Source organism: Drosophila hydei, unplaced genomic scaffold (genome assembly GCF_003285905.1).
Source record: "Drosophila hydei strain 15085-1641.00,03,60 unplaced genomic scaffold, DhydRS2 tig00000290-arrow-arrow-pilon, whole genome shotgun sequence".
NCBI lineage: Eukaryota > Metazoa > Arthropoda > Insecta > Diptera > Drosophilidae > Drosophila > Drosophila hydei.
This window is the reverse complement of record NW_022045704.1, coordinates 1346188-1449460: the sequence shown is the minus strand read 5'-3', so window position 1 is coordinate 1449460 and position 103273 is coordinate 1346188. Positions and strand designations below refer to the sequence as shown.

Sequence of the window (103273 nt, the reverse complement as noted above, 5' to 3'; positions counted from 1 at the left end):
AAATTTTCTTGCTTTTATTTACGCATACATTTAAGTAAAACCCATCTAGAATTTTCGAAACGTTGCTTAAATCAAGAGAGCTCTCCAAAGGGGGCGAGGGAGGGATAGGGCGTGTTTGACCAAAAAAGTTGTTACAGTTTGTCACTTCTTTTTTTTGCAGTGTAAATATGTTTTAGTAGACATTCCTCAAGTTTTTGTTTTTGCTTTCGTTTTTTGTATACTGTGTAAAGAGTGTGTAGAGTGTATAAGTACATTTAAATATATATAATATATATATATAGAGTTGCTCAAAATGATCTTGTGTGTTTCGTTTGAGGTATACGCGTAATGATCAAGACACACATACATAAATATACATATATATAGATATATAGTTAAATAGATTATTTCAAGAGTTTTGTTTTTATCGAATGTGAATTTGATTTTGTTTTTGTTTTTTTTATTTACTGCCTAAACATTTAGTTAAATTTATTATATTTTTTATGTATATATATTTAAACATCGAAACATCAAAATTTTGTTTTCATACATAATAATTTTGTTATCTATATATATATATATATGTATTTAATTTTGTTTTTGTTTCAGTTTTTTTTTTGTATTTGAAATAAAAATTATTTATTTTTTTTGATGGGCTGTCTTTTGTTGTTGCTGTTGTTGTTGGTGGTTTTTTTTGTGGTTGTGAATTTTGCATTTGCGTAAATTGCTTTCTCGTATTATTATTATTTTGTGTGCTTCCTCTTCTTCTTCTTATTTTTTAGCTAACATTTTCTCGTTCCTCTTATCAATTTATTTAATTTGTAAATGTGAAGGCAGCTTTGTTTATTGATTTCCGTTTGTTTTATATTTTCTTCTTCTTTTTGTAAGGGTTTTTTCTTTTTTCAAAATAAAAAATAAACATTAAAAATTAAACAAAATATGTTTTTAAAAAGAAATAAATTTTGTTTCTTGTTTTTGTAGTTTTTGAATTTTGCTTTTGCTATTTCGATTTTGTTGTTGTTGTTATTATTGTTGGCTATTAAGTTTGCTGTTGTTGTTGTTGTTATTGATCGGATATTGTTGTTTGCTTTGTTATTGTTGCTGTTGTTGTTGTTGTTGTTGCTGGTATTTGTAGTTATTGTTGTTGTTGGGTTTTGGGTCAGTAGCTATGCATAAGGCGTCTGCATTGCGTTTTTTGAAATCACATTTAAAGTTTTTTGTTTTTTAAATATATTAAAAATTATAAAAAAAATTGTGGAATGTTTTATTTCCAAGAATTTTCGTTTACATTTCGCAAGCAGGCGCTGGCATAGTTTTCTTTTTCGGGCTGTACTTTGTTTTGTTGTTTTTTTTTTATTTTGTTTTTAAGTTTTTTTGTATTGAAATAAAATTGATTTAATTATGTAAAAGGCAAATGAAATAATTTTATTTTTAATTTTAAAAATTAATTTACTTGATATTGTTGTGTTTGTTGTTGCTTATTTGATTTTGTTTTTTTTTTTTGTATATTTTTTAGGGTTTTTTTCGTTTTGTTTGTTTAGAAAGTTTGTACAAGAGAATGCCTATTTGTCGATTGTCAAAAAACTAAACAATAAATATGCATAAATACAGTGTGTATCTATGCATGTTTGTTTGTTGTTGTTGTTGTTGTTGCTGTGTTACATACATATACATATATATATGTGTGTACTTGTGTGTGTGTTTATTCATTTTTATGTTTTATTTTTATTAACTACTAACAATTTGGAGTTGCTGCTCCATATGCCGCGGGCTCTTTGCTTTGTCATTGTACATATAATATATATATACTATATATATATAGATATATAGATATATATATATATATGCTTAAAAATTTGGTTTGCTTTTGCTCAATCTTCGCTTGCCTGTACACCTAACCAACTGCCCCATCATTTAGAAACTATAGTAGTGCGTGGCTAAAGGTGGCCACACGAATGTTGGTGCCACATGTTGCTGCTGGTGCTGCTGCTGCTGCTGCTGCTGGGGACAGTCACCTGGCTGCCACCTGACCTATAACTGCTCCTCGCCCTGTTCGGGCTTGATCTGTGCCAGCTTGTCATGCAATATCGAATTGTTTGGCGACAATTGCGCGGCTGTTGCTGTCGTTGGCTCTCGCTCATACTTGACACTGCTGCTGCCATTGAGATCCATCATTTTGTGCAGCTGCGCTGCGGAGCTAAGCGACTGTTCGCTCTTCAAGCTGCTGGCGTCTGTTTCGGAGTCGCGCGACGTCATGCGACTGCGGCCGTTGCCATTGCCATTGTTGTTCTTATTGTGTGCCAGCTCGCTGTTGTTGTTGTTGTTGGTGGTGACGTGGGCATCCTGTTCCTCGTCACTGCTGGCGCTCGCTGTGCTGCGCATGGGGCTAAGGCGTTCGCGCTTAATATCCGCATAGGCGCCCAGCGGGCTGCCCGGACGCTTAACACTCGACTCAGAGCTGGAGCAGGTGGCGTTGATGTAATCATTGTTGCGATTGTTTGTAAATGGCAGCGGCGTCTTCTTGACCAGCAGCTGATCCAGCAGCGCATTGCCGTTGCCAGTGCCGTGGCCGCTGTTGCTGTTGTTGCCGCTGTTGATGAGGGCATCGCTGTCATTCTGCTTGAGAGTCTTTCGTATGATGCCGTCGTACATATTCTCGGCATACTCGAGGGCGCTCTTCATATGCACGCTGGGCACGTGGCCATGGTTCAGGTTGGCCGCAACGCCCAGCGGGCTGCCGCGTATCACCTCGGCCAGATGGTTGTTCAGAAATTCGTTATTGCGATTTAAGTCGAGGCCATAGTTGCCGCCGGTGTTCGGCTGGGCCCAGAACATCGCCGGCTGGAAGGGCAACTGTGGGCCACCATCGAATATGGGCAGCTTCAAGCCATTGGGCGTGCCAGCGGCGGCGGCACTCGCGGCGCTGCTGTTGTTCTTCAAAGCGTTGCTCAGCTTGGAGCCGACATTGCTGCTGTTGTTGTTGCTGTTGCTGTTGCTGCTGCTGTTGCTGCCCGCCTTCAGCTTGTCCAGATGATTGAGCCCAACCAGATTGGCATTCACCTTATTCGCAGCCCCCGTCAGCCCCACCAGATCCGGCTGCGGCTTTGGCTCACGTTTGCGCGGCCGCATCAAATGTCGCTCCTTCACCTTGTACTCCAGCGTTGAGTGCGGCACGCCGTAATAGCTGCCGGCACGATGCACCGACATCTCGCCGCGCTGCACGGCCTTGACGGCCTCGACCAGGCTGTCTCTGTCATAGTTGCGGTACTTACCGCGCTTCGGTCGTGTGCCCTTGCCAGCAGCCAGCGCCGCAGCATCCTGTGCGCTCAGCTGCTGCTGCTGCTGCTGCTGATGGTGCGCATGCGGATGCGTGTGCGCATGTGCATGATGATGTGCGCTCAGATGGCTGTGGTGCTGCTGGGCCAGCAGATTGGGCGAGGCGCCAAAGCGCGAGGTATCCGTGCCGCCAATTATTTTGGCCACCGATATGCTGGGCTTTCTGCTGGTGTTGCCGCTGCCACCGCCACCTCCGCCGCCGCCGCCGCCGCTGCTGCTGCATTCGCTGCCGCTGGTGTTGCCATTGTTGCGCTTGTCCAGGCCCAAGAGACTGTCCTGGTTGCTCTGCTCGTTGATCTTGCGCTGTATGGTGTTGGCCATCATCTTTTGTATGGATGTTGCTGTTGGCGACAATAGATTGTTGCTGCTGCTGCTGCTGTTGCTGTTGCGATAGCTGTTGCTGGCGGCTGCAACGGCAACAGCTGCTGCCAGCATTGGCGAGGCGGAGTGTGGACTGTGATCGCCATTGCGATTGCTGTTTGAGTTGTTGTTGTTGCTGCTGTTGCTGCTGCTATTGTTGTTGTTGTTGTTGTTGTTGGTGTTGGGGTTGATATTGTTGCTGTTGGTGGGCGAGACGCTGGTTGCGCCACTGACCTTGAAGGACGGAATCTTCAGTATAGGATCCTCGCACGCCTCATTGGCATCCAGCGAGGAGCTAGTCTCCGGCGTTTCAGACTTTGGTAGATGACGACGAAAGGCAGCAACTGCATTGAGTTGCTGCTGTTGCTGCTGCTGCTGGTGCTGCTGCTGCTGCTGCTGCAGGAGTGTGGCACTGCCATTGCTCTCCTGGCCCAGCATGCCGCCACTGCTAGCCATCAGCAGCGTCTTGAACAGATCGCCCAACGTCTGCGTCTCATCCAGCTTGGGCATCACCCCAATGCCCGCTGCCAGCATCAACGTATGCAGCAGGACGCTCGTGTCTATGGTGACGGGCAGGCCGCCCGCAGCGCCGGCGCCCACATTGCCGCCAGCTGCAGCGCCCGGCATATGACCAGTGGGCGTGCCGGCGCCCTGCGAATGCGTCTGCTTCGGTGACATGACCGATTCGTGCTCGTCGCCCAGGTCGCTGCCATTGTGTTCGGACATGTCGCCCAGCTTGCGGAGATGCTCGTTGACGGCCATGCGCTGCGCCAGCTCCTGATAGCCAGACGCATTGCTGTCGCCATCGCCAGCCTCGTCGCCGGACTCCTCCTGCTCGTCCAGCTCCAGCTCGTGCTGCAACAGTTGCTGATGTTGCTGTTGCTGCTGCTGCTGTTGCTGTAGATCGGGCGTCGCGCGTTTGCCATCGAGTGACATTTTGCACAGTTTGTTGCGCAGCGTCGTGCGCTGCACATGATACTGACTGGGCGCCTTGCGTGTGCCCAGCTTGTTGGCCAGCACATCCTGCAGCGCGCTATTCAGATCCTCGTTGCTGTACGCTTGCCGCCCGGCGGCGCCAAGAGGCGTGCCACACTCCGACAGAGCTCTGCAAGAGAAGAAAATTAAGAAAGCTTAGCTACAAATTATTGTATAAAATACAGATTGGCTTAGCTAACGAAATGAGTAGTCAGAGTGACACTGCAGGGAGTGTCTGACTAGAAGATACCCGTTTAAGAAATTTGTTCTGATACGGAATATGTGAGAAGTGCCTGCTAAAAACATGCAGAAGACACCTTGGCTCATATTGAAAAGTAAAGTAAGGGATCTCTCTGGGGTCTGCCCGACTAGGAAATACTCGTTAAAGAAATTTGTTCTGATACGGAATATGTGAGAAGTGCCTGCTAAAAACATGCAGAAGACACCTTGACACATACTGAAAAGTAAAGTAAGGGAGCTCTAGTGGGGTCTGCCCGACTAGAATATACCCGGTTTAGAATGTTTTTTAGCTCTTGAAAGTGAATACATCTATGCATGTTCAATAAATACATACATGTATTGGCATTTACAAAAAAGCAAAGTTAAAGTAGGGTAGGGAGTGTCTGACTAGAAGATACCCGTCTAAGTAAGTTTGTTAGATACTAAATTAGTTAGATGTGAGTGCACTTACGCTTATTATACACATTCTAGAGGTTTATTAGCTTTTATTAAGGTATGGGTGCTTTAGTGGGGTGTGCCTGACTAGAAGATACCCGCTTAAGACAGTTTTCAGATATTGAATGTATGAGTGAATGAATGTTATACACCACATTCATTGGCTTTTCTTTAAAATTAATATATGAGTGCTCGTGTGGAGCGTGCCCGACTAGAAGTTACCCTTTGCAAATCGGTTCAGTTGCTGAATTGAGTAAAAGTCACTTTAATATGTATATTTAACAAATATATATATAAAAAATATAAAAAAAATAAATATATATATATATATTTATATATATATATATATTTTTTTTTACAACTAAGAATTTTTTTATAGAGAATGCACGACTAACATATATCCTTTTTGAATATTTCCACAACTATTTTTAAATGTATGGAGGAAATAATAAATAAATAAATAAATAAATAAATAAATAAATAACTAAATAAATAAATAAATAATAAATAAATAAATAATAAATAAATAAATAATAAATAAATAAATAATAAATGTATTAAGGAAATAAATAAAGAAATAAATAAATAAATAAATAAATAAATAAATAAATAAATAAATAATAAATAATAAATAAATAAATAAATAAGTAAATAAATAAATAAATAAATAAATAAATAAATAAATAAATAAATAAATAAATAAATAAATTGTTGCTATAAACATAACAAGAATAAATAATACAAATTTGAAGTCTTTGCCTTTTAAAGCTTTTGAGATGGGAGCATTCATATAGAGGGACGTTCAGGACTGAAGAATAGTTAAACAGCCTGAATAAAGCAACTCAACAGCTATTGAAAACTAATCGACCCGCTTTCACTCTACTCAAATAGTTATAGTAGTTGAGAGCAGATATCCAATTGCATCTTAATTAATAAGTTAGAAAATTGAAAAGCTAACGAACTTTGGCAAATAGAAGCAGATTTGCAGCAGAAGTAGCCCTTGAACATGTGCCATCGAGGTAATTGAGCAGTCAGCCCGTATTATGATCCATCTGAGACCTCTTCCGGCGCATCAGTTCGCTTCTGACAGCTTCTTTTTTGTGACTTCAGTTCAAAGCGGAAAACAGAAGCTGACAAAATATTATTTTCACCCTTTGCCGATGCACATTTTTTTTTGTTTTTGTCATCTTTTATTTTCGGTGCTCATATATTGGGCACACACACACACATATGCACACTTGAGTGCAGAGACAATGAGCGCTTCTTAAATGTCTGCAGCAGCAGCAGCAGCGACGTTGTCCTTGTCAAAGGCAATGGCAAGGATGCAGCATAGAAAAATTTGTAACGTTTCTTCCTCTTTGTATACCCTGTTTTTTATTTTTTGCTCTCGCTGATTTTGGCCTGCTGCAGAGACAAAAGATGACACGCCAGGGATGAGTGGCAGAGGCAGGGGCAGAGACACGAAGATGTCAGCCTGCCAGCCAAGGCAGGGACAAACATGTTTTTGAAGTTCATTAGACGAATTTTTTTTTTTTGCTTAAAAACAAAAAAAGAAGCATTTTTCACTTAATGCCAAGCCGCACCACTTGGCGCTTTGGTGGTGCCAGCCCAGCAGCCACTCTCTGCTTGGCCGGGTGGAGCGCACTTTTGGCTAGCCCATTTCAAAAGGCAACTTTTTGTGCACAAACAACAACAACAGCAGCAGCAGCAGCAGTGAAAGCCGTACGAAATTTTTCTTTTCTTTATGCGCAGCCGGCAGGGCAGCGAGACGAGACGCAAGTAGACGCGACGAGAGTTGAGACCAAGACCCTTTTGGCAGCACCGAGTGGGTGGCTGGGTGCACTCCGAGTGGCAGTGGGCAGGGCGGGGGTCTGCCAGTGCAGTACATTGCACTGGCTGCGGAAACGCACAGCTTCTTGTCCTCGCTGTCGGCTGTGGGCCAGCACAGCAAAAGTTGACGGAAAAGTTGGGCGCACTTTTTGCTGTTGTTGCAAGGTTCTCTCTCTCGTTTTTTTTTGTTGTTTTTGTTTTTAGGATACTGCACGTCTGGAAAATGTCTGAAAATTGCGCTGACAACAAGAAGCAGCGTGCAGCTGCAACAGCAGGTGGCAGCAATGCTTGCTGACCGAACAGCCGTTGCTGCGCGCTGCTGGGCCAAATAATGTGGCCGAAAAATGCTTTGTGGGGCAGTCAGGGGTTAAGGGGCGCTAGAAAGGTTTGCAAATATTAATGAAAAATGTCATTTCAATGTCGTTTTGATTTGTTGTTGTTGCTGTTGCTGTTGGTGTCGTTTACCTTTTGGCTGCACTTCAATTGCAATTTGCCGTCGTTGCAACAGCCGCAGCTGGCAGCGACGCTGACTGCGCTGTCGCTGCCATGAATTCGGCGGCTGTTGTCGTTGTTGTTGTTGTTGTTGTTGTTGCTGTTGTTGTTATTGTTTTTGTTGCACGCATGTAGCGAGGATTCATTTGCGCTCGTGCCACGCTTGTTTTATATTTTTTCGTTTTATTTTTTCGCTTTTTTTTCTGACATTTTGTTTTAATTTGTGGCAGCAGCGGCAACTGCCATGCAACAGCAGCAGCAATAGCAAAAACAAAAAAGGGTTGATTTTTTGTTGCATTTTTGCGTGGATTTCGTTGTTGTTGTTGCAATTTTGACGCTTGCTGCAATTGCATTGGCAACTGCTGCTGCTGCTGCTGCTTCTGTTGTTGTTGCTGACATTTTTATGCGCATATCGCATTTTTTGTCGGTGCATCCCACACCTTTTGTATGCCTTAAATACACAACACACACGCGCACACACACACACACACCCATACCTTGCATCCGTTTACATACATGAAATGCACAATGCATTGGGATTGCATTTTTTGGGCTTACCGATTGCGTTGGGTTAAATATAAGTATATACATAATTAAAGTCGAGTCTGAGACTACGAAATATATAAAAATTATTAAAATATACTATAATACAGCTTATGATTGGAATATTGTAAGAATTGCAGCTGAATGAAGTAGTGCTTGAGCAGAGATGTGCCTAATTGACCCAGTGAATGTTGGCCTGGCTCAAAGGCTAGCAGTTCATGTACTTATTAATGACATTAAGCTGCTTAAACTATAAGTTGAATACCAAATGAAGTGTTTATCGTAAATGTTTAATTAAAATGCCATTCAGGTCTTTCCAGCTTTAAACTTCACACATAAATAAATTTGAGAAAAGTAAAAATCTGATATGTGATTCGTTTGCTTACAATAATTTAGTATTTTATATTAATTATATTAATTAAATATAAAATATTAATTTTGAAATAATTTCTGCTGATGATAAAATAAAAATAAAAATAAAAATAAAATATTTCAAATATTTCTGAGCAAAAAAAAAAAAAATGTTTAAAATTTTTAAATTTTATCTTTAATTACAACAAAACAAAGTCAATCTAACTGCAACTCCCACTGCATAAAACTAACTACTGCAGTTTGCCATTCAAGAGCTCAGCCATAGCCACTGCTTAACCTCTTAGCTTAACTAAATTTAGTACATGTTTTAGCATTCCTAAGTTTTGGCTCTTAGCTGCAACGTCGCCTGGGCATGGCTCGCACTCGACTGCAGCTGGCTGATTGTAGTTTTGTGACGTTCAAATTTAGAGAGTTAATTTGAAGTTTACCGAAAGTTAAGCATCTGTTAAATATTCTTTCCAGTCTGGTTTCCCTGTGTACATAATTAATTAAAGTTTTTCGTTTCACTTTTTTTTTCGCTCTCTCGTTTTTCGTTTTGTTGTCTTTTCAGTTTGCTGCGTGGCCGCTAAATTTGTCTGTGGCGGGACGCCAGCGAAAACATGGCTTGGCCAGTGGCTGGGCGGAAGTGGGCGTGGGCTGGCACAGTGTCCCGTTCCAGGGTTGAGTGTGTGTGTGACGACGTCGAATGCAATTTTGTTAAAAATGCATCAAGTGCATGTGTGCATGTGACTGCATGTGTGTGTGTGTGTGTGTATGTGTGTGTGTGTGTGTTTTTTTATTTGTGTATGAATGCAATTGCATGTTTGTTTTTGTTGCCAATGCAGGCGGCCCCAAACCAAGCTGCCTGCCCCTTGCACTCGATGCGTGCGCAGCAAACAACCACCCACACACACACACACACACACACACACTGGCATGTTTGTATATATACATATGCAGTTGCATTTTTTCGGAAGATATGCACTCATTTTTTTACGGCCAGCGCTGCTGACGGCGCTGCCGGCGCTGCCACCGCTGCAGCTGCTGCAATTTTTTTGTATGCGTTTTTTTTTTCTATCTCGCTCATTTAAGCGACATTTCATTCACGCACGCATATAGCATACAAACATACATATATAACGGCAATCAGGCGGGACAGCCAGCCAGCCAGCCAGCCAGCCAGTCAACCAGGCCGACCCACCTGAACGCCCAACGGTCATTGGAATATGACAAAAATATGGCAAAAAAAAAGAAGAATGAAGGGCAGAGGGGGGTAATGAAAAAAAAAAAACGGTTAAAAATTGCTGGCCTGCAGCAGCAACAACAACAACAACAACAACAACAACAACGACTATAACAATAGCAAGTGCACGCATTAAGCTTTTTTATTTCGCTTTTTTCACCATTTTTTTGGGGCCAAATGGGGAAAGCGACGCCGCTGTCGCCGTCGACGTCGACGTCAGCGTCATCAGTCTATGCCAGTTATTACGCTCACAATCTTTTTTCGGTGCATGTCTGTATGTGTGTGTGTGTGTGTGTGTGTGTGCACAGAGAATTTTTCGTAAACGAAAAATAATGAATACATATAAACACACAGCGACAACACGCCCCCTGCCCCGCCCGACTCTGCTGCATAGAAAAAAGTAGCAAGAAGAAAGACCGAAAAAAAAAAATGAAACGTAAAAAAAATGTAAAACGCAGTGGGGAAAAAAAAGCGATCGATATGATGCACTCATTTTCTGTCTGCTGCGCCCGCTGCCAGCGACGACGTCGGCGTCGACGCTTGACTTGGAGTGGCGATGTCGCCGCCTCATCATCAACAGCAGCAGCCTGTATATATATATATATATATATATATAAAGAAAATCCGTAATAAACGCCAAAAAATTGCAGCGTCAGTAGCTTTTGTATTTCAAGTGTTTTTGACTGAGCTGCTGGCAATACATTTGCCAACTATATATATATATATATGTGTGTGTGTGTGTGTGTGTGAACTGGACATGTTTTGGGCAAAGCCATTGAGCGCTTGTCAATGCGCGGCATTTGACTTCTTTTAGCCAGCTGCAGTTCCTGTCAGCTGTCGCATCCTGTTCACAATTTTCATTTTTCTTCCATTTTTCGTTGCTTTTTATTACAACAATTAAAATAGGTGCACGATGATGCAAGGCAGCAGCAGCAACGGCAACGGCAACGGCAGCAGCTGCTAACAAACACTTGGCCATGCTTTAGACAATAGACAAGGACTCGTGTTTTGCGGCTCAAGTGGCAGCCACAGCAGCCGCCGCCACAAAAAAAAAAAAAAAACAACAACCAAAAAAGAGATGAAAAAAAAATAATGACAAAAATTGTGGAAGTGCTGGAAAATTATGCACACGTTCACAACACACCCCTTGTCTCTGTCGTCTGAAGTGCACACACACACATAAATAATAGCCTAGGTGCTCCCGAACATTTTAGAGTAATTAAAAAAATAGCAGGCACAAAATATATAAAGGAGTTAAGATGCACACACAGAGCGAGAGAGACTCGCTTGAAATACATTTTGTATAAATTTTTTATTCTCTTTTTTGGCAGCTCAAATTTGATGCAAATTTATGCGGCCCACAGCTTGCACCGCCTCAGTAATTAAGCGTGGCCAACGCAGCGCTGGCTGCGTGCTATGGGGCGTATGTGTAATTTTCGGCATCGTTTCATAAACCGCACTCAAACCACACACACACACACACACATATGCGCATCACACCTACTTAAATGTGCACACACACACGTACACACACGTACACACATGTACACACGTGCATGTGTAATTGCACGATTTTTACATAGGCGCACAACAATAAAGCTTTCCGTTGGCCACCTCGTCCCGACCCCGCCTACGCCTCCGCCGCCGCCGCCCCATTAAGTATGCTACAATAAATGCAGTGTCAGAGGCGGGCCAGTGCCCAAAGTGCAATTATCTCATGTATTGTCTGCTGAAACACCATTTTTTTTTCTCTTTTTTTGTTTCATGTTGAATTCAGTTTTTTCTTTTTTTTATATAGTTAAGGCTGGGCATGTCGCATTTATTATGGCGCTTGTTTGCATTGCTTAACTGAGTTGATAAAAATCTGTTTATATTGTACAGAAATTCAGAAGTCAAAGTCGTAAATGTGCATTTGACTTTTGGTATGCGAACTAAGCCAGTTTTCTGTAGTCCGCAAATAATCGCTTAAGTATTAAGTTGGTAGCTAAGTCACGTTTGCCTGAGTATTTATAAGCTATGATTTTTTTAAATATTTGTAACATATGTTTTAAAAAATATTATTATTATATATTTTTTTGTTTTATTTTTTAGTTATACGTATATATATTTTTTTAATTTTTATATTGATATATTTATATTATATTTTTAGTTTATTATTATTATTGATTAACTTTATTTTTATTTTTATTATATTATTATAATTTATTATAATTATAATTTTAATTTATTTTATTTATTTAACATTTTTATTTATTTGTTTTATATTTTTATATATATTGTTAATATTTTTTAATAAATTTATTTTCTGTTAAAACCTTTTTAATTTTGATTATATTTTAATTATATTATTAATTTATTTTTTATTTTAGTTTTTAATGTTTCAATTGTCAGAATGTTTATTTATTATTTGTATTTAATATATATTATTATGCATTGGAATCCTCGCTCAATTATATCCTAAACCTAAATGTATTTACAATTTTGAAAATATTTGTTATTAAAATATTTGAAAATTTAGTTTAATTAAATATTTTAATATTTATTTTAATAAAATATTTTAAAATAAAATTTTAAGCTTATAGAGCATTTAAATATTAACTGTTTAGTTAACTTTGCTTATTTCATTCGATTCAATTTGCTTTTATTTTACATTAAATATTTTTTATTTATTATTTTTTGTTTTATTATAGAGCATTTCAAATTTGACTTTTTTCATTAGTTAATTTTTTTATGTACTGTGTTTTTTTATATAATTTTCTGTATGCGCAATGTCAGATTTATATAATATACATGCTATGTATATATTGAAGTATATAAGCAGCCCAAACGTAGGCATATTTGTAAGTAAATTTATCTCACGTGTAATTGCATTGAGTTGAGACTTACCTGGCTGTCTTGATATCACCGCTGATCGATGAGTTTGGCGAGGGCTTGCTGCTTAGGTCCAGCGGCGCATCGGCATTGTGTGGACTATGTATTGCATCCTTGAGTGTGGGACTTGGTACGGCAGCGGCAGCGGCAGCTACTTCCGAGGTAGTTGGTGTTACGGAGTTGGCATGTTGTTGACTGGCCAGCGTGTTCATCAAATTGATATCGGCCATCATGGTGAATTGGGCCAGCTTGGCGGCCATTGATTCCATTGATGTCATCTTGGCTGTTTGCTGGGTGAGCAGCTTGTATAGTTCTATGGAACTTGTGGGCGATGACGTTGTGGCTATGTTGTTGTTGTTGTTGTTGTTGCGTGCTCTACACTTGCTATTTGTGCTGCTATTGTGCAGCGATGCGCTCGAGTTGCTGTCGCTGTCGTGCTGCATGGGAAAGTTGCGTTAAGTATACGATAATTTGATGTTGTCATCTAAAAATAAGAACATTGAAGTGGGTGTAGGAGTGAGAGCTAACCTGATGCACAGCTGTACTGTTGTTGTTGTTGTTGTAGTTGCTGCTGCTGCTGGCCGTTGTTTCGGCCACCAATTCGCCTTTGGCGTTAACCGTTAGCAAGCGACCGTTAACACAGAAATTGCACTTATCAGACGGTGTCCAATCGTTGGGTTCTGGCGGTGGAGTTGGTGAGACGGAGCTACGTGATGTTGCACTTGAGTCGCGTTCCTCGTGTGATGTATTGTGGTTCTTGTCTACAATCAAACAGAATATGGTTTGCGTCTCTGCTAAGACAAGAGTTCACGTTGCTTAACATACCAAAATCGCCTTCAAATTGCAACAAGCCGTTGTTGGTGTTGCTGTTGCTGTTGCAGTTGCTGATTGGCCGGCCGTTGGACTGCTCTAAGCGTTGGCTCAGTGGCTTGCAGTGGCTCTCCTTGTACTCGCTGTTGTCTTCTGTTTCTTCGCTCGTTATTATTGATATGGGCTGTTGCTCTGCGATATTCAATTGGTTGCGCGTCAATTGCTCTTGATAATGTTTCCATTTCCTGCGACCCATGAATTCTTCAGCGACGCGTTCTAAGCCTACAAAGACATGCAAAGAGAGAACAACTTTTTATTAGACTCTGATAGAATATAAGTGGTGCCACCTGAGCTAGCTAAATTATGCATAAGTTGCATAGGTTATTACATTCTATTGCTATTTTTTTTGCTTTGGCTTTCCAATGCAAGTGCAATTTGCTTATTTTTCTATTTCAATTCGTTTTTTTTTATTATTTTTTTGTTGGCTGTACTCAAGCTTGGGAATTTGTGCAGACATAAATTACTTAATTGAATGGTAGGACAGCAATGAAAAATAAAAAATGGCTAAAAGAATTGTTGGCCCTGGCACAGGCTGCGTATGCGTATTATTACGTATACGCCACGGCTGCAAATTGATAGATTCGCATTCGTTGTTTGCATATGCGAACTGCATTTCCTTGCATATCCTTGCCAATGCCGTCTAATTGCCACAAAAGTTATGCAATTTAATGCAAAATGCATAGCCCACTCGAAACGGCGGGCATGCGTGCAGCAAAAGCAAAAAAAAAAAAGAAATTGTTGAAAAAAAAATAAAGAAAACTTTGCTGCTTTTATATGAGGCAAAAAGGTTACGCGTCAACTCACACGAAATGCGAATTAAATATCGAGGCAGAGCCGGAGAGCGCGGGAGAGAGGGGCAGAGGAGGGGCGAGTGAGTGAGTGAGGCGACTTGCCACAGAACTCTACAAATGCTGCAATTTTGGTGGCACATTTTGTAGCAGTTTTGTTGCAAGCATTTGCATTTACAAAACGTGCAACGTTCACTCTTCTTCTAGCTATGTATGCAGTTTTGTTTTTTTATATTGTTAAGCCGGAAGTTGGGTAAAATTAGTTGCGCCCCTCCGACAGGTCAGTCATGTCCTTGTCGCTGGCGCGTCCTGATTGCGCAAAAGTGCGTGCCATGCGTGCGTATGCTGCTCAAGTGGGCCACAGGCGCCGCAACAACTGCATTAGCAACAGCAACAGCAACAGCAGCAGCTGCTGCCGCATAAGTAGAGCGGCGTGTTCAAACTTTTTCAGCGTTCAAATTGTATTGCAACTGCAGTTTGTTGTTGTCGTTGCTGCTACCCGTTGCATTTTTGAGGCGCTCAAATAAACAGGGTCGTCGTCGCCGCCGCAGGGGTTGCTGCTGCTACCGTTGACGTCGCACGCACCAAAAAAGGCGCAAAAAAAGCGAGGTGAATGCACGCGCGAGACTTACGAAACTCACAACTTTAAAGTGCAGCCAGCTCGAACGCACACACACGCACACACACACACACATACAGCATTACGCACACTCGCATATGCAAGCGAAATTCCAAGGGTTGCTTGCTGCAGCGCGGTTGCATACAATGCGTTGCACGCACGCACAAAATGTCTGCCTAGCCATAGGCACGTGACTGTGCGTGTGCGTGTGCGTGTGTGTGTAGGTCTGTGTGTGGTTAGGCGACACACATTGCGTATGCTGAGCCGGTATTTCAATGCTGCCAGCGTCTGCCAGAGTAGCGTTTACATTATGCCAAGCAAGCGCCTGAATGTATGCTAAATAGATTTTTTTTGCGGCGTTCCTCTTTTTTTTCTTGCTTTCTTGTAACCCCTCTGCTTTAGACGTTGTCGATAGACACACACACACACACACATGTGTAGATACATACATACAGTATCTATTCAAGGCAACTTGTCAGCTGGCTTGCCAGTCAGTCAGCCTGCCTGCCAGCCAGCCAGCCTGACTATCCGTCTGTCAGTCTATCTGTCGCTTTGTTTGTTTGCTCGCGCTGTGGCTTGCAGTTTGCGGCTTGCGGGCGCCCTAAAACTAACAGCGCATCAAATACTGCCACAAATTTGTGAAGAGGGAAAGTGCGTTTAATCAAAGTTGAGCGCTGTTTTAAATGCCTGTTTATGCTGTCCTTTAAAAATGTCAGCAACGACACGGGGCGTATGATTAATATGAAGTTTGTTAAGCTGAGACGTACAAGCGGTACACAAAAACAAAAAAAAATACCAATTAAACACGCAAACTCATTTAAAAAGCGGCACACACATACACACTCATACACACACACACCTATATGGAAATGCCATGTGCCATGAGAGACAGGCCGCCAACCCATGAAAACTGGCAAAAGAAATGCACGAAAAAAAATGCAATTATCGATTAATGTACACATTATATGGCTCATACTCGCATTGCATGTGTGTGCATGTGTGCGTCTGTGTGTGTCTTTGGTAGATAAGCCCTTATGTATACGTAATTTATATGTACATATGTATAATGTACTCATACATAGCCGCTACCTTTTCGTATGGCATATGCAAAAGTCATACGCAGGCAGAGAGAGAGAGAGCAAAAAAAAAAACAAAAATTTTTTGTTGTTTTTTACTCTTTTCTCTTTTTTTTTGTTAATGCACATCCTTTAATTGGTGGGCGGGGGCATGTCAGTTACGCGCGTTACATAAGCAAATTTCAGTAATGATATACATAATGTATATGGCATATCTATCGATACAAAATGGCTCGACTGTTTGGCCTATGTGTTGCATTGTTCTTGTGGCATGCAACGTGCTGCCGCCTGGGCCGCCTCCCGTAGGGCCAGCGTCAACTTATAGCCATTGCTGACATGTCGACAGCGACAACCTGACATTTTTTACGGCCTTAGCGTTGTTTTGGTTTTATTTTTGGTTGCATTTTTGCCTCATGATTTGCTTTTCTTTTCTCTCTCTCTCAATTTGTCTCTGTCTCTCTCTACTTCTATTTAGTTTTTTTTTCTTACATTTGTTCTAGTTTAGTTTGGTAATACAAGTGCGTGCCATAATGAAATGTCAAAAGGTGGCGCATATAGATTATTAGACCTGTGCGGCGTAGTCTGCGCCATGTGCCGCGTGGCGTATGCTTAATGTGGCTGTTCTAGAGACGAAAAGTGTTGTATTCCAAGCACGTGCGTTCAAATGACATAAGATACAGAGCAAAGACAGCAAATATTGAAATTAAATATACAAAATAAATCTGGCGTGCATTTTACTTAAAAAAACTGAAAACTATAATAGTTAACTTTAGGAAATGCATTATTTTTCTACTTTCATTTGAGAATGAATTATAAATAAATATGAAATATTTTTAAAAAACTTAAATTTGATTTTAAAAATTTGACTCTAGTTAATTATACATTTTCTTCCAGAAAATTTTATAGGTTTTTCATTTAATTTTAAAATATATGAAATTTTTAAATTGATTAATATTTAAAAAAAACTAATCAATTTTATTTTTAATTATAATGAATTTTTTATATTTTTATATTTTATATTTTATATTTCATTTTATTTGACTACTTTGTTTTTTTTTATATATATATATATAATATTTTTTTTATGTATATATAATATTTTTTAATATTTTATTTATTGTTTATTTTGTATTTTCTTAAGAATGTTATCGATCTTTTGTTGGTCTAAGACTTTAACTGTAAAGAATTCGCCTTCATAATTATTTACTAATTTATTAGAAAATATATTTGTTTTTCTTTAGTCAAATCATAGCAATTTAAAAAAAAGATATAAATATTGTTTCCTGTCATTTGGCAAAATAAATTTTCAAAAATATTTATTTATTTTTAACTAAGGAGTTAAGATTTTTTAACTAATTTTTTTATCATTTTTATCATTTGACAAAACAAATTTTCAAAAATATTTATTTATTTTTAACAAAGTAGTTAAGATTTTCTAATTAATTTTTTTATATCAGTTATTTATTCTGGAGCTTTTAATAAATTTAATTTTAAGCAAATAAAATGTATATTGATTTTTGATGTATTGTTTTATTTTATTATTATTATATATTATTATTATTATTATATATTTTTGGCTTTAAGCGCTGAGAACTATGATTGACACATGGAAAGTCCGAAACAGTTCTGTATGAATTACGTTTTAAATATATATTTTATATATTTTATATATTTATTTATATATATTTTATTTTTAAGCTTAAGAGCTCTGAATATAGCTGCATATAATTAAGCTAAAAGTAAAATTATTGCATTCTCAAAATAAACAACAAATAATTTTAGAGCAATGCTGTTCTCATTGTATTTGTTATAGTAGTAGTATTTGGTTTTTTGAATGCAGTTAACACGCCATTGCATTTTGCATAGCATTTTGAGTAATGTCGAATGTCAACGTACTTGCAACAATTGCCGCGGCGGGTGGATTGTGGCGCCAGAGGAGGCAGAGGCGGCAGTTAGTTAGTTAAAGGACACCGTCATAGCTTTTAATGTTCCCTTGGCGTCACATGTCCTGCCACAACAACAAATTAGTTACCAGCAGCAAGACAGAGACAGAGAGTGAGTGAGCAAGTGAGCGTGCGATAAAATCCGAATAAAACAAAAAGTTTCAAAAGCCAAAAGTGAGTAGCAAAGAAATGAGTTTCGCTAAAACAACAAAAACAACAGCAAAGGCTGCTTAACGAACGGTATCCAAATGAAAGCAGCTGAAAGAGGAACTAAAAACGGTTAACGGTGAACGGCGAGCGTCGCGTCGCGTCGCGCCGAGTCGAGTCGTTTGCCTGTGCGTTTTGAGGGGCTTGTTAAATATTGTGTGCAATGAAAAGGACATGCGACTTCTCTATATGTGTGTCAGTGTGTGCGTGCACGTATGTGTGTGTGTGTAACACGTGACAAGTTTGCTTGTGTGTGACTTAAAACGCTTTTGGCCGAATTGTCCAACTCGCAAGGGAATGCAAAGCGGCAGCGTTGAAATGTAAATGAATTGCACAAAATGCAAGGACATACGCAGCTAAAACTAGTCACACACACACACACACACACACACACACACACACACACACATACTGGGATGCAACCCTTGCAAAACTGCACAGTTAAAACCTGCCTCAAAAAATGAAACGAAACTTGAAAAAAAAAACCCCGAAGAAGACTTGGCAATTTACATACTGACAACAGCAACAACACAGCTGCAGCTGTACATGTGTGTGTGTGTGTGTGTGTTTAGAACTTTTTGTGTGTCACTCTGGCATAGAAATTGTCGTCGTCATCGTTGTTGTCGCTGTGGGCATATGGAAAATTAGAAGCAGCAAATAAATTCGATTGCCCTGCTCGGCCCGACCCGGCTTCGTTGCGTTCGTCTCGTTCGGCAGCCGCTCGGCTGTGACATGCTCGTCTGCCTGCTGTTGTTGTTGGCCTCGGTGTGGGAGTCCCTCGTTTTGGAAATGTATGTTTCGGCGCTATCGTTGTCTCACTCTAATGCGCTTTCGCATGCACTTTTGGGCCCGCATGCATTTTGATTGGCTGGCCATCCGTTTTTCGGCCAAATTTCAAATGTGTGTACGGTTGTGCGTGCATGCCTGTGTGTGTGTGTATGGCTTTTGGGAGTCTCGTTCGATTGCATTTGATTGCATGTTTGGCCAGCGCCGTTTCAATTGGTGGGCTCAGCTTTTGGAGTCGTTTACGAAAGGAAATTGGTTCAAATTGGCAACTGCAGCTCGACCGAAAACCTCTTAAGCGCTGTAATTGTTGAGCAGCGCGTACAACAATTGTATGCAGTTAGCCCGCAAACGGGAGGGAGGGAACAGAGCCGGCTAGTCCTGCACTAATTGCAAGTGTGAGATTGATGATTGATGGGCAATTAGGCAGCACAATTTCTACTGCCATGCAGCAGTTATCCCATCAGCATTTGCATTCAGCAATAAAATTGTCAGAAATTGACAACGTTTTCGGTTTAATTGCATTAAATGTTTAACAAACTCTTTTTATACTTGTTTAAGAATATTACTGTTGTGCCTAAGACATGCTTAATTTATATGAAAAATTCTTTATATATATATAAATAATTAATAATAAATAATCTTGAGAAAAAAACAAAAAACCTAAAGAAATTTATTATATATAATATATAATTATATTTTAAAAATGTATATAGAATTAATCTGATGTTTTCTTAGTATTTTTAAGCTTTTCTTAAAGCTGTCAACAAGTTTGTATATATATATTTTTATAAAGATTTGCATTTTCAATTTTGCTTGCCTTTGATCTCATATCTTAATACATATTTGTATATGATTATGTCAATCGAAACATTTAGTTGTCTATGACTAGAAATTATTTGGAATCTCACTAGATTTATCAGTTATTTTAGAACACAAATAACTAAAATATTAATACATAAAAAGACTTGAGTATATGTTTAAGAATATATATTGATTTCAAACATATAAGCCTATTTCAAAATAAATTTTAATTAAAAAAAAATAAAAATAAGATAAAATAAAATTTCATCCCCTCAATGCCTAAAAATTTCTTTGGGTTTATTATAATGAGCTATACGCCTATATCTAAGGCTATTTTTGGACCTTAACTGGTTTGAAATTTACTTCAGAAATTTTCCATAAATTTTAATAACAATGAAATTAAATAATAAATAATAAACTGTGGCTAAGAAACTCTCTATGATGCAAAATATTTATTAAAATTAAAAAAATTAAAATAAATAATAAAATTAAAAAAAAAAATAAATAAAATAGAATTGTAAGATCAAGACGTCTGTGAATAGGTTGAACTTACAAATTTATTTTATTTAAGTTTGACTTTTAATTAAAATGTTTGGATTGATAATTATTTATTATTTAATTTTATTTTAATTAAAATTTTTATAAGATTTCTAATCTGTCGTTCGCTAAATATTTTTATTTATTTTTATTACAATTATTTCTTATATAAAAAGTAAAGTTTACTTATTTTAGTTACTTTGCTTTCTATTGCTGTTACTATGCGCTGACTTAAATTAAAATAAAATAAAATTAAACTTGTTTGGGCTTGAGGATTGTAACAATATATATCATATGAAGCGATCTGGCAAGAGTGTATACTTATTACAAATACTTTTTGGCAACATTTTCGATGGTAATCATTCAAGTTAAGTTTCTTTTTTAGTCACCAGAAAAAACATAAGCAAAAGGAAGTAGATTATCAGCTCTGTCTCTATCTTCTTACTACTCTTGCTATCTAAGAATTTGCATATATAAAACAAAATTTCAACCAAGAATCAAATGCATTTTCTTCACATTTTTATAGCTTATTTCCCATGCTGGCAGAAATTTAATTTATCAAGCAACACCTTCGCACCGCAACTGCAGCTTTATCTAATAATTTTGCCATTTTTATTGAGTTACTTCAACGTTCGTGCATAAACTGTCAGTCAGTTTGCTGGCAGCCAATTTAAAAGCGTTATAAACCAACAAGATGGCCAAATAAATTTGGTGCAAAACAAAAATGAAACAAACCGAGGAAAAAAACAAGAATTTATTATTATTATTATTTTTTATATAAATGGAGTCATGCTGAAATGACGACATAAAACGCAAAGGCGAAGAGCAGCTTGTGGGAAATTTATTGAAATGTAAAATGCAGAGAAATGCAATTTCCGCATTTCTGCAAAGCAGAGCGCAATAAAATGTGCAACAACAACAGCAGCAGCAGCAGCAGCAGAGGCAGCAGCGTTCGCAACAAAAACTAGACAATTGCCAAGAGCAAAAAGCTAAACAAAAGATTGGGCAGCCAACAGAGCGACAGAGTAGGACATTAAAATAGCAAAGGCAACAGGCGCTATACATGTTATATATGTGTGATATGTATATGTGCTGATTTATATATATATATAAATATATATATATATATATAGACTTGCATGTGTGCGCTGTGAGGCTGCATGCAACAGGCAGCCTGAAAGTATGCAACGCAAAAAAGGCACGCCACATCCGCTAGCTAAATAACTAAACAAAAGCTAAAACAATTCATTCATTGAATTCGGAAATTCAATTTGGCCAGAGAGAGAGAGAGAGAGAGAGGCAGAGAGAGACGAGTGAGCGCGACAGCATTTGTGTGCAATAAAACGAAGCTTGGGCAACAGATGAGCCAGCCCGACAGACAGCCAGTCTGGCTGCAAAATTTTATTCATGGATTTAGCTGAATTTACAATGAATGGATTTTTGGCTTACACTGGCTGGCTGCCACACTAAACGCCAAATGGCACGAACAACGAGCAAATGATGACAACAACAACAGCAACAGCTGGTATTTCAATTGAAATGCTGGCTGGCTGCTGTTTGAGTTCAGCGAAGCCAACAAGTGGCAGTAAACTATTTTTCATGAGAGCACATTTAAATTTTGCTCGTTCTTTAGTCAAAGAGTTGTTGTTGTTGTTGTTGTTGTTGCTGTCGTCTGGCACACTCAACAGTTGTGCACTCGACACGGACATGAATGGGTTGCCGTAGTCAGCAAAGCAAAGTGAATTGAAGCTGCAGACAGAACGATAGACAAACTGACACACGCACACACACTCGCACACACACACACACTCGCATACATGTGCACACTAACTGCTCGTTTAGTTAGTTAATAGAAGCCTTGTTTTTGACAGCAGTCTAACTGGCCAAGTTGAGTTACCCCAAAAATGCCAGCTCCACTTGTTGCTGCGGCGTGTGTGTGTGAAACCAATTAGGGCCACTTAAGTGTGCACTTCAAATGGACACGTAGCCGCTCTGGCCAGCACACAAAAAAGAGGCAACAGAAACTTCATAAAAATGATTGCCGTATGAGTGCAGAGCAAGCGTTGCGTATACGCCGCATGAACAATGCCCGCAACGAAAAGCCAGCCAGCCACATGTAGCCAAAAGTCAACTGCCCAAAAACAAAAAAAGAAAAAATAAAGCGAGTGGGAAAGACGAGTGCCAGCAAAAAAGAGTGTTGAGTGATGCAACTAATTGCTTCTGGCAACGCGAACGACTGCGACAGCGACAGCGGCTGCACCCTCAGCCAATGCAATGAAAGGATAATTGCGCGGATTGCGCACAGATCGCCTTAATCCTTTTAGGCCTCGCCCGGACCCGTCACGGGCCCAGACTGACGGCCGCGCTGCAGTACTCTAGGCGCGACGCGCAAACAAGCAACAGCAGCAGCAACAGCAGCCATTTTTTTCGTGTGTGTTGCTCGCTTAATGCAGCGTCCACTTGATTGCATTGGAGGCAACACGACACAAAAAACAGTAACAGCAGCCAATTTTTTCGCGGCTGCTGTTTATACACACACACACACATGCACACAGCTGCCACAATATGGCAACACCTCGTATGTGAGTGTTATCCTCGCGCGGCAGGCAACTGCCATGCCTGTAGCTCCTATCTGCCAGCTATTTTTTTGCGTTTGCTCTTCTCGTTTGTTGCGGGCTTCGCTGATTGTGATTGTCCGTGATTTGTGGCAACGTCCTGCGCGCTAAGGAGCCAATTGACAGTCATACCCAGCATTTTTTTCCGACTCCAATTGCAAATCGAGTTATGCAATCGTTCATTTAACTCAATTGAAAGCTGCATAATCGAACGGCTTACTTATTAAGTAGCAAATTTAAAGCGCTCGCAAATGTTTTTAAATTACAAAAAATGCATAAAAATAATAGGGAATTGAGTAATATACAAATTTAATAACTATATACAAATAATTAAATATATATATATATATATATATATATATATATATATATATATTTATATGTATATATGAATTTATATATTTTGCTATATTTTAAAAATAAATATAAAAATATATTTTAAATTATATATATACATATATATATGTATGTATGTATATATGTATATATGAATTTATATATTTTGCTATATTTTCATATGCAATTTATAGTTGAAAGAAAATTGAAAATAAAATAAATAAAAATATATTTTAAATTATTTGACTTCTTAAGCCATCTCTTGGTAAGATATTTATGTAAAATATTTATGATTAAAAATAAAAATATTAAAGTCGAAACTATTTTTTTTATAGCAATAATTGCTGCAGAATTAAATATAGAAAGTTTTAAAGTTTAGTTAAGACAAGATATAAGATATATAGTATAAAGAGAAATTGGAAAACCTTTAGCAAACCAGGGAAATTGTTTATATTACTTAGTGTTCCTATTTAACTTATTTTAGTATCTTTACCTCCTATTTTACCCTCACTCTCAATGCTCACTCTCTTTTTTTCTCTCTCTCTCTCTCTCTCTTTCTCTCTCTCTCTGTCTGTATCAGTATCTTTCAGCATCTTTTTGTCTGTCTCCTTTTTTCTATCAGTCTCTCTCTCTCTCTTGCTCTCTCCCTATCTATCTCCCTATGCGTCTTTCTTACTGTCTATAGAAGTCTATCTCTGTGTCTATCTCTTTTCTTCATTTCTTCTTTTTCACTCTTAATTTATCTATTTCAGCGGCTGTGTATTTCTCTACGTCGCTCTCTCTTTCCATCTCTCTCTATTTTTGTTTTTATTTGTCTTTTTTTTCTCTTTCTCTCAATCTCTCTTTCTTTTCATCTATAGATCTCATCTCATCTCATCTCATCTCAGCTCATCTCAGTTTATTCGTCTTTCTACATTTGTTGCTCTCTCTTATTCTATCGCTTTCCTTTCTTCCTCTTCCGATCCCTGTTTCTCTCTCTCTCTCTCTCTCTCTATTTCAGTCTCCCTCGCTCTCTTTCCTTATGTCTGGAATATATGCTCAAAGCAAATCTAAGTCAGAATTCAGACTAAATGAGTCCACAAATTGATTGTGTATTCCTGTGATCAGTTTCCATAGCGTCCGACTACTCAATTTGAATACTGGAAGAGATCAAGTAATTATATAAATAATTTATACTTTGTGTGGCACAAGTCGCTGTCGAAAAGGGAATTTCGTGTGTTGGCATTCGCGTTGAGTTCGCTTTAATTTTCAATTACTTAAGAATGCATTTCTTGTCACTTCCAACGAAAGCGCACGATTTGTATACGTGAATTTTGTATACATACATACATATATATATATACATATATATAATATATAAAGATATATGTGTGTATGTATTTGTTGTATAAACAGCATGAGTGCGAGAGGGACGGCGTCAAATCAGAAACCTTGAATCAATTGATACGAAAATGCAAGCAAAAACCGGACAGCCGTTTGCACAAAGCGTCTCAGTAAATTAGAATTAGAATTAGAATTGGAATTGGAATTAGAATTGAACTTGTTGTGCCATATTTGGTTACAATTTCAGCGCTTAATTCCGCAAACGTCAAACGAGGCGGCACGAACAGTGGGCGTGGCCGACTGGGCGTGTTCGATACGCCAGTCTAAGGCTTGGCAAAACGATGAAAATGAAAAGGAAAAAAAAAAACATTTTTCTAGCTAAATATTTCATTTATTTATTTACTTTTGCGCGACTCGCTCAAATAATCAACATTTATTCAAATGGCAAAAAAAAGACGAAAACGAAAAGAGGAAGAAAATTAACAATAACAAATGTGCTTATTAATTGAAAGCGATTAATTTATGTCTAATTGCCGTGAGCAAAAGTTCTCAAGAACTTTTCCCCTTGGCTCCCTGTGCTTTCAGCTCGATTAGACAAGTTTTGCGCCAGTTTTAAATATTTATGCCCCATCAAAATGGTTTTCGTGTTTAGCTGTTGTTTTAGCAACTGCAATTAACTCAATGAAATTTGCATTTCAATATTTAATATCGTTTTGGAAACAAAACAAATCAAATGGATTTACAATTTCTAGAATATATATCAAGGTAATTATTTTAATTAGAATTGATTCAGTATTGATCGATTGGCAATTAGCAATAGATATATATATCCCAAGCAAATAGATATACATGTTTTGAAACTTATATCAATATATTTTGATAAAGATGCTATGAGAACATAGAAGTAGCTTTCAAGACTAAAAAGACTCGCCACAAAGTAAATGGAAAGCGGAGGAAGGTAAAAGCTATCTAAAGATTCGCATTCTCAATCAAACGACATTCGTGAATAAATGAAACCAGGTGTTGAGTTAGTTGAGAATGCCACTAAAGCTAAGCCTGCGTAACATTCCAATCTGCAATGAGTTCCAATCGTATCTATAGCAATGCACTCGAATTACATTTCGATTTACGGTTTGAACTTGAAAATGAAATTTGAAATTTGCAGCTAAGGCAAAAATGTAGCTAAAAGCTGCGCTGGCTGCTCACACGCCTAATCAACACACACACACACACACACACACACACAGGTAGAGCTGCAACTGTATTAGCATATTATACAATTTCGCTTTGCGGCGCCTTCGTTAATTTTCTTTTGCCTCCATATTGAGTGCATTTTGCATTATTTTCTTCTTTTCTTTTCTTTTTTTGAATTGGTTCTGCGCTAAGTTCGAAATTAATGCTAGGCGCTGATGTACGATAATTTAAGAATTTCTCAGGGCTATCGAAGCGTTTGTTCAAATTTACAGAAATTAAACCCATTCAGAGCTTAAAGAACATGCTTTACATACATTACACTGCAACTACGGAAGAGACTGTTAGAGTAAATAAAATTAATATAGGATGAAAAATAAATAAACAAAACACATTTCGATAAATTCATGTTTGCTTTGAAGTGTGCTCTTCACGTAAAATCCTAGTTCAATGTATGCCTCAAACTACTTTCAGTCATTAGTTATGCTCATGCTCACATGTTCACACCTGTGTCTCTGTGTTGCACCTTGACCCTCTCTGACTTAGTACGGCCTTTTGGTAGCAAGAAAATTGCGACTAATCATGTCGTAGCTAAACAATCAAAGCTTATTATATGTCATATAGATATATATCATTTATATTATATAGATATAAATATTTAAAAAAAAGCTTAAAGCTTTAAACGATATTAAACCTATATATGTGCCCTTCTCTATTATGCCATATAGATATATATATTTAATATTATATAGATAGAAATATTTTTAAAAAAATCTTAAAGCATTGTAAATCAATACTTATAATTTTAATTAAAAACATTAATTGTAAAACTAATTTATTTTATTTTTCTTTTTAAAAGAAAATGTATATTAATAAAACTAATTAACTATACTAAACCTATATACATATATATATATATATATATAGATATGTACACTTCCCTCTCATATCTATACTAAAGTATATATCAATAATTCTCTCTCATATCTTTGCCATTTAATTTGCCCTTATGAGAAACGCTTTATAGCATTTCTATACCATCTCTCATAATTGTTTTAACTAAGGTATTTCACCTTCGTCTTCGCCTTTGACTCATTTTTTTCAACAATTTTTCGTAACTACTTTTTTTGTTGTTAGTTATTGACGTTTTTACTTATTTAGTGTATTTTGCGCATTTTCGTATATGCTGAAAAAATTCTCTAATTTTTGTATTTTTCTTTTTTGCAAAACTCGTTTTTTTTTGTGCATTTGCATGCCGCCAAGCCGCCTGAATGCCTGCCTGCTTGACTGTCTGTGCGTCCGTCTGTCTGCCTGTCTGTCTGTCTTACCGTCTGGTGACCGCTTGGCTTTGTTGCTTATTTTCATTAACAAGCCTCTGTGTGTACAACAGTAACTCTCTATGTATGGCCAGTGCTATATGTTTGTATGTCTCTGGCAAAATTCGCTAAACAAACAAATTTTACTGTTAACAAAAAAAAAAAGTATAGCTAAACCTCGTCTCTCTATGTGTATTTGGGGTGTTAATTGTGTTGCACTTTGCCAGCAACAACAGCAACGACAACAACAACAATTTTGTTGATTTAGTGCAGTTTAAACTAAGGCGTGCATTGTATTTCAGTTTTTTTTTCGTCGTTTTCGTTTTATTTATTATTGCAATTTGTTGTAAATTTTGTTGCAAGCCAAATTTGGCGCCGCCAAAACGTCGCCCACATGGCGCTGAGCTGAGTCGAGCGGCAGCGGCGGGCCTTGACTGCACATCAGTAAGCGCAAACAAACAAAACGTCGGCTAGGCCAAGGCAATTTGAAGTGCTCTAATCAATTTGTTGGTTCGCTTTGGTTTTAAACGCATTACACGTCAGCGCTGTCAAAGGCAAATGGCTAATTAATAAAAAGGCCTAGGCTGGGCCGTAATTTATGCAAAATAAATGAGAGGAAAAAAGAATGCGGCACAAATAATTCAGTTTAGAAAATTGTAATGCGAACGCACTTAAGCAAATCGAATTTTGTATCAAAACAAATGCAGGCAGCCAGCACGGCCCACAGCAAGGTGAGCCAACTAACCCTAGCTGAACACAAAAAAAATAAGAAACAAAGGGAAATGCTAGAGAAATACAGAAAAAATAAAAGAGAATGAAATGAGGTAGCAGCAGAAGCAAAAAGAAAATTGTTATAATGCGGTTGGGACATGCGTGGCAGGTCGTTCAGATGGGCCTCTAAATAGGCCTACGTAATATAATTACATGTGTGTGTGTGTGCTTGTGTGTGTGTGCGGAGAAATATATTAAAGAAGCGCGCAGCAGCTAGTGGCGAGAATATAATCAAATTCACCTGTCCATTATGCGTGGCAATTATTTCTGCTGTTTTTTCACTTTGCCAATGTTTCTTTTGCAACTCATTTCTCATGCATTTTGCACACAACGTGCATTTGGGGTGGCAACTCTAATATATGCTTATATATATATATTTTCTGATATGTGTATATATACTTATACCAAGAATTGCCCACATCTTGTGACAACACAAAAAGTATCTTATAGATACGCTAAGTAAATGCGCAACATATAAAACAAAATAAAAAATTGTTGTCGAGTTTTCAAGGTTTTCCAGTTCATGGTTTGTGTGCGTGTGTGTGTGTGTGCTGATCTCTGCTGGCGTCACAGTAGGCGCTTAGCTTGTAACTGCAACTGGGCGCGCCTCCCGCATATTTGGCTAATGCTCACAGCTTAGCTCTGTGCCTTGTTATAAACTATTTGAGTGATTATAAAATTATTATAATTATTTTAATTACTATATTATTAAATTATGATGGTGCAGAAAACAGCATTTGATGACGACCAAATGATGCAGCAAAGAAACAGTTGGAAATTCGAGCTGACACAAAAGATACAGCTGCCAATAGAGTATTATATTTTGCGTCCACTTTGCTTTAGTTTGTCATTGGTCGCCCACCATGGCATGGCTTTCTTGGCCAGACAATCGAAATCGCAAATAAAATAGATGCAATTTCTCATATTTACTTTTATTATTCGTCCGGCGGGCGAGCAGGCGAGCTTTGCTGCTTGCTGCTTGCTGTTGCCAAGCAGCCAGGCCAGAAGGTTACACGATGTCTGACCAATACTTATATATATATATATATCTATATCTATATCTACAACTGTCTGTATGTGTGCGTATCTATAGCTGAAGGCTGACTGCCAACGATAGTCCTCGTAAGCATTGCGCAAAGATGAAAACGTCTCAGACTGGATATGGCAAGGTGCGTGCAAATAAATGTCAGCCAGGACTTAAAGGAAGACAACGGAAAAACTGTTGCATTTAGTTATTGTTGTTGTTGCCTAAGTCCTTCAGCGATTTAACTTTGCTCCAATGCAACTATAAATTAATTGATATATCACAATTCTGAGTGGGCTGGACTTGGAAAACTTTGTGAATTTCAAAACAACTTTGCATATTTGATAAAGCTGCAACAGCTGTTGCTTCAGCAGTGGAAAGGCCTCAGAAGTGCATAGGCTCGCCTGGCAGATACCCGGTAATGGGATCGTAACTTTGTTGCTGTGCACTAGCGGCTTTCGAGAGTTAGAGTGAAAGAAATACAATGAGCTCAAGCCAGGTAACGATAGTTGTAGAGCAAGAAAGGGACAGAAAGAGAGATGGTGGCAGAGAGCAACAGGGTTAAAGAGGTACAAAGACAGAGAGCGACAGAGACAAAGCGCGAGAGAGACACAAAGAGAGAGAAAGAGAGAGAGTGACAAAGGCAGAGAGACAGAGCGAGAGAGAGAGAGAGAGAAAGCCACAGATCCACAGATATCTACAGAGACAGAGCAGGACAGAGACAGTGAGGGATACCCAGGGAACGAGAGAAACAGAGAAAGATACAAAGGGCACGAGAGGAAGAGAGAGAGAAAACATGAGATGAGAAATTATAGAATTTAATAGAGAGAGAGAGAAAACATGAGATAAGAAATTATAGAATTTAATAGAGAGAGAGAGAGAGAGAGAAAAAGAGAGAAAAACATGAGGAATTCAGAGAAAGAGTAAATAAGGTGCACAGATTTAAAAAAAAAAAAAAAAAGAAAGAGAGAAAGAACAGGAAGGCAAAAGAGGAGAAACGACATATGCAGAGATATATGGAGAAACGAGTATATGGATCTATAAACACATATACATATAAAACATATAGAGAGAGAGAAGCATATAGATAGTGTTCCCTAACGTACAACTTGTGCTCTGCAGCTCGTTTATCAAAGACGATTTCCATAGAAAAATTTAATGCAAAATATAATATTTTCCGCTGAACTTCCCAGCAGACAAGTTGACCCAGAGTTTCCAAGCAGTTGCCTAGTACACCTGTCTAGTTTTCAAATATCATAAGAGTAACTAAAGTTGGCAGCAATCTGCCATACTAAAAAGGCAGCACAAAATTGTGCCTAACGTTTGTTTAAAGGTTTTCGTTTTTGTTTCTTAAGTGCGGCCTTCGCATTCTTTTTTTATTTTTGCTTTTGCTTCGAAATATATATTTTCTACAGCTTTTCCAAAACTTGTTCTGCACACACACAACGATATTATTTTGTATATGTTTTGTTTTTATTATTATTATTTGAAATTTCTGAGTGTTTGTCACTTCGTGTTTAAATCGAAATGTGCAAATTCATTTGCATTTGTTTTAGCACATTTTCTAAGCGAATGGATTGACAAAGCTGGTTTTTTTTTTGTGAGTTTGAATTGAGTTTGCCATAACTCGAGTTGGCTTCGGCTTGAAATGCACACATTACTCATACGTCACGTATGCCGTGAAATTTCACAGTAACTGTCAAGCAATTGGTGTAATTAAACAATGCAAAAGGCATTTGATAAGCGCGCGGGCAATTAGAGTTATTGAGAGAAAGAGTGAGAGGGGGAGAGAGGGGGGCAGAGCGAGAGAGGAGAGACAGAGCGCTAGCTATTGAGCTTATCAGCTAAGCTGACAATGACAATGTCCTGGCCGCCACAGTGGAGCCACGCTACAGCGCACAGGCGTCTGAGCAAATGTTTACTGTACGCGTAACTCAATATGCGTGTGTGTGTGTCACCTGTCGCACACAAAATGGCCACGCGCTGCGTCTGACTTATATTTCTTTGCCACATTTTTTTTACAGTTTTCGCACAACAAATTTTTTTTATTTTTTATTATTATTATTATTTGTTGCAGTTGCTGTTGTTGTTGTTGTTGTTGTTGCCTTGGTCGTTTGTTTTATTTTTTCGCGCTGGCATTGTTGTTTGTTATGGCTGGCTTTTGTTGCAGCTACAGCGAGCTGAACTATGAATGCAATTTCGTAAATTATTTTCCTTTTAAGTAATTATTAAGGTGTGGTCCGCTTGGTTCGCTTCGCTACGCGCTGCTGTCTTCGCGAGTCAGTTTAACAGTTTGCCAAACAACAAAAGCTACGCTGCCGCTGTTGTTAATACTTATTGTTTTGTTTACTATTTTTGTTGGCAACTACTGTATTTCGAGTTATTCATCCATTATACGCCATTTAACTAATAACAGAGCTAACGCTGCCGCTCTTCGCTCGCGCTCCCAATCACTCAGTCAGTCACTCAGTCACTCAGTCACTCAGTCAGTCAGTCAGGCAGTTATTTATGCCGCTTAGCTGTTTATTAAGTCACTTGACTTATTCATTGCCTGGCACATCCTTTCCATCACAGCTTTGTGGGTGTTGTCTTTGGCTTTATGGCCTTTAATTGGTTGCCTTGGCCAAGCTGCAGGCCTAAAGACTTGTTGTGATAGCTGCCAATTGGCAGTTGCTGCCGCTGCCGCTGCTGTTGCCTTTTATCAATCAAGTCATGGCACACGACACGACACGACACGACAGACAGTCGGCCAACACCTCTCTCTAACAAATTGATCAGCGTCAACTGCGCTGATTTCTAACATGAATGGCAAATTACAAAACAGTTAAGTAGCTAACAAGCGCAGCAACAAATTTGCTGTAATACAACAACAATTACATTAAAACGCGACCAGACAACATGTACTTGGACTTGGCCAAAGTTTGACGATGTTGCAGCAGCCGCAACAGCAGCAGAGGCGCTACCAAAGTCATTCCACACCTTGTAAAATCAACAGAAAAGGCAGCCAAGAAGCAGCAGCAGCAGCAGCAGCAGCAGCAGCAGCACACACCAACACACACACACACATAGACAAAGATGCAGGCGCGCAATTTGCGGCCGCAGCCTAGAAAAAAAAAAGAAGAAAATAATTGCATGTGGATGCAAGGGGCAGGCAACAAGCAGCTTGCAGTGGCAGCAGAGGCAGTGGCGTGGGGCGAGGAGCCTCGCAAATAGGGTGCCTAGAGTAGGTTCTGGTTTGGCTGCAGTGGCTGCAGCGGGGCTTGGTTTGGGTTAATGGGCCTAAGCCGCGTCATTCATGACGACGACGACGACGCGGCATTTGCTGCAAGTGCAAGTGCAGCTGTAACATTAACATGCAAACCAATGGAAAAGGCAACGGCAGCGGCGCAGATGCAGATGCAAGCAGCAGCGTCATTGTTGTTGCTGTTACTGCAGTTACTGCCAGGCAGCAGGCAGCAGGCAGCAGGCAGCAGGTGAATTGCACGATTTTCAATGCAAAAGTCAAGAGCGCCAACGGAAAAAAGTCGTTAGCCAAGTTTTGCTGCATAGCCCAGTCAGTTGTAACTATTTTGTTGCTGTTCGCTTTTATGGCTAGAACTGTAGCAGCAGGCGCTGGGCATTATTTGACAAGGCAAGTTTGACCAGCCAAACAGCCGGCTGCATTTTCGTTCATATGTCTTCGAGTGTTTGGTAGCAGCTTCCTTTTGGCAGTTACCTGACGTTCTAGCTCTTAGCTTAGCTTAGCGTACACCCTTATCGCAGCACATCTACACACATACACACACACACACACACACACTGATCTGCATGCCATCAGAGACAGCTGTTTCCGTTTGTTAAATGTTTGGCCAGCCCAATGATTGGCAAGCGACCGAGACATTGATGTCAGTGCTCCACAATTGCTGGCATTAAATGCCCGAGTGTCTCTGTGTCTGGCTGGCATTGTGGCTTGCAGCTAATTACGTTTCATTTACCTACGAAGCCAACTCAACTGTGTGTGGCCCCAGCAAATGCGAATTCATTTGCCAGCGTTTTGGCCAACTCAGCAGTTGGTTTTTCTTTCAGCTCGCTTTTGTTTGTCAGCTTGTTTATTTTTTAATTTTTATTCTTATGCTCTAAGCGAGGGTATAACAAATTTGTCAGACAGTTTGTCAGACAGAGCTTACGTTATATTGGTTTATGTCTGATCGAGAGCTTAGCATGAACAGCTGTACAAATTTATGTCGTCTTGTCTGTAATTTTCTTGTCTAACATGTTCTCTCTGGCTATTTTAAAACTTAAATATTAAATTAAAAATTAAAAAAAAATTAAATTTAAAATTAAAAAATATGAAACTGGAAAACTATATAGTAAAGCTAACTTAGTTATAACAGCCTTAAAGCTTTTATAAGAAATTCTATAGAAATTATATTTGCTGCTCAAAATATTTTTATTTTTTATATTATTTTTTTTTAATTATTTGTAAATTTTTAGCTTTTTTCTAAACAATTTTCTGTGTTACTCAATTGTATGTCAAATTTGAAATTTATTGCAATATGTAATTTGCATTGAAAAATGAGCTATTTAGTCTTGGAATTATGTATAAACAAAGAGCAAAATCAATTCATCAATTAAGAACTAGGGATAGTACCTAGATAAAGATTTTTCAAGTTTCTCAATGAATATTTATAGCGGCAAATATACTTATATATTATATATATATCTAATACTATATATATCTAATACTATATATATCTAATACCTATATATTATTTTGAATATTATACATTCAAAATTTATGTAATTTTAAATTATTTATTACACTATCTGTATTAGCTGGCCAATAAGGAGAAGAAATATTATTTATTTTGAAACCAAATTATGAAAATGTTTGCTGGCAGCTCATGAGAGCTGATTTCATACTTTATGAAAAGTATTCAAACCAAAGCTTCTATATAAATACAGAAACTACCATAAATATATTTATATACCTATACATACATAAGCAGCAAATGCTATCATCAGCAGTTCAAGAAACGTGTTTGATTTTCAATATATTAACTTGGTTCAAGAAACTTCAGCTGCTCACAGGGTATTTGAAGTTCGTCATTTTAGATTTCTTGACTTGTTCATATTGAGTTGCTGTTGTTGTTGCTGTTGTTATAAAATGTATTTAATGTTCACACATTTGTCACACACGTTGTTTTTTTAATTTGTTTATGATGCACTGCGTTTATTTATGGCCAACGCATTTGGCTGGGCTGAGCGAATGCAGTTTGCAGTTTGCAGGTTGCAGTTTGCAGTTTGCAGCTTTTGTTATCATTTGCCCAATTGGTAAACACTCTTCAAAAGTTTGGCCTTTCATTATCTATCTATTTGGTTGGGTATATATGAACTATTTATGTGTGTAGCAAAAGCAGCTGCACACGAAACTCGATCGAACGTATTATTTACACATTTGTTTTAGATTTCATTAAAAAAAAGAATTTTCTACTTAAGAAAAACAATTAAAATATATTGGAAACAAAAAGAAACCAACTGCACCGAATGAAATTTAATTTACAATTTAAATTTGTGCTATTGTTTTTTCGGCTATTTAACCGAAATATTATGAAATAATAATCGAACAAGAAATTAAAAATAAATAAAGAACAAAAACAATTTAATCATGCGAAGCTTTGAGTCAGATTTTTATGTGAATTCTTTTGTGGTTGCTGATTTATTAAGGTCGACAAACGTAATTAGCTATATAAAGTCGATGAAAATAAGCCCATATATATGTATATATAAATATATATATATCTTGGTAATTCAGATATAGTTTCCTCCAATTCACAATATATTGCAAATCATTAAGCAAACTATAGAGAAATCATATTTTATTTACGACACATTGTAAATATGACTATAGTTGAGTTTTCTTCTTCTGCTGCTGCTTCTTCTTCTTCTATTCATTCTCTTATCAGCGCAACTTTTGTGGAAATCGTATATATATATATAAGTATGGCTGTTATATATGGTTGTAAATATAATAAAAATTAAATTGCGATAATTTGAACTATGCACAATAGTTGCGATCGCTGCAGCTGCAGCTGCACAGACTTTTTTTTTATATTTTATATAAAATAGTATATATATAGTACATATGTATATATATATAATACATACATATAGTTGCTTGCGCAAAGCAAAAAAATTTCGTTCGTGGCGCAAAAATTTCAGCAACAAAAATAAAATCAATTTTTTGCGCCTGATAAGAAAGCGCAAAATATTTCCGCTTTGGGCGTATTTTTTGCCTTTAGTTTTTTGTTTTTGTATATACTCTACTGTAGGGTATTCAAGGCTGTCCATGAAGTATGTAATGTTGCAGCATCTGCTGCAAGCTTTGAGGTTTTTTCTTTGCCTCTTTCCAAGGCAAAACTATTAAGTAAATTCTGTGAAAGTTTCTGTTATTTCATGGGCTCGTTCTTCTATATTATATAGTTAAAAGGGTATGTTATGGGTGTACCAGTTTGTAGGCCGTTCTTTTGTATACTGCTATGCAAACTGGTCGCTCTCAGCTTGTTCTTTTTGACTGAATTAATCATACATACATTCTAATTATATTTAAATATATATAATAGCGTATAGTTGTAAAATGCAATACCTTAATTTGTATAATACAAAATAAAATAGTTCATGAAAACTTAAAAAAAAAAATAATTAATAAAAAAATGAATGAAAATGAATTTTATATTTTATTAAATAATTAATAAAGCTCAAATAAAATTTAATTAAATAATTAATAAATAAATAATAAAAAGTAATAAAAAATAAATAATAAATTAAAAAGAATTAAATCATTTATAAAATATTTAGAAAGTACTTTTTTAAATAATTTAAAAGAAAATATACATGTACATAGTATTTCAATATATATATGGTAAAAAGTTAAAGATATATATATTTAGGAAAATATTTTTAGGTTTTTGCGAATGTTTGAGAAAATTAAAAAAAACTGTTTATATATAAATACTATTTAAGCTTTTTATACCTTACCAATATGTAATAATACAAAAATGTAATAAAAAATTATTCAAATAAATTTTAAAAATTCTTAGAAGTCTCTCAAAAAGTATATATTCCATATTAAATATTCAATATAATATATTTTTATCAAGGAACAAATTGGTTGCTATTTTAAAAATAGATATGAAGCAAAGTTCATTATATATATTAAACTTTTACTAGGCTAACATCGGTCTCACTATACACATTAATTAAAGCATCATAGGAACACGTAATAGAAACTAATTTCAGTTGTCATTTGTCATGAATCGCCTGCTTGCAGAGCATACAAAATTCGCTATTCAAGCAGCGCGTGCGACGCTCCCTTTTTTTTTGTTAATTTCATTTTGTTTATTGTTGTTGCTGCAATACATAAGTTAAAGTATATATTAATTGATATACATGTGTGAGAATGTTTTATAAATTTTCATGTTTTCTTTTGCGCGATTATCAAGAAGCAACGCCTCATAAATACTTTTTTTTGTTCAATAATTTGTTGCTTAATTTAATGTTGTTTTTGTTGCTGCCGAGATTTCACAAGTAGCCGCCGTATCAGCGAGGCCTACGCTGCGGCCCCTTAACGCTGTCAGAGTTGTCGTCTTTTCGCAATTTGGGTCACAAACGGCTACCTGATAAGGAATGCACACACACAAGGCAGTGGCATGAGTGTGTGTGTGTGCCTATCTATAGCTAAATGCCATATAGAATATCTATGTTTAGTGGCTGATCTGTGCTTTAGATAAGTTAGCTGCTTCCGCCAAGGTGTTGTGAATGAATTATTTGCTGCTTATCACAATTGTTGCTGCTTTGTATCTGTATCTTTAGCTATGACTGTCGACTGTCGACTGCCGACTCTTGCTGTAGCTGGGCGAATGCACTGTAGCTTGTGTCCTTAAGCTTGCATATCTTTTGTCTGTCCATGTGTGTGTGTGTGTGTATCTGATAGGCTGTTGCATTGTGTATCTTTGTTTACACATTTTCGCTTTCATTGTATTTTTTTTCGATTTTATTTTCTTTGCATTGAAGGACAATGTCACTGCAGCAATTCGTAATTTATTGATAAGCGATCGTAGAACTTGGCCAGAAAGCCCAAGTGAAAGGAATTAAGCAAGGTTATAGATAAATGCGACAGACGTGAGGAGTAGATAATGTCAGGGGAACAGCTATTGTTGGCGAGTGTGGCTCAATTTTATGTGCAGATTGCCAAAAATTCAAAGTAAATTTTGCTTCCGCATGTGATAGACAACTGAGACTACTAAGCAAAGGTGTGTATATGTGTATGTGCGTGTGTATACGTATATGTATATGCTTATGCATATTTATATGCACACACATACTTATGTATATTTATGGATATGACTCAGTTCAAGTCTCTCAGTCTCTATATCAAGAACTTGAATCAATTTTTGGCTCATGGAAAACCTAGCCGCATTATAGAAAGAGATATAAACTGTATTTATAACACGAATTTGTGATGTCTAGCTTTTACCTGCTTCAAGTCATTTGGCTCTAGCAAAAAGCAATCAAGTGAAATAGATTTTCATCGAGCTAATGGGAACATGATCATATATAATAAAATATATAAATAAATATATTTTGAAATATATTAAAAAATATGAAATCGCTAGCCTTTCCAGTTGACAAGATCTCAATGGTCAAGCGTACGGACAGCCAAGCAAACGTGCGGACGGATAGCTGGGCGCACAGACAAACATGACTAGATCGATCTGGTTGGTTGTTTCGGTTACAAATTTATATACTTTATATACTTTATACACTTTATATACTTTATGTACTTTATATACTTTATATACTTTATATACTTTATATACTTTATATACTTTATATACTTTATATACTTTATATACTTTATATACTTTATATACTTTATTTACTTTATATACTTTATATGCTTTATATACTTTACATACTTTATATACTTTATATACTTTATGTACTTTATATGCTTTATATACTTGTTGGCATGTGTCATGCCTCCAGCTGTTTGTATGAATTTCTGAATTAATGAATTGCCGAATTTCCCTTTTCAATCAGTTCAAGTTGTATGAACAAAGGTTAACAAAATTCTGTAAAATTTTCTAAGCAAGCAAAAAATGTTGAGTAATTAAATAACAAAATTCTAATATATGATTGGAACAGATATGAGCATTGCATGGCTAGAAGACATAATGCAAGTTAAGAGCTAAACGAAATTAGTTTTTTGTTGTTCAATTATAGCTAAAACCTGTTGACCTGTGTAATACTTAGCTTAATTTATAAATAAATAATTTGCATAAATATATATATATATTTTTTTTGTATATGATTCATAGCGCATACGTACATAATTCATAGCTGCTGATGTGCATAGCATCACATATATATAATTTTGCTTAAATTATGTTTGCCCAAAAGCCGAAAAAATGTTGCGGATGTTGCTGCTGCTGTTGCTGCTCGCTCGCTTTGACTGCAACAACAACAATTGAGAAATGTAGAAGTATGCTTGAAAGCAACAACAACAATTTACAGAGCGGCCTTTCGTTGTTGTTGTTATAGTTGTTGTTGTTGCTGTAATTGTATCTCGGCTGCTGCGCGCTTTGTTGATGTTGCTGTTGCTGTTGCATGCAATGCATTTATATAGCGTATGTATGTATGCCTCTATATACAATATAAACTCTGCTTCTTCTGCGCGCACAAAGGGCCAAAAATGCTGGCAATTATTGTTGTTGTTGCAGTTGTTGTTTTTTATTTTTTAGATAGGCTTCTTTATATCGTATGCAGCATAAAAAATAAAAACGTTTTCAGCTTTGTATCTTCTCCAGTTGTTGTTGTTGTTGTTGTTGTTTGTTGTATTTGTAACTGGCTTTTTTGTTAGTTATGTTCTATGCAGACAGCTACAATTGTTGGAATTTTGACAGTTGCACGCGCCGTTGTTGTTGTTGCTGTTGTGTTGCAATTATTATAATTTCTTGTTGTTGTTGTATTTTGTTGATATGTTTTTTTTTGTTTATTTGATTTGTGAACATAACATTTAATATTTATGCAGCATTAACAAATAATTCAAAAGTAACGGCTACTTTTTTAATTATTTTTGCTAGTTTTTCTTGTTTTTTTGTTTTGTTTCGTTTGGATTGCACTTTGACTTATTTTGTATTTTGTTTTTTTTTTTTTTGTGTTTTAACTCAACATAAATTTAATAACAAAAATGTTGTTGTTGTTGTTGTTGTTGCTGTTAGTGTTTATCTAGAATGGCAAAATGAATTGGTTGATGAGCTGGCGTTCTTATGAGGCTCTGGCTGCACACGTAAGAGAGTTGTTGCACCGCGTATCTGTGAGATACGTATCTGTCAGATACGCATTTAATCAATTGCAACTATTCGAAAAATTCCCGCTTTAAACTCATTTGTCTGCATTTTATTTATTTAATTTTTTATCTGTTTTTTCTACAGCTTCTTGAACTTCAGTTAACAAATTTGATGCTGCGCTCACGTTTCGGCAGCAGCGCAGCACATTTTTTCTTATATTTCTTGAATGAGTCGTCGATAAGATTGGGCGGCGCTACGCCCGAGCGAGATAAGCGTTGAAGAGCGCAAAAAAATTAAGCTGAAATATGAAATTAGGAAGCCAAACTTATGGCGAGGGTAATAAAAAAATAAAATTGCCAGAAAAATATTTTACGAACAAGTTGCGAAAAAAACCATTGTAAATAGTAATTTAAGTTTTTTTTTGGCAAAAAAAAAAGAAAAGTAAGTGGAAAATGCTAACGAACGGAAGGTAAGCTAAGGAAATGCGAAAATCAAATGCTGCGCTGCGGCTCTGGCTGTGGGCGGAGGGGGCGCACCTGGGTTAAAAGCTTTGCTGCGCAGCTGCAGCGCATAGCCAAACTTTATTTTTTACTTCCCTTTATTGTTTTTTTTTCTCGCTCTTCTTTTTCGGCTATTTAATTTGCCATTTTTTTGTAGCTAGCATATATCTTCTATTAGTTTTTTTTTTTTTTTGGGGTTCTTGTTCATTATGCTGTGCTGCAAAGCCCGACGGCAAAGTAAATGCCTGAGCAGCCGTCGAGACCGTAGACCATTGTCATAAAGGAGCGAGCGAGCTGCTGCTGCTGCTGCTGCTGCAGTAGCTGGCGACTGTTTAAGTTGCTGACGAAAATTGAAACTGACAAAAATTTGTTACATTTTTTCAGCCAAAAAAACCCCCCTCAGAAAAAAACTCTATGAAAGTTTAGTTCTTTTTTTGCGCCCTTTGTTTGTTTTGTTTTACTGCTGCTGCTGCTGCTGCTGCTGCTGGCGAAGTTTGCCGCAGTTCATTTGTATGCTGAAGTATACTTCTTGTTCACTCTTTAATAATTTTTTTATTATTCTTTTTCATATTTGAACTTTTTTATTTGGTTTTTTTTTATATATATTGCAAATTTGGCACGACAAATGCATTTTTTGCGCTTTGCTTTTTCTTCGGAACGTCGCAAAAAGTTGTGTGTTAAATGCAAGTTATCGAATATGAGATGCGGTGCGTGATGTATTCGATTGGCGATGAATATACTATATGCATCTAGATGCACTATATACTATGCATATGTGTCTAAATGTTTGCACGTCTTTCACAGGTAGCAATTTTGGTTTTTGTTTTTTGTTTTCACTTTTTTTAAAATATTTTTTTGGATTCACAATTCCTTTGATTTGGCATGTGCAGCGCTTGGGCTTTATTAATTATACAATTTTGTTAAACAATATTTATATGTACACATATACGCGTTCACTCACACACACGCACACGCACACACACACACGCACACGCACATAGCACGGTGCAGTGCAACTATTCAACCAAAAGACCGAAATAAAAATGCATTCTATAAAAATTTTGCGAGTGCGCGAAAAAAACGTTTTCCGCGTTTTGCATGCGACAGCGGCGACGGCGGCGGCGACTGCGACGGCGACGGTGACGGCGACTGCGTTAGCGACTGCGGCGGCGACTGCAGCAGCCAGCGACCGCAGTTAAAACGCACACAGAGAACACACACACCAACACACAGACACAAACACACACGCACACACACAGTTACAGCAGCTACGCTATTGTTGTTATTATGATTATTGTTGTTTTTGTTGTTGTCAGTTGTCAGTCAAGAACAACCGAAAAAAGCAACGCGCGGGCGACGACTCAATGGAAAAGCCAAGTGCGTACATTGCCCAAAGGGCAGACGCTGCGTATACGCAATGTGTCACAGCTGCTGCTGCTGTTGCTGCGGCTGCTGCTTAAATTAAAATATACGTAGCAAAGAAATGGTTTCACTTCACATATTGTTTTTTCTTGTTACTTTTTCAAATTTTTAGTTATTTTCCTTATTTTAATTTTTAAGTTTTCTTAGAATTTTTTGTATTTTTTTGGAACACTTTTTTTGGAATTGTTTGCTACTGATTGTGATGAAAATGTGGAATGCGCTTAATGCTTTACGATTGATATACGCGATCGTCGGACGCTACACCTCGGAACGACTCGGGCCGCGTCCGAAAATGCGTTCCGTTGCATATCGGATGCGTTGTGTTTATGCGACTGCCGAAGCCGACTGCAAAATTATATCACAACAACACGAAGACAGCGCTGACGACGACGACAGCGACGTCAAAATTGCATACAAGCGCATTCATGCTTGGAAAAACAACAACAACAGCAACCAGCAAAAAATGTCCGTATAAAAAACCCACAACTAGAATGCTGAGAGAGCGCAACAGCAACAGCTACAGCAGCGGCAGCAAGAGAGCGAAAGGGAGCGCGCCAGAGTGCGAGAGCGCAACGTGAGTTGAGTTATTGAGCAAAGCGCAAACGCGAGAACTTTAGGAGCAACAACAGCAACGGGGTAAAGCCACACGCATACACACTCAACGGCCACGGGGATATGAACATCAGGCCACAGTGCTGAGCTGAGCTGTGCTGAGCCTAGCCGTGAGCGAGTGAGCTCATACAAGAACCAAACAGAGAGGAAGAGCGAGACTGAGAGAGCCAAGTGCAGTGTAATGCAATTCTCAGCAAAACTGCACTTGGACTGCGGCGACTGCGACGCCAGCGCGCATTGATAAAAAGCGAGCCGACTGCGCGCAGCGCTGCCAAAATAGCCGGTGCCGGAGTCAGTTGAGTAGTTGGCCAGTCCCAACTAGAGGCGACTCGACGCTCAGCTGTCGCGGCCTTACATTGTTGACAATTGCCATAAGAAATGTAGCTAGCAATTAACACAAGCACACACACGCACAAACACACACATACACACGGATACTTGGACAACAGGAAAAGCAAAAAAGAATCACTCAAATTTGTTGGCCATTCGCTCGCAGCTAGAACAATGCAAGCGCACAGATAGAGAGACTCGCAAACAATATCTCAAATTTAGTATTCACCACATTTTTTGTGTCGCTTTTTATTTTTGCACACGCACACAGCTGCTTATTAAGCAGCCACACACACACATACATTTATATTCCTAGTTATATATACATTTACACTTGTAAAAAATGCAACGCAGCTGCTGCGCTGCCGCGTCGCAGTCATGGCAATTAGCTAGACTTTTTTCTTCTCTTCTTTCTCTCTTTTTTTTGGGTAAAGCGGGAAGCTTGGGGCTTTGCCTTTGAAACAATGCGGGTTTTTTGTTCAAAGAAAATATGAATATTCAAAATATTTAGAACAAAAAATCATAAAGAAATATAAAATAGGCAAACGCTGATTAATGTTTAATTCGGGGAGTTACCTATAAATAATTAAATGTGTTTTGTAAGTTCTGATTCACATTTATATACATATATATATATGTCTGTCATTCTGATAAGTGCTGAATAAAATATATTTTAAATTAAATAACATATATACATAAATACGTTTGCATGTTTGTACGTCTTCCAATTTGAGCGCAATGCAGGCTCCTCGCAAAAAAAAATTGCGCTCAAAAATTAACCAACAGCAATCAGCAACAACAACAACAAACCACACTCACTCACTCACTCACACACATTAATAAGAAGAGCACACTCTGCTTGAGTTATTCACCAGTGTCGCTTTACCCGCTCTCCCGCAAGCACAAGAATTGCATTTCCTGCTCATTAACGACGCCGCGTGGTGAGTTGTTCGTTTCCCCATGCGCTACGCACTCACTCAAAGCCTGCGCTGCACTCAAGAACTCTGCTCAGCAACTCACTCAACATGCGCTGAGCAAAGCAACATGTATGTAAATGAGCTTGAGCTAAGTTTAACTGTTTTTTTTTTTATTTTTTGTTTGTAGTTGCCGTATTCTCTCTCTTCTTCTTCTGCTCTTGTGGGTCGCCTTGTTTGCTTGTATTGAACTTTGGCTTACCTCGTGTTAAATGAATGAAAAACTAAAGTGAACAAAATTTTTGAGTTACGTTTTGTGGATGAGGCCCGAAATTGCGCAGTTGACTTTATCAAAGTGCAATACGTGCTAAAAGTGTTATTTAATAATAATAATCGCTTTTCCAATGATTCGCAGTGAGTAATAGCAAGAGATAAAAGTGCGAAAGTTTTTCATTTCACTTGCGCCAGCTGCTGGACTTTAAAAAAAGCGTAACAGCAGCTGTTAAGTTAACAGCGACGACAACGACCTGACTGCCGCACGTTCAAGGTATTATCTCATAAATGCAAGTACACACACACACACATACACATACATATATACCTACGCATGCATATGCATCAATAGCCCAGCGCAACAGTTGCGAATGCAGTGATTAAGCAGCGCAGCTGGCGTCGCCGTCGCCGTCGCTGTCGCTGTGGCTGTCGCCGTCGCCGCCTCTCGATCAATCGAGCTCAGATTCAGTTAAAAAAAGAGTAATAAATAAATATATGTAACTAAATATAATAAAATTGCGTGAACGATAACAGCACACATCGATCGATTGCCTTATCAGCTACAACAACAACAAGAACAAGAAGAAAAAGACAACGCATTTGGTATTGCCACATGAAAAGTCTATTGAGACATTTGATTTGCGACAACATCTTTTTTTATTGAATCGTTTTACGATTGACGAAATCAATTTGCGCTTCCTTCACAATCTGCTGATAAGTTTCATATATTTTCTGTTTCTGTTTCTGTTTCTTTCTTTTTTTAATCAATTTCATTTTGATTTCGATTCGATTCGATTCGATTTGCTCATCATCATTATTTATTACACATTGCACTCGCACAGAATTTGATATTGCTAAATCCGTTTTTAGTTGCAACCTCAACGCTTATGCAATCAAATGTGACGCATTTCTTCGGCAAGCTGCAGTTGCCTCCATTTAATTATTATTTTTGCATTATTATGAAGAGTTTCTTTTTCACTAAAAACTGCATTACTAAAGAAATTCTTGATTTTTACTGGAATAACTTATATATATATATATATATATATATATATATATATATATATATATATATATATATATGAATTTATATCAGGAATTTATTTGATGTGTCAACTGAAGTATGAGCAATGATTAAGTGCGACAAATTCTAATTATTAATATTATATTCTAAATTAATATTATTTTTACTTTTTGGTTTTAATTATAAGATCTTAAGGTATGGCAGATTGCATTATTATATTTATATTTTTTTATGCAAATATCATAAAATATGTGAACTGTCAAATATAATATCTATCCTATTCATATTTAATTTAAATAGAAACTATATTTTTAGTTCTAAATATTTATATATTATATATACATTTGCTTATAAATATATGCTTATTTACTTATTTATTAAATTATAATTAGTCTGAAAAAGTGAAAAACATATACAAATATATAATATAATATATATTAATATTAATAATAAATTATTTATATTTATAAGAGTTAATAAATATTATATATATATATTAACTCTTTTATTAAATTTAAAAATAAATTATTAATTGTTTAAGTGTACATATACATACATAAAATATTTATTTATTTTTTTTAATTTTTCTTTTTTCAGCTAGTCTCCAGACAGATGAAGAATAAATTGTTAATTTATTAATTTGATTGTAAATTTAATTATTATAAGAGCTTGGTTTTATAAATAAATTTCACCTTTTAACGTTATTAAATATGTTTAAATTATAGAACGTTTTCCTCTTAAAATGTTTAAGTTTTATAGTTATTTTTTACTTAATGTAAAGTCTTAATTTTGAATTTAAAATGTTCTTAATATAAATAAATTAAATTCTTACACAATTAAAATAATAATTAATAAAAAATATATAATAAGTATTTGAAAAGATCTTCACGTTTAATGGTTGAAGGTTTTCAAAGAGATTCGCATTAATTACTCAACTTTAAGCAGTCAAAAAATGAGCTTCCGCAGGCAAAGCATATGATATATTACGTATACGCCGCATGGCTTGAGTCGGTGCAGTTTCTGTAGCAGACATTAGTTTTATGACAGTTTGATAAAGAATCAGCAATCTTAGGCTAGCTTATAATAAATATTGCTTCGTTTTCTTTCAACATCATGGACTAAATATGTTTCTATATATAAATATTTATATAAATATATAGATATTCTGCTGCACGCTGATGTCTCACTCACTCAAAAAAATCTTGAACATTTCTATCTCAACTCGATCTACAGCTAAAGATTAGCTCTTTCTGCTGTGTGCGTAGCATTTGGCAAATCGCGTATACGCCGCATGGCTCAAGTGAGTTCGGTTTCTAAGGCACACATATATTTTATGCTAGTTAGATAATGAAATAGGTATCGCAACTTAGTTTATAGCAAGCCTCGCTTCGTTTTCTTTCAACAGCATATGCAAATTGTTCAGCTTTGGCAATTAAATCGAGTGTCAAAGCATATATAGCTAAGCATATCTATATATAGATAATCTGTTAGACGCCTCAATAAACTCTACGTGGAGCGACTCGATATCTCACTCTCCCAACACATTTCTATCTCTGCTCGATCTACAGTCAAAGATCAGCTGCTTCTGCTGTGTGCGTAGCGTTTGGCAAATGACGTATACGCCGCATAGCGCGAGTCATTCACACAGAGACTTGGCTAGTTTGGCGTTTTTTGCTTCCGTGTTAAATGTCGCAGCAACAAGTTAGTTAGAACCGAGTTAGCCGGCGACGTTTACCGTTGTAGAGAGAGCAAAAAAAATAAATAAATAAAGCCAAACGCCATTTTGGCCAGATCTCAAGGCGAACGTGTCTATGATCCGAGGCATGTTTATGCTCGTAAGCAATTTTCGTTACGTTTGATTAGTGGCCGGCAAATGGCAATTGACTGGAAGTCGGACCGAGCGTTTTGATTGCGTTTTGATTGCGCCGCAAGCGACCAGCTAACTGGATTTTGTTGTTTTTTTCCCATTTTATTTTCTGTTATTTTTATTATTTTTTTATTTAATTTTTTTCTTTGGCATTGTCAACCTTGAGCATAGGTTAGAAATTGTGTGCACTTTGATTGCCTGTCAGGAGAGCTGGTCATTTTGAGATTTATAGCACACGATTAATGCATTAGCTTAGCCACTTTTCACGCTTCTAATTGCAACAAAAATGGCAAAAGAGCCAACAAGAAAAACAAAAGCCCAAATGGAATTATAGCTGAGACGCCCGCTATGCGCATTGCCTCGCGTATCTAATGCGAGTGTCTAATGCATTTTCAATGTATTTTTTTGTGCTCTGCACTGAATATTTATCGATTCTCATGTCCATGGCTTTGTTGCTGGCTGTCATCGTCTCGACAAAGATGCTGCCAGGGTTGCTGCTCGGAACGGAAGTACAGTTTGTTCTGGCCACACACCCACACAAAAGGCGTTAGCCAGCTAACATGAAAGCATAACCAGAATGTGCTTGGGGCAACCGACAAGGCTTCATAACTGAAACCAAAAAAAAAAACGAAAAAAAGTAAAAAGAAACCCCAATTGAGTGAGCAGAAACAATCAGCAAAGCGTCTGCTATCGACTGCATAATACTTGCTCAGAGTTCAATGAAAATATTTTTGGCCTGCCACGCCTCCAGAACAACAGAAATTTCCAATAGCATTTGTGTTTTTTAGTTCTTTTTTATGAGTTGATTATCTGTGACTCTGATATCTTCTTTATATCATATATTCAGCTGTCAAACTCTGGACTTGCCACATATTTTAGTGATCTCTCTTTCGCTCTCTCTCTCTCTCTCTCTCTCTCTCTCTCTCTCTTTCTCTTGCCCTTTGTTTCTTTGTCTTATTTTCTTTTTGCTTTTTAATAATAGTTATACTGAAATATTCTGACCCATGCCTTCGACGTATTTAGATCATATATTTGTAGCTCTATTTATTTAATCTGCCAGCTTAAACTCTTTTAAAGTCTTTGTTCTAGGCCTTTATACCACGTCTTTACATTCCTTTGTCCTTTACGTATTTCTTTCCGAGTCAATCGCTTTTTCTGCTTCTCTCATTCTGCCTTTATATCTCTTGATACCTCTTTATATCCCTGTCTTTTTTTCTCTCTTCTCTCCTTATCTCCTATCTCTTTATATCTTCTCTTATCTCTTTCTCTCCCTCTCTTCTCCTATAGCTTTCTATCTTTTTCTATCTCTTTCTCTACCTCTACCTCGTTCCCTTTATCTCTATATCTCTCTATCTTACCCCTTTCCTAATTCACACTCTGTTTCTTACTCTATTCTATTCTACTCTATTTCTCACTCTTCCTGTCATAGCTTCCGCTAGCACTTCTATCCTCCTCTATTTACCTATCTCACTCCCGCTATTCCTCTCTCATTCGCGCTCTCCTTAATTCTTAGGAATATTAGCTTTATCTGTAAATTTCTCTTTAGCTCTATATACCTCTGTCTCTCTTTCTTGCTCTCTCTTTTTTACTCTGTTTCTTTGTCTCACATTCTTCAAGATTTAGCTTTAATATCTCTTGCTCTCTTCATCTTCATCTCATACATTCTTTCCCTCTCTCTCTAACTTATTATAAACTCTAGCTTTATCTACTTATTTCTCCTCTTCTCTCTCTCTCTCTCTCTCTCTTTGTAACCATTCTTCAGCATCTACAAATATATCTATCTCTACAGCAACTATTTAATCTTAACTCTTAAATCGGAAAATCTCAACTTCACTTGACGAGCATTAAAGCCAATATACTCTCTTTGCTTAGCTAAGGCATCTGTAACTGGGTGTAAAAATAGCCAAAGGAAAAAGCCAAAAATCTGTTTCATTTTGCATTTTCTTTTGCAACTTTTACCATTTTTGGTAGCCCAAGCAAAGCACGTGAAAAAAAAAACGTATGGCTAAAAGCAAATTCAAGTTAAAGTGTTCTTCACGCTGCTTCAGGCGGGGCGTGGCCGTGTGCCTTAAATATCCTTGAGCTGCTTTAGCTGCATTGTTTCCTATTGCATTTGGCATACGCATGTGTTGCATTTCCGCTCGGAACTAAATGTCTTTAGCAGCCGCAAACAACAACAAGTTGACAACTGTTGCTGCTGCTGGTTGGGGGGGCAACACACACACACACACACACACAGATTCATGTAGGTGTGCGCATCGTGACTTCGTCGAAAATCGCCGAAAGTGCCGCGACGTCTGCGTCTGCAGCATCCGCATCCGCATCCTGTTGCCTCTGGCAGCGGCGTCAACGTTAGCGTCGCTGCCGGCGCTGACGTCAGCGTCGCGCTGTTAGAATGTGTGAATTCGCAAGTCTTTGCATACTTTTGTGCGTCCTGCCCCTCAGCCCCAGCCCCATTTGCCACTTGTTGGCGTTGCGTGTCGTGTGTGGGCAACTTGTGCAACAAGTGCAATAGTTGTGCAGCTGTTGTTGTTGCTGCTGCTGCTGTTGTTGTGTAACGATGTTACAAAAGTCAAATACAAAACGTCTGCAGCGTCATCAGCATGGACTGCGGCAGGGGGCAAGCGTCTGATATGGCTGCTCCTTTGGCTCCTTTGGCGCATTGTTGGCTTTTGTTGTTTACCTCGTGCTGCAGCTCCTGCTCCTGCTCCTGTTTGCCTGCCTGACTGCCAGCCTGGCTGGCTGCCTGCCTGCCTGTTGCCTGAATTGTGTGTTCTACATGTGTTGCCTGTGCTCTGTTGTCTATTTGCTAAAGTTTTTCTTCAAAGTATTTTCATATAAGCATAAAATTCTTGTTACACATTTGCCTTTCAGCTTTTGCAGCTGCGAAAACGTGTCGTCTTCTTGCTGTCGAGTTTTTGGCCCCTTGCACACAATATAATATTTTATGAGCGTTTACGTGCAGTTTGTGCAAGTGTTTTGGAATCTGTCAACAGAGCTGTTCGACTTTTTGGCTTTAATAGTTTGCTAAGTTTTTGTGTGTTTTCTTCCCCCTTTTTTTATTTTTTTTTTTGTTGTTTACATCTCTAACAGGTAATTGTTGTGCAAATTTTTCCTGATAGCTTCCACACTTTAATGCCAGACAGCAATTTATTCAGCTATCTTTAGCTTAACAACTTTAACAAGTTATGTTAGGCAAAGTGTTGCAATTGCAGTTGGAGTAAATTGAGCTATGGCTTTGCTTTATTGATACGTTTTCTAGTTGACATATTAGTTAAATATTATATCTGTATTATTTATAATAAAGACTTGCTTGGATGTAACCGCAAGGCGAGCAGCTGCCGCTGTAGCTTTACTTTTCTTCTCTTGCTCTTGCTGATTTATTTGCTTTATCAAATCTGCTTTTTGGTATAAAAATCAGTTACAAAGTAAAAGGACCTTCTCAAAATTTAAAAAAATAATACTAAATAATTCGCAGTTCATAACTGTCTTTTCATAACTAACATTTTGTCAGCACTTGGCAAATAATTAATACAAAATCTAGTTTTTTTTCACTTATAGCTGAAATCCCTTCAAAGTCTCAGCTGCTACAGTCACTGCAGTTGCAGTAAGAACACAAAATCCTTTAACTTAATTAAGCAAATAAAGTTGCTCTAGCGAGTGTTGTTTCTCAGAGTAATAAAATATTACAGCAAGTTTATCAACAACAATACACAAAAAGCCGTTTTCAAGGACTTCAATTTTAGCTTTGATTCTTCTCGAATTTTATTTGTTTCACATCGAATTTTATTGTCTGAAGTCACGAATTGGCCGCCTTTAGGTGCCACATTGCCTCATAACTCATGTAGGAGCAAGCACATATATAACCAAGCACTTATAGTTGCTTCTTTATTTATTTTAATTACTTAAACAGTTTACTCCTTAATATAGTTACTAAATATTTTCATTCAGTTCCAACACTTGTAGTTAATTCTTATATATAATAATTTTTCTACTTTCAGAATATGCTGAGTTTTTTTTTAAGTTAATTAAGCTTAAAAAACTAAAAGGCAAAATTAATTTTAATTTATTTTTTTATTAATTAATTAATTTAATTGCGCTAAATTGTATAGTGATTAAATAAATATATTTATATATATTTGTTGATAATATATAAACTTTGACAAGTGTTTTTTTTTAAATTAAATTATATTACTATTTAATACATATATAATAAATAATATATATTTGTAATACTTAATACTTAATAATAAAATGACATTTAATGAACTTTAAAAATTTGTGTGAATATATATAATTTTATGCACTATAATTATTTAATATATATAATTTATATAATTTATAAAATACTAATAAATGAAAATATTTTCTAATTTTATGCACTATAATTATTTAATATATATAATTTATAAAATACTAATAAATGAAAATATTTTCTAATTTTATGCACTATAATTATTTAATATATATAATTTATAAAATACTAATAAATGAAAATATTTTCTGATATTATGCACTATAATTATTTAATATATATAATTTATAAAATACTAATAAATAAAAATATTTTCTAGGCTTAGCGCAATTCTTATAAGTCATGTTCATATTTTTTTGTGTTCAAGAAAAAAATCATACTCATTTTTAAAGCCTACAGCTCTGCTCCAAAATTGCGAATTGTTATAAACATTTTTTATAATTAATCACTTATGCTGACTGTTGTGCACAAAACACTGAGTAAAATTGTTGCTGTCACTAAAAGAACACTTGGAATATATTTCTATAAATGCAGTCATAACGTTGTCAATAGAAATGCTTTGAATATTTATTTTATATAAATTATACTACCAGCTGTTAGGTAAGATATATAAATGCCACTAACATATAATAAAGTTATGAAATAATTGTAACAAATTAAAATTGAATATAGTCAAAATTCATTTGCTTTTGATAGTTTTAAAGAGTTGCATTGAAAATCGCAGTTAGTAGCTTATATATAAAATAAAAATACTTAGAAAGTGATAATTTTAATGAAATATATAATAAATATATATTTCATAACTTTAAGCTAGACAAGTAAAAATAAAATGTTTAATATATGCGAAAATAAAAATTAAATTATAAATTAAAAGCTGCCAAAAAGAAGTCTTTTTATGGCAACAACACAATATTTTTTTATATATTTTAAATTCATATTTAATTGAAATTGTTTATTCTGTTGAAATAAATAAATATTGTAGAGCAAAAAGACTTTTTTGGTTTAAAAAATATTTTGCACTAAAATGCAGAGATTAAAAATGCTTTGAGCAAATTCAATTTGTTTGCAAGTGGAAAAGCAATATAGAAATCTTAGCTAAAAATATGTAACTCACCCGCACATCTTGTATTGAAATGCAGCCGAAATCGAGTTGGTAAACTAATCAATGCAATTCAATTAGGCATTTACAACGCTCTGTCAAGAGGTTCAACATATGCCGGAGGCGGAGGCAGAGAGAAAATTATCTAGAAGTCTCTATCTTGATGTTGTTGATGTTGCTGTTGCTGTTGCTGTTGCCGTTGCTGTTTTGTATATGTAAATGAGTGTGTGATCGCTTTAATTAAATGCCAACACACATAAATTATCGCAATGCAGGCAGCGACAATGTCTTTAATTAAATTTTCAACTGCACACACTCGCACACACACACGCACACAGCCGCACATGCAGCGGAAGTGGAGCGCTGAAAAGCACACAACACTTTTGATGAAACGAAACGCGCGACACGGCGAAAGTCAAGCGTCAAACAACAGTTGTGTGTGCAACAGTTGGCGCCAATTGTTGCTTCAATCAACACTCGAAACAGAATGCCACAATGCCTCAACTGCCAAGTGGCAAGCGGCAAGTGGCAGGAGTGGCAGCCTCCTGTTGGCAAGCGATTTGATTCAGTGCAGGCCACAATTGCTGCCACTTTGGTTGCCCATTCAAATTTACACAATTAACTGCTTTGCAGCAGGAGCGGACTGAGTGTCAGGTGAAGTCTTTTTGGTTGTTTGGTGCTCTTTTTTGGGTTGTTGGCACTGCCGAAAACTAGTTGTCGTCCTGTTGGTGGCTGCTGCCAAACTCACTTGTTGCACAATGCTCAGCAAATGCCGCAGCACGAAAAATCGTTTGTGCAGTCGCTGTTGGCGCTGGCGTCGCTGCCAACTACAACTACAACTACAACTGCTGCAAATTCGACAAAAATGTCAGGAGACACCCACCAAACTACAAGGCGTGCCACTAGTCCAACAAAAACCCACCCACACCCCAACCCCTCCAATCAGTCCGTGCACAGCAGAACCAACCAACCAACCGAATGCAGCCAAATGTAGCTGCAAAACTCAAACCCAGTCAAATGCCTTGCACACACACACACGCATATAAATATATAAACATATACACACACACACATGCATAGATAGAAAGAGAGAGAGAGAGAAAGAGTGAAAGAGAGAGAGAGAGAGAGAGGGGCTAGCTGTGCCACCCAGCTTGCCTCAACATTCGTTTCCCTTGCAGCAAAAACTACCAAAAGCGCACGACGCCAACAACGACGTCAACGAAGCGACGAAACTTTTTTCGAGCACACGAAACTTTTTCAGCACAAAATAAAATGCAGCGACGCTGGCAGCGACGGCAACAGCAGCAGCAGCAGCGGCAGCGGCGTCTACGACGAAGTCAAGCTCTAACGCCCAACCACCTAACCAAACGTACAGCGTGCTGCAATTTTTTTTAGTGGCCTTTTTTGCTCCATTTTGTTTTTGTGTGTTTTGCTGTTTGCTTATATCGCACTCACCCACACCCACACCCACACACACACACGCCCTCACCCTTGCACACGCACATAATGTGCACTATATATATATATATATTTTTTTTTTTTTTATATATTTTTTTGCACTACATTTTGCCCAATGTTCTTAGCGCCATATTGCTGAATCCTTGTCGTCTATGAGCGTGGCACGTGGAGCGAGGCATGAGGCAACCCAACCCAATCCGCAGGCAGCGCGTTAACTTTGTGCTTTTTCGTGCTTCCGCTTCATTTTTTGCTTCTTCACGAAAATAGAAGAGAAAAAAGGCGGAGAGAAGAAAAAGAATGCAACAAATATGCCAAAGAAAAGCTGGCAACGTCTCGCACCCAACCCAGGCCCGGCTCGCCTGGCTTCCTGAGGCTTGGCATTGTTCCTGGCGCTTACCTTGGGCCATGGCAGTTGCAGCAACAAACCACAGCGAACCACCCAAAACACACACACACACACACACATACAGCTAGCCCATGCCATGCTGACTTCCTGGCTTGGCCTGGCCGGCCGGCTCTGACCATAGCTGGCTGCATCCTGCTCGCTCCTTCGCTTGCAGCCAAAAGGACCTTAAAAAAATGGACGCCAAACGATATATAGGGAAAAAAGAAGGAAGGACAAAGGCAGCGAACCAAAAAATCTATTTTCCAATTTCTGTGCATGCACGAAACTAACCCGCCAGCCTGACCTCATTCTCATGCTCTCCACCCACTTGTGGCGCTTCGACACACACGGACACACTCACATACACCCACACACACACACACACACACACATACAAGTGTAAACTTTAACTAAGGAGCGCATGAATTTGGTTGCGTCTTTGCTATTGCAGCGCCGTCGCCTCGTCCGAAGAACGATTGCGGCAGCGACAGTGGCTGCGGCTCCTTCGTTACTTTCAGCATCGTCATCGTCATCGTCCTGGCCACAAACAACAACAATAACAAGCGCTAACATGTCGAATGGGCTCTGCCCGTGCAACAGCTACTCTGGCTTCTCTTTGTTATGCAAGAAGTGATTCAGGAAACATATTACAAATACTCAGTGGGCCAGTTAGATTGTCAATCAGTCTCAGTCTTAGTCGTTCAATCAGTCAATCAATTGTTATATCAGCCAAACAATCAGTCAAGCTGACTGACAGTCTGATAAGCCTAACTAGCTGGCTAAATGATTAACTATCTTATTGATTGACAGATATAATAACTGATTGACTGTGTTAATTAATCTGTCAATCAGTCTAACTGCAGCTCAGTTCATCTGCCAAGCTGTCCATCAAGCAATCCAGCAGTCAGTCAGTCAACTAATTTGGCAATCATCGCTCATATATCACTTAGTCAGTCAATCAGTCAGTCAGTCAGTCAGAGTCTGCCTTTAATATATCAATCAAAAAGCCATTCAGTCTACGTTGCTGAGTTAGTCTGTCAGTTACTCCGTCAATCAAAAGTGCGGACTGACTGCTGCTGCTGCTGTAGCTGCACCATTTAGTATATACAACAGTTAGCCTTCCGATTAATATGTCTGTAAAGATATCCATCAGTCAATCATTCAAGCTATTAAGCAATCATTTAGTAAGTTGATCAGTCAGTCAATCATAAGACAATAAATTAGCTAGCAAGTCACACAGTCAATCCGTCAACAATGAATCTGCGAGTTCCTCAATCTGTTAGACAATCAAATATTATCAAATATTATATCAATCAGCATCAATCAGCGTCATGCTGCAGCTTAATTCAGCAGATTAATCACTTAAAAATGTTTCTTAGTTTTCTCATAATATTAGGCAGACTTCTGACTGATTGACTGATAGAATGAGAGAAGACTGAGTGACGAACTGACAAAATAGTCTTACATCTGTATATATTCAGTCTTAAGACAAGCCATTTGATATGTCTAGTCAAGGGAATAGACATGGTAATGTAGTCAGTGCCAATATGCTTCGCTTGGCCACTGCACGCAGTGTATTAACGCAACCGAAAACAACAAAAACGACATCGGCGCGAAATAGTCGTATAGTGGAAGCGTAAAACTCGTAAAAATGTAACCTAAAAAACCGTCAGAAAAAATTCAGCGCGCAGCAACAGCAACAACAGCTAGCAGAAGGAGCGTGCAGCGTGCAAGACGGCAGCTGGAAAAAGAAGAAGAAGAAGAAGTAGAAGAGGAAGAGGAAGAGGAAGAAAAGAAAAAGGAAAACTGCGACTGGCTGGAAAGCGGGCAGAGACACCCATTGCGTAGTGCATAAAATCCTGTATAGGATTTGGTGCGGACCATCGACTAGGTTGGAGTGCGGCCCTGCGGTCTAGGACGCCCGCCCACGTACACAGCTGTTGGCTGACGACGGCGACGACGACGAAGTTCTCGTCGCTTGTTGCATCCTCGAGCTTGCAGAGGCGCAGCGCATAAAAATGCCTTCTTACAGCAACAACAGCGACAACAAGGACAAGCTGGCATGTGCACGAGTATGAAACGGTGGCGCCACAACCACCCACGACTGTAGTTGTTGCTGTAATCGAAAGATGCGTTCGCCCAATATATACGAATAGCACTAACTACAAGTATATATAGAGTGTGCCCAAATGGTGCGAGTGTGGCCCACAATGCAGCCCAGCACCTGCTGATTCGTTTTTCTTCACACACACACACACACACTCACACACACTCACACCCCCACACATACACAACAATGCTCAGACACTTTCGCTCTGCTCCTTGCCACGCAATTTTTTTTTTTTGAAATTTTTGTTCTCGCTTCCACCAACGCAAAAGTTGCTTTGGTTTTTTTTATTTAATTTTCTCTATTTTTTATTATTATTTTTTTCTTTTTTTTCGACATAAGCAATAGTTGTTTAATAAAGTTTTTATAATGTGCTCGCTGTAATTTAATTGCCAAGCTAAAGGAAAAAGGATTTTTACACAAGTTTTTAATTAACTAATTAATGTGATTGCATTTTAAATAATGAATGGACTAAAGAAATGTCTGACATAAATACATTTTAAAATTAGTTTAATTATAAAATGTATTTATTTATGCCACAAAACTATTATTTCATGAAAACAAAAAAAAAATTTCAAAAAATTATTTTCTTTATTTATTTTTTTGTAGATAGAAAATAAATGTTATAATAATTTTATTATTATTATTAAAAATATAAAAAATATTATTTTTTTTTACATTTACTATTTTTTTATATTTAATATTTATATATATTTTAATTATTTTATAATATATTTTAATTATTTTCTACTTATTTATTATTTTATGTTTAAAGTTAATTTTTTTATTATTTTGATATGTTGCCTTAAATTTTTTATATATTTATTAAATATATTCTTTTTCGTTTCTTATTTTTAACCTAAAATTATTTTATAAAAAAATATCTCTATTCTGACTATAAAAAATTAATATTTTATTTTTAATTTTTTATAGTTATTCTGTTTTTTTTTTTTTTCTAAAAAATAAATAGATTCTTCTAAAATTTGGAGTATTTTGTCCAGCTCAAATTCCTATTAAATTTTGTTGCTTTGTATTTAGTATGTGTTTTTCGTTCCTTGAATCCTTTTAGTTCTATCAGAATTTACATTTTTATTACGCCTCACACTCGCACATCCAGCAGGAGAGAACTTCCCCTTTGTGGGGCGCTCAAATTCGTTGAATTTCGCCAGCTGAATCTACAAGTGGTATATCCCATTACAATCAAATACGACGCCACCACTGATTGAGCCATTGCCAACGTGGCAGCGCACAGTCAGCCGGGTGGCTTAACCCACAGATGCAACAGGCGAGAGCCAGCTTGCCCATGCCCACGAGTGGGTCAGCCCGCTCTGCCTGCTGTTGGCATCTTCTTCGATCTACCAAAAACACGAACGTGGTTGGGTGGGTGGGCAGAGGAAAAAAAAAAGAAAAAATAAGCAAGAAAAAATTGGTAGCTCGTTGGAAACTCGACTCCCATTTTGGCAGTGGCTGAAAGAGAGGAAGTGGGACTCTTGGTGTGGGCGACGGCGACGACGACGGCGACGACAACGGCGGCAGCGGCGTTGACGGCGTCGAAAATCGGCCACAAAAAGCAGCAGCAACGCGAACGAGGACGAGGACGAGGACGTGGACGAGGACGAGCTGATGATGGCGTTGGCGCTGCTTGCTGCTCGTTGGCTCGTCTTTCGGCGCCAGCATTCGGGTGTAGGTGCCTTTTCGGCTTATGGCTGAGCAACAGGCGGGGCCAGAGCGAAGGAGCAAGGGGGCAGCACGTGGGGCAGGAGGCAGAAGCAACAGCAGAAGCAGTTTCGTCGCATTCGGCAGTCGTCGTCGTCGTCTGCATTTTTATATTGTGCAATATATTTCGTAGGGATATGTCGTCGTCGTCGTCGTCATCCTGTCGCTGTGTGCGTGCGCTTAAGTGTGCTTCGTTATCTCGTATAGCACTTCGTTTTGGGCACACACACACACACACACGTAGCTTGATGCAGCTAAAAACTAACCCAACCCTAAAGCTGCACCAGCTGAAAGCCAGACAACAATTTTTTTGCAGCTTCGTGCGACAACGACGCCGAAACCTCGCACCACCCGCGCCCGCCCCCACTTGGCTAAACTAACCAAACGCCACGCCACGCCACGGCAGCACCCTCGACGCCCGCCAACAAAAATTGTCGCTGGAAAAATGTGCCAAGGGTTTGAGCAAAGGGAGTCTGGCTTGGAAGTGCTGCTGGCTGGCTGTGCGGGAATGTCAACTAGAAACAAGGACGATAAGCATTATGGAGCGCATTGAGGAAGTAATTGAGTGCACGAGACACGGACGCGGGCAAGGACGAGCCCCAAAGTTGGCGTCGTCATTGCTTGGGGTTGGGCGCAACAAGACAAAAAAATATGCAGAAAAAAAGAATGAGGAAAATTTATATAAAAAGCAGAGAAAAAAGCCGGACAGCAACAGCAGCAACAGCAACAACAACAATGAGCATTTAACATTTGCAGGCAGGTGAGGCAGTTGGGGGACTGTGGCGATTCGCCGGCAACGTGCTAAACGTGCTCAAAAACCGAAATGAGAGTGTTGCACAGGACGAGGCGAAGGCGAAGGCGAACGAAGGCTGGCGAAAGGCGGCAGCTGCAGACTGAGGTAAGGGCAGAGGCTGCTGTGCCCAGCAAGAAATGCAATAAGCAACAACAGCAACAACAACAAATGCAATTTATGTTAATTTTTCTTGGTGTTTGCTTTAGCCTGAAAGCTGTTGGTATCTATATCTAGATATACACATATATATATGCATGTCTCTGTATGTGTGTGTGTGTGTGTGTGTGTGGCAGAGCTTTGCATTTTGTTTATTTTACTTTCGCATATCCTTCGTGCTATGTGCACAGCGCTGAAACATATGGCCAGCCTGAGCCAGGACCCAACTTATGTTGATTAGGGTGGACTAAAGTCAATTTCCATGTCGAACTTTTCCTTTAGCCGCTTCTTTTTTTCATATAGACAGCACACTTCATTTACCGTTTAACGGCAAATCCCATTTGCGGCCTTAATATGAGCGACGACTCGAACCAACTTAAATTTAGTTGGCATGCAACGTGTACATAGCGAGGGCAATAAAACTGCTGCACTTACACTAATGCAAGTGCTGTGTGTGTGTGTGGGTGTGTGGCTTAAGGCGCTGCTGGAAGATGACGCAGCAGCAGCCAGTGGAAATGTTTGTTCACAAAAAAAACTTATAATAGATAGAAAAAGGCAAAGAAATTTGTTGCGCGGCTCTTTTAATTGGATTGCGCGAGCGGGCAGCTGTGGGGCCTGTGCTGGGCTGGGCAGGTGTTAAGTAAATCATTTTGGGCTACTCACCCACAATGTGCAGCATATCCTTGGACCACTTCATTAGCTCGCGCTTGATGAGCCGGCGCTCCTGCTGGCATCGGGCAAATGAGCAATCGGCCATTTTCCTCTATATATATATATATATATGTATATGTAGAATAAGTGTATAACGGTTCAATGCGGAAATTACTTTTTCGATGCAACTGTACCTGACAAATAGACAGAAAGAGAGAGAGGGAGAGATTTTATTAATTGCGTTTAGCACAAAAATTTTCCAATGCAATTCGCTTACAAAATTATTAAATTTATAATGCGCCATTTAATGCTATATATATCGACTCTTGTTGCTGCCGCTGCTGCTGTTGTTGTTGTTGCATTTTCGAGTCGCCTGAGAAATGATTAAACAAGTTTTATTTCAAGGTTAGCACGAAAACACAACCACACACTAAAACCTGTTGCACTTTTTTCTTTTTTTTTTTGTATTATTTTTTATTATTTCATATGCTGAAAAATATTTAAGCTTTTTTTTTTCATTTATATATATATATATATTTTTGTTTTTAGTTGCATTCTTGCTAAGTAGCAGCAGCACCTCGTTATAGTTGTTTTTGTGGTTTCTATACTCGCTCATGAGCAGCATATTGGGGCATATTGGCTTTGTGCAATGTCCCTTCGTCTAGAGACTAGAGTTTTTTAATTTTGAATGTGTAGACATATGTACACTCGTCTTGTAGGCGTGTCAAAATTATATAAAAAATTATACTTCATAATTTAAACTGTAAGCATTATTATTGAATGCAAAATTAAAGTTAGGGATAAGGCAAATAATAAAGTGTATGGTATTATATATAGGCAAATAATATATGTATATATATATATATATATATATATATATGTAATGTATGTATCTATAAACTTGTATATAATATCTTTTAAATTGTTGGGGGTGTGGCGCAGATTAAGGGCTGCAGCCAAGTCTAAGTTACTTTAGAGCCCTCTCAACATATTTCTAAAATTTATATATTCACTCATTTTGAGGCGTGGCAAATTGCGAAAAACTTACATATCTCACAGTTGTTTGGATAAATTTGCATAATTTTGCAGGTGAATCACAGGTGGGTATTTGTACATATACGCCATAAATGTCATCTGACCAATGCAACGTGAGAAATTCAGTAATTGACTCTTAAATAAACCATAAATTTCAAATACATATTTTTTAAACTTATTTTTTTTTTTTAAATTCTAATAAATTTTAAATTAATTTTTTAAAATTTAAAATAAGTTTAAATAAATTTTTGTATTGCAAAAAAATATTTAAATTTAAAATAAATTTTATATATATTAAAAATATATTTGAACTTAATTTGTTTATAGTAAAATAAAATTTTCTAATTTTAAAATAATTTTAGTAAATATTTTTTTATTTTATATAAATTATATTAATATTAAAATACATTTTTAAAATGTTCAAAAATAATTTCTTTAAAATTCTGCTGTAAATTTGTGTGCTGAACGAGTATTATCAAGTCAGTCGCGCCCAGTAGCAATTCGCTTACTAGTTTTTCTTCTTCTTATTCATATAAATACACACACACACTTGCATATGTATTTGTTGCTATAATTGTAACTGCGGGGCTTTTACTATTCGGGCAGCTACCAGTTTTTTGATATTTCCTAGATACAACTATTTGTTGCTGTTGTTTAATGTGTCTATTACACTAATTTATTCAAATGCCGTTTGTCGTTGCAGCTTGCATTAATTTTGTTTTTTAATATTGTAATGCCGTAAATAGTTGAACGTGTTTTGATTATTACATTGAGTGTGACGCCTTTCCAGAAATGTTTTCGTTTTTGTTTTTGTTTTTCTGCAGCATTTCATCTGCGATGTTTCGAAAACCTGCCCCAAAAGCAAATTACAATGCCCCCACACACGAACGAGAACATACGCATAAAGACAGTGGAAAACTAATTGAGATTCTAATATCAGATACGCGACGACTCGTACATGGGCGCCTATACAAAGAGCCAACTGCCGAGTCCCTTGGAATAAGAACGGAGCGGAAAAAAAAACAAAAACTGGTAGCTCGAAGATGGCTCTGGATCTGCTCCTCTCTGGCTCGCTGGCTCGCTGGCTCTGATGATGAAAAATGACTCTGGCTGGCAGCGCTGGAGGCGGGCAATGCCAAAAGTAGCCAGCGCGAACAACAAGAAACCGAATTGGCAGTTGCCGTGTGCAGTAGCCACTTGGTGGGTGTGTCAACAGAGCACGCGGCAGCAGCTGATGATGGACGTTGATTATGATGGACATGGCTGGGCAGTAGTAGTTGAAGCAACAGCAGAAGCAGCAGCAGCAGCGCATCAAGTCAGCAATTTGTTGCTTCCTTAGGCCATAGATTGAGCGATTCGCAGCAGCAAACCCAACGCCTTTTTTTGGTATTATTTTAAACATTTTTATAATTTAGCATAGCTCAACTCAGCTCAGCTAGCTAGTGCTTGTATTTACATAGAAAATATAGTTTGCAATTATTTCTGCAGCTTTAATCAACATTTTCAGCTGACCAAATGGCGGCGATGAGAGATATTGATATGCTAAGAGTTGTTCTGTTCAGCTGGGTTAGGAGACAGTTAAGCTGTCTGAGTATAAGTTGTTTAGAAATATTCAAATCAAGCTTAAGTTTGTATGACAGACAGACGAACAAGGCTGGCTTGAGATAGCTACAGAATCGGAAGTGAAATTAAAATTTGTATTTAATCAAAGCTCAGATAGCAAATTCTGCTACTTCAGCTGCTTTAGTCTTCGAGGTAATCAGAGAACTAAAACGCAATCTCGATTTATGAAGTGTCATAAGATGATAAGTTGTTTCAGTATATGTTGTATAAGACAAGAATATATATAGATAAAGGGAAGATCAAGTTTCAAGTTTTGGCATAAGCAGAAAGAATCTGTCAAGAATTTAACTCATATAGACTCATATTTAATATATATATATAAATCATTAATGAAACCCATATACGAGTATTTAATTACCTTTTCAATTTTCTATAGTTTTCAATTTAAAACTGCTAACATTGTCAAGGTCTAGATTAATTATTCCAAATTTATAAAGTTCTCTAAGAAAATGTTAAGATTCTTTAGCACAAGTTAAACAAGAATAAATTTAGAATTATTCTTAGAGTTACATAAGTTTAAAGTAAAATAAAATAAAGAAATATATTTTTAATTTATATTTTTGTATTTTAATTTTGATGACATTAATTTGTAAGCATGACTCCGACCATACAGCTGTCGAGTCTGGAAAATCTGGAGCACCAATTTTAAGAATCATCACAATCAGCATAATTTTTGCATCATATTTGAAGGCATATGGAATGATGAGCCCAGCAGCTAATAATTTTCTGCCTGTGCAGTATCCTCACTTCATATGCAATAATTCTGTTTGTTTACCCATTTAACCAAAAATGAGCTTCAGCATTATTGACGCCATACAATGAACGCTAAGTTTAACGAACAGAAACAATACTTTGATAAAAATTTGAATAATTTGCAAGCGTTGTCAAGTCACAACAAAATGTCAAACTAAACTCAATAAAAAGCGGCTATCAGCAGTTAAATAAACTGGCAAATAAAGCAAAGAAGCTAACTTAAAGCTGACAAGCTTTAAAAAAAAAACCCTTTATGCATGCGAGTAAATGAGATGAAATTTCAGACATATACAAACACAGACGAGTAAAGATGAATTTGATTACAATTGTAGCATGAATTCATAAATTTGAATACTGAATGCTAACAAAATCTTTTCAAACACAGTGCAAACAAATCCAAATTTATAATATAAAATTTCTTTCGCATAAGTTAAAAGATTTCAAATTTTAAGCTTGAACATGGGCATCTCTCTATCTCTCTCTCCCTCTCTAACTGGCATCATCTTGCAAGGCAATTATTTGCGCACTTTCAATGGATTTGGCGCATTTCAATGCAAACTCAATGCTCAAGCTTAAGGCTTCCTGCTTTTTCAGCAAACAGCAGCAGCAGCATATACAGTTTTTTTATATTTTCTAGATAGAGATTCAAGTCAAGAGGCATAGTAATCTGTCTACGTGTTACAGATACAGAAAAAGCTGAGACAAGTCATTCAATCGAACGCTCTATAAGATAGATATAATGAATGCAACAAGTATCGCTGGCTGTCGCTATGTGTCTCCAGCTCTGTCGCTCTCGCAGTTGCTCGTTCGCCTGCATTTGATTTCATAAATAAATTTTTGCAAAATATCAAGGCCGGCTTGCAGCTTGAAACTTGTAGCTATATATCGTATATACATATATATATATGTATATACATGCATATAGACAAAAACAAAAAAATAATCACAAAAAAATGTAATCAAAATGGCAGCGACGACGACGCAATTTATTGGCTTCAAAGGTACGCGATAGAACAGAATTAAGTGGCTGCTAGAGCAAACGAGTTAGTGCACAAATATCAGTTAATATCGATATATATATGTATATATATATATATTAGATGCCCGCTAGATACTGGGCACAAAGTGCATTTCGGCCAACTCGTTGCAATTCAATTTTCAATTCGAACTCAAGGTCTGAGCCAAAAAATTATTTGTGTTTATTTTTTGTAGCTATTTTTTTTTTTTTTAATTATACGAGTTGGAATCGTGGCCAATGTTAAACCTTGAAATTGTTGTTGCTGGAATTGCAAAAATTTTGCATTGTTCCAATTGGCTGCTCAATATACGAGTTAAGTTTTTTGTTATTCTAAATACACAATTTGCATTTAATTTATATGTAGACATTGCTGTTGTTGTTGTTCTACAATTTATCATGCATTCAATTAATTCAATAGCTGCATTAATAGAATTAGTGGCAAAAGGCGGAAATCATCGATTACATTTTATTTAATCCCATGTAGTTCTCATAATTTGTTTTATTATTATATATTTTTTATTAATTATGTGCGTCTCGCTCACTTTCTAGAAATTTGTTTATAAACTATTTCAGTTGCTTTATGAGCTGTACGACCTTCAGTTGTCTTCACATTTTCGCACATAGTAATATTTATTTGTTATTCCTATAATTATTGGGCTAATTGGCTTTGATGTGTTTCGGTTAGTTAATCAAGGCGGTAAATGAAATGTTTTTCAAACATTACAATTAACTAAGTATGGAAAATAAATAAATTAAAATCAACTGCAAGGGCAGCTTGAAGATGTTGCAGTACTAAATTTATTTAATTAATTATGTATATCAGCAACAACTAAAGAAGCTGAACAAAGAGACAGTTTTTATATTTCGTAATTCATGTGCTAGAAAAGTGAATTCCAACTGAGAGTAAAACCATTCGCACAGGCTGGTTAGAAGCGACTTGAAATTTGCATTCTGCAAATGTGTTTGGTTGTGAAGCACACTAAGTCTTTATATAAAATAAAATGGATTCTGAATAAGCTGATGCCAACCCCGACATAAATATATATTTATACTCCCTGTTTTATATCTGTCTGCCTGGCTTTTAAATATTACCAAGACTTGTTGGCCAAAAATGCAGAGATTATTTGCATAACTTCATTAATGGCATATGAAATCGGAAAAGATCTATAAATGTAAGTTTATAGAAGCCAGATTTAAAATATATAAAATATATAAAATAAATAAATATAAATATATTTAAAATATATAAATATAATATATAAATATAATATATATAAAATATATAAATATAATTTCTAAAACGCATTCCATAGATATAATTATTAACCGACCAAAAGCTAAGCTGCTGTTTGAGAGCAAAGATAAAAATGTCTTGAAGTTTGATTGTTGTTGAAGTCTTCTCCTGGTCTGCCCTTTACACTCTAGTTACAAAGCCACATCTCTCAATATAACAACTCTATGCATATGTTGCACACTTAATGCCTTGCCTGTTGTAGCTCAACTCAATACAATTTCAAGTCGCTTCGCTGGAATCAAGTTTTTCCTAAATTTTATTAGCAATATTTATAAATACAGTTTTTTTCCCGCTTCCACAGTCCAAACAGTTACCAACTACACATAGATTAAGCTAACTTTTTAACCGCAATTTACATGGGCGAACATTAGCGACTTGCGACAATCTAATATGACGCATAAGCAACAAATTTGATGGAGCAACAGGCAAACAGCAGCGAAATTATTTAGAATTTCTTTATTTTATTTTCTTTTTTTTTTTATACAAATTAGTCATTTATATTGATCTATATATATACTAAAATCGCATTGAAATATTTACGATGATTCATGTGAAACATTTAGATTATTATAAATTTATTGCATACTGAATTTAATATTGCATTTCACTTCCTGGTTTTCAGCTTGGATTTGAACTTGAGTTCAAACTAGTGGAATGGGCAGCCAGAGACGTCACAGTGCTGATATTGTATATATATATATATATATATATATATATATATATATATATATTATATATTTCTTGTTGCAAGTAACAGCAGAGTAGACTTAGCCCTGTTTATCAGCCTTACTGAACGACAATTGCTTAATCTGTCTGGGCGTTCTTCCATTCTTACGTCCTTCCGTCTGTTCACGATTTTGTCTGTTGGTCCGTCTATTCTTACGGCCATGCATCCATCTGTCTGTACGTCTAGTCGTCCGCTCATATATCTGTTCGTCCGTGCATCTGCCCGTCAGACCTTCCGTCCGATCATTCGTCTGTCTATACCTCCATCTGTTCGTCCTTCTGTCTGTCCGTCCGTCCGTTCGTCGGTCTGTCGGAGCATCTATCTGTCCGTTTGCCCGTCCATCTGTCCGTCAGTATTTATCTCTGTCTGTCCGTTCTTGTGTACTTCCTTCTGTACGTCCGTCCGTCCGTCCGTCCGTCCGTCCGTCTGTCGGTCTGTTCGTCCTTCCGTCTGTTCACGCTTTTGTCCGTTGGTCCGTCTATTCTTACGGCCATGCATCGATCTGTCTGTCCGTCTTGTCGTCCGTTCATATATCTGTCCATCCGTCCATCTGCCCGTCCGGCCATGCGTCCGATCATTCGTCTGTCTATACCTCCATCTGTTCGTCCTTCGTTCGTCGGTCTGTCGGAGCATCTATCTGTCCGTTTTTCCGTCCATCTGTTCGTCAGTATTTACCTCTGTCTGTCCGTCCTTGCGTATGTTCTGTTGTACGTCCGTCCATCCGATCGTCCGTCTGTCGATCTCTTCGTCCATTGGTCTCTCCATCCGTCCGTCTGTACGTCCATCTACCTCCCCGCCTTCCCTCCGTATTTCTGTATATATGAACGCATCGATGTATGAGTCTAGGTTAAATAGAGACTTACTTAAAATGCATAGTTCTGCCTCCACAAAACGCTATATAAATATATATATATATATATATATATATATATATGCTACTATAGCTCGACTATAGCTTTGACAGCTGAAACAGTTAATACTTCCGTTGCAGCGCTGGCCCTCGACTTGATGAACTCTTCCGTTGGCAACCAAAAACAGGCGTTTGGCCCTGCGGCGCCAGCGATAAAAGATCATTGCCCATTAGTAGTTGTTGCGCACGACTTGCAGCAACAACAATGACAACTCTCACCTGTTGCAACATGCAACATGAGCACGCGCCAACAGGCAACACCAACACAATGACAGGAAGATCGAAAACGAAACCAAAGCTTGGCCAACTAACTGGCCAGCCCGCCTGGCTGGTTGGCTCAGTTACAGTAACACACATTCGACTTCAGTTTGTTGTTGTTGTTGCTGTTGTTGTTGCTGTTGCCATTGTATGCAACGAAGCGCATTTCCATTTCTAACGTTGATCTGCGATCTGCAACAGCCACGACAAACACGACCACAGCTAAAGCTGAGCTGTTGCAAGTTGTTGCTGTTGCTGTTGTTGTTGTTGGCTGCCTGAATGGGCGACTGGTTGACTAGCCTAGCCTAGCTGACTGTAAGGTCGCCATTTGCAGTGGCGGTCGATCGCGGCTCGTTCATGGCCCAGCTCACCTACAAACCGACAACCAAAAAGACAAGTTTAGACGTTGTTGTTGTTTGTGCCATTGGACTTGCTCTTGGCTTTGAGTTTTATTGGTTGCTTGGCCATTGGCTGATTTATTGTGCATGCTTACATGCCAGCCCATTGCAATTTTTTTTAGCTTTTCCGCTCTTGACCCTAATGCCAGCTGACTAACTAAATACTGAATACGAAAATTTAATTGAGTCGGTCTCTTAGCTATGGCTGTGCCCAAAAATTTAATTTCCTGGCAGTTAAATGAAGCCCACAGCACACAGAGCAAGGATGTTGCGTTGGGTTGGGCTGTGTTGGGCGCCGAGCCAAGTTGAAATGGCATTCAAGGAAACTAAATGTGCCATGTCGAAATGTGTTGTCTGTATTTGTTGAAGCACTATCGAGGCAAACGGCATTGTCTATCTGTTGCTCTCACTGCACAAAACTGTTGCATGCAACCGGAGGAGCAGCAACAGCAGCAGCCGTTAGCAGTTAGCAGTTAGCAGACAACGATTCCATTTGCTGCTGGCACATGGCACATTTTCGACATGTTTTGTGTGCATTTCGGCAACAATAACAAAGTCATTCTGCCACATAGAAACGGAGGCAGTGGCTGCTGACTGGCAGCCCAGCAGAGAACGTCACGCGTTGCAGGAAATGTGCAAAACAACGTTACGAAACTTTTTTGTGTGCTGCATGCGCAACAGGAGGCAGTCACCAATACCAATGCAGCAGCACCACCAGCACCACCCACTAAATAAAAAACGAGTGCTTTGCTTTTGCTTTGCTGCTTTTTGGGCTGCTGTGGGTGCTGCTGCCACTGCTGCCACTGCTGCTGCTGCTGCTTCGTATTTTTGCTTCGTTTTCATTTATTCCAAGTTTTCTCTTCTATTTTTTTTTTCATTTATTTTTTGCTTTAGCTATATATTTGGGTACAACGACTTGTTGCTTTGTCTGCGCCTGGGTGTGGCAGCTGGATGTTACGTATGCGACCTGTATGCCGGGCCACTGTCTTATGCATGTGTGCAATATGTTTTATGATGTCAGTTTTGGGTTTTATTAAAACTGCCCTGAGATATGACTGCAAGCGCATGCAATTTGGTAAATGTAATGCAAAAAAGCAGAAGAAGAAGCAGAGGAAATGCTGCTCGTTTTAATAAATACGTAAGCAGGCAATATGCATAAGTATTATCGCTTATGTGCTGACACATTGCGCATACGCCATGTGGCATCAGCTGCTGCGTTGCCTTATCAGCAGCCCAAATGTGCAACGGCCATGACTATATACATATAAATATATATATATTCAAATATATATATATATATATGTGCACATAAATCGGGGTCACCTTCAAATTATCAAATTTCGACCGAAATGATTAACTCAACAAACAAAACACAAAAAAAATGAAAACTGAAATAAAAATTGACTCTCCAACCCCCGTTTCAAATTATATAAAAAATTAAAGCAAGTTACAGCTACAGCTACAACACCAACAACAACAGCAGAACCCACTCATACGCTGGCGAAAAAAACCTTATCTTTGTTACACAAAAAAAAAATAAACGCAACGGGCACGACGATGTTGTTGATGATGATGAATTTGCCCTGATTTCGACACAAAAATAAACAAAAAAAAAATATTAAAAAAAATGAAAGCAACAACAACAGCAGCAGCAGCACAGACACATTGCTGCTTCTCAAATATTGTAAAAGAAAAATAGAAAAAAAGCAACAAAATTTAGATAAGACGAAATTGAGTCAAGCCGCCAGAAAAACTTCGCATGCAGTTTCTAACAACAACAAAATGCAACAGGAAACAACAACAACAAAGACTATGAAAAGCCACAACAACAGCCAACTGCAACTACAAAGTACAGCGCGTGTTTGGCCCGCTGCTGCGGTGGCCGCGAGGGGCATGAAAATATTTTTCAGCAGTTGTCTAAATAACAGCAAACGACATTGGCGTCAGTGCCAGAAAGCAAACGAACTAAATTGCTAAAAAAAAGGCAAAAAAAAGCAACAACAAAATGTCCACAAAAAACCAACAACAAATGAAAATAAACGAAAACGTAACAAAAATCAATTGTCGCCAACCAAACGTCAATACAAGTGTGCATGTGCACGTGTGTGTGTGTGTGTGCATGTGTGTGTGAGTGAATATCGTCAAAAAAAAAAATGAAAAAAACATGCAGCCGCAATTGGAACTATTTGCCAGCAAGGGTTGGGCGGGCTGTGAGGGCGGCTGCACAGTGCAGCGAGTGCCATGCATTTAATTGCCGCCGCACAAAATGTCGCAACAAAACTTGATGAATTGAGCCAAGAGCGAGCGAGAAAGCAAGTAGATAGAAAGAGAGCCAGCGAGTATGAAGCCAAATTATATTTATATATATTAAAAGTAGAAATTCTATGAACGCATTTGCCTAAGGCACCATAACAAGCTTAAGTCCATTAAGGCAGGCGTTTGGCTAAAGATTGTCTTTTGCTTATCTTCCAGCTGAATTGAGAGTGGGCAGATAGCTATCAGGTAGATATGTGTATGCCTGGTTGGTGCAGCTCAAGCATCGATAACTTTTGCCTTTTTTATGTAAAATTTTTAACTATTGATGCAAGAATCAAGAGTCTATTTTTTTTTATAAATTTGCATACTTTAATCTAATTAATTTAACTTTTTTTAACAAAATTTAAACTGATCTCAAATTGTAAAGAAGTAGTTATTGCTAAGTATTATTTACAGCATATATATACAGCATTAGATATATTTTATTATATACATTATTATTTTATTATATATATTACATACACATAAGCATCGCACTATTTCTCAATTAGAAATCAAACTAATCAAAAAACTTTTACAGCTTAGCTGCGGCGCAGGTCCTATTATAGACTCAGCTTTATAGCAATTTGATCTAAATTTCATTCAATTGTCAAATTCAACATCAAACCCTATTTGTAAGCTACTATTATAGAGTATATATAGCTTATAATAGACTTTTAGATACAGTTTCATAACTTTCTTCACACTTAACCTAGCGTTCTGCTCACATTAAACAGCAAGCCCTATTTTAAAGCCAACTTCAAAGGGTATCTGCAACACATGCAGTCCTATACAATGCATTGATTTCTAGCTACTTCTTGATAGTCAACTTAAAGGTCAAATCCCATTTGTTGCCCACCTTTACAGGATATCTGCAGCACAGATAGTCTGCCCACTTCAGTAAACCAACAAACCCACTTTAAAAAACTCATTTACAGGGTATCTACAGCACAGCCACGTCACTCCATTGTTTATCTTTGACTTTCGTTTATATATGATTCGGCAAAAACAAAAGCCAAACCAAAGCTGCTTAGACAGAGTTGACTCAGTTGGCACACAAAGTGGATCACATGATTCGTTTTATAGCTCAAAGTGATTTTTATCAAATTTCCGTTGATTAAAAAACTTTTGCTCTAGCGTTTTCCCAAGGCCTTGAGCCTTTCAAGTTTATAAATAACAACCAATTATGCAATACTTAACAACTTCGAATCTCAAAAATTCTGGCAAATATTTAAAGTTCAAGCGAAATCAATTGACGCGTTCAGTGAGTGTTTGAACAAAAGCTTGTTGCACTCAAAATGCAACATTGATAGCACTAACAGCAGCAAGTACTACATCAATGGAGCATAAATAAAACAAAGCAAAAAGGCTTTAATTGACAAGTCGAAGCTTAAATACACTTTCAGAGATACATTTATGAAATATGTGAACATTTTTAAAAATATCTACTGTTTAAAAAAAAAAAAAAAAAATATATATATATATATATATATATATATATATATATTTATTTATTTTTTTTTTCACAGCACAGGCTAAATACATTTGCAGTGAAAAGTCAAGCAACAAAGACTGTTTAAAGACATTTGAATTATAAAAATTAAAAAAACATTTAAAAAAAAAATTATATATGTTTTTATTTATTTAAATTTAAAAAAAATGTATATTAAGTTGCTGAAAAACATTATATCATTATTTTAAAAAATTGTTAGAAATATTTTTAAAACATAAAACAAGCAAGATTGCATTTGTAAAAACTGCTCGACTAGTAAATACCATGCATTCACAAGTTTGACCAAAGGAACATAGTTAAATCGAGGCAGCTCTTCATCTTGCTCAAAAATATCTATACATTATGGGCTTTGCCACGCCTCCTTCTGCCTCTTACATACATTCTACCAAAACCATTAGAACCTGAATTCTCATTTTGAATGGCTAGCAAAACTAACATTTGAAATGATCTAATTATTAGTCCGATTATTGAATAAAATTGATGCATATAAAAATATATTTCTTATGAAATAGTTGCTCTGTAGTTTATTTAGATAGATATATATATAAAGATATATTAGCATCAGATTGATGTATTTAAGCGACAATTTCAATACTTAAACATGAAATGCAAAAAGCTTTAAAGTTCAAAGACTTCATTTCAAAGAGAAAAGCAGACACAGACATGGCTTTATCTAGACATATATCTATCATCAGATCAGATGTGCATACACAATACTACTATATTATAGATACTAAGACTGCCTTACTATAGATACTAGTAGCAGACTTAACTAGCTATAGATTGCACACAAAATGAGCAAGTTATAAAAGTCTTTACTGATCCATAAAACTTAATTTAAAATTTTAAAAAAATTGAAACATTTTTAACATATTTTTACATTATTTTTCTCGTCTCTGTCTACGTGTTGCATAGTGTCCAATCAATTTATAATACCCTTTCTTAGTGTATTCAAACAGAATTTAAATTGAAAACGCGTATCTGCTGTGAAAATATTTCAAATATTTCTACAATTTATTTATTTTTGCAATTTTAAGCAACATTTGTATTTGCTTTGGCCGGCAGTTGAATTGTTATTGACATTAACTAGTTTTTTTTGTTTGTTTGCAATTTTTGTCGTTGATAAGCTTAAGGACACTGTGGCACTGTGGGGCAAAAGCTGATGCATTATTATTTATACAATTGTGCATGTGGCAAATATCGAGTTTGCTTTTCGGCAACAAAAGCTGCGCGCCAGCTATGGCAATAGACGCGAATGCTGCTATTTGGCCAGATAACGTATACGCCGCCTATACACAGCATTTATTTCGTTATTTATTTAGTTTTTTGTTTATTGAAAGTGCGCAAATAAGTTTTAACACTTTTGTGCAACTGTTAGCTGCACCTGTTGCCTCTTCAAAGCGAATTGTCATTGTCTTTCTTATGCAAACGACGTGGATTTTGCATTCGTTGTCGCATGGCCAAAGTTAAATTAAAACCCATTTTTTTAGCCTGCTGCAAACTGCTTCTCCACACGCTGCGAAAGAAAAATATCAGCGAAAAAGTTTGCCACACAGCCAGCAGCAGCAGCAGCAGCACCACCACCCACGTATTGGGTGGGCGTTGGGCGTTGCACAAACTATACAAAAACAACTGCCTGTTGCACTTTCCTATATACCTGGAATGCTTCCAGTGTTTGGGTCTCTGGCCTTCCAACATCCCCGAACCAGAAGAAGAAAAAAAATTTTAAGAAAAAAAAGAAAAGGAAAATACGAAAAAAAAAATAGAGTAGAAGCAGAAGAAGCTGAAAAAATGCGATATAACACCCAACTCCTGCTGCAGCAATGCAGCAACAGTTTATTTTATGCGCTACGCTTTTGTAGTTAGCCGTTTTATAGAAATTGTGAGAGAGAGAGGGAGCGAGTGAGCAAAAGAAAGAGAGAGAGTTAAAGTGGGAAAGAGAGAGCACGAAGCGTAGCTCGCTTTTCTGTTGGCGCTTTGACTGCAGCCAAAGCGCAGCCAATTTGAATGAAGCAATTGATTTTGAATGCATTTTCCATTTCTATATTTATTTTTATTTTGTTTTTGTTTTTATTTCTTTTTAGTTTTGCATAAATTTAAATTTGATAAACGCAAAAGCTTTAACATGCTAAACGCCTATTTACACAGTCCAATTTCCACTTCAGCTGCCATGAATCACGCAGCAGGCCCGACTCTGTACTCAAATAGAATGCATCAGAAAAAGGGAATTATTCGGAATTTTATCTATATAAATATATAGATATTGTATAACTAAAATACTACTATATATATACTCGATCAGACTAACAAGCTGAGTCAATTCATGCCACATCTGCTATATTCCTCTTCTTATCTTTTTTATTCCTCTGAACATTGATTTTTTTCCTATGTAATTCCCTCTATAATTACTTTAATCTCAGCGACTCTAAGAACTAGAATCTTGAAATGCTATTTATATATGTTTTAGCACATCATGAACAGAACAGTTTGTACTCTATCTTTGATATCTGTACTTGTTTTCATTATAACGATAAATATCGATTTTGATACGAGGTATTTAAGGCTTTATGCTGAGATCTTAAGAGCTGAAGGCCACGAACTCTATATCTAGTTGCTGCATTCTATATATAGTTCTATATACAATAAAAATATTTCAAAATTGCTAATATTTAAACTGATCGATAAATATCTATTGACCTAAAGTTAGTAAATTTGTTATATTTAAATATAAACATATTTTTGAATTAGATGTACTTCTGTATTTTGGCCATATCTTTACAGATTTTGCCAATACTTATAAACATTAATTTTGAGATTAGATTTTTAGAGTTAGAAATAACAAAAACTATAAGCAATCGATATTTAAGATACTTAAGTCTTATGCCCTTTATATACATATATTTGAGCTTTGCCATAGTCCAACATTTCCATGTCATAGTCAAGAACTGCAACCGCATTCATAGAAATTATTAAAGTTTTTTAAGGTTTCTCTTTTCGTACATATAAAAGATTCAAGGCTGTTTACAGGGTAACTGCTAGCCAGTCAACTATGCCAGCTAAGTTAGTCTTGTAATATAAATACATGATGTGTTGACTCTAGTCTAAAAAAGAAGAAGAAGCAGAAGAAGAAGGGGAAAATTGGCTAAAGTTTGGTTTAGTGACTCACACTGAGTCAGCAATGGGCTGCATGTGACGACTGTGCCTCGTGGCTGATTGTTGCCTGTTGCATGTTGCCCGATGCCCGTTGAACGTTGCCTGTTGCCCGTGGCCTGTGTGGCAAGTTGTTGCATAAGCAACAATAGCTTGTGCGACTTGTTGCCTGTGTGCCACTGCCACTGCCACTGCCACTGCCAATGCTGCTGCCACTGCTGCTGCCACTGCTGCTGCTGTCGTTGAGTACTTCTAATCCAATCACACGAACAATGGCAATGCAAATGCAAGCTCAGTCGCAGCAGCAGTAGCAACAGCGTGGCTGCAACTTCCTTTGTCTGCCATTGAGAGCCATATGCAACGCAGACGTTGCAATTGCCGCGCTGACTTGCCTTGCCGCTGTGTTGATGGTCAAGGTCATGAACCTGTTCCAATAACTCGTTTTTCTTACGTGCCGCAAGCACACACACAAACAGACAGACAGACAGACAGACAGATGGACGGACGCACAGACAGTCAGACGGACAGTTAGACAGGGGCATGGAGTGGCAGCCAACAGATGATTGTATGTTGCATGCTGGCAAAAGTTGTTGCTGCTCTAATGCTAATCCTTGCCGATTTGCCAGCATGCCAGCGGCATTCGGCTTTTGCCTCTGTGCCATGACTAATGGCTGTCTAATGGTCCAAGCAGAGGCTGCCAAGCAGCAGCTCAAATCAATTTGCCAAACATGAAATTAAATTTCAATTCAACTTAACAAACAGAAACTTGTAGCTGTTCATGCCACACTCACTCACACAGAGCTACATCAAGGACACGTGGCAACAATTTATACGTGTAAGTCGTCGACGTCGAATGAATTGTGAAAAATTGTCGTGCGTGGGCGTCGTCCACCTGGCTGATTCATTGTTTTGTTTTTCAGCTTCGGCCGTGTTCAGTGTCAGCAAATGAATTATGCGAAATCAAAATGCGATTTGCTGCAAATCAAACAAAGAAAATCCATTCGAGCAAATGCTTCCGTCTGTCAGCGCGTTGAAATTAGAAGCGCATTAATTAGAAATCTTTATTATTCTAATTTTTTTCCATTTCCATTTCAATTTCTATTTTTTTTTTAATGAATTCAACACAATAAATTTGAGGCGACATTTGTGCATAAATTGCAAATAAAGATTTCCGCGAAATCTTTTTTATTTTATTTCTGTATATTTTGTGCATTGAGACGCATTCAGAGGCAGCAGCAACAACAACAATAGCAACATTTTGTCAAAAGCTGCCCATATTGATAATTGTGCATTTGATGCCCATTGTTGTGCATGTGTGTGTGAGTGTGTAAGTGTGTGTGTAAGCAAATATGGCGTGCACTTGTCGGGCTTCGCGTCTTATTTATTTTGCCAGCTCTTATGGAAAATTTTGTTGAGGTTAGGTTAAAGAGCCTAAACGAAATTTCGATAAAATTAATAGTAACATTTTTTTTATTCACTTACTTATACTTATACTTATACTTATACTTATACTTATACTTACTTATACTTATACTTATACTTATACTTATACTTATACTTATACTTATATTATACTTATACTTATACTTATGCATACTTATACTTATACTTATACTTATACTTATACTTATACTTATACTTATACTTATACTTATACTTATACTTATACTTATACTTATACTTATACTTATACTTATACTTATACTTATACTTATACTTATACTTATACTTATACTTATACTTATACTTATACTTATACTTATACTTATACTTATACTTATACTTATACTTATACTTATACTTATACTTATACTTATACTTATACTTATACTTATACTTATACTTATACTTATACTTATACTTATACTTATACTTATACTTATACTTATACTTATACTTATACTTATACTTATACTTATACTTATACTTATACTTATACTTATACTTATACTTATACTTATACTTATACTTATACTTATACTTATACTTATACTTATACTTATACTTATACTTATACTTATACTTATACTTATACTTATACTTATACTTATACTTATACTTATACTTATACTTATACTTATACTTATACTTATACTTATACTTATACTTATACTTATACTTATACTTATACTTATACTTATACTTATACTTATACTTATACTTATACTTATACTTATACTTATACTTATACTTATACTTATACTTATACTTATACTTATACTTATACTTATACTTATACTTATACTTATACTTATACTTATACTTATACTTATACTTATACTTATACTTATACTTATACTTATACTTATACTTATACTTATACTTATACTTATACTTATACTTATACTTATACTTATACTTATACTTATACTTATACTTATACTTATACTTATACTTATACTTATACTTATACTTATACTTATACTTATACTTATACTTATACTTATACTTATACTTATACTTATACTTATACTTATACTTATACTTATACTTATACTTATACTTATACTTATACTTATACTTATACTTATACTTATACTTATACTTATACTTATACTTATACTTATACTTATACTTATACTTATACTTATACTTATACTTATACTTATACTTATACTTATACTTATACTTATACTTATACTTATACTTATACTTATTATACGTATCCTTATACTTATACTTATACTTATACTTATACTTATAACTTATACTTACTTAACTTATACTTCATTAGACTTATACGTATACTTATACTTATACCTTATACTTATACTTATACTTATACTTATACTTATACTTAGCTTATACTTATACTTACTATACTTATACTTATACTTATACTTATACTGATACTTATACTTTATAACTTATACTTATACTTATACTTATACTTATACTTATACATTAGTACTTATACTTATACTTATACTTATACTTATACTTATACTTATACTTATACTTATACTTATACTTATACTTATACTTATACTTATACTTATACTTATACTTATACTTATACTTATACTTATACTTATACTTATACTTATACTTATACTTATACTTATACTTATACTTATACTTATACTTACTTATACTTATACTTATACTTATACTTATACTTATACTTATACTTATACTTATACTTATACTTATACTTATACTTATACTTATACTTATACTTATACTTATACTTATACTTATACTTATACTTATACTTATACTTATACTTATACTTATACTTATACTTATGCTTATATCACGTATATCATCATATCATCATATCATATCATATCATCAGCTGCGCATCTTGTGGCAGTGTTGAGATTATTTCAGTACCACCCGCGGGCGCCCTACCTACCCCTTCGCCCGTTAGCTCCAGCCTTACCCACGCATTTGCAACCCAACTAATTTCACAACTCGAAAAAAACCAGAGCAGCAGCAAAAAAATGGTGAAAAAGTGTAGAAAACCGAACTCTTGCATTTTGAGTGCAAATGACAAAGGGAGAGAGATTTACGGCGGCAGAGTTGCAGAGAGAGCAGAAAATGTGCGTTTCACATGAAAATCAATAAAAAAAATTGAAAAAAATACAACAAAAATATAATAAAATTTATTAACAGCAACAAAATGGTTTGTCAAAAAAAATGTGCATATTTTGTACAGCATTGTTCATGGAATATTCTTGACCTTTTAGTGTGTGCGATAGTGTGTGTATGGGCGCGCGTGTGTGAGTGTGTGTGTATGCGGGTATCTCGTGTTGCGGTTTTTACAAAGCATATAAAATGCACTCACTCAAACATACACACATACCTCCACACACTTCACACGTTGTTCGTTAAGTTTGTAAATATATAAAAATATTTCAATTTAAATAAAGATATAACTTTTTAGAAAGAAATACAATAATTTACTTACTTTCAGTTTTTTGCATAAATTTGTAGTTTTTTACGTATTTCGCGCTCGTTTCAATATGTATAAATGTTTTGTTGTTGATATAATTGTGTAGTTTTTAGTTTGATTCTTAAATTCTTAGAGTCACAGCACTTGAATTGTCATAAATATATATTCAGCAGAGATTTTTTGATTGATTTTGATTCGGGCTTTGATGAAAGGAAATACAAATTTGTTATCACAAGCGAAACGCACGTCAACTGTTTTGCTAGTCTTTGGGCTAGTGAAGAGGAAGCACATGCAATGCGCTCACACACACACACACTCGCATACAGATGAGAGCGTACGCACACTAATACACGTGTGCGTGTATGTATGTGTATGTGTGTGTGTGTTGGTAGCAGCAGCAGAAAATAAATAAAAATTTCGCACCGCGACCAACGTCAACAACAAACAAACACCGACACTAACAACAAGCGCAGACAACTTTACTAATACGTAAACAACAAAATCGACTAACTTGACGACGACGTCGACGTCGACGCTAACGCTGACGTTGACGCTGACGTCGCTGCTGCTGCTACTGGTGCTGCTGCTGCTGCGCTGCGCTGCGCTTACAACGACAATCCGAAGCTAAGGCAAAAGCGTACCGAACCGTTCGAAACGACCGACAATAAAGCTGCCATCCAGCTGAGCTGCCCGGCACTTTGACTATGAGCTGGAGCCCAACTGAGCGGCGGCAGAATGAGTGCAGCGGCGTGCGGCTCTCCACACACTCACACTCGCTATTACACACAAACACGCACACACTTTTACATGCACATGACAAAGAGTCAGCCACAATGCTGCGTTGTAAAGGTCTAAGAAAAGTTTCGCAGTTCGCATGCATTTGCCTTGGCTGAGAACAAACCGCTCAAGTTACAACTGTGTATGCGTGTGTGTGTGTGTGTATGCGTGTGTAACTGTGTGTGTTGAAAAAAATTGCAGTGGCAGTGTCAGAGAGAGAGCGAGAGCGAGAGAGAGAGACCCTGGCCAAGTGGGAGGTAGCAGCCGGCTAGCTGCTGTGTCCATGTATTGGTGCGCTTCATTCATGGCAGCCGGCAAAAAAACGTTAAAAGCGAAATTGGTTAAAAAAAAACTCAAACACACACAGTCGCAGCAGAGAACATAACGAAAAAAATGGTGGCTAGAATCAACTGGGAGCGCAAAAAAATTTGTCATCTCCTGGCTAAAGAGCGCGAGAGCGACTGCTGAGCGACTGCAGGCGGGGAAGGCCAGCGTCAGTGTGTTTTTAATTGCACTTGGCGCTGCATTAGTATGTATAAACACACAGGCACGCACACTGGCACACACACACAACTGTCTCAGCGCTCAGCTAAAATGCACTCAGAACCAAAACGCGCTCTGAGTGCGTTTTTTTTTTAATTTTTTCATTATTTTTTCGCTTTTTTTTTTGCTTAATACATTTTGTGCATTTTGTTCTCCATTTTGTAATTTTTTGAACAGTTCTTTTTCGGTTGCGAAAACAAGTCCGAAACTGCGACAACAACAACAGCTACGACGGCGACGACGACGACGACGACGACGAAGCTACGACAGGCAACGCTTTGTTTAGCGCTGGAGACGAAGACGGCGACGCTCACTCACCGCTCGAAATGCAACTGGCGACTCCGACAACGCGCGCCCGTTGCACATGCACTTTTTGTTTGTTGTTGTTGAATTTGTGTGTGTTTTTTTTTGTGTTTTGTTTTCGAGTGTGCAACGGTTTGTGCGAATGTCGAGCGCGCGCGAGAGCAAAACTGAAATTATAATAATTCGCCCAGCCGGACAGACGGACGGCGAATTCGACTCGGCTTGCAGCGACTCAATTGCATGTCATTGTAGACGAAAAAAAAAATTACTTTTGAGAATTTTCGGCACAGCGAATTATGGACTCTCGACTCTGTCAGAGCGACAGAGAGGGAGTGAGAGAGGGACAGGCTTGGAGTGGGGGGAGTTGCAGTCTAGCTGCGACTGTGGTTGGGGCTGGGTCTCTGCCTGAATTTAGTCGTGACTCGGTTTCAAGGTCTCTCAATTAATGCGAAAATTTCGTTGTAAATATTTTTTTTTTCGTATTATTTGTTTATTTTTCTTATTTTTTTTTGCATGCTTGTAACAAAATTCGTGTATAATAAATATAGTAATTGTTTAGCTATTTTTTAGTTTTGTGCTTTTGCGCTTTTAATGCTTTTCTAATAAGCGAAATATTTGTTGATTTTTTAATTGCATTTACTTTTGTTAACGGCGACTTTTTGACCTTGGGCCTTGCATAGTCAAGAACTGGCATTTCAATCGGCGAAGGTGATGGAGGCGTATATACATATCTATGTATATGCATGGATGTATAAATGTATATATGTTTTGAAATATTATACTAGTTGAAACGAGGTTTTGAGACAAAGCGAGCCTTGAGCTCAGCTGACATTGGCTTTTTGAAGCCAATAAGGAACATGGCTTAGAAAATAAGCCTTGGGAATTGTTCTTAGAGGATTCAGATTTTTTTTTTGAAAACACATTTTATTGTTAAATAGTATATATTATTAAATAAAATATAAATATTTTTATTTTAATGATTTAATAAAAATTTGTAATTTAGACTCGTTTTCTTTGCTCTACAAATTTATAATTTTTTTTTTATTTTTAATTTTTATTATCAATTATCAAATATTGTTTTTATTTCATATTTAAATCATGTCCATTTTGTAATAGTCTTACTCTTAATACTGTTTGATCCCACACACAAACCAAAATCGAATTCAGCAACAATTGAAATCTCAGAGCTTCGCACGCTCAACATAATTGATGAGCTTTAGATACGGCTAAGTCCGTTGCGCTGCCCTTGTTTAGCCACAGCTGAAATACGTGCCTCATGCAGATTCCCCATGGAATTGACAAGACGAAGAAGAAGAAGAAGGAAAATGCATTTAATACAAAAAACTCGCTTTTAATTCGTGTCCTCTGACCATTCAAGCAGTCGACTTCCGTGTTGAGCGATATAAAAACAAAAAAACTACTTAAAAAAAAAAACAAGGAAGAGTTCCGTTGAGGGGAGTATATGACTGGCAGTTACTCTACATCCATGAACAGACTATTAAGAGAAACGAAGTAGTTATAGAAAAACTGGAGTATTCAGTGGTTAAATACTTTACGACTCCAGCTGTTAAGACATATCAAATAACTGAAGTTTGATATCGATATTAATCGATTTCATGAAACTTTTTGAAAGCTATCGTCTAATTAGAAACTAAGTTGATCAGCAGCTGATGCAGGAAAATGAACATTTCGCTTGAGTTTATACTTGCCAAAAGTGAAACGTTGACATGCGGAGGGATGGACGAAGCCACTGATCAAAGGACCGAGGAAGTGATGAAGGGATGGGTGGAAAGACTAATAAAAGAATGGACGGAAGGATTGATCAGACGGAAGCACTGATAGCAGGACGTCCATCCGGACTGATAGAAGGAGGGACGAAAAAACTAATAGAAGATCTGACAGAAAAACTGACAGAACAGTCTAAGAGATTGATAACTGGAAGATGAACGGACGGATAAACGAACGGATGTAGGTATAAAAGGACAGAAGTATGAGCGGACAGAAGAAGCTAAAGGATAAGCACAAAACGATTAATCCGCTCTACTAAATAAATATATCTAGACCCAATGCTCTTGGCCATGGCCACACCTACTTCTGGCAGCTACTACCATCTGCACAAAACCAATATACCCTGCCCACATATTTTGCAATGGGTTTCGAGCATAAAAAAACATACGAGGAATGTCGCCAAAGAGGAACACACATAATTGCAGTATTTACAAGAGATAAAATCGACAACAACATGCAAACAGCAGCAGCACAAAAAAGCCATAAAATATATATATAATATATATACATATGTATATGTGAATTTTGTGCATAAAAATCTGTTGAGAAGCAATTAAAATGAAAACCACGTAAGCAAATACGCGAGCTCCCCGAAAAGAGGCGTTAAAAAGTGCCAAAAAACCATAAAAAAAAACCACCCTACAAAATGCATTTTTCCCTTAGCCCCTGGACGCCCCCTTGAGCAACTTAACCCCCTTTGCATACCCCCTTTAGCTCTACCCTTGCCTATGCAAACAAAAGCAAACGTGCAATTATGTTGAATGCATTTCGAAAAAAAAAATAATTTACCCAAAAAAAAAACGTCGAAACGAATGCACAAAAAACAAGTAAGATGCAATTTTTTGCATAATGAAAAATGCAGCAGGCAACAAATGCACGCACATACACACACGCACACTCACACACAGACGGAAATAATGAAACGCATTGCACACTGTAAGCTGAGCTGTGAAATCCAGACCCAAAAATATATTCTAAAATTAAAATGCGACGGCCTGTCGAAATGTAAACAATCAAAGGGGTGCATGATGCACACGCACACGCACACACACACACATACCTATATACCTATATATATAAATATATATATATGATATCTGTACATATATATGCACGTCACAGCAAATCAGAGCTGGCAACTTAGACTCTCAAAAAAAAAAAATTAAAAATTATAAATTATGAATTATAAATTTGTATAGTCTACATATTTCATTAGTAAAAAAATTATACTTAACAGGTAATAATAAAATAAAATCACAATACATTTATTTTTTAATTTTAAATAACATACAAAATAAAATATTTCAAAATATTAATTTTTAATAAATAAAATATTTTTAATATGGCATTTTAACTTGATGAAAAAGAATTACATTTATAAAAATGAGAAATGTCAGTTTTAATATTTTTTATTTTTAATAATGTAAAACTAAAACTCAACAAATATCTCAAAAAATATATTATTATTCTTAATTATAAATAAACGATTAATAGAGCCACAAATAATAAAAATAGGACATTTTTATTTTTAATTTTGAATTTTAAATAATTAAAAAATATTTGTAACAAAAAAAATTAATTTAGTAAAAAGTCAAAAATAGAAAAAATTTTAATATTTTATGCTGCTTTATTTGGAATGCTCACTATGTTATATATATATATATATATATATATATATACAGTCAAATCACATATTTAATAGTCAACTCACACCTGAGAAGTCAGACTTATAGAAAAAAAAAAGTAGTTCCGCTTAAGGAACTTATAACAGCTAAATTAGTTCATTCACCAGAAACAAATCTGTCATTAAAACGGCTAAATGAGCAGCACTGGTGTCATATAGCTGCAAAACATAAAGCAAAGGAAAAGAGATGCACGCACTCACACACACGCACACTTACACACACACAGGCAGAAGCTAATGGGGTGGGTTTTGCACTCTTAATATCTTTGCAGCATTTTGGAATGCATAATTTAGCTAAGATTGTTTTTTCTTCAACATCTTCTACTGCTATTTCTTCTTCTTCTTCTTCTGATTTTTGCAATTAATTCGTCAAATTACGCACTTCCCATGGCTGGGTCTGGACTGATTGCTGATTGGCCCAAATGAGCGCCCAGTCAGGAAGTCGATTGCATCCGTTCTAAGCAGCGCCTGGGACATCATTTGGCAAACGGAACTGCAGCCAGCGGAAGCACACACACACACACACACACACACATACTCGGAAGCTGAGCATTGACCACCATAAATAATGAGCGAAATTAAATGCACACTTAACTCAGATAAAGATCAAACTTAAGCCGTAATAATTGGCGACACTTAGAACGAACATTTAGAACGAATGTGCCGCAAATAATTATTCAATTATTGCTGCAATAGCAACTAATGTTAACTAATTGAATTCCATAATGGCTAAAAGCTGTTGCAAGCAGTGCGCTGAAAGAGATATAGATATGTATATATATATATGTATATATATGTATGACAAAGAGTTAAGAGACATTTTTATATTATTTTATTATTCAAAATATTTTTATATTATTCAAAAATCAGTTAAATGTGAATTTGACAATTTTTCTTCATAACTGCAATATTTAGTTTCTCTAGAAAAAGTCTCTAACTCGAAAACTTCAAAAGTCTAGAGCCCAAATGGCTGGATAGCATGGAATGAACAGAGGGACAGACAGCAATATGCGTAATCTATATCTACATATTATATATATATAATATATATATGTAATGTATGAAATTTGACAAATCGTAGTCTTATATCCTTTGCAGTAGCCACTACTATTTTTATGAACAACTAAATTTATTTAGTGGGCAGTCGCACTACTATTTTTATGAACAAGCTTTATATATAGGTCGAAAATATATGAATAGGCGTCTTATGTAAAATTGTGTGCTAAGCTAGTTAAGTTCATAGTAAAAGCTCAAAGAATTTTATTATAAAATATATATATATGTTGAGTGTGCATTTTTGTTATGCTTCAAAGAACTCATATATTAAAACTCAAGAATTCTTTTTAAAATACTTCATTATTTGCGAAATATGCACCTACTTTTGCTGAAATCTATAGCACAATTATAGACACTCAATATAGACATATATCGACGCCCACAAATCTGCTCTAGAATAGCCTTAAAGAACTGCCCAAGGCAATGCCACTATATATATATACATATATATATATATATATATGTATACAATATGCGATTCTCTCGCGCTGTTTAAAGTAAAAGTAAATGAAAACAAGCAAAACAAATAAACCAAAATGAAATCAACAAATAAGCAGACGCGACTAAGAAGAAGAAGCAGCAGCAGCAGCCGTAGCCGCAGCAGCAGCCAAAGCCAATGACCAAGAATCAACAGCAGCAACAGCAACAACAGCACAGATTGCTGAGAGGCCAAGGAACTCGAGAGCAATACAAAATTACTTGGCCTTGGTCAGGCACACTGTGCACACACACACACACACAGGCACTCATGTGTGTGTGTTTATTGTGCATACATATAAATACTTTTAAATGTTTTTTTGTCTGTTTTGTTGCTCTGCTTATTGCATTGCATTTGCGCTGTTGCCTTATTACGTTTTAATTTTCGTTGCGAAAAGTCGATAAGAAAGTTGAAGTGTTGATTAACGCGGCAATTGATAAGATACGCAACACACACACACACACACACACACATACGCATGCACATTTGTAGAAATAACGGCTTTTGCCTGATAAGCGCAGCTGAAAAAGTGTTTTTTCCAAACGTGTTGCATTGTAGGTCAGTAAAAGGGGCATGCAAATGATGTCAGCTGCAGCTTAGCCCAATGAAACAGTTTGCAGCATGTGTTAAAAATACATTTCCATTAGCATACAGCATACAGCACACAGCCAAATACACGCACACGCACACGCACACAGACGCCAAAACATGTCCAAATATACACGCACAAATTGCCATTTAACCAATGTCAATGTCAACAAGCAACATCTGCAGCAGCAGCAGCAGCAACAACAACGGCAACAAATGCATTTCTAATGGACGCAGCAGCCACGCGGAAATCGTTGCCATGTTTAGGCCGTGTTGTCGTTGTTGTTGCTGTTGCTGCACGCCGGCAACATATTGTGTGTAAGGTCATATCTCGAAATTTGATTTGGCTGCCTGCCAAATACAAAACAGATGAATGCACGCACACACTCACACACACACACAACACACACGCACTAGAGAGCGCAAACATATTTGCGTTGCACGCGTTTCACTGTATTTGGGGGTCGTTATTGGGCGCTGGCAGTTTAAGATGTTCAGTTTTAGATATCAATGAAGTCGAGAGCGAAAGTGTTTTCCGACCATTTACGATGCCAATTAATATTACGTATACGCTAGATTTGTGTGTGTGTGTGTGTGTGTGGTCGCTGAACTTGTTGCATATTTAGTGAAATGTGCACTTAAAGTGGCATTCATTGCTATTTAAAGCCATTATTGAACATTATTAAATAATTAGTGATGTCGACAAAATGTAGGAAGCAAAAAAGCTTCAAGATATTAAAAAAGATTAAAATGATTTAAATGTTTTAGCGCAACTTTATGACTACTTAAATGTCAATCAACACAAAAAGGTAAGCCTTGCAAATAAGATAGATAATAATTTGAAGTATTTAATGCATTGGCAATACTTTGCGTACTTTTGCTTTTATCGAGAACTGAAATATGCAGTTTTAAACTCCACGTACCGAATGAAAAATCCGAAAGATAAAAGCTGACGCATTCTTTTCGTTTTGATAAATCTTTATCTGCGTCTTTGCTTTTCGTATATTTTCACTTCCGTTTTGATATGTTCGGAATCAGTGTAAAGCTATCAAGATACAACGAGCATATGATAGACAAAGAAAACAAAATTCAAGAAAATATACCACTCTCTGTCTCTGTTTCACTGCATAAGCTATTTAGTTGCCGAAACGCATTCGCTACTAATCTATATAGTCTAACGGCTTACCGTTAACTCCAATTCACTTGCACTTCCACACTGGCCTCTGCACTCTTTGCAGAAAGAGCGCGCAAAAGAGAGAAAGAGTCAAGTTCAAAAACCTCATTACATGCTAAAAGCTGTTATTTTATGATGTGCGAGCGACAAAGCTGCAAGTATTTTGTATTTTGTGGCTTCTGATTTGAAGTCCACATACACACGCACACACATTTATAGCTCATATAAGTATTTGTTATTGTATATTTTCTTTATCGCACATGATTCACCAAAATAAAAAGACAACAACAATTGTGAAATGGCGTCCATGACCAACACAACACAGAGACAACTGAAAGGCCAGAGACAACAACAACAATAGCAGCAGCAGCAGCAGCAGCAGCGGTCACTCGCCCTCTGAATCTACTCCTGCCGCGCTGCTCCATATGGTATGCCATGAACTGAGCCAACAACCGATTTTTATTATTATTTTGAATACGCTTCTTGTTGCTGTTATTACTCTTATTGCTGCTGTTATTGTTGTTGTTGTTGCTTTTTTGTATTTTGTTTTGTATATTTTTCGTCACACTTGGCAGCAGCAGCAGCAGCTACAGAAAAAGCAGCGACAGCGGCAGCGGCAGCGTATTTGTATTTGTATTTGCACAGAGCCAGCGTCGACGACAGCGTCACATGCCCCTGTCCAAGCCCCTGGCCGGGCAGCAGTCAGTCGCTGCGTCGCCTGGTCGGTTGGTCTGTCGGTCGTCCCTAACCTACGACAACCGAATTCGCACTGGGCCAGGTTCAATGAACTTTTTGGCTGCGTTCGCTGTTGCTGTTGCTTTTGACGTTGTTGTCGCCGCCGCCGCCGCCGCCGCCGTCGCCGTCGACGTCGTCGTCATCGTCGTTGTCGTTGTCGTTGCATAAAGCGTGCATTGAGGGCGCTGGTTGACTGACTGACTGTCTGACTGACTGACTGACTGACTAGCCAAATGGCTTGTCTGTCATGCGTGTGTTGTTGCTGTTGTAGCTGTTTGCTTAGTGTCTGTGTATGCGTGCATGAATGAAGCTTCTTTCTTTTAATTTTGTCAAGTTCGTTTTGAATTTCAATTTTGAGTCATGCATAAAGTGCAAGATACGACAACGAGTACTTAAGCTCGCACTCACACACATGTATTGAGCGTGCGTGTGTAGTGGTTGACAGTCAGCAGCTGTCGCTGGTTTTGTTTTTTCTTTTTTTTTTTTTGATAAGCGTCTTTCCTATAAACTCAACTGCAAAAATAATTTAAAAGAAATTAACCACAATAACCCAAGCTGTCGATTCTCAACAGCAACAAAATTCACTAGAAATCGGAAACTTTTTAGAAAATCAAATTACATGGCGCAAAGAGAACGGCAGAAAAAATTCAACGGCAAAATAATAAATGCAAAAAAGAACGGAAGCTCAAACACTCTACAAAATTGAATATATAGCAAAGCACCCACGATAGGTGTGCAAAAAAAATATTTAATTAATTTTAAATAAATATTTAACTATTATTATAAAAATAAATTAAATTAATTAATAATAAAACATATATAAAATTAATCAATTAATATTATTACTTAATAACTAAATTTTTTAAGGAATAAATAATATGTTTACATTAAAATACATTTTGGCAATATATTAAAGTCTTTTATACAGTATATGATGTATACTTAAGATAAACCGAATTAAATTTAGTTTTCGATATTTAAACAAAGATTCATTTTCTTATACTAATTAAGCAACATCATTAAAAATTTGCTACTGGATGATTTGCAAGCAGATTGAGTAATGCAATGTAGCCGTTTGGGACTTGCATATATAACCTTCTGGTTGAGCTGCTCTTGGTTGCCATTGATGATAGTGATGCTGTTAAAAATAATCAGTTTTGTGATAGCTAAGGAGGTTTGGAGTGAGACTGAGACACTCAGGCAGAGTCTAGTTTGCTGCGCTTGACTTGACTTGGCTAAATATGATATGCCCTGGCAGAGAGTCAACCAAATTGTTACCACAGATATGCCGTCTTACTCTACCATACACTTACCGTTTCCTCTCTCCTCCTCCTTTGCTTCCCACTCTTCTGTGTGTGTGTGGCGAAAATGAATGTAATGCAATTCGAATCGATGTCGAATTGTGGATTAGTTGGCTCAAAAAAAAAAAAATAAAATGAATTACTACAACTTCAGCATCTCTCCATCTGTCCGTCTGTCTGTCTGTATGTCAGTTAGTCAGTCTGTTTGTCATTTCACATGCTCGTTCTGTGCATTTGGCTGTGATTAATTGCATTGGCTGCCGCTTGGCAATAACAACGAGCTCTGGCGGGCAAGGAAGCCTTAGAAAATGTCAGGGCCAATGGCATGGCCCAATGCAAATTTATGACAACGTCGCGCCGAGATTTATCAACTGCAACAACTGCCAGCAGCAGCAACAATAACAACAACAACTACAACGACAACAGCAACGAAAATAAAAATAACCAGTTAATGCGCCGACTACAAATAAAATCGAAAGCCGCAACCTAAAAAACCGGTTTGCCAAAGTTCTAAAAATGAAACTGAGTGCAGCTCGAGCAGCAACAAGACCAAAAATATTTTTTCACTGTCTGCCAAAATTGCAAGCGGGCATAAATTAACCGCATGGGGTCCACTAATACACACATACTCACGCACACACCGAGAGCGAGAGATAGAGATAGGAATACACGCATGCGAGACAAGCACACCCAAAACCACTTAAAGTCCACAATGATGACGTTGACGTCGGTCCCGACGTCGACGTCGGCAGCCAACCACGCCAGTTGAGTTTTCAAGTGCAATTCTCGTTGCTGATGACGCAAAAAATAAAAAAAAAAAACACAAAAAAACAAAAAAGTAAGTAAAACCGGCAACGACCACGACCTCACCCAAAACCGGGCAGCAGCAGCAACAAAAGGCAGAAGCGCTGCCAGCAGAACGCATTCAGAGGCTCCACCCCAAAGCCAAAAATGCGCAATTTGACTGTACGAAAAATAAAAAAAAGTAAACGAAAATGCGAATAAAAACGCAGCAGAAAGAGCAACCAAAATAAATGTAAAAATAAGCACAGCCAGAAATAATTATTGACACGTCGATGGATGTATACTCTAACCCTAGAAAAAATATAAGCAGTGAGAGTGAAAGTATAAACTAGTATAAACAAACACTTGCACTTCAGATACCCTTGCTTAAGTTACACAAAAAAATATACATATATATATATATATAAATATTTTCTGTATATAACATATTAATAATGATAGCTTTCTATTGCACAAGAGCTAACGTATATGTTCGCATACCCTTACTTACATAAAATGAAAGTTCTGAGAGCGACCTTTCAGAGAGCAAATACATAGAAAGAGAGAGACAAACCGTTAATTGAAAATGTTACTTGAAATTCCATACGTTGCCTTGAGCTAAAGTCTTTAAAGCAAAATTTACTTTGGCAAAACTATAATATTAACTGCTTGGCAATAAATATATAATAGTGCACATACTCCTAGGCAGCGTATATTAAACAAAAAAAATTTCGTTTGCTGCTCATACAAATTTTTTTCTGGGCTGGCGGTTGTCGGTTACTGACCGTCCTCAAGGTTTTTCGTATTTTGCCCTTTTTGCAGAAGCAGCGACGTCGACGGCAACTGAGACGCGGGCAGCGTCAACGATCGCAGCGCTCAATTCCCTTCATTTAGAGCGCTTATTTTTGTTGTTGCTTTTGCTGCTGCTGCTGGTGTAGTTCGTTGTTGCACTTTTGAACGTTTTACGTAGCGCAAATTACAGCAAACACGCCATCATCATCAGCATTACCATCATCATCATCATCGTCGTCGTCATCTACATCATTGTTGGTGTTGCTGTTACAGCGCTAGGGCGCAGTAATAATAATAAGAACAACAACAACAACGGGAGCTACAACATAATCAAGATGGCAGCCACTTGCTGCAAAAAATTGACGAATATGCGATGCAACAGCAGCAGCAGCAGCGGCAGCAACGGCAGCAGCAGCGACTGCGGCAGCAACAACTGCAATAAACAGAATTTTAAGCCCGAATTCAATGCAAAACATGCTGGAAAATGCAAAAAGCAGAAAAGCAAAAAAGCGGAGACTTGACATAAAATATGGAATCGACTGGAATAGAATGAGTGCAGATCGCATCAGAGAGCGATCCACAGAGCTGAGTTGAGTTGAGTGAAGTGAAGTATGCCGCTATTGCCGTCTCGCTCTCAGCGTGCAGTTATCTCTGTCTGGGGGGAGCCACTGAAGCATAGGTTTTAATTTATGTAGCACGCACATTTTGTGTAATGTTTTCTTCTTCTTCTTTCTTTTTTTTGATGTATTTTACTTTAGTTTTTTTTTTAATTTTTTGTTACTAGGCTTTTTCTCACAATTTGTTTTGGCAGCGAACGGAATGAAAGATGGCAGCCAGCGAGAGCTTGCTGGAGGGAATGCTGTGGCATGCAATTAAAGCGAGCACCTGCATCGGCAGTCGGTGGACTGGCAACAAAAAGTCTATTTTAATGAGAAATAGAACAGCGTTTGCTCTAAGCCATGTAACTACATATTTTAACACAAAGTACGCCGGGTAGATAGCAGCTAACTGTGCGGCATCTAAGTTAAACAAACTTAAGATAATAAATATAAGCTAAAAATATGGTTAAAAAAAACATTTAAAAATTCATTAAATGCATATATTATAACAAAATGTTTCACAAAACCTTTCAAAGTTCGTAAACCACGTTTTAGATAATTAAATTTTATTTCACTTGAACTTAGTAAGCATGTTAGCTAAATCTGTATGCTAATTATGTACTTAATGGGGCGTATGCGTAATGCATAAAAAGTTATTTTTTTAATGAAATGAGAAAAAACTTTTCTTGCGACTTTTATAATATAGAGCACCCAATTGTATTAGATGTGAATAATATAAAAAAAAAATTCTACGAAAAACTCTTAGAAAAAAACACTAAGAAATAAATCTGAGTAAAAATTTAAAACAAAAAATATAAGAAAAAAGGCTTAAAATTAAAGAAAAACGCTTAACAGTTCCGAATAAAAAGCTTTCAATCATTCAATCAAACTTTTAGAAATAAAATTTATATTTTTCTTAAAAGACATTCTATCTAGCTAACTATATAAAACACTCTAAAGAAGATCTGATAAACGTATTACAATATCTCTAAAGAAGACTTCTACAAAAAATATAAAATAAATAAAAAATGTTAAGAAATACTAGGTAAAAAACTCTTTAAATAAAAACGAAAAAATACACACAAAAAAGGCTAGATCAGTTACTTAAAACTGTTTTGTATAAAAGCTAGCTAAAAATATTAGCCGCTCAGAAAATCTATTAAACTCCAAAGCAAGTTGAAAACAAATTTATGTCAAACTATTTTAAAGCAAGCTCAAACTTTATTCAAGCTAAAAATAAAAATGTCTAAAAATAATGCAAAAATAAATTACAAAAAATCAATTAGTATTTTTTTGATCAATACTAGTTGTACTTAGCGCACTAATTAGATAAGCTGTGTTAATTATGCGCGCCACATGGCGTATGCGCTATGCATAAATCATGCATCAGACACACACAGGCAGGCAGATAGATACACACATAGACAAATTGGCCAACTAAACAGTGGCCAAAAACGAGCCACATAACTGACCCTGAACTAAATTTGCAACGACAACACACAGACACACTAATACACGCAATTCAATTTGTGGCATTTGTTGTTGTTGCTGCTGTTGCATATTTGAATGAATTGCAGTGTGCAGCATGCATTTGCGCAGCCACAGGCTCTAATCCCGTATTCAGTTGGTTGCATCTAACAACAGGTGGGTGGCAGTTGCTCTCTGTGTGTGTGTGTGTGTGTGTATTATTGTTGTTGCATGTTATAAATGCAGTTGCTAGCAGCGACCAGGCAGGCAGTTAGCAAGGCAAATGCAGCTTACACTCTGCTGCTACCTCCCTCTCTCTCTCCCCCTCTCTCTCCCCCCTCTCTCCGTCTCTCTTTATATCTACACAGGCTCTGTGTGTGCCTGATGAAAAGGAAAGTGTCATGCAATTTTCGATTTAGGTATTGTTATGACTGCTGTTGTTGTTGCTGCTGGCGCCTGCGGTTGGTTGTGGCACATAATAAAATTAGCCTGGCAGCTGGCATGAGTGTATGTGCAACATGTGGCGCCTAAGCTGCCTGCAGCGTGGCGTCTGTCTGTGTGTGTTAGCCAAAAGTTCTAAAAATAGCAGACGCAAGTCTAAGCACACACAGGCAGCAGCTGTTATATGTGTGCCAAACAGGACCACAAGCGCATCTGTATGTGTGTGTGTGTGTGTGTGTGTGTTTGTTGTTGCCACAAGCAGCTTTCACTTAAGTGCAATTTGGTTGCTTTGTTGCAGCTCCTGTTGACTTGTGGCTAGAAAAGTGAGCATTTAATGCTGTTATCAAGCTTGCCACACTCACACCTGCCACATGTGGCACAGAGCTGCAAGACGCATCTTAGCTTTAGCAAATGTTAATTAAAAGTGCAAAAAACTGCGCAGCTTTTTTTTATCATTTTTGATTGCAACAAATTGAATTCAACTTCGTTGCGCGCTGCTAAAATGAAATATGAAAATTAAATAATTTTCATTTCGCTTTTCGCTTTTCATTTGGCTTCTCCTTTTTTTCATTTCTCATTTCAATTAGCGCAAATTATGTTGCAAAATTCTGTTAAGGCAAATGTCAAGCGACGCGAAGTGCGTTCACTTTTCGCATGCCCTTTGCAGGGAGCGCCGAAGATAAACTTTTTATGCCAGAACTATATAGCTGAAGGTATAGCATATATACTAGAGTTAACCTAAGTTGTTTTAGTTGTTTTAGGAGTGACTTCAAGTGGAGGTAACTACTCATTGCAGCAGGTAAACTTCATTTCCTGCAAGACAAAACTCAACTACTTTTTAGATAAAACCCATTTGAAATCGTATTTCCCAACAAAGTTCCTTTCATATTCTAAAATTCAAAATTTTTGCCCATTTCTAAAGAGTATTAAATGCTTTTCATTTACAACTAAATTCTTTTTTAGTCGTATTTTAATGACACGCTGCAGCTGGAGCAAGGGAATGTTAATTTTAATGAAAAGCTCTGCTGCAAATTATGAAAAATTAATTCATTTTTTATTTTGTTTTTGACTGTTCGTTAAAGTTGTGCTCAAAGGTAAAAGTCGTAAACGGTCCGAACTGCAATTGGCAATATGTCAAGCAGGGCTGCAATACGATTTTGTTTGCGAATTAATTATTAATTAAGAAGTTGTTATAGTAAGTTGCTTTAAAAATAATAAAAAAGTATTTATAAATTTAAATAAAAAAATTAATATCAAAAAAATTAAAATTAAAATTAAATAAAAAAAGTAATAATATCAATCTATTTTTTATATAATAATTTAAGGACAAAAAGTATCCACAATAAATTAACATTTTATTGTTAAAAAAATTATTAATTCATTATACAATTGTAAGCTTAAATTAATTAAAATTATATATATTATTATTAATTTTTTATATATACAACAAAAAGAAATTTTTAAAATATATGATATTTAAAAAATATTAAAATATTTACAAAAAGTATATAATAAATTAAAATAAGAATATAAAAAAGTATATTGATAGAAAAGAAAAAAATAAGCATGTAATATAATATTATATATTTTATATATATAAAGAATAGCCATACTAATAGACTATATTTATATATATATATATAAATAATAGCGCGTGTTCCCTTTACTTTTTTTGGCTTTGTTCACAGAAAAACCTAACTGAGCCCTAGCCAAACCAAACCAAACCAAACCGAACCGAACAAACTCAAACAAAACAAAAACAAAACAGTTCATTGTCGTCTCCATGTGCCCACTTCCTCGGACATCTCGCTCTAGCCTGAGTGCAGCAGCGGCAGCAGCAGTGGCAGTGGCAGCAGCAACCACAACAACAGCAATGGGGCTACATATAATGCAATACAATGCAAAAGTTCTCAAGAAAATTCAGCAAAACAATTTGACAAAAAAGCGAAACGACAACAAATTCTGCCATCTTCGGCGATCCTCGTTGATGGACGTTGGCATTTTTAAATGAGTTGCGCGTTTTTTTGTGCGCCGCTGCTGCAGCAGCAGTTGCTGCAGCTGCAGCTGCATTAAACTATATACAACTGCTGCCTGTCAGTGGCAGTGTGTGTGTGCGTGAGTTGAGTTTGAGTGCCCTGCAACTTGAAACGCAATGCAAGAATTAAAAGCAAGTAAGCGCGAAACGAAGCCCAGCGCCAGCCAATGCCACTGCCCCTACCGCTGCCGCGGCCACTGCCGCTGCCACTGCCACTGCCACTGCCACTGCCCCTGCTCTTGTCCGATCGCTGTTCCTGTCCCTAAGCCCGACAGCAACGACCACGACGCCGACAAAAAGCGCGTTTTGATGCATTTGTGGCACAAGCGACAAGCGGCGATGGCACTGACCTTACCTAATGCAGCTCCAGTTGCACGCAGCACAAGCAACAACAACAACAACAATAGCTGCCAGCTCAATTGAGAGCGCATGATTAGGCTGAGGACAAAACTACTACAACAACAACAACAAATAATGTCGTAGTCAAAGTTCACACATTTGGCAAAAGGTCAACCTCAAAGTTATGAATGGCTCACAACTTTTGAGGCTAAGCACTTGACTAACTTGGCTAAATTTGAGAATGTGCCATGCATGCTCATCAAGTCAACAGCCGAGCCTGCCTCTTGGCCATTTTCTGACAACAAAATTGAGCTACAAAATAAAAGACTTTTAGTTACCCTAAAAAATCTAATATTTTGCTAAAGCTTATCAAATTGAAATTGAAATAACATATTTCAATAATTATAATAATTATTAATAACAATTTCAAATGCTTCTCTCTCTAATTAGTCTATAACATTAGCAATTAGATTTTCATAAATTTAAAAAATTTTCTGTTTATTTCGTTGGGATTTTTGACTTCTTATAAATATATATTAAATTGTAGCTTATTTATTTTCTAAGGTTTACTTTTTTATAAATAAAAACTAACTAATTTTTTCTTTAAATTATATTTTATTAAAAAAAAAAAACTTTAAATTTGATTACGTTCGGTCATAATATATATTTTTTTTAATATTCAATATTTTTTTAAATACGTAATACCTAAACAAATACCAGTGTGGACTTAAAATGTATTATATATTTATATATATTATATTTCAATATATATTTTTTAATTATTAACAACCCATAAAAAAGTATTTATATTTTTAGCTTGTTGGGCTATAAATAAAACAAATAGTTAAAAAATTGTTTATATTATATATATTTATATATATATATATATTTATATTTTTTATATCTTTTATTATTTATTTTTTACATCTTTTTGTATTTAATTTTTTTTTTTTTTGTTTATTTATTTGTTTTTTTATTTATTTTTTTTTCTTTCTTAGCACATTTCATTTTAATTTTAATTTATAATTAATTATTTTTTATTTTTACCATTTTTTACGTTCAGTATTTCATTAAATAAATATTAGTGAGCACAATTTTTTTTAAGTTTTTCTTTTTGATATTTTTTATTTATTATCAATATTCAATATAAATAATAATAATTATATTTAATAATTAATGATAACAATAACAATTGACAATATTAAAAAAATAGCTTAGAATTTAATAATATTTATAATTAAAAAGTCGTTTATACATTATAAATCAATATTATAAACCTAAAAATCAAATTTATTAAATGTTAAAGTTAAGTTTAAGGCCTAATGCTTATGTTCGTTAAATAAAATGTAATTATAAAATGAAACTAAATTTATTTAATAATCATCATTCATCAATTATTTTTACATATTTTTTTATATCCCAAAACTTTAATGTTTTCTTGCATTATCTCTAACAAAATTAAGTGCCGTTCTGTATGCTTCTCTTTTTATGGCGTTATTTGCATTTAAATATAAATTTATATTGCATTTTGTCTAAGGTCACTTAAAAAATGTTTCTTAACGTTCGATTAAGCATTTTGTGCTGTACTCACATTAGCAAATTATGCTAATTAAAATAAAAACTAAATAAATAAATATATTATTCAAGGCTATTGCACAAAAATGGCAACAAAGCCAACAATAACAACAATTCAAGCAAGAATAAATTGAAAAAAAAAAAAAAAATAAAAATAAAAAAATGCAATAAATAGAACCAGTTATTGTAACTGCAAATAGTTGTATTTTTTTGATGCTGCTTTATAGTTGTTGTTATATTGTTATTGTTATTGCAATTGCTGTCTGGTGTTAGCTGTCTGTGCGGTCATTTGATTCTAATAGCCTGAAGCTATCGAAAATGTAACAATGGGGCATATTGTTTATAAGGAAAGGCATGTAACGGTCAAGGAACATAAAATTTTATAAATTATTTTATATAAATAGCATTACATAAAGCTATATATATTGCTTGACAAATTGTGTATGCCTTAAAGATTAAATTTATAAATTAATTTGAGTATAAAGTTAAATACAAAAAATTAAATTAAATAAAATTAAATGCAAAATATAGAAGAAAAAATTTAAAAAGTTTAATTTAATTTAAATATTGTTTTGAACTTAATTTTTGTGCTAAAAATTTTAAAAATATATATAAATAAAAAAATATATAAATAAATAAAATATATATAAAAATATATATTTTATTTATTTATATATATTTTTAAGATATAATATATATAAATATAATAATATAATATATATATATATATATATATATTTAATATAATATATATATTTTTTTTTCAGAAATATTTTAAATAAAAATTATATATTGTAGAGCTCAATAAATTATAAGCAAATCTTTTATATACAACAAAGAAACTCATTCTTCTTCTTCCTCTTCTAAGCAAACCAGTCTTACCCAACCCGAAACACTCAGCTCATGCATCAGCCCAGCCATAACACTCCCAACTCTAGTTACTTTCGATTTGTGCTACGTTCAGTTCTTAACCTATGAAGTAAATCATTTTCTATAAATGCACTTTGCTCAACTTCAACTAACTATTAGTTGGCTATCGATGGGGAATATCGTGAAACTAAAGTGGCCAAAACGAGAATTGAACTGAATTTTTATTGTCGGGACGTGCAGGAAAATCATGAAAATCATTTCGAGCCATTTGCTGCGGCTCCTGTTTTGATGGCCCGCTGGGCAGAGTTAACTTTCGCAGCGATAAATTCACGTTTCCTGCCACAGCAACAGCAGCAGCAGCAGCAGCAGCAGCAGCCCCGGCAGCCACAGTGGGTGTGAAGCGCTTAGCGGAAGTGGAAGTGGGCGCGTTATTTCCGGTTTGGTTTATGCCCAAAATGCGCAGCTGCCAATGGCCAGTGGTGTGTGCCTGTGTGTGTGGCCACTTAACTTCCCCAGATTCGATGCCACAAGCGCTGCAATTGTCATTGCAATAGGGTCAAGCGCAACACACACACACACACACAGCAATTAATCAAGCCAAGTTAAGCAGCCAGCTAAACAACAACTCAAAGCCAGGGGCAAGTGCAAAAAAAAGGCTATAAAAGTTAGCTAAAGTGCAGCTTGTTGAATGTTTCGACGCCTTCACAGTCACAAAACTTGTCTTGGAGCCGTGGCTCTGGCTGCAACTCTTGCCGTTTGGCGCTTGGCGCTTGGCTAAATGGAAATGCTGGCCGTCAGCCAGCAAATGGGAAATGTGTGTTACTGTAACTGCGACAGCGCTTCCTGTTAGCAAAGCACACGCAGCTTTAACGGGTCGCCAGTTGACTGAAGTAGGTAATGTGCTACGACAATTAAACGAATATAAACTAAGCCAGTTCATAATCATGTTATTAACTCATTTATTAGTATGCATTTTATTAGCACTCAGTTGAATTAATTAACAGAGAGAGAAATATTTTTATTAGTTAAATATTTACAATATTAAGAGTGACCCTATAAGAGTGATGCTATTTTCGATAGCTATATTTGGAGCAATTGTTTAAGTTATCGATGACAATTGATTGTAAAACAATTAAATAAGACTTGCCATTTTATTATAAAATAATAAATTATATATAATTAAATGCTCATATTTTCTGCGAATCGAAATATGTTTAGCCCGGAGCCACATACAAAACAAAAATTTGAATCCTCTATTATTTGGTGTTTTTAATAATAATTATAAAATTCAAAAATATATTTTTTATTTTTTTTATATACAGAAATATATATTAAAAATTATAAATATTAGAAGTAGCAAAATTTTAAATTTATTAAATTTATTTCTTACTTAAATATTTTGTTTTAATATTTTTAGACATAAGCCATATTTGACCAATAATGTAATAATAATTTTGATATAGAAAATAATTAATTTCACAAAATATTATGTGCTATATAATCTTCAGATATTAGATAGATATATATCTAAAATGTTTGATTTACTTTGCCTAATATATCTACAATAATTATGTATACACACATATTTATGTATATTTATGATCATATATTTCGGCCTTAATTCTAATACATCATATGATATGCATACCCTTAAGTAATTCAGCCTACTGTCTAAACAAAACCGAAAAAAAAACAAAAAAAAGACACGTATCTGTTAGCTCTACAGTGGAATAAACAGAATGTTATGCTCTCATAAGCACACTGCAAACAAATCTAAAGTTCGAGGTTGCTGCGACGAATGGCAACAAAAAAAGCAAACGATAAATTTTAGGCACAATGCTGCGTTGACGTTGACGTCGACATCGACATCGACATCGACAGCTCGAATAGCAAACAGCAAACAGCAAACAGCAAAATTGGAAACCAATGAAAACCTCGACTTGCGTTATGAATGCATGCCAAAATGGAGGCCAAGCGCAGCCAAAACTAAATAGCAATAGAAAAAAATCGCATGGGAGCGACAGAGACGGCGATGGTTATTCAAAGAGACAGAGGCAGCGGCAGCGGCAGCGACAGCGGCAGAGCGTTTTTTCTTCGGTTTTTGGTTATTCGTTTTCGTATGCAGCGAAGCGTTGCATTTTGGGCTATAGAGCATGGGCACGGCGTTGCCAGATTGTCATATGCGTTACGTTTGTGTGTGTTTGAGTGATTGTTTTGATGTCAAGGCTTATGCAAAGTAAAGAGGACACACACACACACACACACACACCCGCACACGGCTTTTGTTATGTATGTAAAAAGGCGAAAATTTGTGTGTTTTCGCAACACTCACGAATCAATTGAAATAATTGCTAATTAATTATTTATAAATAAAATTGTGCAATTGGTTGCCATCGTAAGCCGTCGACAATTTCCGCATTTTACTTAACGGCGAAATAAAAATGATTAATAAAACATCAAAAGTAATTTATAGAAAATAGCAACAACAACAGCAACAGCGAAACGAGAACAACAAATCAAAAGCCAAACTAAGCAGATAAAATAATTGAATTGAATTTATAAGCGCACAGCTTAATGCCAGAAAGTTGTATAAATAAATGCAAATTAAGTGTTTAGAATAATGCGAAAAAGCCCCAACAACAACGACAAACAACAATAACAAATGATGACTTTGTTTTTGTTGCTCAATAAATATAAAGAAAATACATAAATAAAATATTAGGCAGGGGCCCCAAGGCAACATGCAAAAGATTTTTGCAGCTGCAGCAGCAACAACAACAACAACAGCAACAATTGCAAACACACAAAGCAAAAACAAAAACTTTACAACGGATAGAAAACAAGATTTCAAGGTAAAGAACGCAATCGAACTTGACGTACTTGAACAAAATGCACAACAACAACAACAGCAACATTTGTAGTGACAACAACAACAATCTGAAAATACGTATAGCTAAAAAATTGGCTACGTTTTGGCTAAATCGTTGTTAGCCAAGTGGCGCTTGTAGAGCCATTCGAGTGCTCAGCGCAGCTTTGACTCAAGCTGCAACGCCCCCAAAGGCAGGCGAATCAAAGCATGTAGACTATGAAATACCCTACTGCAGAAAGAGCCAACTGAAGTTTATGACCAATTTTGACTGCTGCTGATAGAGGCCTAGTCAAGCTCTGCCTAGGCTCGACAGGGCTGTCGCAGACTGCGTCGACTTTGAGCTATGTGAGTCAAAGGCTTGGCCAAAGGCTGACTTCACTTTGGAGTCAGTGCTGGAGCTGACTTCAATCTAGTCAAGCTGCAGATCTTTGCCAGCCAGAAACGAGCTCAACTCGAAGTAAACTTGAGTCACTTTCTGGCCATATTTTTGACGCAAAAATTTAAGAAAAAAATGTCTGACTTTTCTGGCTCAAACTGAAGCTCAAAATAGTTCTTTAATTTACAGCTATTTAACTAACTCCCTAACATCATTAACAACTACCATTTTTAGCTTCTGCAACATCAAACAAGAGACATTCTCACACAACGGTACTATTTCCACATGGATTCCAGTTATAGTCTATGAATAAACCTAGCAAAGAAAGATTTTAATTAGTTTATTAAATTCATAAAAATAAGCCATATTATAATTATAAATAATTATAATAATATTAAATATTTATTATAATATAAATATTTAATAATATATAATTAATCTAGATATCAAAATTATATAAAAAATAATATTATATAATTATAATAATATTAAATATTTATAATAATATAAATATTTAATAATATATAATTAATCTAGATATCAAAATTATATATATATATAAATATAAATATATATAAATACAATCATATATCGCGCTTCAGTACATAAAATCTTATCTTTCTTATAGCCAGAAGCTAGTAAAATGGCAATGGCAGTTCAAGGTGTATTGATTTTGCAAACGTTTATATAAGCAAGATAATTAGAAGGCGCTAGGAGGCGTGGCAGCCCCATCTTTTGATCAGGAAGCCAAGCTGAGGCGGCTCAGCCAAGTGCTGCTGTTCGTCTGCTCTAAGTATATGACTATAAATTCTTGTGCTCATCTAATGATTGATATAATCGATAACAATCGTTCTTTCGTTTCAATATTGCCGATATATATCGTTCATTTGTTAGTTTGAAATGCCATAAAAGCTAAATTTACTATGAAGATTTTGTATTTTAGATGCCTCATCCCAGGTGCTGCTTGCTACATGGGTATAAAGGCAATGATCAGTGCTGGGGATGGCAACTCTGCTCAGGGTTTTGGCTAACTACCGACTCCTATTACTATTATATAGGTTATAAAATGGCCATTGTGTTATTTACAGCAAAGTAGTTGCTCAATTGAGACCTGCTGCAGCCACACACACAGATGTTAGCCTTTATCTAAATCCAGTTAACTTAACTTGAATGCATTCAATTGATTGACAACAGTTTTAATCAGCGTTGGCCATCAGAGTTCTAATGGCACATGGCACAGACAAATCTGCAAGGCAATCAAAACTGTGCACTGGCCAACAATAACTGTCACAAATTGGCGCATGGGGGGCATGTGGCAAGATGCAAATGAAAACAGTTATGGAAAACTAAAGAGCCAAACAAATTGAAAAAAGATTTAATCAGCAGCAGCAGCAGCAAAACTATTAAAGAAGTCGAGGCAAGAGCTGAACAAAGCAAGTAACTGATATACATATATATATATATATATATATATATATATATATATATATATATATATATATATAAATATATATATATATAAATATATTATATATAAAGCGTATATGTATATTATATAAAGCTCAAACACAATTTCCATGCGCGCTGGCAACTGTTGCTAATAGCCAATGACAATAACAACAACAACAACAACAACAACAACAGCAACAGTTGCTGCTGCTGCTGCCAACGGAAGGCCAACTATTATCATTCTAAAAGATATGAGGCATGGCTGCGCGCGCTCTGCCAAGGAAAGCTGGCTAAGAGGCAAGGGCGGCGGCAGGGCCAGGTTTTGGGCAGCAGCAAGGCGGGGCAACAATCAAATACACGCGCAGTGCTGCAGGGAATTTTGTGTTGCTGGGGCTAGGTCTAAGCTGCACACCTGTTGCAGGCATTTTGCATGCAACTGGTTACGGATTGAAGCTGCTTGACGATGATGATGTTGCTGCTGATGGGCAGCAAATTGCATGCTCTGGCTATGGGCTAAAGTTTCGGTAATCTAAAGAACAAAACTCACTCAATAAATAACTCAAGAAGTGTGTCAGGCAAGGCAGCGAAGAAAAACTCACTCAACTCACTCGACGCACTCAACTCACACGACTCACTCAATTTCTCACTCAAGTCTTGCCTACTCACCACGACGACCATTGGCATGGGCCACTGTGGCGCTCTGGTTTGAGCTCGCCAGCGATGGCAGCGCTCAAGATGAATTCATAGTTTTATTTTTGAGAAATAGCTCGAAATTGTTGCCAAAATGCTTGATAAAGGCGAAAACGGGTTAAAAAGTTGACACCTTTGTTCCTCGAGCATTTGATTGCCATATTTATGAAAGATAAAAAGGCAACGGCGACAAGATTAACCACATTATTCCAACAGTGGAAACGAGTTGCCTACCAAAGGGCAAACCCGACCATGCAACCCTCGTTAGAGTCGCAGCAGCATTTTTCGAGAACAAACAAAGGCCCGAAAAGAAATGCAATCAAACAAGGGGTAAATGCAACAACAATGCGCGCTTGCATTGCGAAATCCGAGCAGGCTGCAACTGCAAGATGCAATTTACATAGCGAGGGGCCTGTCTCGATAAGCGTTTTTCCTCTTCTATAGTCTGTTTTTTCGTTTTTTCACTTATTTTTTTTTGGTGCCCTGTTATTTGATATGCACAAAAGCTGTGGCAACAACAACAGCAACAACTGCAGCAGCAGCAGCAGCAACAGCAGCAGCAACTACATCCTGTTGATAACTTTTTCTTTTTTTAGTTTTTGCAGCAATTGAGGCTGCGCTGGTCTGGCTGCAGCATCCGTTCTCAGAGCTCCACGAAAATTTACGGTTTTGGTCTAATTCAAGTCAATGCGCCAGCTCTTGGCCAGGGAAGTCAACTGATTTGAAAAGCCGTCGCAACAGGAACCAAACAGGAAGCTGCTGTTAAATTGTATCCAGCTCATTAAATCAGCTCAGGCTTAGGGTTGCCCACCTGCCCCCCCAACCCAGCGCCCAGCTCCCACCGCTGCTTAAGCTTTAGCGGATGTGCGCAGCCAGACAATGCAATAGCATTATTTATTATATATTTACAAATTAAACGCAGTAGCAGCAGCAGCAGC

General features: G+C 36.6%; 1 protein-coding gene across 1 annotated transcript; it reads right to left on the bottom strand.

The window, feature by feature from the left end:
* Positions 1-1926: 1926 nt before the first annotated feature.
* Positions 1927-58880, bottom strand: LOC111594978 (mushroom body large-type Kenyon cell-specific protein 1). Its single transcript, XM_030223805.1, has 5 exons — positions 58764-58880; positions 13481-13747; positions 13184-13416; positions 12671-13092; positions 1927-4780 (listed from the first exon to the last, which is right to left on the bottom strand). The coding sequence occupies exons 1-5, from the start codon at positions 58855-58857 to the stop codon at positions 2011-2013; spliced, it is 3786 nt and encodes a 1261-aa protein (XP_030079665.1). The 5' UTR covers positions 58858-58880; the 3' UTR covers positions 1927-2010.
* Between the last annotated feature and the right edge of the window lie 44393 nt (positions 58881-103273).

Bases quoted from the DNA above. Each gene is read 5' to 3' on its own strand.
- LOC111594978 (XM_030223805.1), bottom strand. From the start codon at position 58,857: ATGGCCGATTGCTCATTTGCCCGATGCCAGCAGGAGCGCCGGCTCATC. The intron at 13,417-13,480 runs GTATGTTAAGCA...GTTTGATTGTAG, and splicing joins GCAATTTGAAGGCGATTTTG to ACAAGAACCACAATACATCA. The intron at 4,781-12,670 runs GTAAGTCTCAAC...CTTCTCTTGCAG, and splicing joins GGTGATATCAAGACAGCCAG to AGCTCTGTCGGAGTGTGGCA.